The sequence below is a fragment of the Ictidomys tridecemlineatus genome, chromosome 4 (assembly GCF_052094955.1).
Source record: "Ictidomys tridecemlineatus isolate mIctTri1 chromosome 4, mIctTri1.hap1, whole genome shotgun sequence".
Lineage (NCBI taxonomy): Eukaryota > Metazoa > Chordata > Mammalia > Rodentia > Sciuridae > Ictidomys > Ictidomys tridecemlineatus.
In genome coordinates this window covers 21,725,684-21,863,702 of record NC_135480.1, presented here as the reverse complement: position 1 = coordinate 21,863,702, position 138,019 = coordinate 21,725,684, and the positions used below count along the sequence as shown (strand labels likewise).

The 138,019-nt window shown below is 61.6% G+C and overlaps 1 protein-coding gene and 1 long non-coding RNA gene across 6 annotated transcripts; one reads left to right on the top strand and one right to left on the bottom strand.

Moving 5' to 3' along the window:
- Positions 1-88,684: 88,684 nt before the first annotated feature.
- Positions 88,685-91,151, bottom strand: LOC144377045 (uncharacterized). Its single transcript, XR_013437603.1, has 3 exons — positions 90,790-91,151; positions 90,265-90,433; positions 88,685-88,767 (listed from the first exon to the last, which is right to left on the bottom strand). It is a non-coding gene; the product is annotated as an uncharacterized LOC144377045 (long non-coding RNA).
- Positions 91,152-99,928: 8,777 nt separating this feature from the next.
- Positions 99,929-137,559, top strand: Cd82 (CD82 molecule). 5 transcript variants are annotated; one of them, XM_078046187.1, is made up of 10 exons: positions 99,929-100,088; positions 116,800-116,873; positions 121,838-121,918; positions 125,179-125,251; positions 128,137-128,261; positions 128,348-128,422; positions 134,973-135,074; positions 135,821-136,048; positions 136,236-136,319; positions 136,754-137,559. In XM_078046187.1, the coding sequence occupies exons 3-10, from the start codon at positions 121,856-121,858 to the stop codon at positions 136,829-136,831; spliced, it is 828 nt and encodes a 275-aa protein (XP_077902313.1). In that variant the 5' UTR covers positions 99,929-100,088; positions 116,800-116,873; positions 121,838-121,855; the 3' UTR covers positions 136,832-137,559. The 5 variants fall into 5 exon arrangements, with proteins under 5 accessions (XP_077902313.1, XP_077902312.1, XP_077902316.1 ...); XM_078046186.1 differs by having other exon boundaries at positions 116,795-116,873; XM_078046189.1 differs by lacking the exon at positions 99,929-100,088 and adding an exon at positions 100,420-100,623.
- The last annotated feature ends 460 nt before the right edge of the window (positions 137,560-138,019 follow it).

Genomic DNA, 138,019 nt, shown 5'->3' with positions numbered 1-138,019 from the left:
CGGTAGCTGGTGTCAAGGGACATAGGAAAGGAATAGTTCAGGAGCTGCCTCTTCGCAGCAGGTTGCCTCCTCCGAGGGTAAAGCTGTGGTCTGAGGATGAGTTCTAGTCCTTTATCAGTTGAATATGGCTACAGGGGAGGGCGGCCTTCAAAGGCACCGGCCGAAGCTTCCCAGAGGAGGATGAGGCCTCCTGTGTGTGCCAGTGCCAGACCTTGGAGAGAGAAAAGGTCAGAGACAGAGACCCAAAGAGAACATGGTGGTGGTGGGGGATTAACAGACAATAAAGGGAAAGATGGAGTCAGGCTGCCGGGCAGACAGTGACGTAATCAGAGAGAAAGATAAAGAAAGCCCAAGAGAGAATGATGCAGAAAGAAAGGAACGAGAAACAGGGGATAGGGCAAGAGTCAAACGCAGTCAGAGGAAGACAGAAAGAGACACAGACCCACTCAGGACAGGAGGAAGGCGACCAAGCAGCCCAGAGAGAAGGACTGAGAGACAAGGCCAGGGCGGGCAGGAGGAGCAAGGGCCGGGTGGGCTTGGTGGAGCGCTGGCCTGGCACGCAGGAAGCCCTGGGTCCTGTCCCCAACACTGGGAAGTGACAGAGGACAGCAAGAACCAACACGATGGAGAAAACTCAGCGGAGAGGCGCGTTGGCCACCCGGGGAGCCCTCCTGGGACCGGAGGCTTCTCTGCGAGGACAGCACAGAGGCCAGGGGCAGTCACTGAGGAGCTGAGCCCCGCACGCCCCAGAGGGCTGCCGGGGGCCGGGGGCCGGGGGGTGATGCAGCGATGGCAGGTCTCAGAGGGGGTGGCCGGACGGAGCGAGAAACCTGCCGTCCTCTTGGTGAAACCAGAGTCACCCGTGTCCAGCTCAGTTTCAGAATCAAGCGAGAGCCCCAGGCCGGCCGCCCGCGCTGGAGCATCCGGACACCCAGCAGACACACAGACCCGCTCAAGTTCAACCGCGGGAGGCGGGATGGAGCAGAATGGCTGGGGGGGGGGGGAGCTCGCACCTCAGGGGTGGAAAGACCAAGGCCTCGTTCGCCAAGGTCACAGCTAGGAAATGACCCGGCCGAGACTCTCTGGCCTTTCCCTGTCCTGATCATCCCTGTCCAGATGGGGACACCCAGCAGGAGCTTCCCACAGGGAGGTCCCGGCCTTGTGTCCAGTGGCCCCCAGGGGCTGGGGGAAGGGACAGGGACCTGCTGGAGGGACCTTTCTCCTGGTCTAGCACCTCAAGGGCAGCCTCTCCCTTTGTAGGGGACCTGTCTGTGTCCCAAGAGGCTCCTTTGGGGGGTGGATGGAAGGGTGGAACAGCGGGTGTCACCCAAGAGGCTGAGCCCGGAGCGACGGTGGGTGGCTCCGGGCTCAGGGCCTCTCAGCGCTTTGTCTTTGGCTGGTGATTCGCTCCCTGCTTCTCTGGGTAGCAACTCGCCTTCCATTTCGTGTGAGTCTTTGCCCTTGACTTTGGTCACAGAGGACACTGTGTCTCCCTGACAAAGGTTCTCACCTGGACTGGGTAGAGCTGCGTTCCACCCCCAGCACTGAAAAATGAAAACAGGAGCTTTCACCTGGATATAGTGGGGCCGGGACGCATACAGCCAAGTGTGGTGGCAAAGGTCTGTAGTCCCAGCGGCTCAGGAGGCTGAGGCAGGAGGATGGCAAGTTTGAGGTCGGCCTCAGCCACTTAGCAAGGCCCTGTCTCAAAATAAAAACTATAAAGGGCTGGGGATTTGCTCAGTGGTTAAACGCCCCTGGGTTCAATCCCCTGCACTAAAAAGAAAAAATAAATAAATAAATAAAGGAAAACCCAGTTAATAGGAGCTTAAACTATAAAGTCATTTAATAATCTCTAATAAGAACAAAGTCTAGAAGCAGAAATTTCTGACTTTCATATGACAACTCAATAATGCCATCAAAGACGCAGCTTTTTCTCATTCTGCTGGTGTTACCGGGCTGGTCTTTGCCTTTAGGCTTATTGCCTGATGGTGGCAAGATGGCTGCTGTGGCTTCTGTATCACGCATGCATTCAAATGAAAGGGATGTGAGAATCTTTCTCCGGGCCACCCTTGCTCCCATCTGAATGAGAGAAACCTTCCCAGAAGGCGCCAGCCTACTTCCTCTCCCAGCTCGTGGGTGCTAACAGGAGTCCCAGGGCTGCTCCTAGCTCTGAGGGAAGCTGGAAGGTGGGTGTCTGACTTTTTCGGCCTTCCGCATGGGAGGAGGGTAGGGAAGAGGGGTGATGGCTAGGCAAGGAAGGTGTTTGCCTCAGAAGGACGCGGCCCGTCCAGTCTTCAGTGGTTGGTCCAAAGAGCAATCGCAGGGCACCCGGTCCTGCTCGGGGGCTGCAGGGTTGGACTGTCACTGAGGCCTTCTCCTTTCCCTGCTGCGTGGACAGAGTGGGTCTCCAGTGGGAGAGAAGGAGGCCAATACCAGGTGTGGCGGGGGCGTGGCGGGGGCGTGGCGGGGGCGTAATTCTGAATTTCCCTACTGAGAGCTGCCTTTGGATTTCCTGTGCTTCTCGTAAGCACCGTAGAGTTGGGTCTTAATACTCTTCATGTGCCGGCCAGGCCCGCTGGTAGCTCCGCGATCTAAGCACAGGTATCTTCTTGCTCCCACGGGCCACAGGACAGGGGTGGGCGTCTTCTGGGCTCTTCAGAAGCCCAGAAAGGGACTTGCCTGAGGCTTGAACCCACACTCAAGCTCCTCAAGCCTAGGAGCTGCTGCCTGACCCCTGTGGGGCCGGCCAGTTCCCAAGTGTGTCTTCTTAGGCCAGACGAGGTGTCCATTGCCAAGGTGATCTGGACAGTCTCAGAGTCCTGCTTGGTCCACCTTATGAATAAGAATAAAGCAGCTGGGAGCAGTGGCGCACACCTATCACCCCAGCAGCTCAGGAGGCTGAGACAGGAGGATCGCGAGTTCAAAGCCAGCCTCAGCCAAAGCAAGGTGCTAAGCAACTCAGTGAGACCCTGTCTCTAAATAAAACACAAAATAGGGCTGGGGATGTCGCTCAGGGGTTGAGTGTTCCTGAGTTCAACCTCTGTTACCCCCCCCCCCCAAAAAAAAAATAAAGCCGACACTTAGAGCGTGGTTCCTGAATGCCACTCACCTTTATTCATTTGTTTAATTCTTGCAAAAGTCCTAGCCGGTGTCTGTCACGTTAACAAGGAAGAAATTAAGGCTCAGAGAGGTTGTCCAAGGTCAGCTCAGAATCTTTCTTCAAGTCTTGATGACTTCAAGAGCTGTCTGTTTCTCCAGGCACTTGAAGCACACGTGTGAATTGCTTGTGTGTCCGTGTGTACAACTTGTCATACGTGGTAATGTGTGTTGTGTGTTTTCCGGGTTTCATAGCTCAACAACTGTAATCAACATCTGTATATCTGTCTAAACCACAGGTGCGCACGTGTTCCACCTGGACTCCTTATTTTTGACATGGAGAGTTATAGGGAAGAGTCCCGCAGCCCCTTGCCAATGGAGGAAACGAATTCTCCCAGAACCGCGCAGCGGGTGGGGTGTCAAGAAACCACAGGGCGGAAAGGGCCAAGCGCAGGAGGCTTCTCTTAGAGAGCTTTTAAAATAGGATCGTGTTGGTTTCTGTTGCTGTGATACAAGTTCCACAAACTCCGTGGCTTAGACGATTCTCACGGGCCTCTCTCGGGGCTCCAGGAGGCTCAGCCAGGAGAACCGGGTGTGGCCGGAGCAGAGGAGCCGGACTGGTGGTGAGCAATGACAAGATGGCAGAGCCTGGCGGGCCACAGATGGGCCTTGGTGACCGTCGAGTCCACCCGGCTCTGCCCCTCCTGAGAGCAAACCAGCAGGAGGGGACGCCACAAGACACATCTTCTACTTAGTGGCTGTGGCCTTTGGTCAAGGACCTGGACTCTCTGAGCCCCCGTTGACCAGCAGCCATCAGCTTCCTACCTAGTGCCAGGGGCCGGGCTCCCTGCTGGGCAAAGAAGCATGGCGGAGCTTGTGTTCCAGCTGGGGGAGAGGATTCCAGACAGGAGCACAAGTAAAAGAAGTTCGAATTTTAACAAGGCTAAGTGAGGAAAAAAACCAGGGTGCTGCTAATGTGATTACAGGTGGGACTTACCTTGGCTAAGTTACAAGGCATCTCTGAGAAGAGCGTATCTAAATCAGGACTCAGAAAGAAAAGCCGGTGCATTACAAACGAGGAATGAAGAATTGAGAAGAGATTGGTTTACGACCGTGGGGCCCGGCACATAGGAAGCGCTAGTCGGGGGGCGCTGTGGTTTGCATTGGACTCCACACTGGGGAGATGGTGACCTAGGACGGTCAATGGCAACTGACCCCCCCACCCATCCCGGCTGGGTGCAGGGAAGTGGACTTTAACCTGGATCATTTTGTTACTGAGTCTGTGTCCTTGTTGCTGTGGTGACGGGCTGAGTGGTCACAGGCTGGGCACCACAGGAACACAGTGGGGGCTTTGGTGGCTGGTGGCTGGGTGTTCCCTGGTGGCCTGTATGTCCCTCTCACTCCTCCTCAGTCCTCTCCTTTGGCCTCTGGAGCCTTCAGGCTCCAGAAGGGGACAGAGCAGCAGCAATCCCAAGGCCACCCCCAGGCGAGCAGCTTCCTGCTCCCATCCCCACACTTGACGGTTTATGAAGTCCCTTGGGTCCCTCTGCCCACTGGATCTCAGACGGCTCCCAGGGGGAGGAGGGGGTGGTCTGCAGCCTCCTCAGCACCCAGCTGGAAACAGGCCAGGCCCTTGCCGGGTGCTCCTGCCAGAGGGTTGGTCCTCCTGGCCAGGGGGCCCAGAAGAGCCTCGTCCCCTCCGTCCCCTCCATGGCTCACGTGAGCTGAGGGTGGTGGTGAGTGCGTGGGGGTGGACGGCGCTGAGGGCAGACACTGGAGAGCGCGGCCTCATGTGAGCCAGCTGTGCCGGCAGATCCCGGTGCCTGTCCCCTTGCCCACCGTCTGCAGGATGGCAAGGACGTTCTTCCCCATGGATTACACACCAAGACAGGAAACCAAAGGGGTTTAAGAGCTGACGCAGCAAGAGACACGGCTCGTAAACTGGCCCCTGGGGTTCCCTGGAAGGCGGCGGGGAGTCTCCTCTCCAGTTCTGCTTCCGTCCTCTCCTGGTCAAGAATCCCGTGCCTTTGCCAAGCTCCTCGGGCGCCTCCGGGACCTTTCGCCCTTCCTCTCCTTCCCACGGGGGCAGCACTCAGGAACCTCATCCACTCCTTCATTTCTCATTCTTCCCTCCAGTTGTCCATCCATTTACCCAGCCACCCGTCTATACGTCCACCACCCACCATCCACCCACCACCCACACACGAATCTATCCCTCCATCCACCCACCATCCACCCATCCATCCACCCACCATCCACCCATCCACCCACCATCCACCATCCACCCATCCAGCCTCCCACCATCCACCCATCCCCACCCACCATCCACCCACCATCCACCCATCCATCCACTCACCATCCACCCATCCATCCACCATCCACCCACCATCCACCCATCCACCCATCCACCCACCATCCACCCATCTAGCCACCCACCATCCACCCACCATCCACCCACCATCCACCCACCCATCTGCCCACCATCCACCCACCATCCACCCACCCATCCGCCCTCGAATCTATCCTTCCATCCACCCACCCTTCCATCCATCCCTCCATCCATCCACCTATCACCCACCCACCACCCACCCTTTGTCCTCAGGGCCATTCCTGTGTGCACGGAGTCGCAGGGTGAGCGAGGCAGGCCCCGGCTGGACAGGCCGTGGATCCTGTGACCTGTCGAGTGTGGGGATGGGGGCAGGAAGCGTCAGCAGAGCGGGCGATGGTGGTGGGAGAAGAGGCTTCGACGTTGGGCTTTGGGCTCAGGCTTTGCAGGAGGCACTGGAGGAAAGGCAGGAAGTCCCCCTGACGGTCCCGGGGACTGGTGGGGTGTCCCAGACATCTCTTCTGAGTGGACGGCCTTCCCCCTTGAGAAGAGGGGTTGCACTCAGAGACGTTCCAGTGTCTTGGAGAAGGTGGTCTTTGGCTATGACTCCTAACCAGCCTCTCTCTCATCGTCTGTCTCCTAAAAACCACCTTAAACAACCCTCGAAGCAACCTCCAGGGGTCTTTCTCAGCATGAATCCCATCACCTCTCCTCTGCTCAGCGACGGTCTATGGAGCTTCACTCCGTGGCGAGGTTTCGGCCTCGTTTTCCGCCCACTTTTCTGAGAGCCCTGTGTCCTATCAGCCCCCACAGCCCCCAGCCCCACACCTTGCCTCACTCTGTCCTGATGTAAGACGTGTGCTGCTAAACTGTTTCCCTGGAAAGAGTGAAAACAGAAAGGCCCTGAGCTGCAGCCTTCGCCAGGCTGTGGTGTAAAACTGTCCCCGTGGCCAGTCGCAAGCCCCCAGCTGGACAGGGCAGAGTTGGGGGGAGAGGCAGAGGGTGGCTGGAGCGGAGCTGCCAGCGGGTTCAGAGTCGCCAGGTGGGGCAGCCCCCCCCCAGCCCCGTCTCCCTTCTCCACGCTGGGGTGGGGGTGGGGTCACCTTTCTCATGGGACACTGTGACAATGGCATGAGAAGCTGTAGCCCGGGCCTGGCCTCGTGAGAGCGCCATCACCGTGGGCACCACCCTCCACCTCTGAGGCCCCCTCCTGGCCTCCCCTCCACCCGCCCTCCCTGAGCCCTGGGGGCTCCTCTTCCCTGGGGGCACCATTGGCTCTGAAGCCCCCTGGTGGATCTGTGCCCGCTTCCCCCCAGTCCTCAGAGCTGGGCAGAGAGCCAGGCCCGGAGGGTGTGCAGACCCTTCTCTAGAAGGGCAGTGAGATGGGGCGGGGGCAGGAGCAGCGGGAGGCCGAGCCCAGCCGAGCCTCAGAGGCGTGTGTGGGCGGGGCCATACCTGGCCAGGTGTGCGCACCTGGAGGCCCAGGCGGTCCTCCTTCCTCCCGGCTGAGAAGTCGGGCCTGGCAGCCCCTCTGGGGACAGGCTTGCCCGCAGTGGCAAGGCCAGCCGGGTGGCCGCTAGGAAGGGCCTGCGGCGGGCTGGGCGTGGTGGAAAGGAGTCCCGCCGCCAGCCGCAGTTCCAGGCTGGGCGAGTAACAGAGCGACTCCGGGGTGGTTTGGAGCCACCGTGCAGGGGCCGGAGGGAACTTTCTCATTTCTCATAAAACCTTAATCAGTGTTAGTCACTTCTAGTGATCATGGGGACTTAAAATAGCCACCGGCAGTGAGCCTAAATGACATGCCCATGGCTGCTCTGTCTGTCCCTACAGGGAGCGGAGCTCATGACAGACGCGCAGCCTCCTCGCCAGGCCTCGGGCGACTCTGAGCTCACCGAGGGCGGAGGCTGGCCCCTCTGCGTGTGGGCAGGATGTCCCCGAGCCCCGAGCCGGGCTTTGATTCTCATAACTGGGGCCACCACGGGTGAGGGTGGAGGGGTACCAGCACCTAGCAGGTGGAGGTCCTAGAGGGACAAGGAGGTCCCCACAACCAAGCCACCTCCAGCCCAGATGTCACCAGCGCTGGGATCGAGTGCCCCTGCTGGGCACGGGAGATTCTGAGTGCGCCGGACACAGGGCCTACAGATGGCTCTTTCCCGAGGCCGTGATCACACCTGGACTCCGGGTTGACGGACCCCCTCTGCCTTCTGCTGGGACAGCACTGACCTCATCCGCCGACCCCCCAGGAGAAAGCTGGGCCTGGCGGGCGGGGCTGTGCCCCTGAGGATTCAAGGGACATTCGTGGAGGCGATTCTGTGTCCAGGGGACCTCAGGGGTCATGCCTTAGGCCCTTCTTCTGCCAGCAGGTGGCTCCTGGCCACGTTCTTTCTGCCCTTGCTCTCTGGCCGGTCAGGGCTCTGGAGAAGAGGCTCCTGTGGTCAGGACGTAGGCCACAGGGCACCAGGAGCCCCGCCCTGGCCGCGGGACGGAAGGTGTGGAACTGCTGCACAGGGTCAAGGCCCGCTCAGCCCCTGGCGGCTTGAGTGAGCCTGTGTAACCACCCCGTGCCTCGGCTTCCCCCAGGAACCTGCCGTGAGGATGAGATGACTGTGAAGAGGGCTGTGGTCAGACCTGGGCGTGGCATCAGGGACCTGGCTCCGCCTGCCGGGGGCTCTCTGTGGCTTTTGAAAAGTCCCTGGGTGTCCTCACTTTCAGGTGTAGGAGGCTCCAGCGGTACCCCGTCCGAGGTCGTGCTGGGGACGGAGAGATGAGCGTCTGAGAGAGCCCTGCCCTGCGCCTGGCACTCAGAGCCCCGCCCCGCGCCTGGCACTCAGAGCCCCGCCCCGCGCCTGGCACTCAGAGCCCCGCCCCGCGCCTGGCACTCAGAGCCCCGCCCCGCGCCTGGCACTCAGAGCCCCGCCCCGCGCCTGGCACTCAGAGCCCCGCAGACACCCGCCCCACGGGGGTCAGTCGGAGCCTTGTTCTGCTCCCAGGGCCCAGCGGGTCCCCGGCAGGGCAGGTGGTGGGGGGTGCTCTGATTTCCTCCACCCTTGCCCTGGCCAGGCCCAGTCCCCGGGGAGCCATTGGCCCCTGTGGGGACCTCTCTGTTTGTGCAGCCGGCCCCCCGCCCGCTGCTGCCTGGTTTTCTGGTGAAAGGGCAGCGTCCCCAGGTCGGGGCAGGGCCTGCGGCAGGAGGGCCTTCGGCTCTCGTTTCTGCGCCCCCTCCCCTTCTTCACCTCGGCCCTCCTGCTTCCTGGCCGCCGGCTCCTCCTCTTCCACTGTCCAGGGTCCTCGGACACCACACAAAGGCCCCTGTGACTCCCGACGCCCGGGGCTGGTCTGAAATTCAATTATGGCGAGGGGCTTTCTCCTCCCCCCCCTCCCTTCCTTTTCCTCTTTCTCTTTTCTTTTTTCCTCTTCTTTTTTTTTAAGATCAAAAAAGACAAGACAGACCCTGTGACCTCAGAGGACCCCGTCACTGAAAATTCTCTTCCTGGCTCTCACCTGGTGATGGAGCCGCGGGGGTCTCTCCCCCAACCTTGTTGGGGACTCTTTTCTTGGGCCTCCCACCCGCTGCTGGGGACCCATGTAAGTTTCCTGCCCAAGACATAATGGCTGTCCCCTGTGTCCGTCCAGTCCAGCCCTGGGCGGCTTCTGATTGGCCTTTGTCTCCAGCGAGGCCTTGCTCCATTTCTGAGCCTGAAATCTGCAGGGAGTCGCTGGCTGGAAGACTGCAGGCCAGATGGGGACAGGGCAGTGGCTGGGGGGCGAGAGCCCAGGTGGCATCTGGTGCTGGCCCTCTGCCTGTTGGGTGCAGCCCAGGCCCCTGGTGGCCTGCACGTGACAGTTCTGCTTTTCAGGTGTCTTCCCTGAGTGTCCGCCAGGTGCCGGGGGCGCTCCTGGGCCTGTGGACACACGGGGATAGAATCTTCTCTGGGCCTCCAGGGTTTGGAGGAGGCGGCCCTGGGGGGTCCTTTTGGCCGAAAGCAAGGAAAGCCCCCAGAGATGCCGCGGGAAGCCAGGTGGCAAGGGAGATGTTTGTTTCCTTTTTAGTGACCATTTTCAGAACAAATAGTCTTTGAGGCACAGACTCTGTCCTAACCCCAAGAAGCCCCTCAGGAACATGGGGGTGAAAGCTCCTCTCCCCAACCAGGAGAGCGGCTGCCCAGGGGACGCAGAGAGCAGGGGCCAGGCGTCAGCCTCCCACCCGATCCTCATCCGCCCCCAGGACCTCACAGACGCCGCCTCACCTCCAGGGCAGCACGGGATCCCGGGTCCCGAGGCTCTCCTTCCCCACCTGGCCCCTGTCACCGTGGCCCTCAGTCCCCATTCCTGGGGTCCAAGAACGAGAAGAGGATAATGACAAGCTATGGAGCAGAGAGGGACACGGAGTGACACTGGAGAGCAAGAATGACCGACGACGGGTGGTGGCCCAGACGGGGACCTGGCTGGCAGTCCCTCAACAGCTCGGAGGATGGCAGAGAAGATGGGTGCTGTTCCCACCGGCCCAGGGAAGAGAAGGTTCCAGAGATGGCTGCTCTGCCTTCCCACCTTCCTGCTTTTGCCCACGCCCCCCTTCCCCGAGTGCCCCCCAAGGCCCCACGCCCTCGGCCTGCCCATCCTTCACTCCTGGTCAAGGGCGGCTCCTCCATGAAGCCCTCCGGGTCCGTCGGCCCTGGGAGCTGCGTGTCCTCCTTCCCACCCCTGTGCACTGCCTGGTCTGCTCCTGGGAGGTGCAGGGCTGCCCCGCTCCGTGTGGGGACAGAAACACTGGCTCCCAAATCACTGGGTCAGGACTGACTTCCTCACTAGGGGACCCTCTATAGCACCCAGCACCCACTCCACTGCCGTGGGTGGAATGAACGAGCAGAGACCAACAGCAGCGGCCGGCCCCGTGCTGGGGCCTTAGTGCCTCGTGTCCTTAAACGAAGCCTCACGGAGCCGGAAAACCTGGGGACTCTGGGAATCGCTTTGCAGATAATGAAACAGAAGCCCAGAAAGTGCGGAGTCCCAAAGCCCACTAGTTGCAGAACTTTATCTTCTGGGTGCCCCCGAGCAGCGGGCCTTGCCTACGCGGCCAAAGCAGGGTGCTGTAAATGCTCGGTGCTCAAACATCAGGGATGTGTGTGTTGTGTATATATAGCATTGTCGGGATGGAATCCAGGGCCTTGCTCACGATAAGCAGGTGCGGCGTCACTGAGCTACACTCCCAGCCCCTCCATCGAGGACAATTTAAAAACTTGTAATTGTCATGTATTTACTCCAACACGAGGTAGAAAAAATACAATCCACACCGTCAACCTGTTTTTTTATCAGTATTTTTGCATAACACAAGGCCAAAGAGGTATTTGAGTTTTTAAAAAATATATCAGCACATTAATAGGAATGAACTTAAAGCAAGTACTAATTAATAATACCAATTAAATAATCGTTTGCATGCTAGACGTTGCTTCAGAGAAGACAGGGGTATCTGGATGCGTGGCTGGAATTTGAAGCTCGGTCCATCTGGGTTTGAAGCTGCAGCCATCTTGACTGTCCCATGGCCCCTGTAGATTTCTGATTTCATGTCATTTTGCTTTTGAGGTGCTGGGGTTGGAACCCAGGGCCTTGCACACACTGGGCAAGTGCTCTACCACTGCGTTCACCCCCAGCCCTTGTAAGAGTGTCCTGAGGGCACATGCAGTGTCCCATGGTTAGATGGCAGAGTCTTGGATATATTGGTAATTTACAGATGGAAAGCTCGGAGTTTTCCTGGTTTCAGTAGAGTCTGTGCAAGCTGATTTTAGCAAACTTTGTAGCAAAGTTAATACAAGTTTTATATATATATACCTTACATTTATATATAGTATATGCATATTTAATATAATAATATATGGATGACCCTAATAGCAATAATGAGAAGGAGATAAGCAAAGCAGGCGCTGAGCATGTTCTCTCTTTACAACGACCCCCAGAGGCAGGAACCCTTCTTTTATCCACTTGGAAATGAAGAAAACTGAGATGTGGAGTGGGTAAAGGATTGGTCCAAGTTGATCACAGAAGGGTTTCCTAACAGCCAAGGCAAAAATGGGAACAGAAGGCCGCATATGTCATTATCTGTTGAAAGGAAGCATGTTGACATTTGGTCTGGGGAAACGTCTGACTTCCCCAGAAAATTAAAGTTGTTCCCCAGATCATTTTATAAGGAATCCCGTGGAGTGTGGGACTTTTATAAGATCTTTCATTTTGAAATGACCTCAAGGTTATGAAGAGTTGCAAGAATAGAACAAACAACTCCCGAATACCCTTCATTTGGATCTGCCTGGTGTCACATTGCTCTTGTTTTCTGACACTCTTTTTCCGTACACGTGTGGCTGGTAGTTTTCTGAACTGCAGATGCTCTTCCTCACCCAGATTTCAACCAAGACTCTCATGTTACATTGAGTTGTAACATCTCTTCAATCCAGAATAGTTTCTTAGCTTTTCACTGATATTTTTCCAAAGTGGATGGCTTATTGTAGATCGCCCCCAATTTACTTTCTTTTTTTTTCGAGCCATATCCCCAGCCCTTTAAGTTGCTGAGGCTGGCTTTGAACTCGTGGTCCCCTGCCTTAGCCTCCCAACCCCTGGGGTCACAGGTGCTCGCCACCTCGCCAGCTTCAATGTCTTTTTTCCTGGTGTTTCTCCCGCAAGCTTTGGGTCATACGCCCTGCACAGCAATATCATCCTTCACTTTGCCTGTGTACCCATCGCTGTGGGTGTTGATTTTTTGCTCTTGAGTAAGGGGGATCCCCGCCAGGTTACACCCATGTGAAGCTATTTTCCTTTGCAATCCATAAGTAACTGTGGGGAGATACGTCGAAACCATGGAAACAGCCTATTAATCCTCAAACTTTTCCACACAAGCTTTAGTATCGGTGACCTTAATACAAATTTTTCTAGCAGTGGCTTGATTAATGTTTTTGTTTTTTTTTTTAAAAAATCTTCCCAAGACAATTTCTTATGCAGAACCATCTGGAATATCACCTCTGCTCAGAGACAGCACTTTTGACTCAAGACGGATGGAGGGTCCTCGGTGAATCTTTCCTGCTTAGTTGACACAGAGGGAAGTGGGGGGTACTGGGAAGCTTAGGGGGGGGTTCCCAGTATTTGGGGTGAGCAGAGGCTGCTCCTCTTACTGTTGGGAGAAACAGGAGACGGGGAGGGGAGGGTCACCCCTGGAGAGCCAGTCAGGTGCACTGGTCTGTTCAGGTTGCCATAGCAACACCTCTGTGGGGTGGTTTTACTACAGATGGCAGCTCCCCCGCCTCCATTTTTGGAGGCTGGAATTTCAGGATCAATGGCCCCCCTCCTCGGCTTGCAAAGGCCACCTTCTCCCCTGTCCCCACGTGGCCCTTTCTCTGCACCTCTTTTCTTCTAAGGCCCTCGGTCCTGTTTTATCAGAGCTCCTCCTCATGCAACCTCAGGTACCGTCCCATTGGAGGCCAGGGCTTTGGGACATAGGCATCTGGGGGACTCAGTTCAGCCCATAACACCTGGTAGGGAAGGAATCAGGAAGACGGGGGTGGGGGGTGGCCTGAGGATGCGAAGTCCTGCCCAGCCCCCTCCCCCCGGGGACCCAGGGGGCCACTTATGCCCACTGTGAAGGAGCAGCCGCATCAGGGCAGGGCTCCATGTCCCGTTCTCCAGAGGGAGCGTCCCCAGAGCTGTGCAAACCGCTCCTGTCTCCTGACGCTGCTTTCCGGAAGGTTCTTCCATATCATTCTGGGTCTAGGAAGAGACACACCTCGAGGTGCCTTTGGAGGAAGCAAAGCCCTGGCCTGGGGTCTGCGCCCCACGTCACCCGCTCAGCAGCTTGCCCAGACGTGCCCGCGGGCCCAGCCGACAACATAGCAACCCGGAACCCACAGGGGCCGGTCCTCTGCGGGCTCCTGGGAACTTCCCTGTGCCACCGAGTCCCTTCTGCAGAGGAGAGGCCACCGACGCAGCCCCAGGGCGCTCTCTCCGTTGCTGCAAAGACCTTCCTTCTCTAAGCTCCGTTCTCGCGGGCTCTCTGGGGCACGCTGGGGAGGGTCCTCCCCCGTGGGTGGCTCCGTGAGCCTGAAGGGCCCCGTCCCTCTGTCCTGCTGTCTTGGGTTTGCCTTTCTCCCCCAGTGACCTCAGTGGCAGCCACCGCCGGCCATTTCCCCTGCTCCCCAGTCCTGTGGTTCTGGCCTCGTCTTCGTGGAGTCTGACGCAGGAAGCCCGAAACCCACTTGGGAGGCGTCCCAGGAGCCTTTCTCCTCCAGACCCTCCAGGGTGGTGCCAAGTGGGCGGAGGGGGTGCCACTCTCCGCCTTCCTGCAACTCAGCAAATTGCAATTTATGAGCTTCCATCCACATGAAAGGGCCCCCGATGGAGTCTCTCTGGATTTATTTGGAATGTTGAATTAATTTGGAAAACAAGGGGAAAAACAACTTGGTTTCAGCCCAGCGAGGGACCGTGACATTTTGCCCAGTCTGGTGGCAGTTTCTTCATGTCGGCCCTGAGCACCGCCCCCCAGACCAACCGCAGGTAGGTGGAGGTGGGGATGGAGTTCTGTCCCCTCGCCAGGTCACCTGGTGGGGGTCATTGTCCACACGAGAGAGTGGAGAGAGGTCTGGGCTGGGTGCCAGGGACCGAGGTTCCAATCTTGGTCTCACTGTCCCTTCCTCGGACTGGTCAGGTGTGTGGGCTCTGAATCACTTCTGAGGCACCGTGAGCGGGCACGACAGCCATGACCCACAATCCCTTTCTCAGCCCCCCCACCCCCCCATGGAGTCCCGTACCCTGGCTGGTTCCCTGCGTGGCTGCTGCGTGATCTGGAAATGCAATTCGGATCGTCATCCCACCCCGCTGCTGCACCCCTGGGCGACCCTTGTGGCCCGGGAGTCCCGGCGTGACCTGTCCTCTGTCCCCCTCTGCAGCCGCTTCCTGAGCCACAGCCCTGGCCCTTTGCCCACCAGGTCTCTGCATTCCGACACTCACAGGCTGACCCCAGTGTCGCGGGCTTGGCCGAGTCTGTGTCATTGGCCTGGACAGCACTTGGTGGTCCCTCGTTTGGGGGCACCTTGACGTCCATTCTCCCTTTAGTCCTCAGCTGGGCCTCTGATCCCTCTGGGGGCTCCAGGGCCAACCCAGATGTTCCCTTTAGTCCTCCTCCTGGCGCCAAGTTTCCCTCCCTGGAAGCGGTTCTTGGTTTTCAGGAGAGCCATTCTGCATTTCTGCGTGGGATGATTAACTTCTGTCTCTTGCACAGGCCGGGACCCTGGTTTTGCTTTCGTCGTTGAATCCTGGGTGTGAAATACGGCAGCGGAACTCAGGAGGCCCTGGGGAATCAGTGGTGGCTGCATAGATGAACGGAAGAGCCCCAAAGCGTGGACACTGGTGTCCCTTGTTCAAGTCGTGGGTTGTGAATGGCCGCGCACAGCTCTCTATCAAAGACGGGACGGGACCTGCCCGAGCAAACAGGGGTGCCCAAGGCAGGTGGCTGTTTGCTCGGTGGGTTAGCAGCCGGGTCAGTGCCATCTCCTGGGAACAGGATGCAAAGCCTAGACGAGGACCAGATCTTGCTCATGGGTCAGCTGGGGAATCTCAGAGTCCCCGTCCTGGGACTGCTGAGGAGATAGATGGGAAACGACGTGTCGTCCTTTACTCGGGCGCAGTTTGAGGAGTATCTGCTCGCTCAGCTTCTCCTCCCCCACGCTGACAGCCGGCTCATCCCTCCCCACTGGAGGCCAGGAGCGAAGGCTAAAGCCCTGTCATTTCTTCTGTCCTGTGGGCTTTGTTAGCTGGCCTCTTTGGGGGTCACCATTCCTATTTGCAAAGCCTGCTGTGGGGTCCCGCCGTCTTTTGTGTCCAGGTAACGGGGAGCATCACTCCAGATGAAGAGGTAGGATGTGGCGGAGGGGGCTGAGCAGTGACTGGTGCAGACCCCGGAGGCTGGGCCTCCATGTGTCTCTTCAGAGAGGAGGTGAGGCTCAGGAAGTAGGAAGTACATTTCCTGAACATTGGCCGTGGGGATGGGGGTTGGGTGACAGAAGGTCCTCTGTGGGCACATGGGCCCCTGCTCGCTCACCTGGGTTCACGTGATCTCTATCCAGTTCGGAGGCGATCATCACCGGCCACCGTCATCCTTCTTCCCCTTTCTCTGCCTTTTCTCCCCATGCCCTCGTCAATTCTCGAGGCAGCAGAATGATCGCTTTGTGTCTGTGTGGTGCTGAGGATGGAACCCAGGGCCTCGTGCATGGCAGGAGAGCGCTCTGCCCCTGAGCACCAGCCCCAGCCCAGAAGGATCGGTTTAAAGAGCAAATCAGAACACAGCTGCCCAGCTCCGCACCCAGGTCCCCACACTTGGACACACCCCAAGTCCCCACCCTGGCCCTCCTGGGGGTAAGCCTGAGACCAGCCTCCTCCCTGGCCTCCTCCCCCTCCCCACCCACCCCCCATCCTCCTGCTCCAACCTCTCCCCTTCCCTGTGCCCCTCAAACCCCAGACTCACTTGGTATTTTCTGGAAACTCCTTCTGCCTTGACCTTGTGGGCATTTAGGGGTCAGCTCAAATGTCCCCTTTACAGAGAGACCCCCACCCGCCCCTCCCCCGCCAGCCTGTTCTATTTCAGAGTAACTCACCCCGTGATCTGCTCTGTCTCCTCAGTTCCCCTTCGTCTCCGGCCTTCTCCGCTGGAAGAACACGGGATCCTTTTTGATCTTGTCTGCCGCAGTCTGGCTGGGCACAATTCAGGAGCCACTTGTCAAAAGAAACTAACTTTATTTTTAGAACCACAAACGCCAAACAAAACAGCTCCTCAGGAAAAACCCTCAGAGCCCAACTGCCACCACCGGCTTCCACAAGCCTCTCCCCCACACCAACCTCACCACCTCCCACAATCCTCCTGCTCTTGAGGCTGATTGGCTGGGTCGCATGGGCGGAGCCAAAGAAGTCCCCCAATGAGCAGTTCCATAGTCTGAAGGGCAGGGAAACAGCCCAATGAACATCACCGCAGAGGAGCCAATCAGCTAGATGTTGCTGGGGCCGCTGTGAGCCAATCATCAGCTGGCAGTCTGAAGGGCAGGGAAATAGCCCAATGAACATCACCACAGAGGAGCCAATCAGCTAGATGTTGCTGGGGCCGCTGTGAGCCAATCATCAGCCGGCAGCTGGAAGTTTGCTGGCAGCTGGAAGTTTGCTGGGGCCCCTTTGGCTGTGGCTCTCAACACTTGTCCACTCCCACATCCCCAGTGACTGGAAAGGCCCCTGTTTGCTCGTCAAATGTTTGTTGAATGAGTGACAGATCCAAGAGGGGATCATGGACTCCGGGGGGTACAGTCCAGCTGCTATAGCAAGGAGACTCCCCAAACACAGTGGCTTCACACCTGCCGTTTCAGGTTTTTCCCTGAAATAGTCCAGGATGGGCGAAGCCATCCCCAACAGAGGACATGACTCCCAGGCAGCTCCAAAGTGGCTGCACCAGCTCCAGCCACCTTCCAGCCTACGGGGCGAAGCAGGGGCAGAGCCTGGGGCACAGGGCACAGGCCTTTGGAGGGAGAGACTCTAAGAGACTGTTCCCTTTTTTTTAACTAATTCTTTTTTTTAGACATATCCATTATTTAAATTAGTTCTGATTAGGTATTTATGACAGCAGAAAGCATTTTGACTCACTGTACACAAATGGAGCCCAGCTTTTCATTTCTCTGGTTGTGCATGACGTAGTGTGGCACCATACGGGCAGTCATACGTGTGCCTAGGGTAATGATGTCCATCTCATCCCACCATCTCGCCTGCCCCCACCCCCTGCCCACCTCTCCCTCCCTTGGCCCAATCAAAGCTCATCCATGCTTCCCACCCCACCCCCATTATGGGTCAGCACCCTCTTATCAGAGAGGACATTCGGCCTTTGGTTTTGGGGGATTGACTAACTTTACTTACCATGATGTTCTCCGACTCCATCCATTTCCCTGCAAGTGCCATCATCTATTCTCTGTTAATGCTGAGTCCTATTCCATTGTGTCTTTACACCACAGTTTCTTTATCCATTCATCTATTGGTGGGCACCTGGGTGGGTTCCCTGGCTGTTGTGAATTTGTTGTGAATTGAGCTGCTAGAAACATTGATGTGGCTGCGTCCCTGTAACATGGATTTCCAGTCCTTTGGTCGTAAACCGAGGAGTGGGGTAACTGGGTCCCACGGTGTTCTGTTCCCAGTTTTCTGAGGGCTCTCCTTCTGCTTTCCCCAGGGGCTGCACCAATTTGCAGTCCCACCAGCACCGTAGGAGCCGCCTTCCCCGCGTCCTCGCCAGCGCTGACTGCAGCCACTGTGACGGGAGTGGGGTGGAACCTCAGGGTGGTTCTGGGGTGCGTTTCTCTAATGGCGAGAGATGTGGAACATTTTCTCCTGCAGGCAGGGGAGGGGGCGTGGGGGCAGGAGAGCTGGTGGAAGGAGACGGGCATCGTCACCCCAGGTACACGTGTGACTGTGCGAAGGGTGCGACTCTACTTCGTGTGCCACCAGAGAAGTGAAAATTGGTGCTGCGTCTGTATACAACAAAGAGAGGTGCAGTCTGCTGCCGTGTGGAACTCCTTAGAACAAAACCAAGGAATCACCCAGGAGGGGACAGGCTTTTCCTCCAAAGCCCCCTCCCTGACTTGCTCGGGCGCTGGGAAGGAGCCTGCGGCTGTGCGGCTGTGCAACCCGGCCTTGCTCGCCACCGAGGGGATGGGCGCAGGAGTCCCTGGGCAGCAGCTGCCAGGCCTGGAACTGTCCCCAGACCTATCTGAAGGCGAGGAGCGGGGCGGCCCCTCCCCGGGCTTGGCAGCCATCTGAGGTGGGGGCCCGGCCTCTGTCTGCAGGAAACGAATCCAATCCATGGAAAATCCCCGAGTGGTGTCCCGCCTCCCGAGCCACTGGGAGGCCGCCTCCGGGAGCCTCGAGGTGGGAGGCGGGGAACTGGCGGTGGGACGGAGCCGCTGGGATCAAACTGACTTTTTGACACATTTCTGTGGGAAGGCGTCCCTGAGTGTGAAGCCGGCTCCGAGCATCAGGGACCTTTCAATGTGGTACAGGGTTGGTGCTGACCCCCTCCACGGGACGCCAGGGCCTGGGGACCTCAGACGGTGGGAAGGCAGGAAGCCCCAGGCCCGGGCCACCGGCAAGAGCCAAGTCCTCCATGCCTCACCTCCAGGAGGGAGGCTGCCTCCCAGCCGGCTCCAGGCTCCTGGACCACCGCACCGAGAGGCAGGGCAGCCTGCGCCCCGGCCAAACTCTGGTCCTGCGAACTCACCGGCAGAGTCACCTGGTGAGCCCGTGAGCCCTGAGCTTCGTCCTCATCCGTGGAACAAGGACCATCAGAGATGAGCCAGTAGGTGAGGAAAGCTACTTACCCCCCCAGCAACACCCACAGGCCCTACAGATTCTGTCATCTCACTCAGATGTATTATTGTATGCAAAATGATTTTATTATTATTATTATTATTATTATTCAATCAAAATAATCCTGTGAGAGAAGAATTGTTGAGCCCATTTTATGGATGAGGAAACCGAGCCCGGGGCTCCAGGAATACCCAGATTCATTGGTGGACTTGAAGACACAGGGCGGTCAGCCTCCAAAGCCCACATCCTTGGCCCCGGAAGGAGCCTCGGTTTGTCCTTAACACCGTCCCTGGTCAGACGGCTTCCTGACCACCTGGAGCACCCAGCACCCAGCACCCTCGAGGGCCGTCACCGGGGCCACAGGACACCCCATGCAAATGTCCGCATTTCACGAGGACGGGGAGGCTCTTGAGCCCAGGGAGGGAGGCTACGCAGCGTGCCTTCCGTGGGGTGCAACGTCCAGTTTTTCTCTCTCTGGGACCAATGTGGAGTGGCCCGCCCTGCAGGTGCCCATGGCTGGCGGGACCAGTCACACCCGCAAGGGCTTCCCCAGCTGCCCTCAGGTCTGCAGGGCATTCCCGCCAGCCTCTGCGGTTAGACGGGGCCGCTGGCCACTGTCCAGCCTGAGTGCCGGAGCCAGGACAGGGTGGCCCGAGCAGCTCAGATAAGGTTGGAGGGTGGCCCCCTCTGGGCCCTCTGTCCTGGGGGTCCCCAGACTGCTCTGTCAGAGCAGAGATGGACAAGCCAAGGCCCAGGGCTGCTGGGCAGGCGAGGACACTGCCCTGGGCCACGGGGCAGCTGGGGAGGTGAGGGAACGGGCCTTGAATTCCTTCCTGCCATTACCCGCTGTGTGGCCTGGGGCGGGAGAAAGAGGGCTGACTGCGAGGCCCCCTGCAGAGAGGCGTGGGAGAGCCAAACAGGCAGGGAAAGGGCTCAGCCGGCGGCAGACACCCGACGAGGCGGCTGCCACGTTATTGTTGACGTCGTTCTCATTCCAGCCCAAGTTCCAGAACCTTCTTCCAGCTAAAAGCCACACACAAGGGGGTGCCCCAGGACTCATTGATAACCAGTGGGTCTGCAACCCCACGTTCACTGGGGGGTCGGGTGTTCCTGGTGGTCAGTTCTGCCAGCCTCCGTCCTTGTCTGGACCTGGCTGACCTTGGCCTTGGGGGTCTGCCCTGTGTTGATGCCGGGCCTGGGCAGCGCTAATGGTCCACATTTACTCAGGGAGCTTTTGCAGGAGGCTGGGGGCTGGGACGGGCTTCCCCTGGAGGCAGCTGGGATGGCAGCGCTGGCCAGCAAGACCCTGTCCTCCTGTCTGAGTCCTATGGCAGAATGCGGGGCCTGTTGCTCTCCAAGCCGAGGCCCTGCGATGGAGTTTGGGGGTTTGGGTTTCAAATTCTCTAACTTGTGTGGCCCTCTGCCTAACGGGTAGACCGAGGCCACTTGGAGGTCATGGTCACTCCTCCTCCCCTCCAGGTGCTGGACGACTGTGGGGCTGACTCACAGGGGGTCTCGGCCCCAGGGTGTGGGGGGTCTCTTCAGAGCTCAGTGCTCCTCTGGGAGAAGAGGGGACAGAGTTTCTGGTGTCCTTTGCTTCCTTGAAGAAGAGAAGGGGTCGCCGAGGCTGGCCTTGGCTGGTAAGGGACCTGGAGGGTCTCGGGACGAGCTCCTGGCTTCCCCAAGCCGCTCGGGACCCCCAGGGCCGCCTGCGCCGCAGCCTCGTCCACGCAGCTGAGGGTCAGCCGCCAGCCATGAGCCTCTGCCGGAGCTCAGCACAGCTGCTGGAGGCCCCGCTGCCCAGGAGAGGCACGAGCCTTGATTAGAGTTGTCAGGGCCTGAGTCAAATCACCAGAGTCAATTTCCTCCCCTGGTTCTTGCTGTCAGAATAAATTGGACGCCATTGCCTAACGCTCAGCCGCTTTCCCAGGGTTTGTGGATGCTCGGGGCTGGGGGGAAACAAGGAGGGGCCTTCAGAGCCAGGAGGCTTCAGGGAGTCTCAGACCATGACCTGTCCACCCTGGTCACTGTCCTCTCCCAAAGGAGGTACCGGAGCCGTGTGACCCAGCTGGAAGTCGGACGGTTCCCTGTTACCTGCACCTACTGACGGCCACTCTCAGGGGCCTCCCGGTGGGGCAGCAGCTGGAGTCCTCATGGTCCTCAGTTCCAGAGAGCCCGTTTCTCAGTCTGAAAAATGGGGACGCATCTGTCAGTTCTCTCTCTCTCTCTCTCTCCCTCCCCCTCTCTCTCTCTCTCTCTCTCTCTCTCTCTCTCTCTCTCTCTCGTATCCATCCACCTACACACATCGTATATATATATTTTAAAAGCTCAGTGGGTGGTTGCTTTGGGGAGAACATGAAGGGAGAGGACAGAATGGGGCCTGGTAGCATTCAGAAGCTGTCCCCATCCTTCGTCAATGTGTACATCGCACAGAGTCACTGAGCTGCACGCTTAGGACTTGGGGACATTACTTTGCGCACCTCACCAGCGGAGTGACCCGGAAACAAGTTGCTGTGCTCCTCGGAGCCTCAGTTTGCTGATCTGTTCAATGGGATGTGGCTGCTTTGGGCCCAGCCGCCCTCAGGACTCTCCCTAGGGACCACACCAGGGACTCTGGGCTCTTCGTGTCCAATCCCCAGGGCCTGGGACACAGCCAAGGACGGGGGCTTCATACCGATTTGTTAGTACACCTGGGTGACCAGGGAAGTGCGGGGGAGCCCTCTGGGAACTCTGAGACGCGGCCCACGTGGAACGTGGTCCCCTTCCTCTCGAGCTGGTGGAACTGAGCTGGAACTTGACACAGATGGGCGCCCCCCTCTCAGTGGGCAGCAGGTATGGCTGGTGACCGGGCATCTCCCAGGCAGGAGGAACAGCGTAGCAAAACCCAGATGTGGGAAGGAAACCGCCTACTGTGGAGGGTGTGAGTGTGTGTGTGTGTGTGTGTGTGTGTGTGTGTGTGCTGTCACCTGCTCCACAGAGCCCTGTCACCGCCGGGGGTCCAGCTGCCATGCGGCCACGGCCACACCCCGTATGGCATCTGGGAGGCCCAGATGGCTGCTCTCGCTGAAGGCCCCACGTTCCCAGGGCTTCTCAGGATTGCCTAATCCCCCAACACGAGCAGCCTTTAATTTATGGGGACACAGTAGTGGCCCCGGGGCCTGAACTAGGAATCAAAGTGAGCGGGCATCACTTACCATCAACGGCCACTCCCAGCGGTCCCCGGGCCCAGGCACAAGGAAGCCCCGAGGTCCTCGGGCACGCACAATAGAAGCCACCAGCACGCTGGCCGCAGCCCAGGGCTCTGACCTCGAGGTCCCTCGGGCTCAGTCTTAGAGGAGCCTCTGAGGAGCTGGAGGGGGGGGACAGCGGGGGGGGGGGGCTCGGGCTGGAAGGGGAACAATGGGCCGCGATGGGCTGGGGAGGGAGGAAGTCCCACCAGGGAAGAGCCACCCTGAGCCCCTAAAGAGGGTGGGCTCTGGCCTCGCTGAGTCCCCGTCCCAGTCCCCGGGGACCGTGATGGGCTCGTGACTGTGTGACGAGCAGCTCTGGAGGGGACAGGGCCATCGCAGGGCCTGCTAGCTCCCAAGGTGTCTGTGCTGCCTCCAGGGGCAGATCTCAAGCCACTGAGGTGACATCAGTGACTGCAGAGCTGGACGAGGCGTGTGGCGCTTCCGCTAGAGAGAGCCCTGGAGGTGAGCGCCCCGGGCAGGACGGCCCTGAGGCCTCGAGGCCACGGACACATGGGCTTGTAGGCGCTCCTTGTCATTTATGCAGTTGTGTGGCCACGTGACTTAATTTTTAACAACGGCTATTAACCAACCGACTCGTGACCAGGTGTGACACACTGGTGTGAGCTGGCCCTGGCAGGGACGCTGCCGACCACAGGGCACCTGAGCGGTCCCCTACAGCCTCCTCTGCAGCCTCTGGCTGACCCTGGGCAGCTCACGGCCTTCCGGGAGCTTCAGCCCCACCAGCTGCTGGCACCTGGAGACAAGAGCGTGCCAGTTACCTGTCCCCAGGTGAGGTGGGGACACAGTGTGGGAAGAAGAAAGAGAGAAGCCCCAGGTGCCGCAACAAGGGGGGACATTGTCCCCAGTTCTCAGTGCTGGGCCTGCTGCCTCCAGCGCCCAACCTTGACGCCCGATCCTCGTGGCCCAGCCTCGGTTTCCCCTGCCGTGGAAGGTGGCGAGAGACAGTCCCCAACATGGGGACGAGCGTCCATGGTCACAGATTGGCCTCATTAGTTTTAGGAGCCAGGTCACCTGGGCCCTGTCACCCCGGCCCCCACGGCCCTGCGGAGCAGACTGCTTCTCCCAACTCTGCCAGCAGACTCCGACCCCCGCCCGGGGCCCAGGCCTGGCTCCCTGGCTCCCCCGGCTCCAGCTCCCTGGCTGTGCTCACGCTGAGGGCTCTTGAGCGCCTGCCCCGCGGCTGCACATTCCCAGACGCTGCAGGGCCCGGCTCTGCGTTGGATCACTGCAGAAGGGCCTGACACAGGCAATCCAGGTTTGGAGCCCGACGCGGGAAAGATCCCCAAGATCAAGTATCAGGCGGCGCACTGCTGCCGGGGACTCAGCCCGGCCCGGGAACAGGGCCAGCCGCCTGCGCCAGCCCGGGGCTTCCCCAGGACACAAAGCAGGCCTGACAGTGGGTGAGGGTGGCCAGCAGGCCAGCCTGGCCGGGTGCCAGCGAGGCCCAGGGATCTCCTGGGCCACCCCAGGATCTCTGCCCCGCCCTGCCACCCTCTGCCTGTGAGGCCACATGTTTCAGTGACGGGAGCCCCGCCGGTGACAGAGACACTCTCCCTTCCCCTCCTTGGCCAAAGAGTCTAGTGCCCAGGAGCAGGGAACCTCCCCCTCGTAACTCCCTGTCCTCTCACAGTCCTATCTGCCCCCGGGTGGCTTTGTGACACTGGAGGTTGAGTGTGAGCCACCCACTCGGCCACCTTCGGGAGATGACTGGAGCCCACTTCACAGGGGGGAAAGTTGGGGTTCAAGGAGGTCCCGGGGGCTTGGCTGGCGGGGGCTCTTGGTTGGGGTCTTCTGCACACTGGGGCTCCTCCTGCCCAGCCACCGTGGCTCCCATGAGCGTGACGGGTGTGTGGCATTGAGCAGAGGAAAATTCCTGTCTGTCTCTTTTCCAGAGGGTCTGCGGCCACCCCGAGTCTGGCAGCTTTACAAGAACAGGCTTGTAAACTCAGCAACACTCCATAATCCTTTTTATGGGGCCTGCTGTGGTCATGGACACTCATAGGCTCTCCCAGGCTAAGCCATGTGGGTGCTGAGAGTGAGCCCCCATAGACCCATCCAACCCTGCAAATGGCCCAGGGCAGAGGCAGGACCCCCCACCCGCCCCGCTTCTGAGCAATACCAGGACTACCGCCAGGGGGCGCTGTGCAGCCAGGGCGGGAGCCTTAGGCCCTGGGCACAATGCCCCCCCTGGGCAGCCACACCCCCCAGGACCCCAGGGGGGTCCAAGAGGAGGGGAAATATTGTTTTGGAGTCCCAGGCACCTCTCCAGAGTCCCTGAAGGGGGACCAGGGAGGGAAGTACCTGGGTGTGAGCCGGAACTTGCCCTGGCAGGAAGTGGGGGGGGGGAGAGGACTGGGACTGGGACTCACTCACCACCCGAAACACCTGCAGAAGCCCCTGCTGTGGGACAGAGGGGCTGTCCTCGGCCCCCACAAGGAGAGGGTGACCCCAGACCCTTCCCCTCCTTCTGGTGGCTCTGTCAAATGAGATGACCGTCCCTCTGTCCCTAACCCTTTGTCCCTTTGTCCCTAACCAGGAGAGCCTGATGTCCGTAGCGTTCTGCGCTCTCAGAAGGCAGAGGACAGGTCTTGTGGGGACCTTAGGACTTGGTCCTGCATCTGTTCACCTGCCAGGACAGAAAGAGTGAGCCCATGCTCAGTTTGAAAGGGCAAGCAACAGGGTCTGGACGCCCTGAGTTTACGGTCACTTTGAGGCTCCTAAGTGACAACTCTGCCTATTGGAACCTTGTCTGATTTTTTTTGGGGGGGTGGGGGGATTCTGATTTAGGTTTTTAACAGGTTGCTAAATCATATGTTCTATAAACGCACACGTTTTTAAACTATGGATGAGTGTGTGTGTGTGTGTGTGTGTGTGTGTGTGTGTCTGTGCACGTGCAGAATGAAAACCTAGCTGGACGCTTCTAAACTTAAAAGTAGGTCTCGCATTCCTAGTCGTGAAGTGGGAATGACGGAAGGGCTTACCTCCAAGACCTGTTGGGAGGATGAAGTGAAATAACCCACGTGTAGCCCTGGAACGGCGCCTGGCACTCCGCGCAAAGCTCCGTCACACCTGAGATTTGATTGTGTCATGATTTACTTAATGGAGCTCCTCGGATGCGCTTCTCCGATTCCTTTTCTACCTGAAGGAAAGGTCTTTGGAAGGGAAATGTCTCATCATCACCGTGAACACAAGCTGGTCTCCACCACAGGAGGACACACAGCAGTAAAAGATCTCACGAGGAAAACAAGACAATTCCTAAATTCCTAAAGTGGAACCTCCTGGCTTGGATGTTGTGCTACACTTAAGTGAGATGTTGACGTCAGGGAGACGGGGTGAGGGCCACCCACACAAGAACTCTCTGGAATATCTTTGCAAAAATACTCTATAATTATTTAGAAATAAAAAAGGTTTAAAAAATCCTCAGGACGCAGGGACTCTCTGCTCTAGCCCAGGAGGGGGCTTCTCTCAGCAGAGGGACTGGCACACGCTGCTGTCAGACATCTTTGCCCCGCGCCAAGGCTTCTAGGAAGGGAGGAAAACGTTCTGAAGGGAACTCGGCTTTCCTGCTGTGGGAGTGGAAGTCAGGAATCAGGGACCATCCCGACAGGCTGTGCGTGGGGCGTGCCCAGCCAGGACCACACCGTCCCCGGTGTGGCCCCCGTCATCGGCAGGTAGACCTGGAAAGTCCTTCTGGGTCACGCTTTCTCCGTTCGTCCAATGGGGGCCTATAAAATAGCATCAGGGGCCGGGCGCAGTGGCGCACACCTGTAATCCCAGGAGGCTGAGGCAGGAGGATCGCCAGTTCAAAGCCAGCCTCAGCAAAAGTGAGGAGCTAAGCCACTCAGTGAGACCCTGTCTCTAAGTAAAATACAAAATAGGGCTGGGGATGGGGCTCAGCGGTGAGCGCCCCTGAGTTCAATCCCTGGTACCCCCAAATAGGATCAGGGGTCCCCGGTTAAGAACCATGTAAAGGCACCGGTCCCCCTGAGTGGGGGAGCCCAGGGCTGTGCTGTGCAACCTGGAGCAGCCACCGACCCGTTGTCCTGACACTGAGGGGCTTCCTGGCACACGGACCCCTCCGTGCCAGACCAAGACAGCTGGTCACCCTGAACGCGGCAGCCAGTCGCCACATGTAGCTCCCGGGCACTTGAAACGTACCTTGTCCAAAATGAGATGGGCCTGGAGCGCACGGCTTTCAACCCGATGCGGAAAACTTAGCGAGAAAAAAAAGAACGTAGGAGAGGCCACGTGCGTTTTCACGTTGGTCATCTCCTGCAATGACGATGCTTGAGCCACGATGGGCTGGATAAAACATCCTTTAAATTCATTATGATTATTATTCCAGGGGAACGGGTACTGGGGATTGAACTCGGGGCACTCGACCACGGAGCCCCATCCTCAGCCCCATTGTGTATTTTATTTAGAGACAGGGTCTCACTGAGCTGCTTAGCGCCTTGCTCTTGCTGAGGCTGGCTTTGAACTTGTGATCCTCCTGCCTCAGCCTCCCCAGCCTCTGGGAGGACAGGCAGGCGCCACCAGGCCCAGCTTAAGTTCATTGTTACGAGGTCCTGGTTGCGAACCCCCGTACCACAAAAATAAAAAGTGAGTAAATAGATGAATGAAGTCCATTTGTGACATTGTATTTCTATTAGGTCACGCTGCTCTGGAGCCCTCAGCAGATTCCCAAGGGGGATCTGTGATCCCCAAAAGTTCCAGCCCTGGCTCCCCAAGTCCCTTCCGCGTTGGTAAGGGTACCCGGGAGTGTTTCCAGTGGCCGCCTGGAGGGGTCTTCTCGGAAGGCACTGGGATACCCTTACCTGCAGGTATGGCTCCCTCCCCCGATGGCCCTGCCCTCCCCGTGACGCCCCGCCCCCATCCTCCTGCTTCCTGAGAGGCCGGCCTCGCCCGCTCTGCGACATGTGATTTTCATTTGTCTAATTGAAGCTAATCTGATAAAGGCAGGAATCGCAGAGATGCGTAAAAGCCCCAGTGAGCGCAGGTCGCGGCCTCATGCAAAGAGGGGGCCTTTGTCTCCCGGCCCCCAGGCAGTGACCAGCCAGGCACCAGGTCACCCAGGGGAGTGGGCAGAGGCAAGACCAAGACGGGCTTCTCCTTGGACACACTGGACTCCCATCACTGCCGTGGCCGTTTGCAGACAGAGAAGCCGGACGATGGGAATGTCACACGTCCCGGGAAGAACGGGGTGGCCCCCAGAGCGCCTCCCAGGGTGGGGTCCTTTGTGGTGTCCCTTCGCCTGCCTCTTCTAGGCAGTAGCAGCTGGAGGAGAGAAGGGCAGGGTGACGGCCACTCCTCCAGGCAAGCAGAGGAGGCTGCTGACCATGGACACTGGGCTTTCCCAGGGCCGTGGGGTCTCCCAGATCCACCTCCCAGGACGCCCCAGAGAGACCCTTCTTCAGGAGCTAGAACCCTGCCTAGCCCCGTCCCCGACGTGGGGCATGTGACCACCACACCCACTCCTTCCCTGGACTCGCTGGGGCTTCAGAGACGCTGGACAGGGCTAGGATATCCGGGTTTTCCTGGCTGTTTGTGATCTTCAGTTTAAAACCCCAACTTCTTCCTAACGTAAGGGAGAGCCGGGCACAGTGCGCACCTGTCATCCCAGCGGCTCAGGAGGCTGAGGCAGGAGGATCAGCCACAGCGAGGCCCTGAGCAACACAGTGAGACCCTGCCTCTCAATGAAACACAAAATAGGGCTGGGAGGGGCTCCGTGGTTGAGTGTGCTGAGTTCAATCCCAGGAACCTAGAAAAAACAATCACCCTTAGCTCCAGGGAGGTGGTACGGGGGAGAAGACCCTGCCGTCGGGCAGGGCGGAGGGGCAGGGCGGGCCTGGCGCTCTGCGAGGAGTGTCCATGAGACAAGAAAATGGCTTCCTCCAGAAGGTCCCCCTCTCCTGGGAGAAGCCGAGCCCAAGTTCAAGGGCAACTAGAAAGTGATACGGAGCTTCTCGATTCTCACCCGACAGGGCACAGCCCGGGCTCTCAGAGACGAGAAGGGGGACAGAGCCGGGGCCGCGGCATCGGGCGGAGGGGGAGCTCCGCTGGGCTCACGGAACGGACGGACGAGGCTGTTGGAAAGGGACCCGAGGGCCCAGGGCAGCCGTGTCCTGCTTGGGCTTCTTACGGCGACGTGAACCTGGACACCCCAACCCCGTCCCGGGCCTCGCCTTCCCCAGCCGTGCCACAGGGGAATGACCAGGTTGGCATCTGAAGCCTCAGAGCGCACCGGGTGGGGGTTCCAGGTGCCGCGCAGTGACAGGGCGAGGGACAGACTCGTCCCAGAGGGAGTGTGGCCACCACGGGGGGGGGGAACGGCTCCCCAGAGCTGAAGGAGTGGCCCGGCGGCCTCCCTCACTCCAGCCTCCCAGGGCAAGGAGGCCTGTGGCCTCCGGGGTCCCCAACAAGCGAGTGCATTGTGTGTGCCCGGCTGGGTGCCGGCCAGGGAGGTGTCCTGGGAACTGCCCCTGCTTCTGAGGAGGGAAGCCTCTGGCCCTGGCCTCGCCTGGCGCCGCTGTTCTTGGCCAAAGGACTCGGGGCAGCTTCCCCAGGGCCCGCCCCTGGCCGCAGAGGCCCAGACCAGCGCAGGGTGTGGGGGGGAGGGGGGAGGGGGGAGGGGAGTTCCAGAGAGAGCTCGGGGGGCGTCTGCCAGGTGGGTCCATCCCCACTGGAGCCCCGTCCCGCCTTCCAGAAGCCTCCGAGGAGACTCGCCCTGGACACAGCCCTGGGCCCCATCCTGCTTGGCCCTTTCCAAGGCTGACGTGCAAGTGGCGGAGACCGGCGGTTGGTGGGGGCTGTGGCCACCGTAAGCGGGGACAGCGTCCCCGGGTGGAGGAGGGCTAACCTTGGCCTTCTCTGGGCCCATCTTCCGTGGAGGGAGCCTGGGGCAGCGTGTCCCCCTCTCTCCCAGCTGGATCTTCTCTGGACTCCTCACCGTCCAGTATCGTCTCCCATGTCACCAGTGTCACCCCCTCCCCACACTCCAATGCCAGCTCGTGACGCCCTGGGGAGTGGGGACCCGGTCCCCACTGTTGACTGCACGTCCCTGGCCCCTGGAGGGACGGCAGTGGACCCTGGTGAAGGAGTGGTGTGGCACGGGGGCAGGAAGGGGACCCGGCAGGGCCATCACTGGGGCTGGTGTCAGCCCCCCGGCAGCCCTGGGAAGTGGGGCTCACCTACACGGTGAACAGAGGAGTTCCATAAAGTTCCATCCACCAAGGGTGACCGGGGTCAAGGGAGATGGGGAAGGACAGAGAGGCACAGGCGGGGTCAGAGGAGTGTGTCCCACCCCTGGACTTCAAGGGCTGGAAGGCAGGTCACCCAGCAGGGACGGCCTGGCAGGGGGCAGGGAAGGCAGGGAGGGGACCCGGGAGCGAGTGCCCATCTCCCTCTCCTTCCCCCTCCCGCCTCCCTGCAGCGCCCCCTGTTGGCTGGACCCAACCAGAGCCTGGGCTGGGGGGGGCGGGGGAGAGGGTGGAGAAGGCCCAGGTGTGTCCAGGCTGCAGAGGGACACGTGCTGTTCCCAGGGGTACTGTTACCGCCCAGAAGCACCCCGGGCTCTCCGGCCAGGAGTAACCGCAGTCAGCGCAGCCTCTTGGCCTCTGGCCGTTGCTGTGGTCAGGAGTCTGGGAAGGGCTGTGCAGGACACCCCTGGCCCGGGGCCTCTCATGCAGTTACAGACACATGGCGGCTGTCCACGGAGTTAGAGACGGGGGTCCAAGCAGCCAGGTGGGCGTGAGACAGGTCACTGTGTCTTCTAGAAGGCACTGGAATCCCCGGCCGTCTCTCTGCACAAGCTTCCTTGGGCTTCCTCATAGCATGGCTGCCTACCCCAGGTAGCGCGCGACACATGGGGCTCAGGGCCCGAGTGTGACAAGCCAAAGAGGCAGCTCTGCCTTCTCTGACTGACCCTTGAAGTCATCAGCCCCCTCCTTGTGGTCTAGGGTCAGCCAGTCACTGAGGTGTGACAGATTCAAGACCAGGGACCATAGATGAATATGGAAGAGTTTGAAGACACTTTTTAAAACATGAGAGGATAACTTATAACCAAACATTTCTCAGGTATTAGCCACAAGAGTCTAAAATGGCTCTTGGAAGGAGACAGGGACCAAATGGAAGCTTCCGACATTGTTAGGAAGTTGAGCCTTCTGAAGGTCTTCTCCTCAGGCACTGAAGGACAGAGGATCAGAGAGGGCAAGTGCCAGGTCTGAGGTCACACAGGAGAGTCTGGACTGGAAGAGCAGATCCTATCTTGAGAGATTCTTGTCCAGGGGTAAATGATTCTTGTCCAGGGGGTCAAAGCCACTCCAGGCAGCCTCGAGAGCGGCTCTTCCACGCTGGAGAGCCCCGAGCTCAGCCTGACTCTATCTACACACCCTCTAGACTCTCCCTGGAACAAGCAATTTGGAGACTATGGAAGCGGATGGCTTTCACTTTCAGGAGCTGCCTGGGGAAGATTGCTTCCAGGTGGCCTCTCCGGGGGCCTCAGCCTGACTGGGCAGCGGCCTGGAGAGCTGGACGGCCACCCGCCTGCCCTGAAGGCCTCTCCCCAGGGCCTCGAGGCCTCCTACTTCCTCACCGGGTCCCAGCTGCCGGGCACCCCCCCCCCAGGTCCTCTCTCATCCTCAGGCCAAATCAGCCCCTCCCCACGGGATGTCCATGGAACCGGCCACTCGGGGACCTGAGCTAGACGGTCCACTCTGGCCCCTCTGCCTGCACCCAGCCACAGGATGAGGAGTCCTTGGGCCAAGGTGAAGTGCCCCCCGGGCTGCGTCCCCGGCTGGACAGCTCTGAGGGTCTTCGGATCTGGATTCCTGAGCCTTCTGAGCCTATTTCCGGGCCCAAGGACCCCGGCCAGGGCTGACCTCCCAGGATCCCCTGCGCTGCCGTGGGAACACCCTGGGCCCCGGGGCTGGCGAGGGCAGCAGTGTGGCCCCGGGGCTGGCCGAGGGTGGCAGTGTGGCCCCGGGGCTGGCCGAGGGCAGCAGTGTGGCCCGGGGCTGGCGAGGGTGGCAGTGTGGCCCCGGGGCTGTCTAAGGGTGGCAGTGTGGTGGGGGGTGGCGTGGTGGGCGGGGGGACAGGGCCTCTACGTGTCCCAGGCGTGTGAGGCCCTCGGGGTGCAGGGCGGAGCCAGGGTGGGAGGAAAGAGGGGTGGGGGACTTCCATTTGCTCAGGGTCCCACAGGTACTGGGGTGTCCCGGCCTCCATCCCTCACCGGCTCTATTCTTCCTGGTGTGTCCCAGTCTTTGAAATTGAATGTCCACTTTTCACGATGTCCTGGCCTCCCTGTCCCCAGCCGGAATAGACACCGGGCGGGGCCAGCCTTGGGCTGCGTGTCTGTTTCTGGATCGGGGCCCTTTGTCCCTGTGGCGAGCAGCGGGGGCTGCGGTGTGTAAGAAGGTCCCAGCGGGAAGGGACCTCGGGAGGCTTAATCCCCGTCACCTCTCAGACCTGCAAACTGAGGCCCAGGAGAAGGAGCCTGTCCACGGTCACACAGGAGAACGGGGTGGCCTGGGGCCTCGCCCCCACACCCACTGTGCCCCCCGAGTGACCCCCAAGTGACCGGCCTGCCTCCACCGGCCAGGGGACCGGAGCCCTCTAAGAACAGAGGCCCCGACCCACGCGCCCGAGTGTCTTGGCGCGGCCACCGGAGCCGGGAAGTCCCAGGGGACGCCTCCTTCTCTGGCTCCGCCTTTCCCAGTGCTGTCCAGCCGAGGTGCCTGTCCCCAAGGCCCCCAGGTGGGCCGGGTGCCTCTCCCAGGCCTGACTCGTGGGGGCAGCCAATGCCAAGCTGAGGCGGTGACACCTGTCCTGTGCCACCGGCTCACTCAGTCACGTCCCCACCCCTGCCCCTTCTCCCTCACCGCTGCCCCCATGCCCAGGGGACAGAGCAGAACAGGGCGGCTGAGGGGCAGTGGCCTGTGTCCTTCGCCCCCAGGTGAAAGGCTGCTCCTCCTTCGCACAGGGGCGGGAGCCAGGTGGCCGGGGTCCCCAGGTGGGTTCCCTCCCGGCTCTGCTGGGAATGGCCGCCAAAGCTTCTGCAAAGTTAGGGGCAAATCGGGCATCTTCCCTCCCAAGGAGGACGCGAGGGACAGACGAATGAGCAGGCTCCCGGTCACCTCCCTCCAACGTCCCCGCAGGAGGAAGGGCCGTGGCGCTGCCCCCGTGGGCATCCTTGACCACGGAGAAAGGCCCAGAAGGCTCCTTGCTCGGGTCGGATGGACGGTTGGCCACGAAGAGCCAAAGGGGGGTGAGAAGGGAAAGGGCCGGCGCCCGGAGCGCTCGCGGGAGCCGGCTCTGACGCCATCGCTTCCAAACGCACCATCGCACGCACCAGGTGTGCAGATAACAAGACCCCGGGGACACAATGACCCCACGCCACAGAGGGGCAGGCAGGGGCACAAAGCGGGCAGAGGACGCGCAGGTGGCAGAGCCCGACTGGCCCTGGGCGAAGCCAAGGGAGGCAGGGAGGGGCTAGAGAGCCCTGGGCGGGAGCAGAGGTTAGACTCCTAGACGGACAGGAGCCCGCGGGGCGGGGACGACTGCGGGCAGCCAGAGCCTGGGGGTCAGCAGGCCTGAGCCAGGGTTCTCAGCCCGCTGTCGCCAGGCCTTGCGGTGTCAGGGCTGGGACTGGCTTCTGCCTCCGGCCTGCACCCTGGTGGGACACTCAGGGAGGGTGGGCACCTGCCCTGGGGAGGGGCACAGGGACCACTGAGATCCCAGGCTGCCCACGAGGCCACCTCCCTGGCCCTGGCCCTGCCCTGGCCTCCTGCTGGCCCAGCTGCACTCGCCCCTTTGAGCCGAATGGGCCAGGGGAGGGGACAGCAGGAGGGGACAGCAAGCCCCCGAGAGTGCTTCTGGGTGGTTGGTGACGGGCACGTTCTGGCACTGGAACCTTCCCCAATCCAGGTGGCCTCGTCCCAGGCTCATGTCAGGTGCCACCCGGTTCCAGCCGCCATCTCCAGCCCTCCTTGCCGCGGCTCATCGCCGCCGTCTTCAACACCCACGTCACCAAATTCTGTCCTTACTGGGCGTTTGCTGGACTTGACTTTGGCTTGTTGGTTTAGTTATGGTGAAAGAGCCACGATGTAAGATTGATCATCTTATAGCTTTTGTGACGTTCAGTGGTGTCCACTCTGTTGAACTGTGAACAGCTCTCCAGAACTTTCTCACCTCACAAAGCTAAAACTCTGCCACCAAACAAAAACTCCTTTCTTCCTCCTCCCAATCCATGGCAATACCCACTTTGCTCTGGGAACCTCACATAAATGGGACTGGATAGTATTTGTCCTTTTGTGATTGGCTCGTTTCACTTAGCAGAATGGTCTTAAGCTTCCTTCTTCCATGTATAGCGTGTGTCAGAATTTCTTTCCTTTTTCGAGGCTGAATAATATTTCATTTTGTGTGCATACCACATCTTGTTTATCCATTCATCTGCCAACGGACACTTAGGTTACACCCACCTATTGGTTATTGGGAATCATGCTGAGAGAACTCAGCTTTGCACAGAAAAATGAATTTGTGCTGCAAGAAACCCAGGGAGACAAGGGCAGGGACCCAGAGAGCCCCTTGGAGAATTTTGCCAAGTGATTAAGAAGCAAAATTCTCATTTAGCAAAATGTATTCATCTCAAACCAGGTACTTTATATATTCTCTAAAAGAGTATTATTATCTTTCATTTGCAATGGAGAAAATAGGAACTCAAAAGGTGTATGTCACCCTCCTAAGCCCCACAGCCAATAAGTGACAGAGCCTGGCTTTGAATTTGAATCTGTACCAGGTCCTTCATTTGGCCTCTGCCTTCTACTGCCTCCTTCTCTGGAGGTATTTGATTTCTCTCTCCTTGTGGTGGTGAGCTGTACGGGTTGCATGTGCCCCCCTCCAAGTCTAGCGGACAGAGCTCATGTGGGATAGGACAGCCTAGTGGTTAAGATCAAGGGCTCTGAATCCAGGCTGCCCAAGTTCAGAAGGTGACTCCTCTCCTCTATCAGCAATCACTTCGCTTTTGGTGCCGTGGTTGATTAGCGATGTCTGCCCTGGGATCAGGACAGGGCACAGATGCCTGGATCTAATGAAGCCACACCTTGCCCCCCCCCTTCCTTCCAGATGCCGAGCTTGCAAACAATGTCTGCTAAGGAACTGCGGCCATGGGGCGGGCCGAGGCTGGGGTCTGAGGCAGGAGCAGCCCCTGGAGCTTTGGTTTCCTTCAGGACAGGAGCCCTCCTTGGCTCTGGCCTATTTCCCCGAGGCAGCAGGGTGCCGAGGTGTCTGCATTCCTAGCAAACAGTGCAGCCACTGGTGGGTCCCTGGGCAGCGCTGGCCACCTGCCGGCTCCAGGTGGGGGGGTCAGGTGACGGGGCCTTCTCCTCACGCTGTCCCTGTGCAGCCGGGGTCCAGCCGGGGTCTTGGCCTGCTGCCCCTTGCCCGGGGCCTGCCCACATTCTGAATGCATTTCCGAGGTCCCTAGCGGCCCTCTCCCCAGGGCTCTGAGGCCCTGGGTCCTCTCTGCGGCTTCTCCTGGCCAAGTTTCCATCTGAGACCCTGGGAAAATGGTGGGAGACCCAGCCTGCTGTGTCCTGGGGCAGGACCTCCGCGACCCCCAGGCTCCGTGGGTCAGAGCAGCGGGCTGGCCTGCGGCAGGGCTGGGGGTGGCACGGGGAGCGTGGGGGGCGGCTTCGGATGCTCAACCGTGACTAGAAGGGAGCAGGTAAGTGGCCTCTGTGAATGCATGACACCTTGTGGCCGTGGTGACAAAGTGACAGCGAGCTGGAACATGGATGGGTGGTGGTGTGAGGGGCTGGGATGGGAGTGTCTGTGGGTGGTGGGGAGGGCAGTAGAGTGAGTGGCCCTATAAACATCACCGTGAGTAACCGACAGAGTGGGCAGGCGGGAACCAGTGGGCGACGGTGCCAGTGAGGATACCCTGGGTGACAGGGCTGGTGGTGGCAGGGGTGTCAGGCTGTGGGGTAGAGGGGATGGCGGGGGGTGACTCAGGGACCCGAGCTGGCCAGAGTCACTGGGGGGCCCAGGGCTTGTCCCCAGGGGAGGACGCGTGGGTTTTCTCTGCCAGGGGACACTGATTGCCAGCGAAGGCCTCGCCCGCGGCCGGGGAGCCGGCTCCGCGTGTCAGCGATGATCTTTCGCAGATGCCGCAGCGCGAGGAAGTGTAATTATGGGAAATTGCGCTCAGGCGATGGAGGAGCGCCGAGGGCTGCCGGGCCCCATTCCTCACCTGAGCCCCCTGATTGTGGCCGACAGCCCCACATCTGTATGTGCTTTGCAGCCCGAGGAGGGACGAGCACGGGAGCAGCCTGGCTCCGGAGGAGGGAGGGAGGGGACCTTCAGCTCCCCCTGCCCACTGCGCCCGTGTCCCCGGGGAGGAGCTGGGGAGGCCGAGGCCTGGGGCACATTCCTGGGTTCTGGGGCGAGGGGGGGAGGTGGGGCTGGCTTGGGGGAGTCGGGGAGAGCGGAGGCTGCTGTTGCTCCTGTCTTCTCGCTTTCCGGGCAGGGAAACTGAGGTGAGTTCAAGCCCAGCAGGAGTGCCCCCGCCCTGACCCGGCAGGGCTCGGCCAGCACCCACCGGGGCAGCAGGTTGGAGGGCAGCCCCCGTCCCACCCGGGGAGCAGCGGGGCTCCTGCCTCCCCACCCCGTGGGCCTCTGCTCCAGCTCCAGGGTGGCTCCGGGGTCCTGGGACTCCTCCCTCATTTCTCACTCTGGTCCCTGCCCTTGGCACCTCCCTGATAGGGGAGCAGGAAGCGCCCAGCAGACGACCTCCGGGGCCTCTGCTATGGAGGCCGGCTGACTCCTCCGTGGGCCTCCTCAGGCTTCTCCTTCCTGCTCCTGGGGTCACCCCAGAGTGTGGGGCAGCCCCTTCCTCTCCAAACCCTGCTGGGCTCAATTGAGAGTCCCGTGCTGCCCGTTGCTCCCAGCAGAAGGACCCGGCCCTCCTCCCGCTGGGCACGGTTTGCTCCATCCGTGTGGGAACAACTGCCCTGCCCAGGGTCTCGGAGGCGCACCAACAGACACGGGTTGGGCCAGTTGTCTAGTGGACAATTGTCCTCTTGGCTTCAACACTTGGGTCAGAGAAGCACGTGTGACACCCCTTCCCCCCTCAGGACCGAGCACTGTGGCTCAAGCCTATCATCCCAGCTCCTGGGGAGGCTGAGGCAGGAGGATCACAAGTTCAAGGCCAGCCTGGGCCTCTTAGTAGGACTCAGGCTAAAAATGAAAATGAAAGAGGGCTGGAAGAGTAGCTCAGGGGGAGAGCCCTGCCAGCTCAGTCCCCAGCCCTGGAAAGAATTAAAAAGACCCCAGGAGCTGGGAGCTGGCTTTGTCCCCAGGCAGGACAGAGACTGGGAGGCTGTTAGCTTGGGAATCCCGCAAGGGAAGCCCACCTGCAGGAGGAGAGCGCGAGGCCAAGCGGAGGCTTTGAGGTGACGGGGTGCAGGGAGAAATGGATCTGCAGCATCTCGGAACTCTGAGTTTAGTCCTGTCCCATCTCCACGTTCCGATTGTGTTAGCTGATCGTCCGACTCTGCTTGGATAACCAGGATCCCGTCCCGTCCTGTCTGCCAGTCGTGCACGTGGGTCTCTGTCCCTCGCGGCCAGGGCACCTGTTAACTATTGCTGCCTCCGAGCCAGGACGTGGGTGTCCTGGGAAGAACGGGTGAGTGTGGCGGTCAGGGGAGCAGGACCTGGGTGGGAGAGTCCGGTGGTCCTCGCCGGCCGGGGATGGCTTGGTGGGAACGGCGTGGCCTGGAGAGCTGTGCCCAGAGGTGAGTGAGCACCAAAGATCTAACAGACAACCCCAACGTGCAGCCAACGGTCAGGGCCGGGTCCAGCTGCAGCCGCTGGGGGAGGCACGTCTGGGAAAAGGGGGGCACCCCGCGGCCTGGAGGAAAGGCCATCGGGGGTCCCAGGTGAGATGCAGCGGGGGCGAGCCTGGGGCGGAGGGGCGTGGAGGAGCTGGGGCCGAGCGGGCAGAGGGCAGCCGGGGGAAGCACCAGCCCCGGCCCATGAGGCCCCTGAGCGACTCGCTGTAGCCACTTTACGTCCCCCCAGGCGCCCCTCTGTGCCTTTTGGTGAACTGTCCTCGGGAGAGGTCTGCCTGCGTGCCCGGTGGGGAGCCCGGGCTGGGCCAGCTCGGGCTGGTGCTAAGTGCTGCTGGTGCCCAGCCACGCCTCAAGGGGTTCCCGTAACCCAAGGAGCTGCTCAGGCCACAGCCAGCAAGGAGTGGAGGAGGGACCCCCAGAATGTGGCCTGCAGATGTCTGTACGGTGACCCCGTTTCATTCACACGGCAGAGACTCTGCTCCTAAGCACCATCTCTAGATGGGAAAACTGAGGCTCAGAGGGATTAAGTGTGGGCTCCAGAGCTTTGGGCTAGAAAAGGGCGGCATGGGGCTCTCGCGGAGTCTGTGCCTCCCCACCCCCAGGTCCCCCATGCACTGGCTCCGGAGACGCCCCCCACACATTGTGGAAGGACAGTGGAGATCCCACCCCTGCTCCAGAGTCAGGATCTGCAGAGCTGCCCGCTGTGGGGCTCTGGGTTGGCCCGTCCCCTGGCCCAGGGTCAGTGTGGTCCTTGGCGGGTCCTGCAGTGCCACCTGAGATCTGCACCCCACCTGCCAAGAGGCCTCTGGCTGCTGTCCCTCAGAATTCAGGGTCTCGGGGGAGGGCGCTCCGCCCCAGGACACGATGGGGACAGCACTCACTCGGGCAGCCTCTGGTATGCTGGGTCCAGCTGGGCGGCCGTGTGGCTGGCCGAAAGCTCTGGGCTCGACTCCCTTCCCGGCCTGCCTCTAGGCTCCCCAGGGCGATGGGCGAATGCTGGCCCCGCAGGAAGCCCCTCTTTGCCCCTCAGTCGTCTGTGGCTCTGTTTACCCACATCTTGTGACCTCCTTGCAGCCAGCTGCCACATCAGCTCCTGTGACCCCATTGTCCCCCAGAGACTGCTCTCTCACTCCAGGCCGGAGGTAGGCCGCTCCCCATGTACGGCCAGGAGAAGTGGTTGGCTCTCCCACGGGGCGCAGGACCGAGGCCGCCTGGACCCTGCCTGTGCCCTGCTGGCTCCGTCTTGGGAGCCCAACCCTGGTAGCCCCTGTTTTCCAGAGGAGGAGATGGCTACCCTGGGCCGGCTGCTCCCTGCGCTTGTCTGGGAGCCTGGGACTGCAGGCACAGAGCGCTCCAGCCCGGAGCCAACCCCGCACTGCTCGCACCCCTGGGCCCCAGGTCCCTCCGGCCCGCCATGTCCCCTGTGGCTCCTTGCTGTGGAGACTCCTCCACCCACTGTGACCATATCCGTGTTGCCGTGGTAGGTACTTTCTGCTCAGCATCTCGAGTTCCCCCACTCCGTAAACTTCAAAGGGACCATTAAAATCCATTTTATAGAAGAAGAAACTGAGGTTCTGAGGGGTGATGGGACTTTCTCATCATCCCGCCAGCTAGTGGCCAAGGCAGCCCTTGGCGCGAGGCCCGTGGGGCTCCCCCTCCTCCAGCCACATTCCAGGCAGGCCTGCGTGGCCGGAGAGGCCCCCCTGCCTCCCCTGCCCTCCTCGGCTGCTTCGCATCCTGCTGGATTCCTGAGGTGTCAGGCCTCATTAGAGCCCCGTGGCCGGCGGGTGTGGAGAGGGAGTTGACAGGTATACAATCCACGCGGCTCCCTTCAAGTCATCAAGCTGTCTTCAGGAGAGCGTGCCGGGAGGGAAGCCGGGCAGAGCGTGCAGCGAAGCCTAATCGGATGCACATTAGAGCCACGCTGCTCTCTGGCTTCTCTCTCCCTCCCTCCAACAGGAGCCGACTCTGCAGTCCAAGCAGGGCCACCAGGAATCCTTGACGTCTCGGTGCCGGGCCAGCATCTGAGTGCTTGTGACAGAGGACCGCAGCCTGGCGAGGCTCCCCGGGGCCAGTAGCTCTGCCTCCCTCCGCAATCCTGGGGAATCAGAGAGCAGGACTCATGACTCGGTCAGAGCTGGCCAGCAGGCGGGACGCGGGGGCGGGCACCTTGTTACCTTGGGGAAGACCCTGTACCTGAGCTGCGCTGCGTGCAGAGAGGGAGAAGAGCCACCTCCCCAGGCAGCTGAGAAAGCTCCATTCCAGCCTTTTCAGGGGCCCTGGCCACCAGAAGTGGTCATGTGACCAGGGCCAGCCCATGCAGTGCTCCTGCCCAGGCCTGGACTCAATCCTGGAGCAGGGGCGGGTGACCCAGGTAGCAGGGGTCTCTGCAGGGTGCCTGGGGCAGGAGGTGGCTCAGGGGAAGCTGCTGGGGACTCCATGGCACGGCGGGGGGTGGCTGCAGCTGCCAGGTCCCCTCTCGCCCTGGCCCTTTCTCACCGTGGACCTCTAGCTTTCCTGGCAGCTCTGTGCGCTGCGCCTGTTCTGCTTAAAGCAGCCAAAGGCGGCGTCAGAGTGTTCCTTTTTAGCTACGAGCTTCTTCTAGAAGGTTCACGATGGCTGTCGGAGCCTTACAGCAACCCCTTGAGGGAACTTGGCTCCTTAGACCTACTTTACAGACGAGGAAACCGAGGCCAGGGGAGGTCCAGGCACAAATCCCCCGGGTGTGAGCCCCGTGCCTTACGTGGAAAGAGGGTTTGCAGACGGAAGGCGAGGTACGGATCCTGAGATGGTCCAGGCGGGCTCCTACCCGGGGGGTCTTTATGAGGAGGCCTTCAGAGCTGGCTGAGAACAGAGGAGGGGCCAGAGCTGAGGAACGCAGGCGGCTTCCGGGGTCGCACAGCCAGGGGTGCGGATCTGCCCCCAGAGCCTCCGAAAGGACCGGCCTCTGATGCTGGACTCCTGACCTTCAGATCTGCAAGGTTAATGGTTTTCTTTTTTAAGCTGCTGCACTGGTGTGATTAGTCAGATGGGCGATGGGAAATCATACAGGCCCATAGAAGTTCACCCCCTTTGTGGTTCTCCAGGACGGCAGGCTGTCACCGTACCCCAGGGCCAAGCCGAGTGCAGCTCAGGGTTGCCGCTCGACACACCTCCGTCCAATAAAAGCACCAAGGACAAGGGATCCCTGGTCCCTGGAGTGCCCGGAAGCCAGGGAAGAGGGGGATGCAGCCCGCTGGCCCTGAGCCCAAGGAGGGGACCCAGGAGGCCCCAGGGGGTCATACAGGTGGAGCTAAGCCCGCAGCTGACCGAGGCACCCCCTTCCCCTCCCTCAAACCACAGCACCCGCGGCCACACCCCACAGCAGGGGAGGCCAAGAGAAGAACCTGGCGGGAGGCCCTGTTCTATCAGGAGACCAGGCTCACTGCTGCCCGCTGGCCCCTCCCAGGGCAGCCAAGAAACCAGCTTCAGAAGGCTCCAGCATGGGTCAGCCCCACTGTCCCTCTAGCACCGGGGCCCGCCAACCTCCCGTGTCTGTCGCGCTGGGCTGTGCTTCCTGCTCGGGGCCACTGGCCTGCGGGCCGCTGCCCCCCCCCCCCCCCCCCCGCCACTGCTCCCCCAGGAGACAGCAGGACGCAGCAGCCGTATGTCCCTCAGCCACCTCTGCCCACCTCTGTCCTGGTTCCGGGGACTCTTCCTGGCCTCGGCCCAAATGACAAGCCTCCTTCCTGGCCCGCTGCCCCGTCCCGGTGACCTCCTGTTCCTCCTTCAGAACCAAGATGGCCACAGACAGCCGGCCCCGGAGGGTGCTGGGGGGGCTGGTGGAGCCCAGGGAGGACCGAGTTCCGCGGAGGCTGTTAGAGGAAGGGGGAGGGGCTTCTGGGAACCCCTCCGCGACTTCAGATGATTTCCCCCAAAAGATCATAAAAAACCAAGTGAAACCAAACTGCTCCCCTGCCGAGGCGCGCTCCTGGAAGCCAGGGGCAGGCTGGGCCCGAGTCCCTGCCCGGGTCCCTGCGGGTCCAGCTCGTCCCCCCGCGGGGGCTTGGCTTCTCTGTGCGGATGATCTTTCCCTCTCGACAGAAGTCCCCCGGGCGGGGACGGTGTCTCTGTGCCCTCTGCACCTGTCACAGCGGCTGTTCCAAACCCGTCACACCCCTCCCCTGATGACCACCTTCAGTCCTCAGGGCCCCAGGAAGTTGTGCCCATGTCACCGAGGAGCAGACTCGGGCTCAGAGAGGTCAAGTGTCTGGACAAAAACCGCAGAGGTAGCAGGTGGCAGGGCGAGGGCAGGGTTGGAGCCGCTCCAGCCGTCCAGCTTCAGAATCCATCTCCCGAACTCTCCGCCCTGAGGAACACGTGAGGCCTGGGAGCTGAGCAGACTTTTAGCATCAGGTTAGCATCCAGCTCAGCCGCTCGCTAGCTGTGTGACCCTGGGCAAGTTATCCAACCTCTCTGAGCTTGATTTCCTCTTCTGTTGGTGAAGAGAACAACCATAAGTAATCAGGCAAAGCTCGCAAAGTGCTTAGCACAGTGCCAGACACAGGTCACCATGGCGCCCGAGGTACACGGCAACCCCGGGGAGGCCGATACAGGCGGTAGATGGTAACCATGGTAACGGTGCAGCAAATAGGATGATAACAAAAGGCCTGCACTGAGTGAAGAATGCACCAGGAAACGGGAACGATCATCAGTTTCTGGAAGATTCCGCACGTGGTGAACCTGGTGTTGAGGAAGAGTGGATGGAGCAGCAGAGGAGAGGCCACCAATCTGGAAGCAGAGAGGACGGGGGCGTGGGAGGAGCCCAGGTGTGAGCCTGGGGAGGGCAGGGGGGAGGGACGGGCCCCAGCCAGGCACAGGGACGCTCGTGGCCCTTAGAGAAGGTGGGGATCCCCGCCCCCACCCACCTCCTGGACTGCTCCAAGCTGAGAAGGATCCAGAAATCGGGGCCCAGGCCCCGCGGCTGCCCTCCTCCTGCCTGGGAAGGCCTGGTGCCCGTCTGCTCCACAGTTAGCAGCCGTCCCTGTCCGCCCCGGGGGGCCTTTGTGTGGCAGCAGGAGGAAGGGCTGGTCGGTGCCAGAGGAGCCCCCAGTGCCACATGCTCCGCGTCCCCCAGCTTGCCTGCAGAGCGCAGGTGGGTGGGAGGCTGCTGAAGCCCCCGCCACCCACCGAGAGGCTCCCAGGGCTGGCACGGGGGCCAGGCACCGCCGGGAGGGGAGGGGTGCGGCTGTCAGCAGCGGGAAGCCATCCAAGGCCAGGAATAGCGGGACCGCAAGACAGGGAGGCGCTGTCTGGAACCTTCCTCCCGTGGAGGCCACACGTGGGGGGCCGAGGTGTCGGGGACTGCGGGGGGCGGGGAGGGGGCAGGGCTGCTGCCCAGGTACCAGCCTTCCCCCTTGTGCCCCTTCCTGTCAGGGCACCCTCAAGCCCATGTCCTGGATGAGACAGCACCCACCAGACAGGGCCCAGGGCTTTATTGTGTAAGTGAGACCCGGGCCCCGAGAAATGTTGGCTGAGCCCGGATCCCTCCACAAACCACGGGAAACACAGAGACTTCAGCTTTCCCCTGGCTCTGGACCCCCGGCTCTGGACCCCTGGCTCTGGACCCCCGCTTTCTGTTGTTTGCTTGGTAAATAAGGTGGAGGGCCAAGGTCAGGCGCGGTTCCGGGAATGGGCGCCAGGCCTCGATCTTGCACCTCGTTCCCGCCTTCCACAGGCAGAAGAGCGACAGTGAGCAAGGACGTCCAGACCGACAGCAGGTTCTTGGGGACAGCAGTAAGTGACACGCAGACAACAAGCCTGGGATGGCAGCTGCCTCCGTGGGATGCTCAGGGAGGCCTCTAGGAGGAGGGGACATCCGAGCGGGTCCTTTGGTGGGGACAGGCAGCCAGGGCAGAGAGCTGGGTGGGGAGGGCCGCAAGCCTGGCTGGCCTCCAGGGGCAGAGGCCCGGGAGGACCCAGGGAGGGAGGACACCGGCTGCCGGGGCTGCAGTGGGCAGGGAAGGGGCACGGATGGGCAGGTGGGCAGGCGGCCAGGCGTGCAGACCAGGCGGAGCCCTCCTGAGGGAAGGGTTCTGGACTGGATTGTGGGGGGAAGGGGGCCCCGGAACGGGGGAGACAGGGGGCGTCACCTGCCGTGTCTGTGAAGCCCACGGCAGCAGCGCAGCCTCTGGGTCCACTCGGCTCCAGCCAGACAGGAAGCCGCTGGACAAGGGCCGACGGCAGTGGACAGGGTTCTGGAGGGAGCTAATGTGGGCTGCTGATGGGAAAGAGTGACAGGTGGCCGGAAGAGGGGCACTGGGGACTGGGACTCGGGGCTGGGTGCCCCAGGGCACACCCGCCATCCCAGCTGCGTGGGAGCATCGCAGGTTCCAGGCCAGCCTGGGCGACGTCACCCGACCCCGTCTCCATCAAAACAAGAACTGGGGGATTGAGCACAAAAAGGCAAAGACTCTGTGTCCCCGTCAGCGTGGACGCTGTGAAGGAGTGGCCACGGGGAGGGAAGGGGGGAGGGAGGGACATGGGATAATGGGACCCCCAAATCGAGTCCAGCAGGGGGGCTGCCGTAAGGGGACGGAAATCCTCGTCACCTTGATTCTCTGGCTCTACCCTGTATAGGTCCCAAGTGATCGCGCCAGACCCTGTAGACAGGTACCACTTTAAAAATCAAAATAAGGATTAACCCCCCTCCCCAGTAAAGAATGACTCTGTTCTGCTTTGATGCCGAGGGCAGATCCAAAGAACTCTTCTTGGTTTTGTATCAGAGATTGAATTCAGGAGCACTTGACCCCTGAGCCACACCCCAGCCCTGTTTTGTGTTTTATTTAGAGACAGGGTCTCGCTGAGTGGCTCAGCGCCTCACCATTGCTGAGGCTGGCCTTGAACTCTCGATCCTCCTGCCTCAGCCTCCTGAGCTGCTGGGATTATAGGCGTGGACCACTGTGTCCAGCAAAAAGAACTCTTGAGGTTGGTTTTAGGTCCATGAGTTTCTTGATAACTATGACTCATTCAGTAGATCTGCAACACTGAGGAGTCCCTTGCCTGAGTTCTCACAACGCTGTCACCTCTCCTTAAGGCTTTGTCCCTGTTGATACAAAAATCTGATGGCCAAATGAATGGTTTAGGTTGAAATGAAGTCTTGCTTCTCATCAGCCGGCCGATGCTCTCTGCTTGAACGTCCTGTTCAGCTTTGACCCACGGGAGAAACAGGAGCATCCCTGGGAACCTGAGTCATTGTCCGACACAACTGCATCCGGCCTTCATTTTAGGAGAGCAGAGAAACTTGTGGAATTACGCGGCTACCGTTCACTTGTCTGCCGTCACATGGGAAGTCCTGTGGCCTTTATTTCCCCAATGGCAGGAGTTGTAAGGGCCCTGGGCCTTCCTGGCCTGCGGTGGTCTCTGCCAGGGTTCCCAGAGCAGGTCTCCACGGAGCCCCCGGGCGAGGAGCAGGCTGGGGACGGCCTCGGCCCCACCCCTCACTTCCCCAGAGCTGCTCCACTTTTATCTGCTTTGGGTTTTGAGGCTCTGGGCTAGCCTTCCTCGTAATAATAGATCCTGTCACTCAAAACCATTTTTAGACTCCTGATGGCTCCATGGTCTAGGTCACTGTCTTTGAAGGGGACAGTCGCGGGCCCTGGGCATTATTGCCTGAGACGCTCTGAAAACTACAGGCTCCTGTGTCCCACCCACAATTCCACTGCCCCAGATACTTTGGAATCTGTAGTTTTCCCATATAAACCCCAAGTTGTGCCCTTCGAACTGAACATTAAAATTTGAAAATCATGGTTTGGTTCCAGAGCTCGATTATTTGTCTCGCCTGAAGGGGAACATTTTAGGGGGCATCTTGGATCAATGGTGAGTAAATCAATCTCTGTTTATTTATTTTTTTAATTGTCACTGGGGATTGAATCCAGAGGGCCCTGGGCCACGTCCCCAGTCCTTTCTTGTATGTTTTATTTTGAGACAGGGTCCTGCTAAATTGCTCAGGTCCTTGCTGAGTGGCTGAGGCTGGCCTCCAACTTGGGATCCTCCTGCCTCAGCCTTCTGAGGTGCTGGGATTACAGGTGTGCGCCACTGTGACTGGCTTGGTCTTGGTACTTTTGACGTGGGTTTGAAACAGGGTAACTGTGGATTTGGGACTCCCTGAAGGAGTTTATGGTAATGCCTGCGGGGTTCATGCCTGTTATCTCATGTACTTGACAGCAGTAAAATCATATTAAATAAGAGTTTTAGGACTGGGAATGTAGCTCGGTTGGTAGAGTGCTTGCCCGGAATGCCCAAGGCCCTGGGTTCAATCCCCAGCACCACCAAAAAGAAAAAAAGTTTTAGAGCTTTGAACTGAAGCTTGAGCAGGGGGTGGAGGCTGGTGTCCATTTGCTGCTGGGGGTGAAGGTCACAGCTGGGCCTTGCCCATCAGGGAGCTGGACGTCCAGGGGTGGATCAGGCTTGAATTTTCAGAGGGCTCAGGAGGTGGTGTGGGGTGCAGGGAGCTGCTGTGGGGTTATCAACTCTCCTCACGACACAGCGGCTCCTCTTATGGTTTGGATCTTAAACATCCCCAGAGGTCGTGGGTCAAAGGCCTCGTGCCCAGCTTCTGGTGCCAGAGAGCGCAGCCGATGGAAGGGAGTTAGGTCACGGGTGAGCCTGGAGGGGGCTTGGGGACCCCAGCCTCTTCTTTCTGTCTGCTTCACGGCCTCCGTGAGATGAGCAGCCTCCTCGGCCATACCCTTCTGCTGCCAGGCGCTGCCTCACCATGGGCCCAAAGTCCCTGGGCCAAGTGACCATGGACTGAAACCTCAAACTGGGAGCCAGAAGAAATCTTTTCTCTTCATACGTTGATTATCTCAGGTATTTTGTCACAGCAATGGAAAACTAACACAGCTGCCTTTATCTGCTTTGTATTATATTAGGGCCCTAAGGAAGATGTCAACCCCAAAATGTTTTTCACTGATTCAGAAGAAAATGAGAAAACCGTTTAGCCTGGTGGCTGGCAGTACAGTCGTCACTGTTTCAAAGTCCCTTCCACAGCTCACGGGTTGGGATTGGCACCAGTGGCTATAAGCAAAGGGGATCCTCTGATTCAGTCTCAAGATGGCCAGCTTGAGCATCACAGAACCTTCTAGAAGGTTCTAGAAGGTTTTCTGGCCTGAGGCTGGAGACGCCTCTCACACCTGGGACAACATGAATACAATGGACCTGTGGGCTTCCTTGGGGGGGGGGGACTTTGTCATCTTGCAGTTTTGTGTTACAGAAAGTTTCAAAAGGACACAAAAGTAGCAAGGATGCTACCGGCCGCCCATGGGCCCTCCGGGTCCGGCTTCTTGTCCATCTTTGCTGCGTCTGCGGCTCCTGTCCCTTGGTCCCCCTCCCCCTCCACGCACGCCCCCAACCATTTTTAAACAAATCCTGGGTGTGTTTAGTCCTTGGGCTTCTCCCGCTTCCCTGAATGTCTCCAGAAACAGCTCCGTGAACGTCACACTGTCCTCCATCTCAGAAGGTCAGCAACGATCCTTTGGTTTTTATAAAATACTCGGTTCAGGTCGAATTTTTCCAGTTGTCTCAAAAATGTTCTTTTATGCTGTTTTATCTAAATCCGGGTCCCAATAAGGTGACGTGTTCCTTAGAGCTGTTTTGTCTCTTAAGTCTTCTCACCTTGAACTGTTCTCCCTTTTTTTTTCCTTTAATAACATCGTGCTGTGCTCTGAACGCCTGTGTCCCCACCCCCAGGTGACGGCGTCAGGAGGCAGGCCTCAGAGAGGTGGTCAGGTCACGAGGAAGGAGCCCTCGAGAATGGGATTAGTGCCCTTCTACATGAAGGCCAAGAGACCCCTCACCTCCTCCACCGTGCGAGGACACAGTGAGGGGACAGCCGTCGTGAACCAGGATGTGGGTCCTCACCAGACGTCAAATCAGCCGGTGCCTACTTATCAAACTTCCGGAACTGTGAGCGATAACTTTGTGAGCTACCCAGCCTCTGGTATTTTGTTATAGTCCAAGCAAGCCAGACGGACACTTGTGGATGAGGACAGCCGGCCACCCCACAGGAGGCCACCTCCCTTCTGCCTGGGGATTTGCTTCCTCTTGACATCAGTTCTCCTCAAACCTGCATTTCCCGTCATCTAGAAGCTGACTGTGAAGAGTTGATCAGATGCTGTGCCAAGGCTCTTGGCAAGAAAAGTTCCCAGAGGCTGATGAGTTCCTCTGACTCTATCATGTCACGTTGGATTTCTATTGTTTTAAAGCAAAACAATGGAGTAAGAGAGGAAGAAAACCTAGCCCCATTCAGGGAAGAGGAGCTTGGTCAGATTCCAGTTGGTCTGGAATTTATTATCCATTACTGTAGTTCCAGAAACCCGACCAGTTGGAGACCCCCTTGGGGTGAATACATCCTCCTTTACAAAAGGCAAAGACTTCTCGGAACCTTGGGACTCTGGCAACCACTCACACCTTAGTGTGAATAAGCTCCATGGCCTCCTTTTCTTCCTAGGTACCTAATTAAAATGAGCGTAACTGAGGAGAGGTCCTGGTGGTCCTCTGTGGCATGCCACAAGGAAGACAATACCAGGCAGCATGAGAGCCCGGGGTACTGGAGAATGGGCCTTGGTGGTGACCGGCTTGGGTGATGCAAGAAAGACCAGATCACGTGGGGTCGGCAGCAGGAAGAAGAACCGTAGATGGCGGCTGGGAGTGGGGCCAGTCACAGTGATGGGCTCTCAGGGCAGAAGAGAGTCCCAGACCCCCTAGGGAGGCCTTCCCCGAGAACAAGGCGCACACAACTTGAGCGTTCGCTGCACACTTGGAAATAAGGCAAAGGAAACATGAGCCTCTGATCAAACCACCTGCGGAAGTCCCTGAAATTTGATCTTGGCGTGGTTAGCTAAGGACAGCGAAGGGGACATCCTTGTCCCTCTCCTTCCTTCTTCCCGCCACAGATCCCTCCCAGCAGTGCTAGAGCTCAGCTATGGGCGGGTCCTCTGTGGGCCAGCCTGCTGCCCGTGGACAAGGACAGAGGACCACCAGGGCGCTGTGTCCTCCTACACCTGCCTTTATTTGTTTCCCATCTGTTGAGATTTCTTGTAGGAAATAACCCCAAGAATGTTTTCTGTGGCTTTTCTGTTTCCTTCCCCTGGGCCCGGGGAGGGAGGCCACAACCACGGGTTCTTTGAGCAGTTCGCCATTCAAGGGAGCCGTGGTCAAATGGTCGGGACATTCTGCTGGCTCCAGCCCCTTCTTGGAGGTGAAGAAGGTCCTCGAGCCTTTGAGATGCCCTGAGAAGTCCTGCGGACAGCACCTGCTCGGATGCGTTGGACTCCCTGATTCCCAAAATGGCTCCACCATAAACCTTTTTGCCTATTAAGTACAATTAACACCCTGAAGAACCAAGGTTCCGAGGACCCAGACTGTGAACTCTAGACAGGAGCGCCGGCCCCTTCCAGCCCTGCTGGTACTGGAACCACACGGGAAACGCTGAGGGGCAGGGTGAGGCCCCCAGGCCGGAGGACTGCAATCACGGAGCAGGTGACTTTTCTACAGGGGCTCCCAGACACTCAACCTGCTGTGGAAGGTGTGAATTGGGCTGGATTTTTTTATTTTTTATTTTTGTACCAGGGATTGAACCCAGAGGTGCTTACCCACTGAGCCCCATCCCCAGCCCTATTTGTGTTTTATTGAGAAACAGGGTCTCTCTGAATTGCTTAGCGCCTCCCTTTTGCTGAGGCTGGCTTTGAACTCTCAATCCTCCTGCCTCAGCCTCCTGAGCTGCTGGGATGACAGGTGTGCGCCACCACACACTGCCCGATTTTCTTACATCGTATTAGCAACACGTGTCTAAAATCCTAAAACGGTGTGCATCCTTTGCCCTGGCAGTGCTATTTCTAAACTTTATCTGAAGGAAATTGTGACACAGATACCCAGAACGAATGGACAGACACATTCCTCAAGTCTTGTTCATTATCCTGAAAACTGAAAACCATCTTAGTCTGAAAAAAAAATGGGGGGCGCCCCTGCCATGGGAGTGAGTGTCCATTAACTACAACACGGTATAGCCAGGGAGACTGGGGACGCAGGCTGGGCAGGAAGCGGGCCACACAATAGGACCTGGAGCTTTGGAATTCCAGTCGATGCCATTGTTATTCCAATAAGACCTCTGTTAGGGCTCCCCAGAGGGGTCAGGCCGAATGGCTTTGCAACTTTTAATTCAATTGCAAGTTGATACTTTTGTGAAACATAATAAAAATGTGGAGGCCAGGTCAAATTGCTACAGAACCCTCTAGTGTTGCTGGGCTTGGTGGTGCCGGCCTGGGATCCCAGTGACGCAGGAGGATCCTGAGTTCAAAGCCAGCCTCAGCAACTCAGTGAGGCCCTGACGCTAAATAAAACATAAAAAGGGCTGGGCGTGTGGCCCAGTGGTTAGCTCCCCTGGCTGGATCCCCCTGGGTGAGGGGAGAAGTCTCTAAGCGCTGCCTCTCGTCCTCTGTACCTACCTCTCACCTCAGCTGGGCTGGCCACTGTGGCTCCTTATTTGTCTGTGTTTCTGCGGGGAGGCCACGTGGTACCTGGACGAGCTCACTCCTGTAGCTTTTCTCACCTGCGTTTCAACTTCTCCACAGCACAGTCACATCTCTTGGGTCAGAGAGAGCTGCCTGCTGGTGTCCTCGGTGACCAAGGCACGTTCTGTGTCCAGCCAGGACCCCCGTCTGCCTCTGTGGAACCGAACACCGGTCAGCAGCTCCCTGCAGGCAGAGCTGGGCCTGGCGCCTCTGTCCCTTCCTCCGGCCAGCCTCATGCTGGAGGAAACACAGACGCTCAAGTGTGTCACCTGGAAAGTGCAGCCCAAGCCAGCACCAGGCCACCAGACGTCACGTCGGGAGCTGGCGCTGAGCCGGGTGGCAGGCCCCAGCCAAGGCCCCGGGCACCGTCTGCGGCTCCACAGCGGGCTCTGGGGGGTCTTCCCAGGGTCCCCCACCCCGCCAGGCCTGCGGGCGGGAGAGGGCGGTGGGGGCAGCCCTGCCATTCCTGCGGTGGAGGCTGCCAGGGGCTGGGCTGCGGCTGTTTCCTGGGGAGAAGAAAGGGCAGGATGAGTGTCCCAGACGCCAACAATGGGGAGGAATGCAGCCCTGCTGGGCGCACAGGCCCCTGTCTCTGCGTCCCCCAGCCCCGCGGGCGTCTGGGGGCCGGGCAGACCATGCCAGCATTCTGGCCCCAAGAGCGAGCGAGCGAGGGTGACGCTAAGTGACTGTGGGCCCCCGAGTCCTCCCAAGTCCAGGCGGGTCGTGGGGCTCAGGACATAGCTCTGGGGTGTAGCGGGTCCCCGAGTTCTGCACCAACCCATTTGCTTTACGAATGAGGACACTGAGTCTCACAGCCGTGAGGGGACAGGAGGGATCGAGGCCTCTCTCCAGGCCTGGGGGGCTGTCCCCTGAGATGGCAAAGTGGGTGAGACGGAATCTCGTTAGCACCCCCCACTCACACATTCAGGGAGCCTGGCCCGTCCAGGGGCCCTGACGCCTGGCCTGCCTACTGGGCCCACTCCCGGCCTCCATCCCGATGGAAGGTTCTAGAAAGGCAGGTGTCGCCAACGTGCTCAGTGCAGTTCCTTAGGAAACGTGTTTTCCAGAAAGGTCAGCATCTTCAGAGGGGGGCCAGGGAAATCAAAGACCTTCAAGCCCAAAGTCTGGTGGGATTTCAGCCGTGGCGGCATCTTTCCCTCCAAGGTTCTTCCTGGGGCTCTTTAAATCGTCCTCTGCCCTGGCCCCATGACCTGTCTTGAGCTAGGTCCTCCCCTGAGTTCTCATCCCCCATTAGCTGTGTGACATTGAAAAGTCACCTACCCTCTCTGGGCCTCAAGAGCTGAAGCAGGTGAAGCTTAAGGGGACTGAGGCCCACGGGAATCAGAATCACCTGTGGATGGTGTGGCCATAGCAGTCCACGTGCCCCTCCCAGCCCCAGGTGAGGACCCTCTCTGCAGGGTAACTCCTGGGCATCTGCCTTCTGAGTGGCCTCCCAGTGATCTGACCGTCGCTGAGTGTGAGCAGCCACAGCAGGGAAGGCGTCTCGGTCCCAGGCAGGCTGTGTGTGTGACAGACAGGTGGGGACACCAACCATCTCTGTGTGCCTCCTGGGCCACTCCCCCAGCCCAAGCTCCGCAGCGAGGGAGACTTGGCCTGTGTGGCCCCGGGCTGGAGCCACGGCTGCCTGGCCGAGACTCGGCTGGTCCTCTGTTCCAGATGACGGGGGACTGGGCGGGGCCAGGAGTCAGCCTGCAGCGGAGCCTGGCTTCCAGAAAGGTCCACATCCTTGCCTGCTACCCGGGCTCTGGCGGGGCACCCAACCCCCAGGCTGCCGAGGGCCTGCCGGGCCTGGTCTCTCTCCACGCAGCCTTTACGCTGACCCGTCCTCCTGTAGAGCCGCTTCTGAGCGACTCAGAGAGGAGGACCAGGGGTGGTACCCTGGACGGGACAGGGAGAGGTGGAGCTGGGCCCATCTCTCCAGCCTGGGGACGACAAGAGGAGCCCAGGGCTCTGGCTGGGGAGCTGGGTTACGAGAATCGGGGTCAAGTTCTTGGAGAGACAGCAACAATATTCAAGTGAGAAAAAAGATCTACAAGGGTGGCCCCACTTTGTAGACACGTGTATCGTGACGTGTGCGCGGGCGTCCCTCTCTGTCCTCTACATCCGAAGGCACCAGGCGGGGCGACCTTCCCAGGGGCACAGGCTGCCCTCACTCCAGACCCCAGCCACGAATTCAGAGGCCCTCGGGGCTGGTCTCACTTGGGACCAGAGAGCCACCAACTTGGGACATCTCCAGGGACCCTGCGTTGGTCAGTTTAGTGTCCAAGATACCTGAAGAGAACCAGGTAAAGAGGAAAGGTGGATCCCGGCTCACTGTCCAGGGCTTCCGTCCACGGCGGCCTGAGTCCCTTGCCCTGGGCCCACGGTGGGGCAGACATCCCGGCCAAGGGACACTGAGCCCCTCCTGTGACTGCGAAGGAGACGGGGAGGGGGCGGGAGATCACCCCCAGGCTGGGCCCGTGGCCACCCGCTCCAGCCGGCCCACCTGCCTGCGCCTCCAGCCGGCCAGTGGCCTCCAACCAGGACGGACTGTGGGTCAAGGCCCCTCCTCCTGGGTCTCACCCCAGACATTCCTGCCCTAACACAGGGACTTTGGGGGACATCACGCAGCCAGACCACGACCGGCTCCATCCCAATGATAATTTACCAGAAAGACTCGTTGCCGAGGGCCACTGCGGTTATAATTGAAGTTTTATTTAACAAAAGGTCAGAAATGAGGAGAGAGAGACGTGCGGGGCAGAGTCTGAGGGTTTCCAAGTTTCCAGCACCATCAGGAAAGTTTGCCCTGGGAACAGCAGCAGGAAACGTCCAGAGCTTCCGGCCCAGTGCTCACTGTGGCTCTGGAGGACTCAGGTGTGACTGGCCGAATCACGGGGCTCCAGGCCCCTCGCTCCCCAGGGCCCGGGCTGGAACAAGGTCGCTCAGGCCCCAGTCCTTCAACCCCCTGGTGCTCCCCATCCCGAACTGTCCATCAGCATCAACTTGCCAGGGGCCCGCCACGCACCCCTCATGGCAGGAAGTGTCACGTGTGGTGGGAGGGTCCCACCGCAAGTGGCCCACACTGGGTTCCCTTGGGAAAGTCCTGGCATCTGAGGTCACCTCCAAGGAGCCGGGGACAAAGGCCAGCTAAACCCGTGATTACACAAGACGCATGTGACATAGAAAAAGAAACGGGGCGAGCTCCCGCCCCGTGTGAGTAGCGGTCCCCTGGGGACACTGGAGCCAGGGGAGAGGACGTCGCCATGCGGTCACCAGGACCCCTCCCGGTTCTTCCCGACACGTGCCAGGCTGCGTCTCCAGCCTCCCCTGAAGTTGGCCGTGGCCGTGGATTTGGGATTGTGGCCAAGGGAAGGTGAGCAGAAGAGGCTTGGCCCCTCTGCCTCGGCCAGAAAACACAGGCGCCCCGCGATCGATCGCCACCCTCCATCCCCACCCGCTGGCGGACACAGCCCTGGCCCAATCATCAAGAGGAAGCCAAGTCCCAAACACCCTGCTCGCTCTTTTGCATGAGCAAAAGTGTTCTTCTAGATGTTAAGAAACTAAAATTTGAGCCCGGTGCGGAGGTGCACACCTGTCAGCCCAGCGGCCCCGGAGGCTGAGGCAGGAGGATCACCAGTTGAAAGCCAGCCTCCGCAAAAGTGAGGCGCTAAGGCACTCAGTGAGCCCCTGTCTCTAAATAAAACACAAAAGAGGGCTGGGGATGGGGCTCTGTGGTCGAGTGCCCCTGGGTTCAATCCCAGGTACCAAAAAGACAAAAGAAAGAAAGAAAAAAAGAAACCAAACTTTGGGGGTTGCTTCTGAACGGCAGGCAGCCCTCCCACCCCGCCAGCAGTGCAGGGAAAGTGCCCTCTGTCTCAACGCCAGCGTAAAGGCAGATTCTTGTCCTAAGAACACAGAGCAAACGCTAAATGGTTTATTTTAATGACAACACACAAAAAATTAAATCGATGGCTCAAATAGAGGCCCCTGAATGGTTACAACGCTGCTCTGGGAGGAGATTTCAACACAAGGACTTTGTAGCCCCGAGAAGCCGGCTCTGGCGGAGCCTCCCGAAGCTCTTCTCCGGGGTCGGTGCTCCCCCAGCAGGACGGGAAGTGGCAGGTCTCCTGCCGGGGACAGGCGTGGTCCCCCAGGGGTGAGGACAGCTCCGGGAGCTTCTCCCCAAGCTGCTCAGTGGCATCCCTGGGGCTCCTCCCGCTCCCACAAGTCCCCGTGGCCTGGGTCGGCCTCCTGCCCAGCCCCTATGACAAATGACTAGCCGGTCCCCGGGGGTCGGGAATCCCTGGCCTTCACTGTAGAGGTGGGGAGACCGAGGCCAGGGCTAAGGCCCGGAGCCAGCAGGACCTCAGCCATGTCCCCAGCCCCAGTGTCCCTCCCCGGGGCAGTGCTTGGATGGAAGGAAGTCTGGGTGCCACACATGTGTCACCAACCTCATTGCCCCGTGACCTTCACCAGGATGTCTGGGACACTTTGGCTAAAACAAACACTTGCTGAACACTGTGGTTTCTTCCCATCACCACCACCACCACCATCTTTCCTGCTCTACTGACCAAGTTCAGAGAGGTTCAGGAACTCTTCCAAGATCGCTCAGCGAGGAAAGAGAAGAAATTGGATTTGAACTCAGATCTGGAACCTGACTCGCACTTTCCATTGTGCCATCCTGCCTCTCTTCAGGCAAACTCCAAACAGTGTTCACAGTGATGAAGTACAGAAATGTTATCCCATTTCGCCTCAGCACCTCCAATACCCCCATTTAGTAGATGAGAAAATTAGGGCAGAGAGACGCAGGATGAGCAGGCACCACAGCGGAGCTGAGGTTTGAATCCAGGTCGTCAGGCCTCTGAAAAAATGTACAGAAACTTATTGAGTGCCATGTGTTAGTCAGTTTTCCATCTCTGTAACAAAACACCTGATGTCGTCAACTTAGGAAAAGAAAAGGTTTGTTGTGTCTCACGGTATTTGGGGGTTTGGGCCCTTAAGGGTCGGGTCCGTTGCTTTGGGCCTGCGTGAGGCAGCGCATCATGGCGGAGTGCAGCCGACCGCCCACCCAGCACCGGGGAGCAAGACAGAGCGGGCCAGGGCTCAAAGGCACACACCGCCACCCGAAGACACCCCGACCCGTCCCACCTCCTGGGTCCCCACCACCTGCTGGCAGTGCTTCTCGGGGGACACGCCTTTCGCACGGAGGGCCTTTGGTGGCCTCTAGGAGCCACTGGGGATCCCCAGCCTGGCGTCCCGGGGAGCTCAGCCTGTCGCCCACGTGCCCTGGGGCAGCTGTGGCCACACAGGGCTCTGCCGGGCTCTGCCCTTGCTCCTCCCGCTGGCCACAGTCACCTGTGCCATCTGCCCATCCTGCGGACAGAGGCCCGACTGCTTAGGGCCCTGCCCGGGGGGACACTAAGCTGAGCGCTTGACAGGAGCAGGCCGAGGCCCACACAGTGGCCTCCCGGGACCCCCAGCAGCCCCGGGGCAGGCGCTTCCTCACCCTACGACAGAGAGGAGGCCACAGAGGCTCCTGGCCACCGGGCAGCCCGTCGAGGAGTGCAGCTGCTGAGTGTGGCCTGTGCTGGCCGGGCTGGACGGCGGTCCTGCTGCTCAGTCCCCTGGCAGACAGGTCACAGCCCCACCACGCGCTCGGCCTCAGACACACTGGGACCCCATGGGCACCAGGCGGGCCGCAGAGGCAGACCCCAACAGCCTCTCCCCTGCGGCCACGCTGAGTCCGGGCCTGTCTTCCCCCAGCACCCAGGGATCCGGCCTCCAGCCTTGGCCTCCTCGAGGGCCTCTAACTGATCCCTTCTTGTGAGGGACCTGAGGTGGCTCTGAAGGCCCCCAGGGCCGGTTTGTAGAGGTCAGCCTTGACCCTCATGGAAACGGCACCCCAAACCCTGCAGGGCCACTGGTGCCCCAAGGTGTGCAGTGTTTATAGACGGCAGAGCCCACTTGATGCCACCGGAGTCCCAGGACCTCCCCATGGCCCCCCGGCCCTGGCCTTCCAGCCCTTTCCATCACCTGCCCAGGTCCTCCCAGGTCCTCCCCACGTCCTCCCCCATCACCTCCCCAGATCCTCCCCCAGATCCTCCCCGATCACCTCCCCAGGTCCTCCCCACGTCCTCCCCCACGTCCTCCCCGATCACCTCCCCAGGTCCTCCCCCACGTCCTCCCAAGATCCTCCCCCACATACTCCCCAAGGTCCTCCCCCATCACCTGCCCAGGTCCTCCCAGGTCCTCCCCCACGTCCTCCCCCACGTCCTCCCAAGGTCCTCTCCGATCACCTCCCCAAGGTCCTCCCCCATCACCTGCCCAGGTGCTCCCACGGGTCTTCCTCCAGGTCCTCCCCCAAGGTCCTCCCCCAGGTCCTCCCAGGTCCTCCCAGGTCCTCCCAGGTCCTCCCCAGGTCCTCCCCAGATCCTCCCCCAAGGTCCTCCCCCAGGTCCTCCCAGGTCCTCCCCAGGTCCTCCCCAGATCCTCCCCCAGGCCCTCCCACGTCCTCCCACACCCTCCCCAGGTCCTCCCCACATCCTCCCCACACCCTCCCCAGATCCTCCCAGGTCCCCCCAGGTCCTCCCAGGCCCTCCCTCACCCTTCCTGCCAACCCCAGCAGCCACCCCGGCCCTTGCTGGACCCTGAACGGCAGATGACCTGCTCAGGGAGGACACGTCCAGTAAGATGAGCCCAGCAAGCCGCTCCCACACAGGACAGAGTGGGGGCCCACTCAGGGGCTGGCTCAGAGGCCTGGCGGTCTTAGCCAGGAATGTCCCCTAGGGGCCAGAGCAGAGCAGTTCAGAGTCACAGGAAGTCCCAAGTCCCTTGCTCGCCAGGTGGCAGGTCCTCAAGACCAGCTCGGAACTAAGACCTGGGGTCCCTGCTGGGCAAAGGGGGGACACAGTCCCTCCCTCCTGTTCCCCCTGTCCTAACTGGGGAAGCAGGTAGAAGTGACAGTGATGGTGACAGTGACGGTGACAGTGTGGGTAAAAAGAAGGACTGAGAAGAGGAGGACAGGATTGGGTGAGGCTGGAGGAAAGGAATGGGTGGGAAAGCCAGGAAGACTTCCTGGAGGAGGCCACATTCTGTCACGTAAGTAGGAGTGAGCCAAGGGAGGTGACAGAAGAGTGGGGACCCTGGTTTGGGGGCTCTGGGGGGGGTGAATGAAGTCCAGGTCACAGGGCCTGGGCTGGAAGACCCTGCCAGAGGGACAGGGAGTGTGCAGGACCCAGGTCCTGACCACTCAGGGCACCCACAACTTCACACAGGTCCCTGTGCCCAATGGGCAACTTGCTAAAGAACAGCAGGCCTAGTGTCCCCTCTTACCAGAGGGTAGGAGATGTCCATCTGAAGTTACTATTTGTCTATCCCTTTGGGATTTTCAAAAGTGTTCAATAATTTATCCAAGTGATCAGCTGTTGTTGAAAAGTAGGAAAATACAGCCACAGTGGTTTGGAAATGTCCTCTTATTTATTGAGTTGTAATTACAAAGCTATTAAGGTTGTTTATTTATTTATTGTTGTGGTATTAGGGGTTGAATTGGGGGGTTGCTCTACCACTGAACTACATCTCTAGACCTTTTTATTTTTCTAAACTTTGAGATGGGGTCTTGCTAGGTCACTGAGGCTGGCCTCCAACTGCTGATCCTCCTGCCTGGGCCTCCTGAGTAGATGAATTACAGGTGGGCACCACCGTACACAGTTACTAAGGAGTCTTAAGACGGAAGAGCAGGTAGCCTTGGGTTCGAATCCCAGATCTGCCCTTCAGAAGCTCTGTGGGAGTCCCGTCCCTCTCCAAACCCTTCTGATGTAGAAAATGGAACTGCAGCCTCCCTTTCAGGAGTGTTGAGGTGGAGTCCATCGTTCAAACCCAGGAGTCACCTTGAACAGCTGCCTTCCTGCTCTCCCAGGGCAGAAGCATTTGCAGATGGCGCCACTTCCTGTGTCCTCCCGACGCCGCCGTTTCTGGACTCCCCACTTCCTTCCATCTTACTCGCGGTTGCCGCCTGCTGGGCTCCTGGCCCTGCTCCCTGAGTGGCCCCAGCTGGGGAGCTGTCCACTCACCCCAGGGAGCCAGACGCCACCTTCCCTGCTCAGAAGCCTCCAGCGGGGGCTTAAAACCCGAGTCCTGCAGGGGCCCCAAGGCCCTTCCTGGCTTGGCACGCTCTGCCCTCCGGGCCTCACCGCCTGCTCTTCCCTACACTGGGCAGAGCGGCTCTGGCTCATCAGAGGCCCCTCTGGCCTCCTGGATGACCCCTGCAGCCCTCACTCTCTGGCCCCTGGTTTGACCCACAGGGCATTGAACTATCTGAAATTCCTGTGCAATCGTGGTTGTCAGGAGCCTAGAGCCTGAGTCGCTCCAGGGCAGGACCATCTCTCTCCTGGCCCTGGTTTTCCCAGCTCCTCTAAGGCTGCTCCATCAGCTGTGAATATGAAGGGAACTCGAAACGGCGCTTCCTCCAGGAAGCCACCCTGGATTTCCCAGGGCGCCTGGTGCCCCTGTGTGCTGGCTGGTGGGACCCACTTGAGCCTAATCGACTGAGGGTCTCCAAGAGGAGCTGTAGGAGAGGGTCTGCCCTGTGACCGCAGGGGCCTGGACCTCCTGCTCAGGAACTGGCCGGTTGGTGAACCAGCAAGAGGTCAGGGCCAAGAGCGAACCAATTCTCAAAATCGGGAGGAAATTCCAAGCCTGGACTTCGGTGTAGTGACAGGAGAGCCGTCCAGCAAGAATCTGCATCGTAAACCCAGAGCTCCCGCAGGGCTGGTCACCAACCCAGCATCAGGTGGCTGCCCCGGAACCACCTGCCCTCCATCCTTGCAGCCTGCCAGATGGCTGGCCAATATCCTGGGGCCACCTGGGGAGGCAGGGGTCCCTGACCGCAGGGTGGCTGAGTCCAAGGAGGAACAAGAAGCCAAACCCCGGGGCTCCCCTGGACTGGGGTCCAGAGTCCACCCTGGAGCTCTGGGTAAAGAGCAGACTTCTACCAGAACGGCCCACCTGGCTCTCCTGGCTGTGGCCTTGGACTCCCGAGTCATGGGTTCAAATCTCGGCTTGGACGAGTCACAGGGAAGTGAGCTTGGGCGAGCCACGGTGCCGTTCTGCGCCCGGCTTCTTCCTCTGTGGTGGGAATCGATGGTATGATCCAAGGATGGTAGAGTGAAGCTGGGAGGTCTGCCGAGCGCCGAGGACCTGGGACCCGCCCGGCATGGAGCAGGGCTGCCCCTGGGCTCGTCTCCTGTCATCATTCACATGGATTTCCGCAGCCCAGCCTCGGGAGCAGATCATCACCCAGCCTCGGGAGCAGATCATCACCACGGCTGTCTTTAGGTGCTTGACCTCATTACCAATTCAAAGGCAATGCTTCCAGACTCTGGTCCGTTAACCAGAACATATTTGGTTCTAAGAAACAAGAAGAAAGGAAGCATTTGGGGTAGGTGAGGCCGGCTCAGGCCTCATCCCATGCCCCTAACCCCCTCCAGTCTCTGTCCTGCCTCAAAGATGAACTTTCTTTCTTTCTTTTTTTTTCTTTCTTTGGTCCCAGGAATTGAAACCAGGGGCACTCAACCCCCGAGCCCCAGCCCCAGCCCTATTTTGTATTTTATTTAGAGACAGAGTCTCATGGAGTTCCTGAGCACCTCGCCCCTTGCTGAGGCTGGCTTTGAACTGGCGATCCTCCTGCCTCTGTCACCAGGAGGATGTCACCAGGTCACCATGAATCTCCTGTCCTGAAGCAGCCACCCTGGCTTGAAGGGGGTACAGAGGCCCCTGAATCCCAAGGTGACACCCCTCCTTTAGCACGTGCTCCTGCGTCTCTTCCTGACCCTCGGAGTCACCCCGACAGCTGATCCGCAACATGACTTGGGCACGGAGCTCTGGGCTTGCTGATGGGGGACAGGGGCCACATCCCCAAGAAGTGTTGCCCACAGAACTGGTTCAGAGACAATGGAGGCGAGACGTGTGGGCGACCGCAGAGGTGTCATTGAAAGGAAATGAAGACCAAGACGGAGAGTGGACAGCCCTGAGCTGGTTTCCAGACTTGGGACTCCCTGGCTGGGAGGAGGCTGGGTCTCCAGGAGGAAGTCCAGCAGGTGGACAGGACGAGGATTGTCTGGCCCTGCCCCAAGAAACCCATCTCCACTGGCGGGAGTGACTGCATCCTAAACACGGCGAGGCCCAGCAGACGCGGGCAGGAGTCCTCTGTGAGGGAGGACAGACGGGCGCCAGGTCCCGCTGAGGGTGGGTCCTCTGGGTCCCTGGATGAACTCAGCGCCGTCGCCTGACCCCCAATTTGCAGTTGGCATGCTCAGGTGGCGCAGGGCTCAGGGTGTGCAGAGCACCCACACTGGTTCCTTAACAGTGTGCAGGATCCAGATGTCCAGAGGTGGGCTTCGAAAACTGTCCCCTCTGCCCAGCTAAGAGAGTCAACAAAAGGACAACTCTGTCCCAGAGGGGAGAGGGAATAGCAGCAATTAGTGCCACTTCTAAAGGATGCGGGGGCCGGGGGTCCCCATAGCACTTCCCTTTAACTCACCAGCCTCACCAGCCCAGCCCCTGTGGAAGGGGGTCCCGCAGGGTGGCAACGGACCCCTCCCTGCACCCTGCCTCACACGGTGCTGCTATTGCAGCTGCTGTGCCCGGTGGGGTTTCTCTGCTGGACAAGATCACCATGACCACCAGGAAATGACCTGTGACCACTAACGTGTTCTTTTCCGTCTGTCCGTCAGGAGCAGTTTGCATTGACCTGGAAGGGTCAGCAGTGGACGCTCATGGACTTGGCCACGGCTGCGTTCCTTCTTCTACCTTCTGCCATAAACCAGTCCATGATGACCGGCTATTTGGACCTCTGCAGAGCACGGCCTTGGTGAGTCCTGTTAATGGACCAGAGGAGCAAGAGGCAGACTCCACCGGGAGCCTGGGACCTGCCCGCTCGGAGGTGGCGGGTGAGTCCCGGGAGGTTGGGGAGCCGCACTCATGTGGCCTGAGAGCCCCGCCTAGTCCTGGTCTGGACATTCCTCTAACGACCAGGGGAAAGCACCACAGAGGCAGAAGGTCAGCGCTGGGCAGGGCTTTTCCGGTCTCAGAGGCAAGTGACATGAAGAGCCATCTCTGAGTGGGGACCGAGCAGGAAGGCAGCCGGGCCAGGCTGTGACGCAGGAAGCCCCGCTGCTGGCCACACAGCCCCACGGGCAGCTCTTCATGGTGGACTCGGGCAGATCCCAACGGGAGGATCTCAGCAGAGACCTCTGAAGGTCAGGGGCAAGGTCGTGCTCTCTGGGGTGGAGAAGCACACACCCCTCAAACAGCCTCTGGAGATGGAACCCGGCCACGGGACACCACTCCACACAGCCGGCGCTGCCCGTCACTGGCTGAGTTCAGACACTGTCACATCACAGAGCCTTCACTGGGCATGACCCAGGTCCCACCTCATCTGCCACCCTCATACTGTCACCTGTCCCTTGGCTTTCACCTGTGTCCATGCGTAGGGTCCTTTATAACCAAATGACAGGGGGAGGCTCAGGATGGGCAGCTTGCCACGTGGGAGCAGATGGCAGTGGGCGGGGCTGCCCACGGTCCACTCAGGTTAGTCTTGATAAACAGTGTCCAGGGGTCATTCTCCGGGTGGGTAGAGCTTTGGGCGGGAAGCTGGTCACCCACTTAGCACAGAGGAAAAGTGGCCCAAGGTTAGAGTCCATACAGACTCCTGGACACTGGGGGATGGCTTGGCTATTGTCCTGGGGACCAGAAGGAGAGAATTTGGAAAATTGGGAACAAAGTAGGGAAGAAACTCGTGAATAGATTTCCAAGTCAGTCGTGAACCCCAGAACCCTTCCACCGCCTGTCAGCGGCCAGAAGGGACAGTCCACAACCACGCAGAGACAGCGGCTCAGCGGGGTTGCCAGCCAGCCTGTCCCCCCGCCACCGCAGAGCAGGACTGGAACTTGGACGGAGCCGCCAGGGGCTGAGTGAGTCACGCCGTTGCTCAACTCCCTGCCCCAGGAAGGAGGCGCGGCCCACCCTGCTGGGCCTCTTCCCTCAGCTGGCCCAGTGGCCACTTGGAGGGAAGTGGTGGCCATGGACTCTTTCCACCCTGGAACCAGCAGAGGCTTTTCTCGTCTAGAAGTGGCCCATGGTCAAGGGTGGGCTTCTGTTTTCTGCCCCCCCACGGTCTCAGCCGATGTCACCCCCCGAGAGGGAACAGTGTGTTCACCCACCACCCAGGGCACTGAAGGAGGCCGCCCGGGACCGAGGGACGGAGTAAAGGAGGGACAGACCCCTTCCCCCATCTTCAGAGTGACCGTCCAACCTCTGCCCCCTCTCGAGGCTCCTCTCTGTCCTCTTCTAAGGAGCATCTCCTGGGAGTCTGAGCCCCTTCAGATGACCCGGGCTTCTCCTGTCCCAGAAGCCATGACTCAGTTGCACCTTCAAAGTCCCTGGGGCCAGGTAAGGTGACCACAGATCCCAGGGAGTTAAGATGCGGCATCTCTGAGGGAAGGACACGCCCCGACGGCAGAGCCAAGCCCAGGCCTGGCCACGGCGCTCACCCGGCTGAGCATGGGGCCCACTGAGGTTCCTTCCCACGGGGGGCTGGGGGGCCTGGTCTCGGCCAGGACAGAGAGCCGTCAAAGGCTCATGGCACCGACACCTCTGGGTGGCCCACGGTCCACCTCCAGTGAGGAGGCCAGGGACGAGCCCAGCCACCCTGCGGCCAGCTCAGCGAGAACGGGGACACTGCTGCTTCTGGGGGCTGAGCTGCAGCAGGGGTCACCTCTTGGGGTCTCCTTCTTCAGCTGGACAACGGGGATGGCAGAGAGGACGCCTCCCTCACAGGGTGCCACGCGGGGGCAGGCATGAGTGCTGGGCACCGACGGTCACCCGGTGCCAGGCCCAGGGCAGTGCCCAGTGCGTGCTGGCCACGGAGGCTGGAGGGCCATCCGAGGCGCTCGCTCCCCTCCCGAGGACAGAGCCAGGGATGCAACCGACAGCCCCCAGCCAGGGCCTGCCTCTCCCAGCCGCCCTGCACCTGCGTGTGACTGCGTGACGGTCAGGCACAGAGAGAAGTGATGGCGTCGGCCCTTCAACACCTCCCGCCTCCTCCCAGTCCCCTCCCTCCTGTCTGCCGGCTGAATGTCCATGCCCAGGGGCTTGGAAGGCCTTGTCAGCCGCCCCCCGCCCCCGCGGAGGACCCAGCCCAAGGAACACCAGAGGTATGAAGCCCAGAACCAGACTCCGCTGACCCTGGGCCCTCAGGTCCCAGGGCCGAGCCTGTTGGGACCGTTTGGGGCGCACAGGCCGAGGGCTGTACCTGGGACGAATGGACCTATCGGTCACCGCAGCTACAGGTGGCCGGCGCGTCCCACGTGTGGACAAGTCCTGTGCTCTGTCTCACTGAGCCCATGAGGCCGGGGCCAAGGTCAGGCCACTGGACCCAGGAGGGTCCTCTGTCAAAACTTCACAGAGGTTCCAGGTGGGCCTAGGGCCACACGGCGACAGAGCAGGGGACTCAAGTCCGGGGCATCCGATGCCAAGTCACACGCTCAACCCGTGTGGCTTCTGTCCCCTGGAGGTGGCGGGAGCTAAGAGGGTTGTGGACCCGCAAAGGAGATTTCAATTTCAACAATGGACAGTTCCCCGGGTCTGGCTGAAGCCTCCCATTAAGACGCTCCAGAATCAGATTTGCATCATGGGTCGTTGGGAGAGGACCCAATCCGCCATCCTGGGCCAAGGAGTCCACCAGTGCGCGAGAAGACACAGAAAGGAGGGACCGGACCTCTCTTCCGCTCTCCCCTCTAGCCAGCGACAGCCCTCAAGTTTCTTTACCTCCAACAAAACAAAACGACCAAACTTACCCATTGCAGATTTGGGGGTTTATGGGTTCACAGTTCAATGATCTGACAGACATTAAGAAAACTGGGAACGTCTTTGGGTCCCAGATCCCCTGGAGCCATCTTGCTGAAGACAGCCACCTTTCTTCAGCAAGCCTCAGTCACGTGGCCCACTAAGATCTGCCTCCACTTCCTGTTGCCACGACGCCCAAGCTCAGGGGACACAGCCGTGAACAGACTTGGTTCAACTGTCTGCGGGATTCTGAGATCTGGGTTGGGTTCCGCCGACCTCGGCTGGACTGGCTCCTGCATCTGCAGTCAGTTGTGGGTTGTGTGGACGTCCTGCTGACCTGACTGGGCTCACACCCGTGTCTAGTGTCTCAGTTGGTCTGGGATGGCCTTGTCCAAGGTCACTGGGCAGTCAGGTCTGGGTGCTAGTCTCATCCTCCAACAGAACAGCCTGGGCACATTCTCGAGGCAGGTTAATTTATACATTAAGTGCAGTAAGAGATGAACAATAATAACTAAAAATAAAAGAGAGCAATTTTAACAATTTACTGTAGCAAAATTGCTGGCATCTCTACTCCTGTGTTTTGGGACCATTTTGAAGTGAAGTAAGGATTACTTGAACACAAGCACAGCAACACCATGACAGTTAATCTACTGAAATGGCTGTTAAGTGACTAATGGGAGGGTAGTATACACAGCATGGATACACTGAATAAAGGTCTGATTTATGTCCTGGGTGGAACAGAAGGGGACGGCAAGAGATTTCATCATGCTACTGAGGGCAGCATCAATTTCAGACTTATGAATTGTTTATTTCTGGAATTTTCCATTTAATATTTTCAGCCTGTATTCGACCATAGGTAAATGAAACCATTGATAGTAAAATCGTGGATTAGGAGGGGGCTACTGTGTCATCTTGAATCCTCCAGCACATTTTCATCCTGTTCCTGATTTAGAACCTCAGAGAGGTAAAGTCATTTACAGAAAGTCACACAGTGGGTAAACATCAAGAGCTAAGATTAGAATCTCCTGAGTGCGTTAGGCAATCTTTCTATACTAGCACGTGGCTTGATGTACAGCAAATATTCCTATGACCAATTTTGAGAATGTATCATAACAATCGTAGACGGTTTAGGATTTTGATAGTTTGTTAGTGTGAACATTTTAAATATAAAATTTTGATAAAATTGATCATCCCCACATAACAATAATCACAGTGCTACTAATAATAACTTATCAAACAAACTTACCACGGGACAAGCACTGTGCTAAGAACACAGTTATGTTGGGCACCGTGGCACATACCTGGGGGCTGAGGCGTGTTCAAGGCCACCCTGGGCCACTTACTGAGACCCTGTCTCAAAATGGTAAGGGCCTGGGCTGCAGCTCAGCGTAGGGTGCTCGCCGACATGCACAGGGCTCTGGGCTCCCTCCTCAGTGCTACAGAAAACCGACCCCAGCTCCCACCAGCCCCACAGCTCATTTGTCTCATAAGCAAGCGTCCTGGGAGATGGGCGCGATTTCCCCTGTTTTATGGATGACCTGGGAGGAGGCTGACCTGGCTCTAACCAGAACTCATGCTTCCAATCATCCCGCTAAACCGCCCCCCTTCTTTGCTATGAAATAGAATCGGATGTGTTTGGGGGGCACCCTGGGGATGGCCAGCCGTGCCCCAGGAGCCCCCCGGCCCTTTCATCTCCTCGGTCAGGTGTGGGAGCCCCTTGGCGGGATGGATGGGGGGGCGGGGCGCGAGGGTCTGAGGCTGCAGCAGGAAATCATGCCGGGGAGGTGGGGGCTCCTGGCTGAGAGCAGGCACTGGCCATGGGGACCGGCTTCTTGGCAGTGCAGCCTCCAAGATGGATGGCCGTGGCCTTCAGGGCTGGACAACCACTTCTCAGGCCTTTGATGCTGAAAGCAGAACAAATGGGCGCCGGCCGCCCGGCCGCAGCTGCCTCTCATTAGGGCCCGCTTCCTCCAGCCCAGGACAAGGGGGACCCTCGGGGGACGCCAGGGCAAACGCCAGATGTGTCCGCCGCAGCTGGCTGCAAAACCTTGCTCTCCACTTCTCTCCCCGCCGCTCCCCAGCCCCCACCCAACGTCCCGGGTTGTCCAAAGTCACCTTGGTCCCCGTCCCATCCATCAGCAAATCCCATCGGCTACGACTCCCAGTCCCCTCTTCTCCACCAAAGTCCCCCGAGTCCAGGCCACATTGGGTCCCCCAGGCAAGGGCAGAGCCTCCATTCGCAGGTAGCAGCCCTGCCACCCCCTACTGCAGGGTGGACCCCGTTTAGGGATAGGCTCACTGCAGGTTGGCCAAGGTGAGTCACATGACTAAACCCACATGACCCGTGTGACAGCTGAAAGGGGAAAGCGCTGCTCAGGGAGATGAAGGGGAAGCCGAGCGGAGGGTGTCCCGCTGGTCCCAGCTCGCGGGAGGCTGAGGCAGGAAGATGGCTGGAGCCTGCAGGGTTCAAGGCCAGGCTGGGCACCACAGCCAGACCCCAGCTGGACAGACAAAACAAAGAGATGGGGAGCGGTGGGGACAAGGCCTCCAAGGGCCAAGGAAAGCCAAAGATGGCCCTCACGGCAGGGGAAGGGGGGACAGGTGTCAACGGATTCTCCCTCCTGGCCCTTGGGAGGAACCAGCACTGCTGGCACCTTGAGCTTGATTTCTGGTCCCCAGAACCGTGAGACAGTGAGTTCAGGTGCTCTAGCCACGCGGTTGGGAGTGCTTGTTACAGCAGCCATAGGCACTCATACGCCCTCAACCGCAGACTCCGCCTCCACTCAGGCTCCTCCCACCTCATGACCCCCCCCCCATGTCCTCCTGCTGTTTGAGGCTCCACCAAAGCTTCCCGGGGCCTCCCAGCCATGCTCTCCAGCTGACGCCACCCGTGGGGGACAGGAAGGGGATATAGGTGACAGCAAAGGACACGAGGCCAGGCTAGGAACTTGTGCCCAGCTCTGAGAGGAGGGGACAGTTCCCCAGGGCTCTGAGGTTTGGGTGTGACAGCCCAGACTCTCACCCGGTTCTTCCCCAGGGTCTTGGGTGACCTTGAGCAGGTCTCGGGATGGTGACATGGGCCTCAGCCTGCCCCTCAAGGAGGGGTCAGTACCCGACCTCATCTGACCTTCCCGCCTCTGAGGTAGGTGTGTCCCCAGGACAGGTGCCCAGCACCGCCAGGTGTGGGAGGGGACACGGGCTGGGGGTGGGGTTCCGCCCAGGGCCAGCCAGGCCAGACGGCAGAGCCTCCGCCCGCTTCTCTGGCTCTAGAATTCACATCTGAGGTCACAGTGTCTCCCAGGGCCTGAGAAGCTGCCCCAGTGACAGTCCATGTCCCCATAAAAAGGAGAGAAAGGCAGTTGTCCGTGGAGCAGCGTCAGGAGACCCCGAGCGCCTGTGCGGCACGATTCCTCAGAACCTTTCCAAATGGTACCGTCCACTGTCTTCCCACGGGTGGAAAATGCCGCGTAAGCACTCACGGTATGTGACCTGCCACACGTCCCCTGCTCTGTGGCTTCCACAGGAGAGAAACTGCAGCCACACTAGCCACCTGCCATAGCTTTGGGCTGTCCCCAGAGGCAATGCCCCTGTTCTTGGGGAGGGGGAGAAACAGCCGCGGTGACCGTGGACTTGGTTGTCCCTGTGAGATGCCCCCCCTGAACAGGGCTCTGTGATCTCAACTTCAAAGCAGCCAAGAGGTTAGAAAAACAAAAATAAAAATTACAAAGGGTTAATAAGCAATATCACATAATCAATATGACTGGAGCCACGGGTTTTAAACAGTTTATAACTGGTTTAGTCTAATTTTTTTTTTTTTAAAACCAGGGATTGAACCCAGGGGTGCTTAACCACTGAGCCACATCCCCAGCCCTTTTTCTGATAGGACAGGGGGCGGGGGCGTACCTGGGTGAACTCAGGGCCACTGGACCACTGAGCCACATCCCCAACCAAATTTTGTATTTTTATTAGAGACAGGGTCTCCCTGAGTGGCTTAGGGTCTCACTGAGTTGCTGAGGCTGGCTTTGAACTCACGATCCTCCTGCCTCAGCCTCCCGAGCCGCTGGGATGACAGGTGTGCGCCACCCTCCCCGGCAACATCACAGGTTTTGACATTGATTCCTAATGGAGGTTGCAGGTGATGAACGGGAAATCTCCAAATACCGCTTCCCTGTCACCTCAGAATAACGACTCCTGCGGGGCGCCAGGCCCGGGGACCCAGATTCTTCAGCATCTGCTTCTCTTCAGCTCCTGAACAACCCGCGTGGTGGGTGGGAGAGTTCCTTCCCGTTTTACAGAGAACTGAGCCTGGTGCCGAGGTGAGCCGGGGACTAGGGCCGGTCCGCAGACCGCGCCGTCCATCACGCCGGGTCCTGACCAGCTGGTAAGTGACCTCTTCGTGAATGTTTCTCGGTCACTGTCTCCGCCCTTTGACGTTTCCCGCCTCTCACCAGCAGGTACCGTGGCCCCCCCTTCAAATGGCTCTCACTGCCCTGGGAGGGGGCCTGTCCCAGCTACTGGGGAGGAAGGAGCCCTCCCTGGGGACTCCGGGATGCAGCTGTGACCCTCTGCCTTGGGCGCGAGTCTGAGCCGTCTGGGAAGAGGCTCTTGAACTTGGGCTGCAGAGCCTGGGGGCAGCGGGGCACTCTGTCCTGGAGGGGGGCTCTCTGGGGTCCCAGCTAATGGCCCTTTGTGCTGGGTCGGGGCTGCAGAGGGACACGTCCTGCTTCCCAGGGAGAGTGCGAGGAGCAGCTGTTGTCCCAGCAAGGTGACAAGAAGGGGTGCCCCAGTGGCGTCAGCAGGGTGGAGACCCCTGCAGAGGACGGGGGGGGGCACTCTGGGAGTGCTGAGACCCCCTGCCCACAGCCACGGGGACCCGGGACTCAAGTGGACCCAAAGACAGGGAGGCAGGGCCCAGGGGAGGGGGAGACCAGCTGCCCAGCCGCTGACCCTGACCCTGGGTGGAGGCCGGGAGACTCGCAGCCCTGGGGGGACGGAGGTGTGCGGCACCAGCAAAAAGAGGAAAAAAAGGAACAGCGCAGAGAAAAGTTTTTAAAAGTCACATGTCCTTCCAACCCGAGTTTCACAGCTCCTGGCACTTAGACCCGCCTCGCCCCCCTCTGCCTCGCGCCAGCTGCTTCCTGCCAGAAGGTCAAGTCCACGCACACGCACACGTGCACACGCACACCCGCACACACCCTCCGTGTACAACGTCTGTGGCTCGGGGGTCTCTCTGACCCAGCACCCCTCCCAGGTATGCACAGGTCCTTGTCCTTGTCCTTAGAACATGCAACAGGCAGAAGGAAGGTTGGTCTTGGTCGCGTTCCGCTGCTGTAACACAACGCCCGAGACCCCACCGCGTCGTAAACCAGGGACTTTTATTTCTCACGGCTCCAGAGGCTGGAAGATCAAGGTGGGGCGGGGCTGGTGTCTGCCGAGGACCCCCTTCCTGCCCGGAGCTGGGGCTGGGGGTGCGGGGGCTGTCTGGGGCTATGACTGAGGAGGACAGGGTGGCGCTTTCCTCTCATAAGGCCACTCATCCCTTCCCCGGCTCCCAGCCTGGGGACCCCAGGGGACACACAGAGTCCACGGCAAGGTCACAGGTGGAGTTACGGTGGTCCCTCACCTTGAATTGGGAGCAAAGTGACCTCAGGGTCCCTTCAGGTAAAGAGGGGGTGGAGGGGTCAGTCTGGGGTCAGTGCCTTTGAGTGCCAGGAAGGAGCCGGTGCCCAGGGCTGGGTGGCCTTGGAGCTGGACCAGAGGGGGATGGGTTCTCTGGGGTCTCTGGAGGAGTGTGGCCCGTCCTCACCTGGTTTCAGCCCAGACAAACCCACCTGGGGGTCTGACCTGCAAACCGCAGGTGGTCAGTGTGCTGTGGCACCTCTGTACCTCCTCCCTGGTCACCTGGTCCCCCAGGGCAGACACTTCCCCAGTCCAGCCTGGGGACCCTGCATCTTTTTTCCTGATATGGGGCCTGGAGATGGGCAGGGCCAGGTCTGGGGGAGGCTGGGTCTGGGGGAGGCTGGGTCTGGGGGAGGCTGGGTCTGGGGGAGGCTGGGTCTGGGGGAGGCCGGGTCTGGGGGAGGCCGGGTCTGGGGGAGGCCGGGCACCTGCCCTACTTGGCCGCATCCCAGGCAGGGCCCCCCGACCTTGGCCAAGGGTAGGAGTGGGGAGGGGCAGGAAAGGGGTGGGGAGGCGGCTTTAGGGGGACCTTCTCCCTCAGAGGAGCCGAGCGAATGGCACCTCGTAAAACAGTGCCAAGCCGCGCGGCCCCGGGACTTTCATCTCCTGTCAATAAAGCGCTATCGGCTCCGCGGCCTCCAGCTCTTCATTCCAGATGTGGCCAGTCCCTGGCCGCCTCTTCCCCGTCCCCTCCCCACGCAGGCCACTCAGGTTTGAAAACCGCGGGGCCAGGTGAAGCTGGGCACACCAGGGACGCCTGAGTGGCCCCTCAAAACTGTGTCCTGGGGACGCCAGCGTGAGGCCACTCTGGAGGAGGTGACTCTGCCCCCGGAGAAGCCTGGACCTGCCCGACACTGTCCTCGACCCAGATGGCCATCCTGGGCAAGTCGTTCCCTTTCCTGGCCTCAGAAGTCCCAAACACTGCCGAGCGTCTTGGTGACCTCGGGGTGAGCACCATCAAGGGCGGCGGCTTCTGTCCCGCCCCAGGGGGCCCTGGGTCCATGCAGGGGGCTAGTCCATATCCTCAGCATGGGGCTACTCCTCTTGCTCCAAGATGGCTGCTTGAGCTCCAGACATCAAGGCCACTTTCCAGTTATCCAGAAGAAGGCCAGCAAAAAGGGAAGTCAGGCTTTCTCCTTCTGCAGCAAAGCCCAGCAGGTGAAGCCAGTATTTCTGCTCACATCGTGTGAGCAAGAATGCTTGAAAGGTACTCGTTGTTCCCGTGTGTTCAGCTAACGGTCAGGGGTTATGTTACTCAGGGGGCAGAGAAGAGGCACTGGGGTGGACACCGGCAACTCCGCCTCCGGCCTATAAGGAAGGGGACCCACTGCCCAGCCTCCCCTGCCGCTCCCGCCACTCAAACCTCCGTCCCACTGCAAACGAATCAGCCTCTTCCCTGCACCAGGGGTCAGGAGCGCCAGGCAGTCCGTTGCCCAGTCAGGAGGTGACGACCCTGTGTCCCCACCAAGACCCTCGGGCAGTGGCCTCACTCTCGCCCAGTCGGCTCCCACGTGCATCCTGAGCCTGTCCTCCCTCCCCATGGCTCCTGCCAGCCGCGTCTTCCCTGGGCCCCTGCAGGGTCCTCCGAGTGACCTTCCTGCTCCCGACCAGCTCTCTGCAGAGCAGCCGCCATCGTCAACCCAAGGCTGCAATCGGGAGTCCCCGGGGGCTTTCAGGTTAAAATAATAAAATCCCGAATCCATGGCGTGGCCCTGCAAGGACCCCTCTGCCTCGGCCCTGACTCTAGCTGTGCAACTCTGGAGAGAGACCTGTCTCTCCTTCCCTCTGCCAAGCCATCAACCTCACCCAGCTCCCTCCTGCCACAGGGCCTTTGCACATGCAGCTCTGGGCCTCTGCCCTCTGCCCTGACCAAGTCCCATTTCAGAGGAGTGCCCCAACCTGCCACCTCCACCCTAGACGAGGTCCGTGCTCCCACACCACTCAGTATCTCAACACGATTTTGTCACTATTGCAATCGATGAATTCTTTCGTGGCATATGCCCCTGGGGCAGAGCCCTCCTTGGGCTTCAGTGACAGGGTCAGACGTCACCAGAGACCTCCAGCAGGTGGGGTTCCGGAAGGCAAGGGGGCAGGGGTGGCGGGCTTGGGGGGAGGGGGGTCTCTGCAGTGAGGTGCTCAGTTTTGTCCCCCAGTAAGACGTCTGCTTAGGCATCGACTGAGGAGCGAGTCTTGAACGTCAGGAATGTTTTTCACGGGAACAGACACTTGACCTGTGTGGGCGTCGTGGGCCGCGGGTCAGGAACCCCCAGCTGTGGGTTCGCCTGTGTCCCTCTAGACATTGGGCTTGTTCTTCCACTCTCGGGGTCGCCTTGGTTTTTCCCTCTGTGAAAAGGGCGTCATTGAACAGGATCCCGGGAGTCCCGCTGATTGGCTCTCGTGTTGACAGAGTGATCTTCAGGGGACCGGTAGACGCGACTCCGACCGTCAGTCAGGCTGAGCCAGGCTCTGCTGCAGTAACAGGTAACTCCTGGCCTCTCAGGGCCACACACCTCTTGCTCACATGAAGTCTGCTGTGTGTTAGCAGCGTCATCGGGAACATGTGGCCTCCAGGTCCCCAGCAGGGGAGAGGAAGGCTCTCGCGTCTCTAAGGGAAGTGACCCCAGAGTCCCCATCCACAGTCCACTGGCCAGAGGATCCCATGGCCGCTCCCAGTTGCAAGGGAGTCTGGGAAATGCAAGGGCCCGGAGGCTGTGTGTGCTGCCGTGTTCCCTCGGGTTCCGTGAGCAGTGCCGGCTGAGTCCCCTGTACCTGGCCCCAGCACAGGGCACCTCTGGGCGCCCACGGGGGCTCCCTCCTGGACACCCTCCTTCTCCACATTCCCAGCTCAGCTGAAGCCCAGAGACCGCGATACCCGTCCCCCAGCTGAGCGGCCAGCGCCTCCAAGACGTCTGGGATCCCGCTTTGCCCGAGGGGACGGGACTGGCCACAGATGGTGTCTCGCCAGTTCTGGGGCGTCCTTGGAATGACAAGAGGGACATCTGTTCTCCCTTGTCTCGAGGACGGTCAGAGGGAATGACATAGGAGACGGGGGCTTCCAACCCAGAGCAAGTGTCCCAAGGCTGAAGGTGCCGCATCTGTCACTCATTCTCGTGCTCCGCGGTCCCCACCCGTCCACTGGGAACCATGCCAGGACACAGGGTGAGACTTTGTGCCGAAGTGGCCAGACCCGGGACCTACCTCTCGCTGGGGGCTCAGGACGCATGGTCCAGGGGTCCTGCCCTCCCGCGGGGCAGGTCTAACTGATGGTGACGAGGACGCACCTGGTGGTGACCAGGACGCCGAAGACAGCAATGTCCTGCGTTTCCCGTCTCCCGGTCCTGCTCACTGGGGTCCTGGCTCGGAGACCTTCAGATGGGATTGATGTTGAACTTCGACTCAAGCCCCAGGAGCAAGGTTCTGAATCGTCCCATCCAGATCCCCACATCTGGGTCACTGCAGGGCAGCTGCTCTGCCCCCAGCTGTGCTCAGGACTGCGGGTGTCTCCCACCGGGCCACCCTGCAGCCTGAGGAGGGCACCGTCCCCCCCCGCGCAGCTCCAGGACGGCTCCCAGCCCTGCCTGCTCCCGTGAGAGCTCTGGCGTAGCTCATCTCCAGGGGCAGGTGCCCCCGGAAATGGAGGGAGAGACCCACCTGTCCCTTAAAGGCGGCATCTTTTCCTTCCCCTCCCTCTTTACGTTCAAGGCCACATCAACTCTCCCTGGATTACTAAGACGGCCACCTAGCCGGGCCCGCTGGGGCACACCTGTAATCCCGGTGACTTGGGAGGCTGAGGAAGGAGGATCATGAGCTTGAGGCCAGCCTCAGCAACTGAGCCATACCCTGACTCAAAATAAAAAATAAAAAGAACTGGGACTGGGCATGTGGCTCAGTGCAGAGTGCCCTGGGGCTCAATCCCCCGGAGAGAGGGGGGGGGGAAGCCCGAGTGGTCATCTCGTTGAGGTTTCCAAGCGGTGGCCCAGGGACGATTCAGCCCACGAGGTTTGGCCGTTTTAGTTCCGAGCTCAGCTTCTTTCACGAGGGAAAGGCCCTTCCAGGTGGGAAGGCTCCCCTCCTGACTTCTCAGCCAGCAGGAGAGCTGCCACCGCCTCTTTCCCAGGCCCGCGGCCGCCCTGACAGTGAGCCCCTCCTGGGAGCCCGGGGTCCCTCTTCTCGCCCTGGGGCCAGCGGCGTCCACTCCGGCCCCTCCCAGCTCCTCCCTCATTTGTTGCAGAATCTGCCTCAGGCTCTTGGAAGCCCTGACACTCTCACCCCCGACCCGTTTGAAAGCCACTTTGCAAGTGGACACACTGCCCCCCAGCAGGTTGGTGCAGGTCACCTTCGTGCCCACGGGAGCTCGGCCCCCGCTGCATCCAGGGCCACATCCGTCACACACACGGCACTGTCACCGAGGCCACGCGCCCGCTCAAAGGCCGGCATCCAGGACGGATCTGCCCGGGGACCTGGTGAGGCTTTCAGGCCTTCGATTCATTACTTTCTGTCGCAGCAGAAATCAAGGCCGGGAACACAGGACACCCCCAGGCTGGACGCGAGGCCAGCGCCCCATCGACCCCAGCCTGTGTCCACCAGAGACCTGGAGGGATCCCGGGGCCCGGGACCAGGGCAGGGGCCAGACGGGGGGCAGAGGTTGAAGACGGGCTTCCCCCTAGTCCCACGAGATTGCCCCCATGTCCCTCAGTTCTACAGTGTGGAAAAGAAAGAAGGAAAATCTCCATTTTTATTGTCCCCAGCACATTAAGGGAAGTTACTTTAAAAAACTAAAAATCCCCGAATCACGTGAAGCCCTTGAACAGCCCCCACTGCAATTAGGGACCAATCCAAGTTTCCGACGGGTCCTCGGGGCCCTGCCACCCGCTTCCTCTCACCTTATCTTGCTCCCGGAACCCTCCTGCCTCTGCACAGTAAGTCGCAGCACTGATTTTCATTCATTGAACAAATATTTAGTGAGGACCTACTAGGTGCCAGGTCCTCATGCAGGCCGTTGGGGTCTACTATGAACAACAGAGCTTCCTCTTCGGGGACCCCCGTTGAGGTAGCGTGACAGATGGACAAGCAGCATATACAATGTTAAATCGCAGAGCTGGGCGCCGTGCACACGTCTGTAATCCCAGCTCCTTGGGAGGCTGAGGCAGGAGGATCTCAAGGCTGAGGCCAGTCTGGCCACATAGCAAGACTCTGTCTTAACATAAAGTAAAAGGGGCTGGGGGTATCACAGACGTCGTCCCTGCTCCACACCCTCCTCCCAGCCAGGGCCTGGGCAGCTACTGCCCCCAGGTGTGGCCTCCCCTCTCCCAGAGCCTCCACCTCCCACACAGGGGAGGCGGCTCCCCAGGTTCCCACGGGATCCCCCAGGGGACCGTCGGTGGGGAGGAGGACTTCAGGAGGAATTAGGTCAAACGAGGTCCTGGGGCAGGTGTCTTGGCAGCCTGGAAGGAGAGGGAGAAGGCCCGCGCCCCTGGACAGGCCGTGGAGGGCCGAGCCAGAGGGCACCTCTGCTGAGCCCGGAGGAGACCTGGGACCTGCAGCTAACAGAACCCAGAGGCGCTGTGGGTCTGAGGCCCCCGGGCACCCCGTGTGGCGGCCACACAGCCCAGACAAGGGGTGGCCCAGCTCTTGGTCCCCCCCACCGGGGAGCCTAAGCACTGAGCGGCCACACTGCACAGTGGCCTCTATAAACCCCAGGGCCCGTGCCCCGTCCATCTGCACACCCTGGGGACGCCCCCTCCATCTGCCCACAGCACGTCGCAGAGAGCTTTAACTCCTGCGTTGGTGATGAAAACACAGAGATTCCAGCACTTTCTTCAGGCCCAGGGGTCCCCCAGTGACCACTCTGGGGACGTTACTTTGGAGTCCAGCCAGAGTTCTTCGGGCAAGGCCTTTGTGCCCCCCATCGAACTCGCGTCCACTCAAGACTCCTGGAGGACCTGCTGGGCGAGCACCATGGGCACCCACGGGCACGAGGCTGCGCCGGGGCAGCATCCAGTCTTGGTCAGCTGCACGTGTCACGGTCCCTCTGTCCTTTGCTGTGAGGCGTTGTGAGTCACCTGTTTATAAGACAGCCACCCTTCCCGTGGCCTGGCTGACTGAGCCATTCCCTCTGGTCCTTCAGCGCTGGGCAGCACATAGTAGGTGTTCAATAAACAGGGGGGTGCTGGGAGGAGGGCGGGGGAGGGGATGGCCGTCCCCTCTCCCCCTTCACCCCTTCCCCTCAGGTCAGTGTGGTCATGGAACCTTGCGGGGGCGGCTCAGGGCCAGCAGCCAGGCCAGCAGAGGGGAGGTGACAGGCCACCTGGGAGCAGGGACCAGGTTACGGTGGTTTATTACATCCCATGAAGCATATGATCACGATTATAATAAGACATGAGTTATGGGGGGGAGAGAGGGAGAGAGAGGGGGGGGAGAGAGGGGGGGGAGAGGGGGAGAGAGAGGGAGAGAGAGAGGGGGGGGAGAGAGAGGGGGGAGAGGGGGAGAGAGAGGGAGAGAGAGAGGAGAAAGGGGGAGAGAGGGGGGAGGGAGGGAGAGAGAGGAGAGAGGGAGAGAGGGGGGAGAGAGGGGGAGAGAGGAGAGAGGGAGAAAGAGAGAGGAGAGAGGGAGAGAGAGGAGAGAGGGGAAGGGGGAGGGAGAGAGAGGGGGGAGAGAGGGGGAGAGAGAGGGAGAGAGAGAGAGGAGAAAGGGGGAGAGAGGGGGGAGGGAGGGAGAGAGAGGAGAGAGGGAGAGAGGGGGGAGAGAGGGGGAGGGGGGAGAGAGGGAGAAAGAGAGAGGAGAGAGGGAGAGAGAGGAGAGAGGGGAAGGGGGAGGGAGAGAGAGGGGGGAGAGAGGGGGAGAGAGAGGGAGAGAGAAATGGAGAGAGAGAGGGAGAGAGGGGGGAGAGAGAAAGAGGGAGAGAGGGAGAGAGGGGGAGAGGGGGGAGAGAGGGAGGAGGAGGAAGAGAAAGGGACACCAGCAAGTCCCCAGAAACAGCCAGGCTAGTGGGTGCCCTGCGCTGGCCACTGGCCCTGTTGACCCCTGGGCACCTGGGGGCTCCGGGGAGGGGGAGGCCACCTGGCTGTGGTCCAGGGGAGGCAGGGACCTGGGGCCGCTCAGGGTCTGCAGACTCCCAGGAGGGTCCTGCCCTGTGGCTAAGAGCCTCCAGAGGACAGAAGGGGTCAGTCCCTGGGAAGGCGCAGCCTCCAGGCCAGAGCCCACTGTGTGTGTGCGTGTGTGCGCGTGTGTGCGCGTGTGTGTGCGTGTGTGCGCGCGTGTGTGTGCGTGTGTGTGCGTGTGTGTGCATTCGTGTGCGTGTGTGTGCGTGCGTGTGCGCGTGTGTGCGCACGTGTGTGTGCGTGTGTGCGCGTGTGTGCGCGTGTGTGCGCGTGTGTGTGCGTATGTGTGCATGTGTGCGTGTGTGTGCGTGCGTGTGTGCGTGTGTGTGTGCGTGTGTGTGTGCGTGTGTGTGTGCGTGTGTGTGCGTGTGTGTGCGTGTGCGCGCGCGTGCGTGTGCGTGTGTGTGCGTGTGTGTGCATGCGTGTGCGTGTGTGTGCGTGCGTGTGCGCGTGTGTGCGCACGTGTGTGTGCGTGTGCGTGTGTGCGCGCGTGCATGTGTGTGCGTGTGTGCGTGTGTGTGCGTGCGTGTGTGCGTGTGTGTGTGTGCGTGTGTGCGCGTGTGTGCGTGTGCGCGTGTGTGTGCGTGTGTGTGCGTGTGTGCGTGTGTGTGCGTGTGTGTGTGTGCGTGTGTGTGCGTGTGTGCGTGTGTGTGCGTGCGTGTGTGCGTGTGTGTGTGCGCGTGTGTGCGTGTGTGCGTGTGCGCGTGTGTGTGCGTGTGTGTGCGTGTGTGCGTGTGTGTGCGTGTGTGTGCGTGTGTGTGTGTGTGTGTGCGTGTGTGTGTGTGTGTGTGTGTAGGAAAGGAAAATGGAGAAGGAAGAGGAGGAGGGAGCTCAGGAGGGAGGAGGAGGAGCTGGAGTGTCCCCAGCTGTCCCCCCCTTCGTGTGTAGGTGAGCCTGGGCCGGGGCGGGCAGCTCACGGCCCTGGCTCCCTGCGCTCCGCTCGCAGGAGTGGACGGGCCTGGACGTCTGCCTCTCTCAGCTGTGGACGGGCAGGTCCTTCCTTCCTCATCCTTGACTCAGGGTCGAAAGGGACTCTACCAGAGGGTCAAAGAGGCCAGTGACTTTGGGGACAGAGGGGATCGGCACACCTGGGTGGCAGCTGAAGCCAAGGGACCCTCGTGGGCAAAGACCCACCCCACCCTGACAACTAGACTCGTGGTCCTCAGCCACTGGAGCAGGAAGGGCCACTGCTAGGGGACAGTGAGGGCAGAGGACCTTGGCCACCAGAACCCATCTCTGAAAATGAGCCCGAGGCAGAGCCTCTCAGCCTCACCAGGAGCACGGCAGCTGGCTCAGGGATCAGCCCTCTGGCCCCACCCGGGCAGAGCCGGGGTCCAGGTGTGCCCGGCTCCAAAGCCAGCGTCCTTCTCCCTCCCCACCGCCTCCAGCTCCGCAGAGCACAGCCCCACCTGGCCCTGCAATGTGACCTGTGGTCAGGAGAGCTGTCTGATGCTCAGCGTCATCCACAGCAGGAGGGGACCAGCCCTCAGAGAGCTTCCGGGCAGAATGTGGGACTTGGAGCAGCTCCAGATGAGAGGCCGGGCCTTTGCCCAAGGAGGGTGGCCTTTACTATCCTGTGTTTTGAAAATTTTTCACTTTTTTTTTTTTTTGAGGTACAGAGACTGAGACCCAGAACCTCACACCTGCTAGGCATTTGTTCAACCACTTTTACATTTTTATTGTTAATTTTGCTAAATTTCCCAGGTTGGCCTCCAACTGGTGATCCTCCTGCCTCAGCCTCCTGAGTAGCTGGGATTACAGGAGGGTGTCACCAGGCATGGCAGAGTTTAATTCTTGGACAAATTTATTTTTAAGTGATGATTGATTTCCCCCTTTTTATTCCTCAAAATGCCATGGTCATCCTCTGAAATGGCCACCATTTCCATACGAGGTTGACAGAACTCCAGTCACCCCCAGGACAGAGCCACCTCTACCTGGCCAGGACTCCTTACGTGCTGGGATCCAACCCCATCACCCAGGTCCCTGGAGAAGCCACATCAGGAGCCCCTGAGAGAGTGATGGTGACCACAGTGGCCACCAGGCTCCATCAGGCTCCCTGCCCCCCCTGCAGGGTCCCGGAGGTCCCGGAGGGCTCCTTCCACACTTGTCTCATCCTGCAGAAGAGGGAGCCAAGAGCCGCATCCCTGGCCATGTCCCCCAGGTCACCCGTGGGGCTGTGGCCCAGGGCTCCGGCTCAGGCTGACTCTGCAACTGCTCCGGGGTCACAGTAGGCGGGGGGTGGCCATGAAAGGACACTGCGGACCGGACCTTTCCTCTCCTGGTTCTAGAGGCTGGGAAGTCCAAGGTCAAGGGCAGGCGGACGCAGTCCTGGGGACAGCTGTCTTCCAGGCTGCGTCCTCCTGGGGTGGGGGGTCTGGGGGAGCCCAGGGAGCTGGGTCCCCTCCTTTCCTTAGCAGGACACTGATCCCACTCCCAGGCCCCTCCCTCGCCAGCCGGCTGAACCCAACCGTCCCCCAAAGGCCCCCAACAGGCCACGCTGGGCTCCGGAACTCAGTCCAGGAATCGGGGGAAACAGACGTCGGTCCTGAAGCCCAGCTCTGAGTCCCCCTCCTGGGCTGCGGCCAGGGCTGGCCCTGGAGGACCCCCAGCAGAGGATGCAGCCCAGAGCGCTGGGAGCTGGGTGGACCCCTCTCTCCGCCTGCGCCACGGGGCACAGAGACCCAGAGACGGAGCTCCAAGGGCCCCTGTCTGTGCACTGTCAGGGACAGAGGAGCCCCGCTCCAGCCGCCGCTGCCTGGGGGAGCCCGCCCCGGCTCAGGCTCTTGCTGTGGGGGGGGCGGGGAAGGGCTGGAGGGGGCTGCGTTCTGGGGCCACAGTGCAGAGTGACGGCCACAGAGGGACCGACCTGGAGATAAATAGGAGCGGCCGCGCGGCCAGGCCCATCTTAACACTGAGCAGAGGCCGCGCCCGACTTGAAAGCCTGCTGCGAGATGGATGGGGAGATGGATGGGCTGCGGCCAGGCGGGCTGCCGGGGCTGAGTGATGGGGTGTCAGGCGCTGGTCCCGCCAGCAGAGACACCCGCCTCCGTCCGGCCACTGGGACTGCGCAGGCCCCCCTCCCACGGTCCTGCCTGGGAATTTGTGGCTTCCTTCAAGGCCTGGGGCGGGCGGGGCCAGGCCTGTCAGGGAGGGTGGATGGCCCAGCAGCCCCCCCTGGAGGGAGGGGGCCAGGCCAGGCCCTGGGGGGGCAGCGCTGACTCAGGGTCACACGCTGGGAGCAAAAGGCCGGCTCCTTCCGTGTGGAGGCTGGCCCTTGAGGACTCTGGGTGGAGGCCGGGAGCATCCTGGGTCACCCTCTGCGGCCCCACCCTCTGCAGCCCGGGCCTCCAGCTCCCCCTCCCTCCTCGTCCTTACCAATGCCTTCCATCATCTGCCATTTGTCCCCAGAAGGCCGTCCTTGAGGTCTGTGGAGGCACAGAGAGCCTGGTCTGGGGACACCCCGACTTACCCCGGTGTTAACGGAACCGTTTACTGAGTGCCTACTATGTGCAGGGCCGTGCTGGGGGCCTTGGTGTCCGCTGTGATCCTCCCTCCTCCAGCGTCACAGCAGAGACTGGGGACCTTAGCCAGGCTCAAACCCGGATCCCCCCGACTCCCAAACACGAAGGAGCTGGGCAGGCGGCCATGGGGGGAGACAGTTCTCCGCCTCCTGCCACCGTGTCCCCTTGCCCCCCAGGATCCCCCTTGGCGGCTGCAGGATTCCCCTTGCTCGGGAGCAGTCCTGGCGGCCGGCACCATCCTGATCAGGTTGACAAAAAAACACCGTCCGAAGAGGGGACATGGGGACATGTCCTGCGGGGGCCACGACAGGCAGGTGGAAGTCACAGGAACGCAGCCCTCTCCCCCCGCTGTGGTGAGGGTCCACGAGGGGTCTGGGGCGGCCCAGCGGCTCCCTCTTGGCCCCCGGTCCCTGCTGGGCTCTTGGTCAGCCACGGAGGGTCCAGGTGTCTCCTAAGCTCGGGCCTCGACACCTGGCCCAGGGCGTCCATCAGGCTCCCCCTCCTGGAGACTCGCCTCCAGCAGTCATTCGATTGCTTCTGCGCCTACTGTGTGCAGGGCAGCGCTCACTGAGCGCCGACTGTGTACCGTTCTAAGCGTCCCCGTGCCTTCATAAGAGCCGCGGGAGTCTCGTCTCCACGGAGCTGTGGCAGCAGCACCAGGACTTCCCAGAGACGTCATTCTTGCCGCAATGTCATTTACTCGCATCTCTTCTCAAAGGTCACCTCCTCCGGGTGACCTTCCCCGACCCCTGTGTCCAAATGCCACACGGCCAAGCCCTACCCGCTGGCTGGTTGCCCTTCCTGGCTGTGGTTCTGCCCGGAGCTCGGGAGTCCCTCCGTCTGTCTCCTCCTGCCCTCCGGTCGGCGGGCACCGGGGGCTGGGGACGGTGAACACTCCGCGCTTGCGTCCAGCACCTGGCGATTGGAGGTGCCCAGTGAACACTGGCTGGGCCAGGAGTGAGTGAATGAATGGACGTGACCGGGGGACACAGCCCCGGAGGGCACAGTGGACGCCAGCCCAGCCTGGGGCCAGAGGAGGTGCCCGTAGCAGTAGCTGAGTTGGGACAGGCACAGGAAAAGATCTGGAAGAGCATTTGGGGGGAGCAGAGGGTCCCTGCTGATGTCCCCACGTGGTACAGTGACGGGCAGCTGCCTCACGGGCTGGAGAGTACCACCGCCCAGGACCTTCGGGGGCACTGCCAGAGGCCCTAGAGGTTTCAGTCCAGTTCTCCTGTGTGTCCGGGGGCAAGTTATGAACCTCTCTGAACCTCGGTCTCCTCATCTGAAACATGCGGATGAGTGCAGCGCCCACCTTTCGTGTTCCTGTGAGGCCAGCCTCAGGTGGTCTTAGTGGCCTCCTGGCCCAGGGCTGCCTCCAGGCTCGGCTCTGCCAGGAGGCCCCAGCCAGCTCCTCCCCGTCCCAGCTCCCGATCCACTGTCCCCCAGCCCCCGTGTCCTGGAGTGTCGCCTCCCTGCCCTCCTCTGGGCCTGCTCTCTGTCCTGAAGAGCCCCAGGATACCAGGCACCCCAAACCCCAAAACTGCCGCCCGTCTGTGCCCTCTGCAGAGGTTCAACCTTATTTATGGAGATTCGTTTAAAGGGGTGGGTGACAGTGCAGGCCGGGGACACCCGAGCCTAGAGAGGGCTCTGTTTGCCCTCACCTCCCACCACAGGGGGACACGGCCAGGCGAACACACAAAACACGCACACACGCACACGCACACACGCACATGCACACACGCACACACGTACACACGTACACACGTACACACACGCACACGCACATGCACACACGCACATGCACACACACGCACATGCACACACGCACACACGTACACACATGCACACACACGCACATGCACAGACATGCACACACACGCACACACACACGCACACACACACATGCACACATGCACACACACATGCGCACACACATGCACACACACATGTACAGACATGCACACACACGCACATGCACACACACGCACACAAACATGCACAGACATGCGCACACACATGCACAGACATGCACACACACACACACAGGCACACACGCACACACACGCACACACACATGCACAGACATGCACACACACACATGCACACACTTGAAGGGCTGACAAACCCCCTGAGACCCAGAGCAGGTTCCCCAGAGCCAGGGGAACAGGGTCACTGCGGGCTGTGTGTCTGAGGTGGCCGGCCAGGCCCAGGCATGGAGGGAAGGGGGGGCGGGCTGCAGCTGGCCGGTGACGTGGAGTGTTTCAGGATGCAGAGGCGGCCCTGGAATGGACACCAGGACGAGGTGACCCAGCTTCCCCTGGCTTGGTGGCCCCCAGGGAGTCATTGTCCCTCTCTAGGCTGATCCCCTCCTCTGCAAAATGTCAGCTCCAGAGAGCAGGCGGCCTGGGGGGCGGGGGGCGCTGCGTTGTCCTGGGAGGCAGCCTGTCCCCCACAGCCAGGCTCAGGCCTGTGGCCTCCTGGAGAGGCCCCTCTGCAGGACTTCACTTCCTCAGCTTCCAGGTGGGGACAAGGGCTGCAGGGCGGCATGTCCACCCGCCTGGAAACAGCACTTCCCTGGGGCCCTGGGGCCCCTCCTGCTGCCCCTGGGCCACACCCTTCTCCCCTCCGATGGCCGTCCCCTCCAGGCAGAGAACGAGCCTGGCGCAGGGCGGGGGCTTCTGTGAGTCCAGGTCCCGGACCGGCGCCTGGGCCAGGGGCTTCACCAGAGGCAGTGGGTGCGGGGGCTGTTTGACCCCGACAAGCTGTGGCCGGGGCTTTAATGTCCCCAGTGTTCCAGGAACACAGCAGCCTGGGAGCAGAGGGGCAGGACAAGCTGGACCGGACAGTCAGGCAGACGGGACCACGGAGGTGACCCAGCCACTGCCCAGAGGCCACCAAAGCCGAGGGGAGAAGTGGGGGTAGCCGGAACGCCCCAACCTTCAGGGGGCCTCCCGCGGTCAAGGTGGACACCCTGAGACCCGCTCCAGGGCCAGGCCTGCGGGATCTGTCTCTGTCCCCCAGGTCCCTGTGGCACCTGGACTCTGGGCCCTGTAAGCCCAAGCCGGGCCCCTCCTCCAGGTCCTGGGAGCAGCAGGGGAGGGAGGAGGACGCAGCCCGCGCTGGAGCCCTGCCCAGCCCCCCCCATCTGGCCCCAGGGCTCCACGGGGAGCCGCTGCCTCCGCCTGTCAGTCAAACCCCGGGCTTGGAAGTTCAAGCGTGGCCAAGAGGAAGCAGATTTCAAAACACACCTCCGCCCTCCCGCCCAGTCCTGCCCGCTCTGGGCTGACCCAGGCTCCCTGGGGCTCCGTTGCCCCAGCCTGTCCCCACAGAGCTGAACCCCTTCCCCCCACCATCTGGGGCGGAGGCCAGGGAAGGGGGTGGGAGGGACCCAGGAGGACCTGCCGTGTGGACCCAGGCCTGGACAGTCTGGGGGCTGTCCCTGGTGATGAAGGCCATCAGGGGGTGGGGGACAGGGGACAGGGACCTGACCCCAGAAAATCAGTGAGAGCAGAGGCCTGCTTTCCACCCGTCCAGGCCTGCTGGCCATGTGTCCACCTCATCCCTGCCCCAGCACACCCTTAGCTTCTAGAAGATTCTCCATAATGAGCTGCACCTTCCACTAGGGGGAAGTTGGCCAGACCTGACTCTGGAGGTGAAGGGGTGCTGGGCCGGGGCCTGCTCACGCCAGAGTCCCCCACCTTCCTCTCAGCTAAGGAACCTGGGTCCCAGTCCCTGGGACCCCATCTTGGCTGCCACCTTGTGGCTGTGTGACAATGAACGATCGGTCACCGGTACAGGCCTTGGCTTTCCTCACCTGTAAGACAGAAGTCCTCTCCCTTCTACAGGGGGCTGGGGGCTGGGGAGCCACGTGCCACAGAGGAAGCCAGCTCAGCCCTCCAGGGGACACGGGGCTTCGTTCTGGCACGTGACGCCTGTCGTCCCAGTGGCTCTGGAGGCTGAGGCAGGAGGATGGCGAGCTCAGAGCCAGCCTCAGCGACAGCGAGGCGCCCAGCAGCTCAGGGAGACCCGTCTCTAAATAAAACGCAACATGGGGCTGGGGTGCGGCTCAGTGGTCGGTGCCCCGCGTCAACCCCTGGCATCCAAAGAGCGGGGAGGGGGGCTTGCAGACACCAGCGACTGGTCAGTCGGGTGTCAGTGGCGTCTGAGAGCGTGGCCCAAGACTCTTAAATCGCCCTGTGTCCTGTGACGGCTCACGGATCCAGTGTGCCCAGGGCAGAGGCCGGGCGGGGAGGCTCTCTGGGTGGTGGACTCGCCCTCCCCGGGGGCCTGCCCCAGCACCCCTCCCGATGGCCGACCGTCAAGTCCATAAACGCAGCGACAGCCAGGAACACAGTTCCCTGTATCACAGCGGTGCTTTCCATGTGGAAAAGTGCTGGAGATGGTGAAGAGGCGAGCTGATCCCGATGATGTCTTCATTGTCAGGACACTTCCTCAGTTAGAAACGAAAGGCTGAACTCAGTACAGTGACAGGGTCTGGGGTCCCCTTCCCCGGGTGAAAGGCCCCTTCTGCGGCTAGCCACGGGGGTGGGGCCCCCTCCCCGGCTCCAGGCTGGAGATGCCTCTAACAACTCAGGCCCAGTCCCCTGCCCCCCACCCCACCCTCCCCCATCTCCCCTCCCCTCCCCCACCCTTCCCCTCCCCCTCCCCTCCTCCCCACCCCTCCCCCTTCCCCCCCAGAGGAGAGATCCCTGCCTCCCAGGGACCAAGAGCTGGGCTCCCCTTGCTGGCCTACCCAGCCCCCGCCAGTCCCCAGGACCCCCTCCTGTGTGTCTCTCTGCTTCGCTTTCCCAGCAGTGGAAGCAGCCACACAGTGCCTGGGCCCTTCACTCTGTTACCCCTGAAGAGGGGCAGCCGAGGGGGAAGCAGCCCCAGGACCCTGGCAGTAGGTGGCCCAGCAGGTTCCCCTCCACAGAAACAAAGGAGGGGGGTGGCCGTTTTAATGAGCACCTACTATGCTTTGGGCCTACGGAGGCCCTAGTTCTTTTTTTGTTGTTGTTCCAAGGTTTGAACCAGAGGCACCGAACCACGGAGCCCCCTTCCCAGCCCTGTATAAAGTATTTTATTCAGAGACACGGTCTCCCTGAGTTGCTTAGGGTCTCACTGAGTTGCTTAGGGTCTCCCTGAGTGGCTTAGGGTCTCACTGAGTTGCTGAGGCTGGCTTTGAACTCACGATCCTCTTGCCTCAGCCTCCCAAGCCCTGGGATTATAGGCGTGTGCCCTGGCGCCCAGCCAGAGGCCCAGAGGAATGGAGTTTCCCGCCCAAGGTCCCGTGGCCAATATGGCAGTCCCTGCGCCTGCCTGCCTCCCTCCGAGCCTGGTGTGTGAGGCTTGGGAATGAATCTCTAAGGGCGGAGAGTGGGCTTCCCCTGCGGGAGGACGGGAGGGAAGGCAGCGGCCCCTGCCTCCGTGGGGGCAGAATCTGCCCGGGCCTTAGCGGGTCTGGGCTGGGCCACTTTCTCCTCAGGAAAAACCACACGCCCTGGAACCGCTGTCCACCCACAGAAGCGCAGTGTGCTCCCTCCCCAGGGCCCGCGCTGCCCACCCGCTTCCCGTTTCTGGGGATGGCTGTCCTGCTTGGGCCTCTTTGGGCCTCTACAGCTGTCTTGGTCCCTGGAGGCCGAAGGTGTGGATCCAGGCCCAGGGACAGGGAGGTGGGCAGAGCTGAGGCCTCTCCCCCGCCCCGGCCCCCATGCCCCTGGCCCCACATGATCCCTGGGAGCACAGCCTGAGACCTCGCGTCCACTCGCCACGGAGTCAGCCCGCCGCTGTGCTCCTTGAGTGAGTTGCCAGCCCTCTCTGTGCCTTGCAACACGGGGGGCGACCCCCTGCCCTGCGTGACCCTTGGGGACTTCAGTACCTTTCCCCTTCATCAAGCTCATCTTCCCCCAGAACGTGGCGATGTCCCTATTCCCGCCCTCCAGGCGACCCAGAGTCATAACCGCGTCACCACCCTGTCCCCACGGGCTCCCTCCCAGCTCTGTGGAGAGGTACCAGCCTCGCACGCACGGTGACACAGCCCTGCTGCACAGTGACCCTGGGCCCCAGCTTCTGAGTCACTCTGAGGAGCTTTGGTCCTCCTGAGGGTGACGGTGAGACCACCCTGCTTCACGGGGCCTGGAACAGGGCCCGAGCCACCGCGGCTGTCACCCTCTTCCTCCACCGCCAGGCCTCTCCCTGGGGCTGCTAAGACCCTGAGCGCCTCCCAGGCCCCTGGCTGAGGGGGGCGGGGCCAGCCTGGACGCCACCCCTTGCTCAGCGGGCAGCCAGGACCAGAGAGCAGAGCCACCCTGGGCTGCCCTCCAGGAGGCTGAGGGCCTGGGCCATCAGGACTGTGAGCCTGGGCGGTCCCAGCTCCGGTCCCAGCTCCGTCTGGGTCCACGGCCCTCGGAGGGAGGCAGCGCCGTCCACCCTCCTGGGGCTCCCAGACCAGGGGACACATGGGGAAACAACGAGGCAGCACAGTGGCCTGAGGAGCTGGGGAGAGGGGACTCTGATTTGCGACTAGGGGAGGGGTGGGCCACCTTAGGGGAGGAAGGGTTCTCCAAGGCAGTGCAAAGGTCCTGGGGCAGGTGAGCAGCCGAGAGAAGGCCTGCAGCGGGGCCACCCAGGGGAAGGAGTGACAGGAGGAGCAGAGAGGGCGGGCTGGGCCTGGGTGGCCTGGGCAGCGCCTTGGGCAGGTCGTAGCAGGCTGCCATCTCCGTCTTCAACAGATGGCTCCAGAGGCTGAGAATGGTCTGGGAGCATGGAGGCCACCGCAGCTGTCCAGGTGAGATGGCCCGGCGGTGGGCAGGAGGTGGTCGGGATGGGACGGAGAGAGGGTCTCACTGGGCGTCCATCTGGGGGGGGGTGGCAGGAGTTGTGAGTGGACGAGCGGTGGATGGGGCACCTGGCAGGCTGGGCACCCGGGGGGAGGGCAGCGTCCTGACCGCACTGCGTCCTCCTGGAGGCCAGGCCTGTGCCGTGAGCCGAGATCCCAGCCACAGCCACCGAGCACGCAGTTCCCCGAGTGGCCACGAGAGGGCAGAGCGGCGGCGCACGCCGAGGCCGCGGCCACAGGAGGGCGGGAGCGAGCTGTGCGCAGTGGGACCTTCTGGGTGGGTCCGCCAGGGGGGTGCGCGCGACCCGGCGGCGGGGCGGGGCTGCCAGGTGCCCCGCCTCCGAGGGGCGCTCCCGCTCGCTGGGTCTGGAGCCCAGGGTTGGGGTCGAGGCGGCTCCTCGGCACCCGCGGGTGGCCTGGGACCCGCTGCTCTGTGCCTCCACTCACGGGGACGGGGAGGCGGGCGCCACCTGTGTGCCTGGCCCTGAGCTGGGCGTGGGACACGGAGGGAGCCCGGCGCGGGCTGCTTCACATGACACTGGGAAAACAGGCAGGGAGCGAGCTGTGACCCAGGGACGAGCAGGAAGGCCCCAGGTGGATGGGGGTGGCCCAGGGGACGAGGGGACACAGAGGGAGGAGGAAGAGCGGCAGGGGAGGGAGGACGCAGGGCCCTACAGCAGAGGCCGCCCAGCAGGGAAGTGCTCACCGGGGGGCAGAGGAGCCCGGGGAGAGAGGGGGGCACTAGACCCCAGAGCTGGAATTCCAGGTGACAAAGGTCCATGTCCTCCACGGCAGCACCTGAAGACCCCGCCAGGGGCCTAGTGACTTATTGTCTCACTTAAAATTGGGAACAATTCAATTGTTATCAACCGTGATTGTTTTCTTGGATAGGGATGAAGAGACTGAGGGTCAGAGAGGGACACTGACTTTCTCCAGGTCACACAGCTGGGAGATGAGGGAACAGGAGCAGAACCTTGGGAGCTGCCGGGTCTTTGTGTGAGGAGTGAGAGGAGCCGCAGGGGAGAACGCCAGGGCGGTGAGAGAGGGCCTGGAGAGCAGGCCGGCTGGGTCCCCTCTGGAGTTAATTACCGCCGGGAGGGGAGAGTGAGGGCGGTGACCTCTGGGGGATGGCCGGTGTCCCGCTGGCCCCATGGACATCCGGCCACTCCCACTGGCCTGGAGAGAGGCTGTGGGCCAGGGTCGGGCGGGTGCAGGTGGCTGGGAGCAGCCAGCTCTGCCTGCGCTCGAGTGGGGGACTGGGCCGTCCCAGGCCCCTCTGCAGGACCTCGCCGTCCCCCTCCCTGGCTCCTCCCCAGGCCTCCTGGGTCCCTGGGGCCTGTGGGAAGGTCCACGAGGAGGGGCCTGGGCCGTGGGAGGAGAGCGGGAGCCCAGGGCGGCAGCGGAATCAGGACTCACACTCGCAGAGCCCTTAGGATCATGTGGGAGGGCGGCGGGCAGGGGTCCAAGCCCCCCCCCCCACCTGGGACCCCGGATGTGGCTTGGAGAGTCCCCCACTTAAAGGTCAGCCTGGGGATACCTGGTGGAGGCCCATCCCACTCAACTGAAAAAGGCCCAGAGAGGGCCAGGGACCGCCTGAGTCACACAGCCAAGGGGGGTGTGGGGACAGGGTGAGAGGGGGACACTGCCCCCGCCCCCATGTCCTCAACTCCAGTGCATCTGCCTCTGGAGAGAGACCTTCAGTCTCCCCGGGATCTGCTCAGGCAGGTACAGAAGGGTGTCACAGAGGTGTGGTCCACTCAGGCCCCCGGCTCCCTGGCATCGCCCACAGCCCTTCACTCCTGTCCCTTCTCCCTCCCAGGGCCGGAATCTGTGAGGTAGAGGTGTCTGGGACCGGCCCTGCCTTCCCCGAGAAATGCAGCGACGACTTAGAACATGGAGCCAGAAAGCAAGTCCAACCCGTGGGCGGTCAGGTCAGGTCTGGCCGGTCACCTGGTCACTCTGCAGGGGAGACTCAGGCTCACAGCGCTGACTCCTCAGGTAGGACTGGACTCTGGGGCTCGAGGCTGCGGTCCCCTGGGGCTGCCCTGGTGGACTTCACACCTCCTGCCCCGCAGGGGGGCTCCCTGCTCGCTGGGCGGGCCTCCCGCGTGCCTCCTGGCCTGCAGCCTGGACCACTGGGCCCGACTCAGGGCCGTTTCAGGGTCAAGGGCGACCCCTGGTGGATGTTCGTGAGCATGACGTGCCGCCAGGTGTCGCTGGGGAAGACGCGGGCAGCTCCCCATCCGCTACCGGGCAGCTCCTTCCTGGGAGGCGTCTGCTGGAGTCTGCTGTGTGCCAGGCGCGGCTTGAGGTGTCAGGAATGACACCAAAGGGACCGCTCCCTCGAGCAACCTCCATCTGATGGGAGAAGCTACGACAATGACGACAGCGTGGACTGTGGAAACCAGGGTTCCCGCTCTCCCCGGAGCCCGGGGACGCACTGCCCAGGGCTGGTGGTCTCAAGAGCCGGCGGAGCCCAGTCACGCTGCTGCCACTGTGCAGATCTGGGGACGGTGTTTCTGGAGGGAGGAGCAGCGAATGCAAAGGTCCTGGGGTGGAGAGGGGCTTGGGACATTAGAGAAAATGAAACCGTGACTGAGGTGTGGGCAGGGAGGGGTCACCTGCCTGGAGTGACACTGGGATGATCTCTGCCCAGGACGCCCTTAGGACCCCTTAGGAAACGTGTGGGCGGACACGTGACGGGATCTGATTCGCATTTTTAAAGGGACTTTGTGGCTGCTGCGTGGAGAGAGAGGACAGGGAGCAAGAGGGAAAGCAAAGCAGGGTGTCAGCTGGAGGGACACCATGGCCAGGGGCTACGGTGGAAGGAACAGAGATGGAAAGAAATAGGGGGATCCAGAGGCGTTAGGAGAGGGAGTCGCTGGGCTCCCCGGTGGGCTGGAAATGGGGAGGGCCCAGGAGGGGGAGGGGACGGGGAGGGACAGGCGTGGGCCAGGGGGTGGAGAAGAGGGAGACGCCTGAGTGGCTTGTGGCAAGAGATGAAGCTTGAAAAAATGAGACTGGGTGCCCTGGAGCAGGCCAGACCTGCAGCCCTGAAGCCAGGTCCTCCTACTAAGAAAAGTGAGCCATGAGCCGGAAGAGGAGAAAGAACCGCCCAGCACCCCACCCGCCCAGCACCCCACCCGCCCATAACCACCTCCTCATGAGCCACCAGCAGCAGTCCAGTCACCCTAACCATGATCATTTCTATCACCATCACCACCATGATCCTTGGTTTTAAATGTCGTGTGTGTGTGTGTGTGTGTGTGTGTGTGTGTCTGTCTGTCTGTCTGTCTGTCCTGGGTTGTGAAACAGTCCTTTTAATTTTTATTTCGAGACAGGACCTTGCTCAGTTGCTGAGGCTGGCCTTGAATTTGCAATCCTCCTGCCTCAGCCTCCCGAGTCACTGGGATTACAGGTGTGTGCCGTCAGGTCTGGCCAACTTTATCCTTTCTGTAAAGCCTGAAGCCCTTGTCCTGTGCCCTCACTCGTCTGTCCATTCCTCCTGATGTTGAGCTCACTTCCTGCTCTGCTGTTGGGGTGGGGGCGTCCCAGGGAAGAGCAATTTACACAGAAATAGTCGAGGAGTAAAAGCTGGTGTGCGCAGTGAGGACGGCTTCCTGTTACTGTGACAAAGTTCCTGAGATAAGAACTATAAAGACAAAGGGTTTGTTTGGGCTCACAGCTTTGGAGGTAGGCATCCAAGACTGGGTGGGCCCATGGCTTGGGTCCCTGGAGGGCAGCAGGGTGGCCATGGCAGGGAGCCAAGGCGGGGCAAACTGCTCACCATGGCCAAGAAGCAGAGGAGAGGAGCAAGGGCCAGGGTCCCACAGTGCCCCCACCCCGCCCTGTTACCTGAGGAGCTGCCACCAGGTCCCTCCTCGTGCAGGGCCACAGCACCTCCCAGGACCCGGGCCGTCAGCAACAGCTCAGCGTTTGGAGATGGTTGTGGGGCGGGGTCCTGCTCAGATTCACTGAACCCCAAAGGAACAAGGAGAAGCCACAGGGAGACGCTGTCATTCCGCTAAAAAAGACCCCAAATTCAGTGGCTTCAGCAAGATGGAAACCGCTCAGGCCTGCCTGGCCCTGCCCCTCCCTGTCCCTCCCTGTCCCCGAGTCCCTGGCCTTTCCTCATGTTCTGCACCGTCCTCAACTGCAGTTCCTGATGCGAGTCCAGAACAGCCGGCTGGCCCCGGGCATGTGCCCCTCTGGGGCAGGGCAGGAGGAGGGCAGGGAGGGGAGCCCGCTCCCTGTCCTCTGAGGATGTGGCTGGGGAGTCACAGACATCGCCGCTGCTCACGCAGGGTGTGTCGCCAGGGAGAGGGTTCTCAGGCCACCGAGATGCCTCTGGGTCCCGTCCTCACTTGTGATGTTCCTAACCTGCTGCTCTCGGGGGAGACTGCTGAAGGCCAAGCCTGGACCTTCCCTGTCCCTCCAGGCCTCCTGGGTCGGACACGCTCTCACAGGAGCCAGGCGCAGGTGGAGGGGTGGTGCCCGCTGTGCGCCGCTGGCCCTGCGCTGGGGCTCTCTGTGCCGCCGCTGTCCCCCAGGCGCCGCCCTGCGACTGTCCACGCGGGGCAGAGGGACTCGGGGGGTCAGAAGGGCCGGCCTCCGGGGCCTCCCTCCTCTTGGCGGCTGCTTGGCCTCGGCCGCCGCGACTCAGACTCCGGTTTTGGTTTTCCTTCTTAGAAGGCCTTGCGCGGAACGAGGCGGGAGCCAGAGCGAAGCTGCACGGGACGCGGGTGGCCTTGACCCTGGACCCGCCGCGCGTGCGCACAGCTGCCTTCGCTTAGCTCCAGCCCCGCGTGCGCGCTCTGCCCGCCAAATCCTTCGACCGGGCCATCGCCCATTAGTGCCGTGCCGTGGATGCCGATGAGCGTGTGCAACTGGTGTGGTTTGTGCACATGCCCGTGCGCGCCTGTCGCCCACTGTGCAGTGCTTATACCGAGGCCCGTGTATGAGCCGATCTTATTATTATTATTATTATTATTATTATTATTATTTTTGCACGTGGGGTCTCTGCCGCCCAGAATCCGGCTGCCGGAGTTCGGGTGAGCGCGGCCTTGTCAGTCCCAGTCATCTACTTCCGGTCCCTGTCACACCAGGCAGCCCCGCCCACCGCCCTGGGACGGGCAGCACCTGCCACCGGGAGGACCTGCCCTCTAGTGGAGAGCTCAGTCAGTCCTCGTGGCACCAAGCGGCTGGAACCGTTCGTGGTCGCTTAATGTGAGAAATAAACCTTTGTTGTCGTCGTCAGTCGGGTCTGGGGGCTTCTAGCCGCAGGGTGACCTCGAAAACTGGTGCCGGACAAGGGCCGCCCTCCAGCCCTCCTCCTAGACGCCAAGCTCACTCTGCCCACAGACTGGAGTCCTGAAAAGAGTGTTTTAGGGGCCGTGTCAACCTTAGAACACCGGGTCCCCCAAAACCCCCCCACTTAGGTGAGCCTGGCTTGCTCTGGTGTGTCGCGGGCTGAGGGCCAGTAAGGGCTCTCCCTGGAGAGTGGCTTGCCTGCCCAGTTCCAGGGATGCGGGCCCTGCGGGGACAAAGCAAGCCAGGCTGGCCATGCCACTGCTCCTGGAGCCTTGCTTACACATCCCCTCTCCCTGGGGAGGCCAGTGCAGAATGAGGACAGATGGCACTGGTCCAGCGGGCGGCCACAGGACGAGGATTGAGGGGGATGGGAAGGTCATTTTGGGGATTGGCACCTGGAAGGACGTGGGCTCTGCTGGTGAGAGGCTGCAACGAATTCTGATTCCCAGCCGCCTGGAAGCCAGCCTGAGGCAAGTGGCCTGGGCCCTGCTCCAGGCTGGAAATGGGGGTGCACAGCAAGAGACCGACTCTAGGAAGGGCTTCTGAGGCTCTGCTGCTGTGGCCGCGCAACCCCCTGTGGAGGTTCCCTGGGGACTTGCAAAGCTGCCTTCCCGGGGGCAGCAGATGGAGGACGGTGACAGTGACAGCCACCCATGAGGCCAGGGCTGCAGTGCAGCTGGAGGTTTTCTTCCTGGACCCGGGCTTGACCTGGACTCTCCAGCCACAGCAATTTAGGGGGCTTTGCATGAGCAGGTTAGTAACTGTCTTGCAGGAGCAGCTGGGTGGCACTTGCCGCGTGTACAACTCTCACCTGCTGCAGTTTGTCACTCCAAAACGGAGAACCATCGGGTCCTTTAGACCTCCAGGCACCCAGGGGGACTACGATGGCCAGCCTTGGCCTGTCAATCCCTCCACCCAAGTGTCCTGGTCTGTGCAGGGCGGGGGTCTGCAGGTGGAGCCTGGTGCAGAGACCTCACTCCACGTCCACTGCGGGCAGCCGGGCTGGACGATCCTCGCATTCTCCTTCCCTGAGCAGAGACCTGGACATTGCCCAGGTTCCAGAGGTGGAGGATGCATCTTCAGATGTGGGCGTGTGCCCCCATGGATTGAGCTATGCTCACCTGTCCCTTTGTGATACCACCCCTTGGCCCTGTTTGGGATACAATGTTCCATGAAATGCCCTTTGTGTGTCCCCTTCTTACTGTGCCCTTGGGTGTGGCCTACCCAGATGTCGGTCACCTGCTGACAGCAGACATCAGGAAGCTAGACTTCACCCAGAAACCTGACCCCTGGCCTCATTTGAATGGCTTCTCCTCAATAAAAGGGGTCAGCACGCGCTCGCTCGCTCGCTCTTTCTGCAGACCCTTAAGGTCAGAGGAGCATCACAGGACCCTCCAAGAAAAAGGTCTCTCTGCCTCTTGTGTGGTTATTTCATGCAGCCCAGTTCCCCTGGAGAGACCCTGAGTGTTTTAGTTGAGAGGAACAAGACAGTCCATGCTCTCCTGGTCCTTGGGCCCAAGGGAATAAAGAGACCAGGACAGTGCACTCCGGCTCCTCCTACCTGGTGTCTTTCCTATGGTCCGGCTGCTCTCGATTGGCTGCAGTGTGCACTGTGGACACCAGAGGGCGGTACGTGCTCAACTTAGAGGGAAGCAGCAGGAAGATTGTTTTCCTGCTTTTTCTCCAGTTTTCTAGGAAAAATGACTTGGACACAAAACAAATATTGTGTGTGAAGTGCCCTCAGCTCACAGGTGAGGGAACACGTCCAGAGAGGAGAAGGACCATGCCCAGGGTGAGTTACCTGGCTAGAAAGCAGAGCCAGGACTGAGTCAAAGCCACGACTTACGGAGGGCCGTGTGGCTGTCGGGGCTGTCCTGGGGAGGGTAGGAGAAGGGAGGGAAGAGGGGTGTGGTGTCCCTGCCTCCCTGTGTGGCACTGAGGCTTCTCCAGATGCTCTCGGTCTGAAGGTCAGCTGTTTCTATTGACCCCTGTTTGCCAACTTAGATGCCCCCCAGAACCCGGCAAGTGGTAGAGATGAGGGAAGCGAGTTGGGTGGCAATAGGGAGTGGTGGGGACTGCAGCCACAAAGGAGGTGAGCTGAACTGCAGGGGGCCTCTGGGCCCAGGACCAGCTGCCCTTGGCCTGTCTGAATGCACGTCAAGATGTCTGAGGTTCCTATTTGTCAACAGAAGCCGTACATGCAAATGAGAACGTGAAATTTCCCAATTCTCCAGTGCTGGCTGCCAACTCAAAATATTTTCCCCGTGACTCTGAGCCTTGGCTTTCTTAACTGTGCAGGCGGAGATTCTCCACGGTGGGCTTTGTGGCCACGGTGGGCTTTGTGGATGGCAGGGGCGTTCTCTGCCACCTGGGCCTGATTCAGGGAAGGACCCGCCCTGGTCTGTGGGGCTGTGGTTGGTGTGAGAGCTCTCCTCTCTCTTCTCCCTTCTGCAGGGCCTCCTCGTCCTGCTCAGGGACTTGCGAGGACCCTGGGGACCCTGGGGACCCCAGGGAATCTTCTCTTTCTCCTTTGCTGTTCCAACAACTCTTCCCTGTGAGCATGAAGGCTGCGCACCTTCTCTCCACCATGACCCACTGGGGACTGTTCCGTAGACTGTGGCTTATGACATGCATCAAGTATTTCATTGCTTTATTTATTTTACACAATTCTATATCTTTTAATTTATATATTTATCTTTTACGTTTTATTTCTGCCTATGGTTCATAATGTGCAAAATGACTAATGCAGACACGTGAATCATAAATGAAATGTAACACATAATGGGGGTGTGGGCTGGTGACCGGGGCGCCCACCCCTACCCTGGGGTGGAGCTGATGCCTGAACAGGGAAGAGATTAACAGGAAACTGCGGGAAGGGGACAGCAGTCAGCCTTTCAATCAGCTGCCAGAGGGCCACAGGTTGTCAAAGAAGTAGTCAGCCAGCTCCCTGCTAGGTCAGGTGTCCCGGCTGCTGCCCGGCGCAGGGCGACCACCTCCTGGCCTGCTGGGGCTGCCATCATCATCGTTATCCCTGTTATTGGGGCGTTGCTGAGCAGGGCCCCCCACGGCGCTGCAGGTCCCCTGAAGCCAGGGCTGGTGGGATTCAGTCCTGGACCTTCGGAGGTGGCCAGGGGCAGGGCTGCGGGAGCAGGGCCCCGGACTGACCCTGGTAGGTGACTGACATTGGAGTGAACACCCCTCCCCCACCCCGCCCCACCCCCGCCCTCCCCCCAGCCCTGCCCCCACTGTAATGGGCGCAGAGTTCAGACCCCAGGAGTCTCCAGGCGAGAAAAATGGCCAGTGGCCCCTTCAGAGGCAGGACTTCCTAAGCTGAGGCGTGAGCTGCAGGCGGGGGCTGGGCCCAACGGGAGAGGAGACTGGCCCCGGGGCTCCCTCCCAGCCCTCCAAAAAAGAAGATAGAGGGAGGGAGGAAGGAAGAAGAACAGAGAGAGACAGAGAAAGAGGGAGGAGGAGGAGGAGGAGAGAGGGAAGGAACACACTGACCCGGGCTGAGGAGCCTCGTTCAGCGCTTCCTGGCCGGTGGTCATCGGTGGCCTGCGCAGACCTGTCCCTGGGTCCTGCCCAATCTGACTTTTTCCCTTGGGGCTCAGGGTCTGCCGCTGAAAGTCAGGCTGACGACACACCATCGACACACCATCTGTCTCTCTTCTTTGTCACTTCTCAGGTGACCTTGGGAAGTGACTGAGTGTCTTGGTGCCTCCATTTCCACATCTCAGCAGTGGGCCTCGGGATGGTGGCACCTGGGGATGTGGTTAGGACTTGGAGAGCCCAGGGCCGCCTGAGGGGAGGAAGTGCTAACTCCTGAAGAAATATCTTCTTTTCTTTTTAAATCAGCTTAATCCGGACCCCCAGCTCCCACCAGAGGAATTCTACTGTGTCACTCTGAGACCCACCCAGAGGCGGACGGCATCTGTCCCACAGCCTGTTCTAGTCACCTGCCACCCCCTCATCAGGACAGGACACAGAGACCACGTCTCCTCCCTGGGAACGGGACGAGCCCTAGTGATGACCACCACGGCTGAATGCTGAGGTGCTGAGGAGCAGTGCCACCCCGAGATGCCACCTGGGCCTACGTGTCCTCTTGCTCTGAGACCCAGCAGGCTCACTGGGGGGAAGCCCAGGCCACCTGTGGCAGCCTGAGGTCCAGGGCTCCCGCTGGGCTCTCCCCTGACAGCTTTGGCCTGGGAGTGCACCCTGTGGAAATGTCCCCAAGTGAGCCAGGGACACTGCACAGAGCAGAGATCAGCCCCTGCCCCAGAGATCCCCCGAAGAGCAGCCCGAGGGGCAAAATAAACAGTTGGGGGGATCTGGTGTAGAGCCGCCCCGGTCCAGGTAGGGTCTCAGGTCCCCCAAGATTCACATGTGGCCCCCACTGCATCTCGTAAAGAGGGTAGGAAGTTAATCCAGCCGCGGCGTTTGGAGGGGGTCTCCGGGAGGTGATGCCATCTAACAGGGTGTGGTGGGGCTCCATGACCGAGGTGCTAGTCGGGGTTCTCCGGGGGCAGAGTCAACGGGAAGCATGACTATGAGAAGGGGGTTTATGCGACCAGCTGGAGAGTCCACGTGGCCGTCTGCAGGCTGCAGAGTGGAGGGACCAGCAGCTCGCAGTCCAACAGGCTGAAGCCCCAGAACAAGAGAGAGCAAGGGTGCACCCAGCCCAAGACCATGCTTCTGGGGGTCACTGGCGGAGGAAGTCGGCTTTGGAAGACGGAAGGAAGAATGTCTGTCGGCTGCTGCTTCCTCGGTCTCCCAACTTTTATTTCTCCCAAGCTGTCATCCTATTGGACGGTGCTGCCATTGCCACACCCGGAAGCCTCTTAGTCTCCAGTGTCACTTGATCCCATCAAGTTGACAATTCAAATTGACCTTTGCAACTGAATACCGGTGGCTCTATAAGAGAGGGAGAGAGCGACAGAAGAGAGATACACACTCACCCTCGCTGCCCCTTGCCATGAACTGCCTGGAGATTCTGTAGTAAGCCATCACCAATGTGACCTTGGGCCTTCAGAACCATGGGCCCAAATAAAACTCTTTTCTTTATAAAGTTACCCAACCTCAAGTGTTTCCTTAGAGCCATGCAAAATGGACTGAGACAACAGCACCAGGAAACAAACCTTACACCTTCCCCCCCCACAAACCCTGAGCTGGGCAAGTCTCAGGGGCTTTGCTAGGGGGCAGGCACCCACAGGAACCTGCTGCTCATGCTCCTGCCAAGGAGGACTCTGGGTCTCCAGAGTCAAGGGGGGGATTTCTGAAACTGGGGCCCCTGTGGGCAGACCCCTTTGAAGTCTTGGTGTCCTCCAAGAGCTGCTCGGGGTCTTCTGCCCAGGCTTGCTAGGGTGCTCTGATCCCCTGCCCCTGGAACCAACTGTCCCACTAGGCAGAGTCGCTCACCAGAGGCGTCTCTGCCTCCCACCTGACAAAATGCCCAACATCACGACAAAGTCCAGCTTCTACTGGGAGAGAGGGAATGAGGACAGCCGGAGAGCATCTCACTCGGCTCTGCAGCCAAGACTCAGCCACACACCTACTCAACCACTGTCCCCTAAGTTCCAGGCCCTGTGCTGGGGAGGCCAGGCCAAGTGGCAAGTGCCACCTTCTGTGTCCCCCCAGAGCCCACGCCCTTTCTGGATCATGCTTCAGGCATCAAAAACCCTGGAACTCTAGGGCTGGGCTTCAAGGCCTGGGTTTCAAACCCAGTTCCAAGGCTGACACAAGCCTCCTGCCAGGTCCGTCCTCCTGAGGATGATCCGGTCCCTGGTGTGTGTCCCCCCGAGGGGCCAAGCACTGGCTACAGGCAGGGCGTGTGGACAGTGTGGGAAGGTGGGCTGCAGGGTTCACATGCCTGAGTCCTCGTCCCCTTGTGACCCAGGGCAGAGATGGAGAGAGTGGACGTGGGTGGGTGGGCTGACCTCCCACCATGCTCCTGTGCAGGAGTCAGGGATCCTAAATTTGAACATGGTCTTCTTGATCTTTTAAAAGAACATTTGTCAAGGTACAAGGATGAACTTTCTTTTCTTTTCTTTTCTTTTTTTTTTTTTTTTTTTTACAGCCTGTTAAATATTTAGACACAGGGTACGTGGGCCTTAATTGGCGGTCTCAACTTGGGCTTCCCACACAGTGTAGTCTGCATAATGGGACCAGTGCCCAGGCTAGGACTCCTACAGGGAGACCCCCTTCCATAGGCTGCAGAGAAGGGTGGGGGTGGAATATGGCCAAGATTCCAGAAGCCGCCTGCATTCTGCCCTCCATCTCTCATCCGGAAGAGGTGGCAGTTGGGGCTAATGTGAGGAATGTCTGCCCAGGGAGCAGGAGAGGGCAGATGAGATCCAGCTGTTCTGCCAGCTGCAAGCCACCACCACCAACACCCCCAGCTGGGGTTGAGGAGAAGATGTGGAGCAGGGGGAGGAAGAGGTTTTTGATACCCATTTTGCAAGGGTTGGGTAGGGGGACGGAGCTGGAATGTAGCCCAAGGCAGAAAAGCACAGTGGTTCTCAAAGTAAGGTCCCTGGACCAGCAAGCAGCCTCACTATCTCACCCAGAAACCTGCTAAGGACCTTGGCCTCTGTGAGGATAGCCAGTGTCCCTCTGTGGGAAGGACAACCCCGTGGGACACTGTTGGACTGTAGGGATTCCCTAACTCCACTTGCCCAACTCGGTGTGAAATTCTATAAAACAGATATTTTACTGGGCAGCGAATATTCACTGGGCACGCACATGCCCAAGCCGAGGGCCAGACACTTCTGAATGTGCTCACGTTCCATCTTCAGCAGCCAGTATGGGTATTAGTCCCCTTTTCAGGGCTCATGGTGGAGAGGTTAAGTACCTTGCTTTGGCCTGGGCTGGAGCTGCCAGGAGGCTGCCTGGGTCCGGGCTATCCTCAGACCACCTTCCCTCCTTCACTGAGCCCTGACAGTGGTTCCCAAGGTCCGGGTATAATTCAGAATCACCTAGGGGCCTGGTGAAAACCGGTTGCTCCAGAGTTTCTTATTCAGAAGGCCTGGGTTGGGGCCCCCAGATATAATAAGTTCCTAGTAAGTTCTCAGGGAATGTTGGCGATGTCTCTGGTCCAAGGCCCATGCTTTCAGGGCCCTGGGCTGGGCCAGGATCCAACTTCCTGGCCTATTTCACCCAGGCACAGCAGGCAGGGTCACACCCTCCCCACAATGGCGTTGTTGTGAGATGCAATGAGATAATGGGGGGAAAGAGCTTTGTCAGCTGCACAGGTTAATGGTTCTGGTCATTAGTCTGGGAACTGGCCTGAGGCTGGTCATCTGGAGTCTGGGGGTACACGTGGCTGGGATGCAGGGCGGGGCCCTACAGCCTTCTGGAAGCCTCTGCAGCCCACCATCATTCCAGGCTACTTGTCAAAGGAGAAAGTTCACGTCCAGGGCTCAGGGCCCAAACCCCTCCTGCTGCCCCCTCCCTTGCCTAAGGCAGCCTGCCCCATGAGGCTGGCTGGCCTGGGCCACTTCTCCAGGGGCCAGTCCTGGCAAGCTGGGGCAGCATCAAGCCTGTGATTCAGGGCTTGGGGCTGGATGCCGCTCACCACCGCCTCCAGCATGAGACGCCCAGACCACGACTTCCCTTCTCTAAGCCTCAGGTTGCACATCAGTAACCCGGGGCATCGTGGGTAGCCCGTGAGCGGCGGGAGTTCAAGGGTTAGTTCATTTACAGCAGCTTGGCTTGCAGCCTGCTTCCCGACAGGACTTCCACCAATGGTAGCTGCTCGTTTTTTTTTAAAAAGCTCCTGGCCCCGACCGCCGACTGATAGAGCCGCTCCCACGCCGTCCCCGGGCTGCACCCGGATACAGCCGCCCTGGGCTGCCAGCGCGGGGCCCGGGCCGGCGCCCTGAGTGGGGCAGCGGGGCCTTGGCCTGGGGAGGCGCCGGGACCCCGCGGGGAAGGGGCGTGGCCGGGGCGTGGCCTGGCCCAGGCGGGCAGGGGCTGCCTCGGAGGAGGAGGCGGGGACGGTGGGAGGCCCCGGGAAGGCCGCCCGCGGGTGAGGACGAGAGGCCGAGGGGGGCGGGCCGTTAGGCAGGACAGCGGCGGGCTTCCTCCTCGGCGCGACCCGGAGGCGGGAGGGGCTGGGATCCCGGAGGAGGCCCGCACGGGGCAGGGCGAGGGGCGTGGCCTCCCCGCCAGCAGGGCCCAGGGGCGGGGCCGCCAGGGGGCGTGTCGGGGCGGGGCCTCCGGGGCGGGGCCTCGCGAGGCAGCTGCACTCCCCGAGCGCCTCCCGGAGGGGGACGGCGGAGAGACCGAGCCCAGGCTGCGCAGTCCGACGCGGACCGGGGCGTGAGCGGGCCACCCGGACTTGTGGCAGCGCGGAGCCAAAGCGCAGCCAGCAGGTGAGCGGGGCTGGGAGGCCGGCCGGAGAGGCGGGGCCGAGTAAGTTTCGTCCCGGTTCCGCCGCCGCCGCCGGGCTTTCTCTCCACCAGCAACAGGTCGGGGCAGCGGGCGGCTGAGAAGGGGCCTCAGCTGCGTCCCGAGCCCCTGGTTCTCCGTTTCCGCCGTGCACAGCTGCCGCTGGGTGGCCCCGAGCCGGTCCCGCACCGGGCTCGGGATCTCTGGGCCCCAGGAGGAGGAAGTCGAGCCAGGTGACTCCAGGCTCCTGTCCTACCCCAACCCCGGAAGGTGAGGGCCTGCAGGGAAGCCGCGCGCTTTCAGATCCTGCGCCCCGGCGCGGTGCCCTCCTGGCAGAGCAGAGCCCAACCGGGCCACTTGCTTGAAAGATCGCACTGCTTCCCCGGAGGGGCTCCGACCCGAGAGCCGCGGCCGGGAACCCACAGCCGGGGGTTTCGTTCTGTCCCTCCTCCAAATCGTGAGAGCTCCGCGGAGGGTCCCCAGAGACCACAAGTCGGAAACTCAGCGGGGCTTTTCCAGGTGAGCTGTCCTGAGGGGCCCGCCCCCAGCCCAGCGCACCAACAGTGCTCTGCTGTGGTAAATGGGGAAGAGAAGGGAAAACCCCACGGAACCCTGTTCCCAGAGCAAGCTCAGGCCCCTGGGGCTCCTGTGACAAGGCCAGGGTTAGTTTTGTGGGCTGAAAGGCCTGGCTCCAGTGTTGGTGTGCCCCCTGTGCTGGCCTGGTAGCTGGGATCCTAGTTCTGTGGGCAAGGATTTGGGGATCAAAATCCACTTCAAACTTCAAACTTCAGTTTCCTTGTCTGTAAAGTGGGGGTACTGGCAGGACCCAAGAGAAGTAGCAGGAACTGCGAAAAATAAGGTGTATTCGGTGCCTAGCATGGTGCATTCGGCACCAGGGAGGACTAACTACAGGACAGCTGCTTCGAGGTGGCAGGGTAGGTGATGGACTGGCTGCCCCCTGCTACCAACATCATTTGGTTCATTTGGGGGTTGGGGTTTGTGTCACCTGGACCAAAGAGTAGCCGGGTTTTCTGTACTATTGTTTGAGGCTGCTAGGTGTTCAGTTAAATAAACCAAAACCCATTTACTGAGCACCTGCTATAAATAAGACAGAGCTAGGGGGTGCAGAAGTGAGCGATCGAGACCTGGCCCTGTTCTTACCCTGAGCTGCTGACACTCCCCCCATGTCCCTGCTGGAGATGGTCACTTAGGCCCAGGGCCCTGGAACATGGTTTTGTAAGGGTCTGTATTGTCCTGGTGGCTGGAACCCCACTACTCCATTGCATGCTTGGCTGGGGGTGGAGGTGAGGACAGGAGGAAACCTGTGTCTGAGCAGGGTCTGACACCAAAGGACACTGAAGGAGCTTCATGTCAGCTGCCTGCATCTTCTAGGGAGATGAGCTGTACACTGTAGAACAGGCTGGAAAGTACCATGGAGTAGAGGCTGACGGAGGCTGCACACTATGGAAGGGGACTGTGTGTGTGTGTGTGTGTGTGTGTGTGTGTGTTCAGGAGAGGAGGGGGGAGACGCTTGAGAAACCAGGGCAGGGGGTGAGACTTGAGCAGTACTTTCCGCTGGGCTCCCCAGTCCTGGTGGGGCTCAGGTCAACCTGGAGCACAGACTCCTCTTTCAGGGGCAGGAGGTTAGAGATGGGTGTGGCGGGGAAGGAGAGGGTGCAGGCGGGAGGGAGAGACGCCTTGTGGTGCCATCACGCCTAGCAGATATCTAACTCCAGGCCTCACACTCTGGTCACCCTCTGGGAAGGGGCTCAGAGACGCACAGCAGGGACTCTCTTATAAGATGCAGAAAGAAAGGGTTGAGGGCTCTTCAGGGCCCAGGAGGGGAGAGTTGGGGCCTCCACAGTGGAGATGGCGTCTTGGGCAGAAAGAAAGGAGGGAGCCAACTCTAGGAGGTGACCCCTTTCCCCACTCCTCAGGCACCGCCCTGGGGTTGGTGGTCTGCTGAAGTCCACTGCGGGGTGGCGGGGTAAGAGCAGGGATGGCGGGTGGTCCACCAGCTGGACTCCTGCAGGGCCTTGGGTGCCCGGGTGGCAAGTTCAGATGTGAGCTGTAGAAAGTGGGAGTCACCGAAGGTTCTCAAGGGACACAGTGGTGGCACTTTGAAGGGCAGTCTGTGGTAGAGGTGGGGGGGCGGATCCAGCCATCAAGGGAAAAGGAACTGATGGCGGCTGTGGTGATGGGGACGAGGAGCCCTGGCAGCTTTGGGGACGTTGGTCCATGGGCATTAGCAGCCCCCTCTTTCCTCTGGCCATGGGGGTAGGAGAGGCCCCACAGGGTGGGGTGGGGCGGTATCCCTGCCTGTCCTTCTGTTCCCCACCCTGCCTAGCCCCTGGCGCTCAGCAGGGGCTCAGGAGGGCAGCTGAGTGGGGTGGTGGGGGTGCCCAGTGACAGGGAGGGAGCCCCCCAGGAAGGCCCTGTGTTCAGCCATGGAGGAGAGCAGGTGGGCCTGGAGGAGGCTGGGCCGCAGGGTTTAGGATCCGGGTGTGGAAAGAAGCACCTGCGGGTCTCCCACCCAGCCCAGTGGGGGGGGGGCTCACAGGTCAGCCGTGGACAGCAGCAGGCAGCCGGTCCAGGACGAGTGTCCCGCAAGGGCCAGGGGCCTGGTGCCCTTGGGCTCCCCTGAAGCCCAGCCAGCAGGGGCAGCCCCTCTGGGGGCCTCGCACTCGGGTAGGAAGTCCCGCTGGCCACCCCTCCCCACCCTGGGGACCCAGCCCTGTCTGCTGAGGACCAGCCACGGCTGAGCAGACCCAGCCCCGAGGCTGTCTTCAAACTTGGAGCAGCCGGGCTCTGTTGGCGCCCCTGGTTGGTCTTGGCCTTGGCCCCTAGCCCCTGCTTCCTCCAGCCGGTGGAAGTTGTGATTTAGGGAGCTTCAAAGGGCCAAAGCTGGCTCTGTGAGGCAGGAGACCGGCCAGGTGGGGGACCCTTTCATCTCAGCAGGAGCTGCCCTGCCCACCCCTCCCCTGCCCTGAGCCTGGGTCTGAGGAGCTTGGAGGGGAAGCCCAGAGGTCAGCAGCCAGGGGTGAGGGCTGTGTGGTCCCCGCCCCCCACAGGCTGCCCTGCAGAGAGGCAGCGGGCCACAGAGCAGCGATGTGAGGGCCAGCTGGTGTCTCTCAGGGCTGACTTGTTCCCCCACTCATGCCCAGGATTCCCCCTAACCATGGTGATTTCCTGTCCCATCTGATTCACTCTGTGCTGACAGGGAGAAGCAGCTGAGGGGAGGAAGGAGGCCTAGATTCTGGCCTTGCAGTTAGTTCCAACTGTGCTTATATGCTGTGTGACCTTAGATAAGTTCCTTCCCCTCTCTGGGCTTCCCTTCCCTACTCTGTTGACGGCCTATCCTTTACTTGGCTTTAGGGGCATCTGTCCTTTATACAGTAGGGCACTTGTGAGAATACACACCTAGGCACACGTGTGCACGCACACCTGCTCTACAGTCCCAACAGAGCAGGGCTGGGTGACTCCCCTGGGACAAAGGATAGTTGTCCTGTCTCCCTGCTCTTCTTTCCTGGCCCCTCCCTGAAGCCCCTACCTTCTGCCTGTGGCACAGGGACAGGGGACAGCAGGATGGTGCAGTGCTGGGCTTTAGAGCCCTAAAGCCCTGGCTCTCCTCCTTCCTAGCTGTGGGACTCCTTCTGACCCTCGGTTTCTGAATCCGTAAGTTGGGCCGATGACAATGACCTCATGGAATGTCATGCAGCTGTAACAGAAGTGACGTGACATACGTAGCATTTTACACCTGACCCGTGGTAGATGCTCAATAAGCGAGAACTGAAGCCACTCTGCGCCTGGCTGGCTCGCACCGTGCTGCTTCCCAGGTCCCGTGACCGTCCCCCGTGTGCCTCTGTGCCACCTCTCTGCCTCTCCAACATCCGTGTGTGGCCGTGACACCAGTTCTCTGTGCCGTGCTCCCCAGCTCCTCCCGGGGCTGGTCTCCCCAGCAGGGCCCAGGCTTCAGGTGGGGGTCCGTCTGGCCAGCTGTGGGGACGCCCTTCCTTCCCGTCCCGGCGCACACCGGGAGCCCTCCGTCCCGCAGCGGTATACACAATGCTTCCGCGAGTCCTCGTGGCAGGGACTGTAGCCTGGACACCTGGCACAGGGCCTGGCACCCAGCAGGCACTCGGGAACCAGGGGACGGGAAGCAGGACCTGGATGCCTTGTCTTGCCCTTCACGCCCGAACCCGGGGCCAGCGGAGGGAGTGGCCGCTGGGCCTGCATGGCCGTGGCTGTGGCTCTCTTCCTCTGCTGCCCGCCCTTTACCCCGCAGAGAGGGGAACGGCCCGACTTCCTCCAGCCCCGTGGGGGGCCTTGTGACCTCTCCTGAGCCCTGACTCAGGCGGAAAAGTCACCTTCAGCTCAGCTCTTATTTGTGGGTAGTTCTGCCTGGGGGAGAGGGAGGGTGGCCTCCATGGGGGACATTGTCCATGCAGACCCCGGGGGGCTGCTCTGGTGGCACCTCTCTCCTCTGGCTTCTTGGCCTCCTGTGGAGGCATCTGCTGGTTCGGGGCCCAGCTCTGGCTTTCCCTGCAGAGGGGGCCTAGGCTGCCAGGGACGCCGCAGGGGAGTGGACGCGGTGCTGGGGGTTTCCAGCCTGGCTCTGCTGTGGAGCTGCGAGTGACCTTGGGGGTGGGGGGGGCGAGTCCCCCTGGGCCGGTGCCTCACCCTCAGGGAGAGCTCCAGAGCCTTCTCGGGTCTGGGGAGTGGGGAAGGAAGAGAAAAGGCAGGATCACAGACCTCAGGCCGGACTGCCCGAGGGTGGTTCCCACTCCGCCTCTGACCACCTGGACGTGCCCTTCTCTGACGGGTTCCAGCACCTGTTAGCCACAGAGTCCACACCTGCAGACTCAACCAACTACAGATCAGAACTATTAGGGAAAAGAAATTTCTATCTATTGCAAACATGCAGACTTTTTCAAGTCGTCCTGTGGTTAAAGAATGCGGTGTATCAACTGTTTACATGGCGTTGACCCCGTATCAGGTACCGTCAGGGATCTGGAGAAGAGTTAAAGTGTATCAGAGGGTGAGTGGGGGTTAGAGGAAATATCCTGCTATTTTTTTAATAAGCGACGTGAGCATCCGTAGATCCTGTACCCTTCTCAGGTACCAAGGGGCCACAGTGCTCCTTACCTCCTGGGCTGTCTGGCAGTGACATAGGAGCTGCTGTTTGTGCTGCATCTAGGACAGTGCCTCTCTGTACCTGTGGACCTTGGAACTGGTGATTGATAGGAAGCAGGATTTAAGTCTGTAGGAGAAGGAGAGCCCGGGGACTAGCTCTAGTCTAGGGACCCAAACACCTGGGTTCAGGTCCCAGCTCATCCTTTATTGGCCATGTGACCTTGGACAAGGCACAGCCCTCGAGTTGCAAAACCGCACCTATCATCCTGTCCCCTGTGGCTTTTGTCCGTGAGGTATGTACAGTGTCCGGCAGCTGCATGTCTTCTGGGAGCCTGGCCTGTCTCCTGCAGTGTGACAGGCTGGGACACAGGTCCCGGCTGCTGCCAGAGGGCACTGCAGACACAGATCAGCAGAGCCGCTCCCCACTCAACAGGCCACAGTGTAGGAAGCTCCGCGTAGACAGACCTATTACCACCGACAATTATAGGGGTTCGATTAGAGACCATTTTCTTCTCCCCATCTTCTGGGTCCGCTGCAGTCAGCCTGTATGATTTTTATATTTAACAATAAAGCTCTGAAAATATCCTACATATTTAAACAGAAACATGTTGGGTGAACTTGAACCACACGGAGGTTTCGTGGCTCTGAACTCCTATCTTTTCAGAGGCAGGCGAGAGTGTGGGCTGGAGGTGAATTATCAGCCAGTGGAGCCCCAGAGACCGTGGCCTGGAGGCCAGGCTCAGATACCACGGGAGGGAGCCTAATCCAGAGGCGCAGGTGGTGGCCCGCCCTGGCGCTGGGGGGTGTGACAGCTTTCAACAGTAGCTGGAAGGAGCTGGCTTCTGGGCTCTCACCTGGGACCCTGGGGGAGAAGACACCTAGGGGCTCCTGGGAGGGCCAGTGACTAAACGCAGCTGAGCTCCAAGAGGAAGCTCGTGACTTGTAAGTGCTCCCAGGAGCGTGGCCTCCGATGGGCCCGAGGCTGCTGTCTGCAGAGCTGCAGAGTTAGCTGGACTGGCAGGGTCCCCCGCTGGACTAGAGCCTGCTGTCACGCAGGGCCAGGTGACAGGAGCAGGACCGCACCACGCTTCCTGCAGGCGCCCTGGCCTGGCCTTGGGTGTGCAAGAGGCGACAGGCGACTGGCTCAGTTGGACCAATCCGGGAAGCCACCGTGGGGTCTGGGGCGGGGCGTGAGGAGGGGGCGGAGCGAGGCTGGAGGCGGTGACCTGGTCGAGGGTCCCCAGCGAGGAGTGGGTGCACAGAGGAGGCACTTTGATGCCTGGTATGCAGTTAGCACTCAATAAACGTCGGTTTGCTGTTGCTGCTAATCATGAAAATTAGTAATCACTCCGCTGCGGAACCGTCTCCCACTCGTGTCTTGGGAGATGGCTTATCCGAATGCTGTTGCAATGGAATCCGTAAATTGTCATTTATAGAGGACTTAGAAACCCGGGGCAGGGGGGAGTTTGGATTCTCTGAAGTCCCGCAGCAGGCGAGTGCGTGTCAAGGCTGTTGTCACCCCCTTACACCCACACAGGCAGACAGCCCTCTCCCTGACGCCCGGCCTCTCTGAACACTCTAGAGTCACTGGGGCAGAAAGGATGCGTCTTGCTGGGTGCCGTGGCGCAGGCCTGTAATCCCAGCGGCTCAGGAGGCTGAGGCAGGAGGACCACAAGTTCAAAGCCAGCCTCATCGAGGACAAGGCGTTCATTAAGCAACTCAGTGAGACCCTGTCTCTAAATAAAATACACAATAGGGCTGGGGATGGGGCTCAGTGGTCAAGTGCCCCTGAGTTCAGTTCCTGAAATCAGAAAGGACCTGTCGTCCTCACCCCTGCCTGACAAGGTAGAGAGCAGCCCCTCATTTACCGGGAGGCAGAGTGGTTTTCAAACTTGTCTAAGTTACTAGCAGGGAAACCCTGGGGTTGTTGCTGCCACTCGGGGTTCCTCCTGCCCCTCGGGCGGGGGTTGACATCATGCAGACTAGGGAGGGGCCAGCTCTACCCCCTGGTGCCTGCTCACCTGCAGGCAAGTTCTCAGCCTCCCAAAGCTTTGGTTACCATGAGGATTAAATGAGATGGTACTGATAGCGAGCTTCAGATTCCCCTTATCAGTCCAGATTCCCCTTATCAGTCCAGATCCTGTGGAATGGGGATGCTTACGGATGGTCCCAGATCTTAGAGCAGGGGCCAGCAATTCCAACTAGAAAACAGATATTTCTTCTCAATAAAAAAAAAAAAAAAACTCCATCTTCATCTGAACCAAATAGCCACCAAAAATCCCCACCCCCAAACTTTCTAATTGTGGGAGAAAGCTTTTGTGGAAAAACTTGCAGGGTAAAAAACAGACACACGGAAGTAACTAATCACCCAGAGATAACACTGCCCACGGCTTGGTGTTTTGGCCTTTTAAAAAACAGTCAAGTACACACACACACCAGATTGGGGTCACACCCCGGGGGAGCCTCTTCCTGTGCCACCTGGACAAGCTCACTGCGGCTCAGGGCAGCTTCCCGGGCGACTCAAAACTCTTCTAAACCAGTTTCCCAGCTTCATAGCATCAAAGCACAGGAACCTACGGTGGCCTGCCTGGGTGTCCCCAGCTGTCACACAGGTAGGCCACTTGAATTTTTCATTAGCACCCGCATGGCTATAGTGACCGCCTTGTCTTCACACATTTTGTGCTTAAATCTCCTGAGCTCACGCAGGGGATCTCAGAAGTGACTTCCCAGCTGGGGGGTCCTTAAAGTCCAAGTGTCAGGACCAGATTCTTGGGGGAGAGCCCTTCCCCCACACACACAGAGACACCCCGGCGGCAGGAGGCTCCGGCTGCCCCTGTGCTCGCTGGCACACCCACCGGCCGGGCTCTCGGGGTGTGCGTGTTAGTGACAGACAGCAGGACAGTGACAGACGGGGGGCTTTTCTCTGCAGTTGTGGTCTGGCTCTCTCTTCTCTCTGGCCCCTGTGACATCATTAACTAATCATGGGATCTCTTTACTATTTAATGGCCTGTCCCTACAGTGACTCCTTTCCAAGTGGCCTCCTGGAGACCAGGGTTGGAGGCGAGGCTGTGGGGGAAGTGTCTCTGGAGTAGGAGGCCGGCCGCGGTGGGGCCCTGGTTCTCAAAATGACACGTGCGAGAGGCGTTTGGAGGCCCCTGAAGGCTTCACCCCCAGAGTGGCTGGCTCTCTTGGCCTGGGGCGGCTCCCGAGAACGGTCACTTCTTCCCTTTCTCCTTCCTTCTCTTTCTCACTTTCTTTCCCCCCATATTAGAGATTGAATCCAGGGGCACTCCAGACTGAGCGACACCTTTGGATTTTATTTTGAGACAGAGTCTTGCTAAGTGGTAGAGGCCGGCCTTCCGTTTGCAGTCCTCCTGCCTCAGCCTCCTGGGTTGCTGGGATTCCAGGCGTGTGCCACTGAACCTCCCTGAAAAATGTCTGTTTCTCACACTTGATCCCAGGAGATGCTGCAGCACTGCGCGTTGAGAGCCAGTGGGGTAGTGGACTGGGGCAGGGGTGGGGCTTGGGTGGAATTTCAGCCCCTGGTGCTGACCGGTGGAACCTTGCCCTGCTCCATAGAGACTCCTCCTGTGGGGCGGGACTCACCCCCTCCCTCGCCCACCCCCTCCCACTCCTCTCCCCAGGGCTTTGTGTGCACGGAATCTTCAGGTGCAGCAGGAAGAGATGACTGTCACTACCCCCACTTCACAGAAAGGAAAAACTTCGGTCTGAGTGGGGCCTGCTGCCTCTGAGGGTGCCCTCGGCCGGAAGGAGCACTCGACCAGGACCTGGGTCCCCTGGTGCCCCAGACCCCGACGCCCCTGCAGTCCTACCTTCCTGACCTCTGTAGCTTCCCAGGAGGCCCTGGGAGGCCCCAGGAGACAGGTCCCCGGACACCGCCTGAGCCAGGGTCTTGCTGTGCTCCCCACCCACCCTCCAACCCCCCGCCACTCAGCCCTGCTCGGTAGCTGCCTGACCCTGGGTCCTGGGCAGCCCCCCTCATGGGGCATCCGGTCGTCGCTTTTCATGATGACCCCTTTGTCCACCCCTCCAGCCGTCCAGCACCCCGGAGACAGGCGGACAGGCTGTTGTTACCCAGCCTGTTCCCCCAGCAGGTGACAGTGAGTGAGTCGCCCAGGGTCCTGCCGCAGCGGAAGGCGGAGACCAGGGATTGGCCCGTGCTGTCCTGGCTGCCCGCCCAGGGCGGTGGCCCCAGCTGCTTCCGACATAAGGAGACGGGCCTCGGGCCACTGTGTTCCCAGCCTGAGGGGCCCCAGCTCTGAGCCGGCCGGTGGGTCCCGGGAGCTCGCTGGGCCAGGAGCCCATGGCCAGGGAGGACGGGGGTCCAGCTGTCCGTCCCAGCTCCCCCAGGCCCTGCCCTCTCCCGGGGACTGGGTCCTTCTTCCCAAAGGGGCTGTGCCTGTGGAATCTTCCAGACTCTCTGCAGAGCCCGGGCCCTGTGGCTCTGCCCGAGGCCACTCCTCATCCCTCCTGGCCCGGCCACCTCCCCACCCCCAGGCCGTGATCCCCTGGCCAAGCCCACTCTGCTGACCTGGGCCTCCACTGGGAGAACCTGCCGACCCGGTTGGTTGACCTGGCAGAGGCGGGGTGGCCAGGCGCCTGCGTGGGCAGGGCCAGGGCCCCTGGGTCTGCGCCTGGGGACGGGCCAGCGGCCAGCGGCAGGACCACCGCTCTCCTGCGGTGACCCTGGGCAAGTCACCTGTTTTCTCCTAAAAACAACAAGGGGCCCCTCCTCACTGAGGACTCAGGAGGCTCATGGGAGAAAAGTGCCCGCGGCCTGCAGGGCCCCCCCGCAGCGGCTCAGGCTGACTGTCCCCGCCAGAGCCCTGTGACAGGCCCGGGCTGGGCCCTGCTCAGCCTGAGCTCCAGCTGCTCCGGGTAGCGGGCTCCTAGACTGTCGCGGGGCGAGGGCTGGGCAGCGCCTGGGGAGGTCACTGGTCCCTGGAGAGGTCACGGGTCGGGGCTGCGGGCCTCCCTGGCCCCAGCCTGGCCCCGACTCTCCTCTCGGAGCCCACGATCCCCGACCTGTGACCTCCGACTCCCTCTGATGAGCTGGACCAGCAGAGCCCTTGGGCCAGCACCTGCTGTGCGTGGACAGGTCCCCGTGGCCTTCTGTGGTCACAGTCTGTTCTCCCTCCGAGCTCTTTTCTTCCTGTGGGAAGGGAGCCCAGTAGCCCGCCCAGGTGTGAGGCCCTGAGTGAACCTACCTGCAACACACCTCCCGGGCCTGGTGCCTGGGGTCCACTGGGGGCACAGGCTCCTTCTCTGCCTGGCCGCACACTTCCCCTTATGCCGCTGGGACCTCTCACTCCTAAGGGATGGAGCGGGGCCACCCCTGGCAGGAAGCAGGCCGCCTGGACCCCCAGTCAGGACTCTCTGCCCTCACCCACCCCGTCCCTGGCCAGGCTTTGCCTCCCAGAGGCTGCTGTCCCTCCATGGGCAGCAGTGAGAGGGAGCTGGTGTCCAGGGTCAGGGTGCATGGTCCCTGATGGCCACCCTGCTTCAGGGTCTGCACAGGGACTATCCCCCTGCACAGGGAGGGAAGGGACGTGAGTGACCGCATGGGGTGGCCAGCTCCGGGGCCCAGCGATTCCTTGGGCTGTTTGGGACCTGGTGCTGGCTGTGGCTTCGCAGTGGCCGGCTGAGGCCGGCTCCTTCTCCGGCTTTGGCTTCCTCAGGAGCAGCCCAGCACCCTCGGGTGACAGAGCCCCAGGGCCGGGGCGGCCAGGTGTCCGTGGGGCCGTCCTCCCAGCCGCCAGGCGGGGCCCTGGGTCTGTCCTGGGCAGGGGACTGGATGAAGTGGCCTGGCCCTGCCCACCTTTCCTTTTAAGTTCCCTCTGGGAGGGACTGACAGGACCCTGCTGTCCCCGGGGCGGGGACCCCTGTTTGGAGCTTGTCCTCCTCACCCCGCCCAGGGCCACAGCCTGGCCCAGAGGGGACCCCTGGCCAGCCCCCGTGGCCGGGCTGGGGTGGGCATGAAGCAGCTCACAGTGCCCCGCACTGGCCCCGTCTCTGAGTCTGAGGCTGCGTCACCCCCGGGGCCGGGGACTTTGGCTCCTGTCTTCCATCGCCCCTTCTGCAGGTGGCCCGCGTGGCCCTTGGCTCAGGGACTCCCGCCCGACTGCTGGGGGATTCCCGGCAACAGCAGCTGGGGGACGGGCGCGAGTGTCTTTGCCACCTGGGCCTCAGTTTCTTCAGCTGTAAGGTGGGATCGAAAGCATCTGGGCGCAGTGGCTCACGCCTGTCCTCCCCGCGGCTCTGGAGGCTGAGGCAGGAGGATCTCGGGTCCCAAGCCAGCCTCAGCCATGGTGAGGCCCTAAGCAGCTCAGTGAGGCCCTGCCTCTAAATAAAGCACAGAACAGGGCTGGACGGGGCTCAGGGGTCGAGCGCCCCTGGGTCCATCCTGGTCCCCTCCAACCTGACAGAAGCAGCGCTCCTCTCCTGGGAGCAGGAGCTGGCGTTCAGTCCCCGTGTTCCCGCCGCCCGGCTGGGGACAGTTCCTGAAGCTGAGGGCAGACACCGGCCTCACCCTCGGGGTCTGGGCGTTGCCCGTGACACCTAGCTTCACTCGTCACCCCAGTCACAGCGTGGTATGACTGTGGGCTCAGAGAGCAAGGGGCCTGCGTGCAGAGCTGGGCCATGTCCCCCGTGTGAGCCTGTGGTCGGCCTCGGGCTGGGGGTTAAATGAGATCAGTTAGAAAAGCAGAGGGAGGCTGGGGGCTTCCCTCTGCCGGACCCCAATCCAAGTGCTTGGGGACCTCCGGCGCAGTCTGTGGACCTCTGTCTGTCCCATGTCTTTACGCATGTCCCTCTGCCATGCCAGGAGGGGACTCCTTGCCATCAGGGCTAAAACGACCCGTCCCCTGTGTTGCCGCCGCCTCCGCGAGCCCAGGGGCTGTGGTCAGGTGGCCTCTTTCTGCAAACGCCCCATCGACCGTTTTACAGGAAGATACTGGGGTTCCGAGGGGGCGGTGACTCGCCACATGTCACACAGCTCTGAGAAGTGAGACGGGAATTTGGGTCTCTTTCAATTCAAAGTACCTGTCACCTGGTTCACTATTCTGTCCCCACTTGGGGGGCTGGAGAGGGGTCCTCCAGCGGGGGCTGGCTGCTGAGAGCCCCCTGGTGCTCTGGGGACTTTGATTATTAAGAGCCTTGGACTTCGGGGTTCCTGGACAGCTTCTCACACAGTCCCCACATGTCCCTCTACTTCCCATCCAGTACCCTCAGGTGAGTGGGCTGCGTTGGTGGCTGAGAGACTGTGATCCCCACTTACTGGACAGAGCCTTAGGGACAGAGCCCTGATCAGCCACTTCAGGCCAAGTGGACCCCATCTCTCCATCTCAGGGTGCTGAGCGATCCCTGAACAGTGCCGCCATGTGAGACAGGCCACCAGTCCCCTCCCCGACCCCCAATATCTGCACTAAAGACACACATTCCCAGAGAGTCAGGGACTCACGGTCTCCTGTGGACCTCAGTGTTTTCAGGACCAGGTCATGCCAGGTGCCTCCCTAGCCTGTGGGTCTGAGCTCACGGCCCTGGGAACCCAGCCTCGGGAGGGAGCAGGGGCTGCCGGGGCCCCAGCAGCCTGCTGAGAAGCTGAAACCAGCCCAGAGGGACCGTGGGAGGCCAGAGGCCAGAGGCTATGGCTCAGCCTCTGCTTGCGTCTTTGGCTGCACAGAGGCCAGGGGTGGGGGGGCAGGTGGGGAGCACCAGGAGTCACTCGGTGCCTTTCCGCCATGTCCTCTTCCTTCATCCAGAGGCTCTCCAGGCCTGGGAAGGGCCACCTCCGTTGGCCTCATGAGCCACACTGAGGGAACGTCCTGGCCAGGATACGTGAAGCTGACAGAGAGCTGAGGGTCAGGCTGGCAGGGGACAGGCCACGGACGGCGGGGTGGAGGGGTGGGGCGCTGGCTCTGCCACCCACTGCGCCCACCTGAGAGCAGGTGAGGAAGGAGCGCCGGTCTCCGTCACACTGAGTCGTGGCTCAGGCACTGGGTGGCCCTGGGCAAGACACTGGGCCTCGGAGCCTCCGCCTCTCTGTTAAGTGGGGATCACAGTCTCTCAGTGGGGAAGGGGGTTCCAGGGGTCAAAGGAGAGAGCGGGTCCACACAGGGGGGCAGACAAAGCCTGTCCTCCTGGTGGCAGCGTGGCAGGGTGGCTGCTGGCCTCTGTCCTCCAAGTGCCCAGAGCTGAGCCCCGTCGCCTAGTGACACTTAGGGCTCTGAAATCCTCTGAGGGGACAGTTCCCCAGCCTGTGAGGTGGGGCAGGAGGGCTGTGCTCCCTGGTGTTGGAGTGGCCAGCAGTGCCCCCAGAGCTCTGTCCACACATCTCAATCATCCCGCAGCCCCAGTGCTCGAGGTGAGGACATTGGAGCTCAGAGAGGTTTAGTCACTTCCCAACATCACACAGCAAATGAGTGAGTTATGTTGAGATGGCCATTTCCTCCACCTTCAGGGACAGTAAGTAGGAAGCAGAGCCCGGGTTCAGAGTGGATCTCAAGGAAAGCTGAGATTTCATCCTGCGGTGGGGCCGCCCAGGGAAACCACTTTTTGTTTGTTTGTTTTGTGTTTGTTTTCGACAACCACAAGATAAGACTGGAAGTTGGAGAATGAGGTAGTGGGAGGAGGAGGTCAGCCTCTGGAGTCACCCATCAAACACGAAGGCAGACACGGCGGCCGCCTGGGGCCAGCTGCTCTCCCTGGGGATCAGGACAAGGTCCAGAGCTCTGGGGCGGCGGCCAGCTGCCTCTCTCCCCGACTCCCGCCCCAGAGGCGGACGGCACCTGCGGTCGGTCCCAGACGTACCCACAGGCTGGACCTCCGAGCCTCAGATGGCCCGTGGGTCCACCAGAGAGGGGCAGAGCCCTTCCTGTGGTCCCCTGGCCCAGGAGCAGCGGGGCCGTCCCGGCTGAGGCCTCCAGGCCAGGACCGGCCTCCAGAGGGCTCCCGACCACTGGCAGGAAACCAACTTCAGTCACCTTCAGTCACGTTTATTAGACACCTGCTGAATGCCCGGCCCTTCAGCCGTGACTTTGGCCTCACCCAGCCCCTTCCGTTCCCATGGGGACAGCCGAAGCACCGAGGTGCAGTGACCATCCAGGGCCACCGCGAGCAAGGCGGGAGGGGCTGGGAGGAGAGGGTCAGCGCCCTGCCTTGGCCGAGGGTTCCTCCAGTCGGCTGTGGGGTCCTGCGGGGTCCACATCCCACCCACGGATGAGGAGGCGGCTCCATGGTGTTTCCCAAGGCCCTGGGGCAGGTGCCGGGAGCCGCGGTGGGACCAGGCTGGGGCCGCTGCTCTGTGCCCGCTGTGCCTCCGGCTCCTTCTGGGGGGCAGGGCCGGGCCGGGCGGGAGGGAGGGGAGCCCTGGGCTGGACACCGCACATCCTCTGCTTGAGGCTTGTCCAGGCTGGCGGGTCACCTGCGGCCTCTGGGCCCTCGGACAACTCGCTGCCCCGACGGGCCTCCTGCCCAGCGATGCTGCCCCGTGGTGAATGACCGGGAGAGGCCTTCAGAGGCCAGATGGGGCGGAGAGCCCATGGGACACTCTATCCTAGCAGCCGTCCCTGGCCAGGCACAGCCACACCGGGACACCTAGGCCAGCCTGTGCCCACGTGGGAGCAGAGGGGCCAGGCCTTCTGGGGACAGAGCTACAGCGGTCCACCTCAGCACGTGCAAACGCCCTGGGGAGACCTCACCCTGATGCTCTCTGGCCATGGGGACAGGGTCCGGTGACTTCAGAGCTCCAGGGTCACTCCACCATGGCCGGGAGCACTCCTGGGCAGGGCATGTGGCTAGAGGGGACAGCGTGGGGACATGAGCCTGCCCACTGCGTGGTGGGGTCTGTGGGCGCCACTCGCTGTTCTGACCTAAAGAGACTCAGGTCCTGCCTCGAGGGAGGCAGCCCCTGCCCGCCACTGTCCCCTGCCCCCCACTGTCCCCTGCCCGCGATGCCATCCCTTCTCTCTTGTCGAATCTCTCTTTATTTGCTGTGACTGGTTGAACACGACAGCAGGGTGCATTTTGACACACACACAAGTCAAGCTCGACCTCTCGGGTTGCGATGACGGAGAGCCACTCGGGTCGCGTGTGCACCGAGGGTGGTGATGTCCCGTTCATTCTACCATCCCCCCCCCCGCCCCCGCCTTCGCTCCCCCTGTCTAGTCCAGACTCCCCCTGCTCTCCTCCCCACCTGATGTGGAATCCTGTCGGCACGTCAGAGGGAACACTGGCCTTTGGCTTGGAGGATTGGCTCATTTTGCTTAGCATGACAGCGTCCAGCCCCGTCCATCAGCAGATGCCATGCTTTCCTTCTTTAGGGCTGAGTAATACTCCATGTGTTTCCGTATCCATTCACCTGTTGAAGGCACCTGGGGCGGTTCCATGGTCTAGCTGTTGTGAATTGAGCTGCTGTAAACACTGATGTGGCTGCGTCCCTGTCCTGACTTTAAGTCCTTGCTCTCGGGTGGACTTAAAGTTTCTTCCGTCCCGCGTCTTCCTCTGGGGTGGAAGTTGATGGGCCCCTCAGAAGCCTTCCTGGCCTCCCCGGGCCTCCTTCCCTGCTGTGCTCCTCCACCCACGTCCTGAGCACTTCTGTGCGCCAGGCAGGCTCGGGGACAGGGACACCGGGCAACTCTCCTCTCAGGGAAGCTGCCCTCTGGCTGGGGACGTCCACACCAGTGAGCAAACCCGGCAGCTGCCGTGAGGGCTGCGTGACAGACCCTGAGTCACGTACAGAGCCTGATTCCCCACAGTGGCTCTCAGGCAGGGCAGGGGCATCATCCGATTCTACTGGTGGCTGCAGTGATGCCCTCTGTACAGCTCAGGTGTTCAGGGGAGGCCTGGGGAGGAGGACCGCAGCCTTCTGAGCTGAAGAAGGCTGAGGTCTACAGGAGGATTTCTGGAAAGAGCGTTGCTGGCAGTGAAACTGCAAGTGCAAAGGTCCTGAGGTAGATAAAGCCAGATGTACTGGGATGCAGGAAAGAGACCAAACGAGCATGTGCAAGGAGAGTGGGTGACATAAATAAGGGGGACAGAGGAGGGGCGTGGCAAACCACGTAGGGCCTTGCCTGACACTTAAGAGCTGATAAGTTTTTATAACTGGTCACTTGTCAGCTGCATCCTGTTGATGGCTGCAGGCAGGGGAGGGACAGGGTGCATTTCTTTTTAGGATTTGGTGGGGGCAAGGGTGGACCCTGCGACCCGCTGGCTGAACAGGCAGGAGGATGCTGGGGACTGAGATGGGGCAGGATGGGGGCGCGGAAGGAGCCCTGAGCTGCCACTTAGGTGCTGGTCTGCGCTCCGTGGGTGTGCGGCCCCAGGGAGCTCCTTGGCTGTGGATCCCGCATTTCCCAAGGTGTGTCCCGCACGGTGTTGGGAGCTGTTAAGTGACAGGGTTCCCTGTGGTTTGGGAGAGGCTCCATCCGGGTGCCGGGTGCTGGGCGTCACAGGACGTCACTGGTCTAGTGGACGCGGCTCTCAGGGAGGGCGCCTGCCACTTGGGGCCAGGTGACAGCGCCATCTTTGTTCTTCCCAGCACAGCCGTCTTCCGAGACTCGTCTTCTGAGGAACCGCTCCGGAAAACACTGCCCTGGTCCCAACCCGTCACTGGACAGGTGAGCAGGGGGCGGAGGGCCGTCACCTGTGCACGGTCACCTGCTGGTGTCCTTTGGGAGCAGGGAAGGACCCACACCCGTCTCTGGGCCTAGGGTTGCTGGGGTCCCACGGCCCTGGCTCTCCCCAGGGCTGCTCAGGGACCTCCAGGTCCCCTCTGCCCAGGTGAGGGACAAGCCAGGCCTTTACAGTGCAGACTCACAGGTGGGGGGCAGAGCAGAGGGGTCTCCCGGGTCCAGCCTTCCCAGCCCGTCCCTGCACCAGGGGCTCCAGGGCAGGTGGGAGGGCCCGGCAGCAGGCCCTGCTTCAGCTCTGGGTGCGCACCCCACGTGCCGCCTGCCGCACCCCCTGCAAACTGTCTCAGCCGACTCAGGGACCGTGGGTCTCAGACCCCCTCCAGGTAGCTAAGCATTTAAAATCCTGGTGTTCTTTTCCTTACCCCTCCTGCCCCCAGCCACCTACCCATCAGTCTGTCCTCTGTCCATCTTTCTGTCTATTCACCCATCCATCCATCCATGTGTTCCACCATTCACCCATCTATCATCTGTCTGTCCTGCTATATTCACCCACCCATCTAACCATCCATTCACCCAACTCTCTATCCAACTATCCTTCCACTCACCCACCATCTCACCTCCATTCTACCATTTACCCATCTATCCACCCATCTGCCCATCCATCCTACCATTTCCCATCCATCCATCCACCTGTCCATCCATCCATCCATCCATCCATCCATCCATCCATCCATCCATCCATCTATCCACCATGCTGTGTGGAGGAGACCAGCCCGGCCAGAGAGGAGCCTCCGCAGAAGTTAGTAAGATATTAGCAAAATGATTTCACTGTGCAGTGGCTTGGCATAAAGTGATACCTTTGGTCGATTTAAATTGTAGTTGCCTAAAAATGCCCGACTGACCTGCTGTGGAGCTGACCGGTGCTCCATGATGTTCCAGAACCTTCCCTAAGATGCGCTTGCATTCCCTTGGGTGTAGGGTATTTAGCGCACCTCGCAGGAGGCGCGGGACTGCAGATGAGGCACAGCCCGGGGCTTCTGTTTGCTTGATTTCATCTGCAAACGCGATGCTCAGCGCTCGTTTCTGCAAGTACCCAGGCAGCTGAGCCTGCTCTGCTCCCAGGCTCCTCACTGCCCCTACAGCGGGAGGTGACAGGGTACCAGAGGTGCCCAGTCCACAGGGAGGAGAGGAGGCCCAGGAAGTCCCTTCCCAGGGGCTGTGTGACTCAGAGCCGGGATTCCAACGCTTGATGGGGATGCTGCATACTCTCTAAGTGGCCGTCAGTTCCTGCCACCTGGCCTGCTGTTCCTGTCTCCCCGAGACCCCACGCTGAGGGTGTCCTCACCCTCGCTGCCTCTTACCGACCCTGGCTTGGACCTAGAGGCCCTACGCCTGGGCTGCAGGATCTCCTGTAAAAGGCCAGATGGTCAGTCTTAGGCTGGGAGGTATGGCTGCGGCCAAAAGCCTTTGTTTATGGGGCAAAAATTGGCATTTCATGTCATTTCCATGAATTAAATGTCCTTTTATTCTTTAAAGTATTTATATTCAAAAAATGTGAAATCTGGCCTGGCGCAGTGGAGCACACCTGTCATCCCAGCAGGGCTGGGGAGGCTGAGGCAGGAGGATCAGGAGTTCAAAGCAGCCTCAGCAAAGATGAGGCGCTAAGCCACTCAGTGAGCCCCTGTCTCTAAATAAAATACGAAATAGGGCTGGGGATGGGGCCCAGGGGTCCAGTGCCCCTGACGTCAATCCCTGGTGCCCGCCTGCAAACAAAAAGTCAAATCTCTGCGAAGCTTGCAAGCTGCTCAAGGGACAGGAAGGGGCTGGCTGTGTCCAGAGGCTCCACCCCCCACCTGGACCAAAGGCAGAGGCCACCCCTCCGTGTGGGAGGCCCAGGTGGGACTCAGCCTGGGCCCTCAGCATCCAGCTTCAGAGTCTCCGCCGGGCTTGGTGGTGGCTGTGGGCTCTCTGAAGTAGGTGCCACACGCCGTCATGGGACAACCTGGTGTGTCCCCTGCCGTTGCTGAGCTGCCCCCTGGTCTTGGAGGAGGTCTCACCTTCAGGGTGTAGAATGTCCTTCCCGTCCTGCTCCCGGCTACTGAGAGGAGAAACACTCTACACCTGTGGGGCCAAAGGACGCGCCCTGGACCTTGGCCTCCTGGGCCCGCTGCCCCCCCCCCCCCCCCCGGGAGTCTCAGGTGGCCTCCAGGCTCGTTCCAATCACCTGAGCTGCCTGCGGTCCAGGGCCTTCTGGCTCTCGTTTCGACATGGAGACCCTTGGCCTCTGGCTTGGGGGGGGGACCAGGGTTCTGGGCGCCGTCCTTGGCAGTGCACATATTGGTGGCCTTGGGCACCCTCTTTGCCCCTGAGCCGGCAGGTCGCTGCAGGGCTCAGCTCACGCCTCCTACAACTCGTGTGAGTGACTGAGCGCCCCGCAGAGGTGCCTGGGTCGGAATTCCAGGGGACACCAGCCCCGCAGCCTGCCTTGGCGTGGCCTGACAAACCAGAGCCCCGCTGAGCTGTCCCCTTGATACCCAGTGGCTAGCTGGACCAGGGACCATGCCGTCCCCACAGAGCCCTGTGTCCTCAGCTCCGCCCAGCGGGGGCACTTCCCAGAGGAAGCAGCTTGGACTCTGGACCCAGCACCTCAGCCCTGCAGCAGGCAGGTCACTAGCCTGTGGGAGCCTCCGGTCCCGAGGGATGGAGCCCCCGTCAGGGCTGGTTGTGAGGATCCAGGGGAACGGCGGCCCCTGCCTGCAGCCACTCCCCCACGCACCCCCATGTCTGCTGTGTTCGGGTTGCCATTTCCTGAGCCCCCGCTCCCGGCAAGGCTGCTTGGAGACCCGCCTGTCCGGCCCGAGGGCGGTCACTGTCGCAGCCCTTGCTGGACACTCTGAATCGTCAGCGGGGCCTGAGGCCGGGTGCTGAAGGGCCCGGCCACACTCTTCCAGTTTCACGGGAACCAGAGGTGCCACAGACCAAGGGGGCCCTATCTGGGCTTCTTGGACCTGTGCCAGGTTGTCCCTTGAGCGTGCCCCACGTCCCCGCGTCCTGGGAAGAGGCCAGCCAAGCCGAGACAAAGCAGGTCCCTGGTGGGAAGGAGCACGCCTTGCTCCGGAGAGCGGCTGTCTTCTGCCCTTTCTGTTCTGGCAGGTTCTGAGGCCGGGGCCACGCCAGGCGCTGGGCTGGGGGCCGGGGCGGGAACACAATGGCCCTCCTTGTGTCGCATCCCGCGGGCCTTCCCCGGCCGGGCCTGGGCAGCGCAGCTCTCCGGCTGTCCTCATTGGGGGAGTCCTGGCCTCTCCTCTCGCGAAGGCTGTGGGCCAGTTGCTAAGGCCAGCAGGCCTGCCCCGGCCACTCCCCTGCAGCCCCAGGCCTGGGTCCCTGCAGGCTTCAGGCCATCTGCCACCTTCCCGTGTGGCCCTGAGTCCTCCTGATGTGTCTGCAGACCTCTTCCATGCCCTGGGGACGGCGCCCTCTGTCCCCCGGGGCCTGTTCTCCTTGCTCTCTGGGGTGCTCAGACCTGTCCCCTATAAAGAGCCGCTATGCAGCCAACAAGGACGAACCGAAGCTCTTGGGACGCAGGGAGCCCTGTCCCTCAGCCTGTCCCCAACCCCCAGTCAGGGCAGGTGCGTGACATGGAGGCTGGACTTGACAAGGAGGACAGGACACTGTTGGAGGCAGAGAGGGCGGGGACCTGCATGACCGAGAGGCTCAGAGGGGACAGAGCCAGCTCTCCCCCTGTCCCTGTGCCCCGTGGCCCGCCCCTCCCCTCCAGGGGCAGCTGGAGCACAACTGGGCCTGGTGGCCCTGCCCTGCCCCCTCCCAGCTCTGCCTGTGCAGCTGTCCCAGGCCAGCTGTCCAGACCCAGCTGCTGGGCACCGCTCCCCCGCCCCCCGGGCTGCCTGGCTCAGGGAGGAGGGAGGACAGCCCGCTTCCCCGTCCCTCCGGCCCCTCTCGGGGGAGCCTTTGTGTGGAGGCACAGATTCCATCACCCTGGGTGACGGCGGGGAACCTGGAAATAACCTGCGTGTCCCGTCTTAGAGGACCAGATGGCCCTTTGTGGCCTCTCCAGATCTGGGGCTCCAGCCTGTGGTCACTGGGATTTCTCAGGGGGCTTCATGGGGTCCGTGAACCCCCAGGGATGTTTGCAACATGCTTCCTACATGTGGGTTTCTAGGGGAGTCTGCAACCCCAAAATGTTATCAGCAGGTCCTGGCCGGCAGGACGCCTCCGGTGCCGCCTGTGAAGTCGCGTTACGGGAGGACGTCCTGTCGGCATCGAGACTGTGTCCCGTGACATGCCGACAGCAGGCCACAGAGCACGGTCCACTCGGTGGCCAGTTTTGTTTAAAAAACATTTAGCACGCGCAGGAGGCGCAGCTGCTGGGCACGGTCTGGCTCATACCCCGGGGCCGGAGAACGGCCTTTTGTTCTGTTTTCTGGATCCGCTGGACATTCGGTGCCCCTTTATTCCCTTGGGGTTGGAGGGGGTCTCCCAGCCCCCTTTCTGGGAAGCCAGGACCCTGTGGCCCTCACTGACCTCAGAGCCCAGACGCTGGTCCCGGAGGGAGTCTGCAGGGTGGAGGGACGAGCCACAGGTCTCTGCTCCGGGTCCTCAGTGGGTGGCTGACCCCCGGCCTCTGGCTTTACCCAGACGAGCTCCAGGCCCGGGGCCGTGGAGGAGAGGCCCCCCGTGCTGTGGAGTGGCGTCCCCAGGCCCTCACTGCCCAGCGTCCAGGGCCGGCACTGCCCAGGGGGCCACGCTTCTAGCTGTGTGGCTTTGGGCCCGTCACCCAGCCCTGCTGGGCCCCAGTGTTCCATAAAGCAGGGACAGGGTCAGTGGCTTCCTCAGGGCGGATGAGGTGGCCAGGGCTGGAGGGGACAGTGCTGGCTCCCCCCACCCCAGCCCGGCCCCTCCTGACCTGCCTGCCTCTGTCCTCTCTCCAGGGGACTCGGACCTGAAGGATGGGGGCGGCCTGCATCAAGGTCACCAAGTACTTCCTCTTCCTCTTCAACCTGCTCTTCTTCGTAAGTACCTCGGCCACCACGGCCACCACCACCCGGCACGGGTCCCCCAGGCCACCCCGTTGAGACCCCGCGGGGGCATGGGTCGCGGGCACCGTGGGGGTGACTGCTGGGGTCGAGGACGGTCCTAAGGGGAGTGGGCGGGGCTGGAAGGGCTGTGGCCAGCTGGCCCCCGGTGAAGCGCGGGTCCCTCTCCTGTGCTGGGAAACCCGGCTGCCCCTCCTCCTCAGGGCTGTGGGCCCTTGGCATCCCCCGGGTCCCTCCCGACAGCGCCCTGGCCTGGGCGTGTGCAGAGCCTGTGAGGGCTCCGGCTCCCAGGGCCGACACTGACCCCCCAGGGCAGCCTCCCTGAGCTCCCAGGGGAGCCCTCCTGGCTCAGTGGACACACACCTGTGTCCCCAGCTTCCCTGGCTGGCCACCTGTTCCCCCCAGCTGGGCATCTGTCTGCCCAGATGAGAGCCTGGGGCCCATCTGGGGCTGGGCCTGGAGGGGCCTTCGAGGCCCAGAGTGGCTTGGGCTCTGGTTGTCCTGGCCGGTCACCCTAACGGGAGGACGGGTTACACAGGACCCCAAGGGGTTTCTTCAATTTTGTGAAAACATGGACTTTGGGAGGAGAGGGAGACACCCGAGTGTCCCGCAGGGCTGCCTGGACGGTCTGTCCCCTGTGCTCCTGAGCTGGGCGTCCCTAGGTGGTGTGCCCGGGAGGCAGCGTCACCCGCACCCAGGAAGCCTGGCAGCCCGCGGTCTCCGCGCCCCGCAGGTGTGACCTGGCCCACGCTCGGGCAGCCCCGGCGCTGCCTGCCCAGCTGTCCTCCGCCCTGGCTCAGCCCAGCCCTGGGTCCCTGCTGAGGCCCTGTACAAGGGCAGCAGGCCTGGAGGCCACGCTGGCTGGGCCTGGGCACCGGGGCTCCCCCACCGGGGGTCAGTCCCACGGGGCTGGCCAGGCCTCTGGGAGGCCGCTGCCTGGTGAGCTCTTCTGGAAGGGCCACAGGCCAGGGTGGGGCAGCCCTGGTGCTGTCCCCGGGCCGCGGGGTCTGGGCTGTGGCCTCGCTGTGGCAGGGCTTGGGTTCAGGGCAGCCTTGGCCAGGGTGTCCTGCCTGTCACCATCCCAGCCTCCGGTGGCCTCAGACAGGAAAATCTGTGGCCACAGCTCTGGGGACTGGCCTCGGCCTCCTCCCACACCCCCAGGGCACCGGCAGGGTGAGGCCTTACTGCTGGCCCAGGTGACCCCTCAGGAGGGAGGTGACACCTGCTGTGCCTTTGTCACTCCGAAGCAGGCTGTCACTCTGCCTCCGGGGCTCTGCACCTGTGGGTCCAGCCAGCTACTGAGGGGACCTTGTTCCAAATAGCCGTCTGCAGGGACAGGCACCGACTGTAACTCGCCACGTTGACAGAACGTGCGGAGCAGCGGCCACTCCCCTGGCCCCTGCGTCGTCCCCGAGCATCGTGAGGAATCTGGGCGGGGGGACACGTCTGGGATGACGCGTGTCGTCACATGCAAACACGGTGCCATTTACACGGGACGAGAGCCTTGGGTTCTGAAGTCCTAGGGGTTCCTGGAACCAGTCCCCGGGCCCCGGGCCTCTGTACTGAACTCCGCTGCCAGTCACCCTCTGGGGCAGAGGCTATGGGGACGCTGGGCGGAGTCCCATGATGACGCTGGTGGACAGTGAGACTGCAGAGGGCGGGGTGGGGACATGCACAGGCCGCAGGCACCTGGCCTCGTGTGGGTCAGCGTTGGGGGTCCCCGTGTCAGGAGGAGCAGCACGGCTGGGGGGTGGCGGGGGGGCCTCGGGGGCGCCATGGGCACCTGCCTGGGGAGGACGCTGCTGCCCTCGTGCCCGCTGGGAGGGTCGGGGGCCCTGTGGCCTGGAGATGGTGTCCCCCTGCGGGCTCGCCACGCTCACCTGCGCCCACACACTCTTGCCCGAGCTCCCTCCTGACGCCAAGCGCCCTGGCACACTCCCGGGAGGCCAGCGCTGGCCAGTCCAGGGAGGAGCCGTGTCCCCTCCCCGCTGGGCCTGGTCCGCAGACCGGGGCGGGGCTGGTGGACGGAGCGTGGCCCACGGTGCCAGGCCCGGCTCACAGGAGGGGCCCGGGAGGCCGCCCGCCCAGCCTGCTCTCCCTCCTGGCCGTCCCGTGGCCTGTGGCTGCGCTGGCCACACCTGACGGCCAGCCTGCGGCCATCCGCCTGCACGGCGGCCGGGGACCAGGCAGGCGCGGCAGCCCTGGGGTTCATCCGCCAGGGTTGGGTTCAGGGAGGGGTCTGCCTTGTCCCCCACTCTCTTTTAGGAGGGGCCGTTCCCCCTCTGCCTGCCCCCCGAGTGCCCTGCGTGGGTGAGGCTGGGACCCCCAGGCCCTACCCAGGGCAGGTGAGCAGGACTCCTGGGCCAGGTCCCCAACTTCCCACAAATTCTGGCGGCTCTTGTGAGCCCACCTCTGGGGACCCTTCCCCTCTGCAGTGTCCTGGCCACCTGCCATCCCCAGAGACTGATCCCAGGGGCAGACCCCCAGACTGCCACCCTCTGGCTTCCAGTCCCCGAGAGGTGAAGCCGGGCCTCAGTGTCCCCGTGTCTAAATGGCAATAGCAGGTGGTGAGGGCAGCCCGGGGGCACACAGGTGGCCCCCGACACCATCGCGGTCACCAGCCCTGGTTTCTGAGTGGTGCTGGGACCGGCTGCCCAGGGGAGGCCCACGCAGGACGCCGTCCTGTCCTGCAGCCTGAGGCAGAAGGAGGGGTCCCACAGGGACGGTGTCGAGGCTGGTCTCTAAACGTGACGGCTCACATAGAGGCGTCTCTTCTTTATCTTTCTTTTTGCATCATTTTAAAAAACCACTGCCGCTGCCCGGCCCTGGCTCTGGTCTTTACTAAGAATGGAACAGGCTGCTGGGGGCCTGGGGCAGCCGCTGGCCCTGTCCCTGTCCCCCGGCCTGACCCGGGGAGCTACAGGCCAGCTAGAGAAGCCCTTTGGGCACCTCCAGGGCCTGAGTCGGGCTGAGTGGAGTGGGAGGACCGGGAAAGGCCAGGAGGCTGCCCCGTGGGTTCCGCGTGACCACGGTGGCTGGCTGCAGGCAGGGACGCCCCCGGTCTGTGGTCTTGCGTCTGTGGCTGGGGTCCGGCCATCTTGGCACCCCTGGGCAGGGCAGGAGGAGGTGGCAGCCTTGGTGCCCCCACCCTTCCTCCCCTGGACCCCGGGCAGCTGGGCAGGGCCCTGTCCCCCTACCCTCTCGGGTCCCCTATTAACTGCCCTTTGTCCTTCCAGATCCTGGGTGCGGTCATCCTGGGCTTCGGCGTGTGGATCCTGGCCGACAGGAGCAGCTTCGTCTCAGTCCTGCGTAAGGAGCGTCCCCGGGAGTCGGGGGCCACCCAGCAGGGCTGCTCCCCCGGGTGCTTGGGCCCAGCCTGTCCCTCCTCCAGCCGCCCTCGGGGATGTGGGCACCGAGGTGCCCAGGGTCCCCCCACAGGGCCTCCAGGAGGACAGAGGAGCGGCTGCTGTCTGGAGAGAGGGGGACACGAGGGAGCCTGGTTTCCGGTCCCTTCCCTCCACCCTGGCCGCCGGGGAGCCCCTGGGGTTCTCTGTCCCTGCGTTGCCCGGTCCAGCAAAATGAGGGCGGCAGGTCAGGGAGCCGCAGGAAGAGCCCGCAGGGCCCCCGTGCTCACGAAGCGCTACCGAGCCGCGCACGTGCTGGGTGCTTGGGGCGTGCAGGGGAGGAAGGGCCCCTGCAGGGTGACCGCGGCCACCCCCTCCGTGTCCAGGGCTGGGTGAGGTGACCCGCCTCAGCTCACCCCCACCCGCCTTCCAACGGAGGAGCAGCTCAGCGAGGTCAGCCGCTGGCTGCAGGCCCCTCAGCCCCGGGCAGGCCTGGCATTCCGCTGGCCAGGTGCGCCCTGGAAGCCCGAGTCCACAGAGGCCGGAGGGAAAGCGCCAAGGCCACGTCACCTGGCCAAAGACCCCGGGGCTTGCTGGCTGCCTCTTGGGGACCCTTGGGTGCCCTTCTTGTGCCTGTGGCCCTGGGCATTCTCCTCCCAGCAGGCGGCCAGGCGGCCAGTTTGGTCTCTGGCCTGGGACAGCTGCTTGATCTATGTAGCTCCAGGTCAGAGCAGTGACCAGGGCCACACATGTCACCTGGGCCTGGGAGCCAGGCTTCCCCAGGAGATGGGGACAGCGTGGTCCACCTCTGGCCACAGCCAGGAGGACCCGGGGCCTCTGTGGGGGTCCGGGCTGGTTTCCTGCCCAGCCCCCTGCCCCAGCCCTGGGGGACACACCCTCCTGGCCCGGCCTGCCCAGGCTCCCTGCTCCCCGCTCTGCCCACACCCATGAGCGCCCAGCCCCAGGGCAAAGTCTGGAGGCCGCCTGCATCTCTGCCCTCTGGGCCCCTCCCGGGGTGGCCAGAGCTGGGCTGCAGGTGTGTCCTCAACACAGAGACCTGATCGCTGTGGGCGGCCCCGGTGTCATGTCACTTAGACACTCGCCACCCACCTGGGACTCCTGGGGGTGCCAGGGTCAGAAGCAGGAATCGGAATCTGCTGACCCAGTCAGTGGACACGGGGGTAAACTGAGCCTGCGGGGGCGGGGCGGGGTATCGCCAGGAGTCACCGGCCCGAGAGGGTCAGAACGGGAACCCGAGCTCCGACCTCCACCGGCTGGGCCCGCCTGACCCCGTTCTTCTCTTACCTGGTAGAATCCTCACTGGAGTCCGTGGGGCTGGGCCAGCCCCATTTTTATGGAACACATCAAAGCACAGAGAGGGGAAGTAACTTGTCCAAGGGCACACAGCCAGCAGGCAAGGGAACAGGAGGTGAAGCAGGAGGCGAGGCTCCCAAACCTGCGCCCCGAACCCCCGCCCACCCGGCTCTGCTCCGGGCCTAAGTCAGGGCTTTCACCAGAGAAGACCCGGGGTCCACCTGGCCTCACGGTCACCCGGGGCCATTTGCTCCCACCCTGCGGGTCCCCTGTGGGCAGGTGCCCTGGGCACGCACTCCTGCCCGTCCTGAGTCGGTGCCCGGGCCCCGGGTGGCTGGACCTTGCTTGAGCATGGGGCTGGGTCAGCATGAGGTGCTAGGGACAGAGACCCCGCACCCCGCCGCCCTCCGGGGAGGACCCCAGCCCTGCCCCCTGCAGCCTCCTCGTGGCCTTGGCTGGCCGTGCCCAGGTCCCTCCAGACACCCCCGGGGTGGACTCGCCCGGGCTCCGCAGGGGGACAGGGAGGCCTTGGGGCCACGCCAGCCTCGATTTCCCTGGCAGTTGTCACCAGGAGGAAGTGGAGGGAGAGCCGAGCCCCGTCCCCGTCCACGTGGACAGCCGCCTGCCAACCCGAGGGCTGCGGGGAGCTGGGCTCACAGGCGGGGGGCAGCCCAGCCCTGGCACCCTGAGGTCGGTGCTGCCCTGGGGTCCAGAACCTTCTGTCAGTGACCAGGAGCCGAGCGGCCTCCTGCCCCACCCCCGCTGGGCATCATTCCTGGGGACGGTCAGGGGCCAAGGTGGGGCATGTCCCCAGGCAGCTGGGGGACAGAAGTGCCGGTCCCTGGCCCTCTCCTGGGCACTGATGGTGCTGGTCCCGGGCCTCGGCCCTCCCCCTGCCTCCTGGGTGCCCGGTGCCGGGTGTCCGTGTTCCCAGTCCCTGCTCTGGCCCTGGCCAGGGGGCCTCTCTGAGCCTCGGTTTCCCTCTCTCAAGTGGCCAGCCTAGTGCCTGCCGGGCAGGCTGGGGTCAGAGCGGAGGCGGCGGGTGGAAAGCCCCTGAAGCCAGGCCAGTGGGCAGGAAGGGAGTCGTATGTCCCTGGCCTCTGAGACCCATCTGCCCCAGTGCCCGCTGCTTACTCATCCCACAGACATTATGGGGCACTTTTGTGCCAAACCCCTGTCCTGCCAGCTGGGGGCTCAGCAGGAACAGAGCCAAGCCCCTGCCTCCCGCCGCCTGCTTTCCTGGGCCGGGGCAGGGGCAGATAGTGAGTGAGCAGAAGCAGGAAGATACAGAGTAGGCTTGATCCTGAGACGGCCCAGGAAGAAAAGTACAGCAGGGCTGCAGGTGGGGCTGGATCCGGGCGCAGGGCTGCAGTTTATGTGGGGACGCAGCTCATCCAGGGGAGGCGGCTCCAGCAGGGGTGGGAGCCAGTTCCTTGTTGGGTGACCAGCCCCCTGGACGAGCTGCCCCTGGGCCGGCGGGTTTTCTCCTCTGTGGCCTTGCTCCTGGTGAGCGGATGCCCTTCTCCTCCCTCCTAGAAACCTCCTCGGGCTTCCTGCAGACGGGCGCCTTCGTCTTCGTGGGCGTGGGCGTGGTCACCATGCTCATGGGCTTCCTGGGCTGCCTGGGGGCCGTCAACGAGGTCCGCTGCCTGCTGGGGCTGGTGAGTGCGCCCCGCCCGCCCGCGGCGAGCTGCTGACGGGGTGGGTGGGGCAGCGGGGCCCAGCTGACCGCCCCCTCTGTCCCCAGTACTTTGCCTTCCTCCTCCTGATCCTCATCGCCCAGGTGGCCGCCGGGACCCTCTTCTACTTCAACGTGGGCCAGGTGAGCGCCCGCCCTCGCGGGCTGCAGGGCCCCAGGGCCTGGGTCCCCGGGTGGGTGGACGGGAGGCCCTTGGGGATTGAGACCGACCCCGGGCCACAGCCCGAGGGGCAGCACTGCTGGGTCTGCGTGGCTGTGCTGCGCCTCACCCGGGCCTGACTCACCGTCAGCAAAACGGGGACAGTCAGGAGACCCCAGGCCCCGGGTGCTGAGGACCTGGAGGACATCTTGGAAAGCCCCCAGCCAGCCTGTGGCGTGGTGTGTGCCCTACCTCACAGTCACAAAATGGCTGCCACAGCACCAGGCATAGCATCTGCTCTGCTGTGGCCAGAAGCGAAGGGGGCAGTGGCAGCTAGGGCCATTCTTTTACTCAGAAAGGGAAACCCTCCAACAGTCTCCACACCAGGGGACAAAGGCACCCGTGGCTTCATGGGAGGCTGAGCCTTCAGAACAGAGCTAGGAGTGGCTGTGGGGAATCATGACCATCACAGTGGCCGCAGGCAGAGCACCTACTGTGTGCCGTGGTTTCTTCTGGAAGCTTTACTACCTGGTCCTAGCGACAGCTCTGCAGGGTGGTTTATGTTGACAGATGGGGCAGCAGGTGCTCAGAGATGGGCAGCAGGGACGACATCAGTACCGCATCCCCCAGGGACCCCCACACACGGTGCGCCAGGGTTGGCGGGGCGCTCTGTGTCAGTCATCCCTCACAGCAGTCCCTCGAGACCACGGGCTTTAATATTCGTACATTCAGAAGTGGCAGGGGAGGCACAGAGAGGTTGAGCAACTTGCCAAAGCTCACACAGGAGTACATCACAGAACCTGGGCTGAGTTCCTGCTGGCCCCGCGGTCACTGGGCACTTCTGGGGTGAATCTGCTCTACTTGTTTCTGACCCGTACTGAAGCTGCTCCCAGGAGAACTGGAGCAGTCTCCCAACATAGGCCCAGGAGGGCTAAAGTCAATGAGGTGGAAGCCCATGCCAGGAGGAAGCCACTGTGGCTGAGATCCGGGCTGAGGGTCGTTCACAGCAGAGGGCTGGCTTGAGCACTGAGCTTCCTGGCAGCCAGGGCAAAAGAGGAAATAGTGGGTCCGCCGCGCCAAGAGTGCTTACGTGGCTCTCGGACAGGAAGCCTGTGGTCAGGAGAGACTCCTTTCCCAGCACGGGGTTAGGGTCAGGTCCCCTCTGGGGCCCAGCCCCCGGTACACTGCCATCAGGTTGGCAGGACCAGGCCCCGGAGAAGTGGCTCCTGCAGTTCGGAGGCTGAGGGCCTCTGCGGGGTCTCGGGCAGTCTGCCCTGTCACCCCGGGACTCGTGCCAGTAAAGATGGCCCCGGGTGGGCCCCCGCCAGGAGCTGGGCTTGTCCCTGGGCACGGGGCACACCCCCACCTCTGCACTCCAAGAAGCCGAGGCCTAGAGGCCCGGGGGTGGGCCCTGGTCACAGTGCGAGGGTCCAGTGCAGAGTCCCAGCTGACCCCAGTCCTAGGCCGGCTCCCCATGCACCCCGGCCCCACGGCTGCTGGGTCCCGGAGCTGAGCCTCCTGGGCGCCCGCAGCCCCAGGGCAGGGCGAGCCTGAGAGCCAGGTCCGCCCGCCTGGGCCTGCCTCTGTACCCGCGGTCCCCAGGGCCGTGCCCCGCTCCTCCTGGCCCCTGGGCAGTGGGCCCTGCCTTTCTGGAAGCCAGGAACGTGCCTGGCTCTGCCCGGGAGCTCTGGGTCCCCGTCCCCGGGCTGGAAGGGGGTCACCCTCTCTTCCCGGCACCTTGTCCATCCCGCGGAGGCCACACAGCGCCGCCTGTGCACCCTGCAGAGAGGCCCAGCTGGGGCGGGCGGGCTGGGGCCGGGGGCAGCTCTCCCGGGCTCCTGGGCAGGCAGGGGTGCCGCCTCCGCCCTTCCCGCCCTTCCCAGCGGCCACTGTGGTCCTGAGTCTCCTCCTGGGCTCCTTTTCCACCCAAGGGGGAGCCACACCCGCAGGCGGTGGCCTCCTCTGTGTCCCCGGTGACTCAGGCTCTCTGGGCTCCGTGTCCTGGTCAAGTGTCAGCCGTGACGTAGGCCCCGTCCTCCGACCTGCGATTCTGAAGTTTAAGAAATAATGTCCTTTCAAAGCCCCCAAAATAGCCCTTGTCACTCCCCGGGTGGCAGCGGGGACGCCGACGGGCAGGAAGGGTTCCTGGGCCTCTCCACGCGGGTCCCTCGGGATCGTGGATGGGGGTGACTCTGGGGTGGGACACGTCCCTCCTCATCCCTTTCTAGAATCTGGGCCAGAGCCCCAGGGGGCACCAGGCGGTGCTGTGGGGCCGAGGACGCTGGCAGAGGGGACAGTGCGGTGGCAAGTGCTTGCTGCCACCCATAGGACCCGAGGGCTCGGTGCGGGGCAGCTGGGCCTGTTGGTGTGGGGACCTGGATTCAGGTGTGAAGGTGCATCCTCCCGTGGCCTCTTGGTGGGCGGAGTCCAGGTGTGTTCGGGGGCCCTGGCTTCTGGGACAGGTCCTGCCAGTGAGGGCTGTGTGACTTTGGACAAGTTACCAAGCCTCTCTGAGCCATCTGTGACCCCTAGGCCCACTGCCAGCTCTGACAGTCTGGATTCTGTTCCTCCTCCCTGACAGCTGTGGTCAGAGGTCAGAGGAGGGACTGGGCACCCTGGGTGCTGGGTGCTGGGTGCTCCCTTGGTGAGCACAATGGCCGTCGCTCACTGCCCAGCGGCCTGTGTGGGTTGGCTGTGGAGGAACAGTGTTGGGGGCTGGAGCAGGGCCTGGGGCCAGAGCCTGGAGGGGAGGGCTCTGTGGCCTGGGGGGGGCAGGCCCCCCAGTGAGAGGGCCTGGGGGACCCAGATTCCCCTCCCCCGCCTGCCAGGAAGCCCAGGGTCCCCGTGTCCACGAGCCCTGGCAGCCAGGCGCGGACGCCCCAGGGACAGAGCAGGTCTGGGGGCTGCCTGCCCGCTGTGGGGACGCCTGGTCTGGCCCTGGTGCCGGGTCTCCGGGGGCAGCAGCTGAGCTGGGCAGGGAGGTGGCCTGTCCCTTCCCTGCAGGGAGCAGGAGGGTGCCACCAAGGCCCCTCCAGAGAGGGGGCTCCGCAGCCCTGTCCTCGGGGCTGGCAGTGCCTTGGGGACGGTGGCCCCTGCTGAATTCTGGGCAGCTGGCCGCGGGCGCTGAAGCCCGGCTTTCGGGACAGGCTCAGGTGGTCACAGAAGTGGCCCTGTCCATCCCCAGGCAGAGGTGGCCCGGACACAGGAGGCAGCCTCATGCCGCTGGGAGCACCCGGGGACACCTTGGCGAGGCGGCGCCCAGGCCGGCTGCGCTCCTGACAGCTGCCCGCGCTGGTGGGCGCTGGGCGGGCAGGGCCACTGCTCCCGGGTCTGGCCAGCTTCGCCTCTGAAAAGGGACAGGGAAATCAGAGCCAGCCTCCGGGAGCAGTCCCCGCCCGGCCAGAGGCAGTGAGTGGCTGGCCAGGTGGTGGCCTGCTGTGGCCAGGCTTCGGGGTCAGCAGGTGTGGTGCTGGGCTGCAGCTGCTCCCAAGGGTCCCCCTCCTTGGTCATGGGAGGGGACAGAGGCCTGGGAGGGGGCAGAGGCCTGGGCGGCCTCCTGGCCCGGGACCCCTGCCTGCCTCAGGGACTTGCGGGGCTCACTGCTTGGCCTGAGGCCCCTGGGAGACCTGAGTGCCGGTCACTGCAGCGGGGGACCTTGTTAGCAGGGCAAAGGGACCCTCTGAAGGCCTGCAGCGAGGCCAGGACACCGTGCCCCGTGGCGGGCCGAGGAGGCCGGAGCCCCTCGTCATTTTAACCCCGAGGCCTGCGTGGCCACTCTGCACTGGGCTGTGGCCTGCAGCCCCCTGGGCGGGACTGTGGTTTCTGGGGGACAGAACCCTACTGAAGGGCAGAGCAGGCTACAGGCTTGGCTGGATCCAGCACAGTGTCCCTCTCTGTCACTTGCCCTTGCCCTCTCTTGGGTGCCCAGAGAAGCCTGAGGTCAGCTCAGGAGCCCGTCTCAGTCTGTCAGTGGAAAGAGAGGGTCCGTGGGGGCCACTGGCTGTGCGAGAGGGACAAGGACAGCTCAAGGCAGCCGGGTCCCGGGCCGCCAAGGGACAGGGTGCAACAGCAGAGAGCCCTGCAGGACAGAGTGAGGCGGCCGGTCCCTCCCCGCTCCTGCTGGTCTCCACCTCACCCTGGTTGCCATGGTGATGTCCCTGGGTCCCAGCACAGCCCCGCTGGACTCGGGGTCCCCAGGCTCAGCCCTGAGCTGTGTGGTGAGCACTAGCGGCCACCTGGCTGGTCTCAGCCTCACCCTGGGCTGCAGGATGGTGTGAGTCTCCATGGAAACCACAGCGCTGCCCCCATCACCTCCTGGCTGGCCCTGGCCCGGGAAGCCCGCTGTGGCCACGGGTATAAATAGCCTGGGGCTGGGGAGGAGCTGAGGATGTGGGAGGCGGCTGTCTGCAGGATGCACGGGGATCCCCGCCTGTCCCCCCCCTCGGGGAGCAGGGGGCTGCGCAGGACAGACAGACCCAAGATCTGCATGCCCCCTGAGCTTCTCTGGGTCCCGGATAAAACTTTCTGACCTTCTTCAAGGCGACACCATGTGGCTTACATCCTGATAGGGCTTCAGACAAGCCTGAACTCAAACCCCAGATCTTTCACCTGTTGGCTGTGTGGTCTTGGATAAGTGAATTAACCTCTCTGGGCTTGTCTCCTGTATGTTCCTAAAGAGGAAACAGGGTCAATACCTAGGCCACAGGTCGGCTGTGAGGAGCAAGTTGAGATCATGCTCTGGAAACTGCTTGCCCCTGCACCTGGACTGCAGTGTACATTTTCTGGTACCAGGAACAGAACCCAGGGGCACTCCACCCCTGAGCCGCGGCCCAGCCCTATTTTGTATTTTACTTAGGGACGGGGTCACGGAGTTGCTGAGCACCTCGCTGTGGCTGAGGCTGGCTTTGAACTGGAGATCCTCCTGCCTCAGCCTCCCGAGCCCGCAGGTGTGGGCCACCGGCTGGCACTGTGCAGTTAGGGTCACCACAGGGAAGCCTTGTCACCCTGCTAAGCGCCTCAGTGAGGGGCGCTGATGTCCTGGGGTCCTTCAGAGGGGCAGGGGAGGAGCCAGAGCCACCAGCCTCCTGAGGCCCGTCCCCTGAGGATCTGTCCCAGCTCCCCAGCCTGGTCCTCAGGCACGGGGAAAGTGAGCGTGCCCCTTGGGGTGGGTGGCCTCTCTGGTCCCTGCTGCAGGGCTCCTCGGCTCAGCAGGTGACCTCGGTCAGCCTACCTAGGGGTGACAGAGGGTGGCCGGAGGGAGGGGAAGGGCCATGCTTTCCTGGGTGGTCCAGCAAGGCCTTCTGAGGAGGGGACATTTAGCAGGTACCTGGAAGGCCCTGGGCCAGGTCCACAGCAGCCGTCAGGGCCTGGGGGGGCCGCTGGGGGGGGCGCCCTGCCCCTCCTTTCCTTTGCTGCCCCCCTCGGCCCTGACAAGGCCACAGCTCAGCCCCCGGCCGGCCACTGGGGCTGGACCTTTGTCCCGGGGTCTCTGGGCCTGATTTGTGAATCTGTTTTCTCGTGGGCTTAGCTGAGACCCGCTCCTCTCCACACCTGCCCACGGTGGGGACCGGCACAGGCCCGAAGTGGACGCTGTGTCCCACGCTGCCCTGGCCGAGCGCCGGCCCCGTGGTCTCGGGCCCTTTTCTGAGGCTGCGCCGTCCTGGGGGAAGGAGGTGGGTCCAGCCCGTCCTGTCCCGCCCTCATCTGTGAGGTGCCGCAGCACCTGCGCGCTAAGTCCCCGGGGGGCGTGGCCAGAGCCCGCCAGGGCAGTGGTCATGCACTGGACAGTGTCCACCATGCAACCCGCGGACTCTGTGACCGGCTTTGCTCTAGCCTCTTGGGACTCTTGTGAGGATACCCTGTCCCCATGCAGTGACACTCCAGCGGAGGAGAGGTAGACCCAGAAAGTCACTGAGTCCACCCACGCTTACCCGAGTAGATTGGGGGAGGTGGCTGGAGGGGTTGGGGAAGGGCCGATGCTTTCCTGAGTGGTCCAGCAAGGCCTTTCTGAGGAGGTGACATTTAGCAGAGCCCTAAAGGAAGCAGAGGAGCAAGCCACAGTAACATCTAGGGAAGAGCTTTCCACACAGGGAACAAGTGCAAAGGCCCTGGGGCAGGAGCGTGCCCAGTGCGAAGACAGCAAGGAGCCCTGTGTAACCGGACCGGGAACTGAGAGAGGCCTGGGGAGAGCAGGGGAAAATGGTGGAGGGCCCCTGGGTCATTTAGAGGCCACTGGCCTTTTCCCTGAGTGTGAAGAGGCCACCGGAAGCTTTTTACCAGTGACGTGAGAAAATGCACATTTAAAAGGCCATGCGGCGGGCAAAGTAGACCACAGGGCAGGGGAAGAGGTCAGCACTGACCAAGCGGGCCCCAGGCAGGGCCAGGAAGTAGTTCAGGAAGGGCGGACACTGGAGCAGTGAGCCGTCCCGGGTTCTTGGGGGTGTGGCGGTGGGGACAGTCTGCGGGAGCCGCAGCTGGGCACGGGTTTCCGGAAATCTGACGGCCACCCCGCGGTCACCCGGGCTCCCTCTGCAGCTGAAGCAGGAGATGGGCGACGTGGTGGGGAAGCTCATCCGGACCTACAACGCCAGCGGCCAGGACAGCCTGCAGGAGGCCTGGGACTACGTGCAGGCGCAGGTGAGGGCGGCGCCCGCGGGGCGCTGCGCTGGGCGCGGGGTCTGGACTCTGCCGCGCGAGTGGCGCCTGACCGCGCTCCTGGGCCGGGCGTGGGTGCGCACCGATTGCAGGCGGGGGCTCCCGATCAGGCCCCTCGCTGGCCGCCCCTCCACCCCCCCACCCCCCGACCCGCACCCACCCTCCGGCACCCCCCACCCCCGCCCCGAGGCTGAGGTCCTGCTGGGCGCGTGGCCTTGGAGGCAGCGCTGGGGCGCAGGACGCTGGCGTCCGAGGTTCTCAGACGGGAGGTCCCTGCCCCGTGCCCTAGGAGGGCCAAGGAGGGCTGCTTCATTTTGCTCTGGTGCAGGAGCCTGTGGGTGACGCCCAGCCCTGCAGACTGGTGTCCCCTCCCCCATGGGGTCACCCTTTTCCGCGGGAGAGGAGGCCCCCAGGCCCCTGCGGTGGGAAAAATCCAGTGGAGCTCGAAGCTGCCTGCGCGGCCCAGCGTGCCTGGCACGCCCCCTGCTGGCCATGGGCTGCTGGTCTGGGCCTCAACACCCTGAGATGGCCCAGAGACAGCTGGGGACTGTCACTGGACACCTGGGCATGCCTTTGACCCTCCAGGGACCCTAGTGAGCCGCTGTTAGCACCTCAGGGACCTCTCAGTGGCAGATCTGAGCGTCTGGCTTGGAGAGGCTCCACCCTGCGGGAGGGTGGCCTGCCCCGGGTGGTCGGTGGTCACCAGGACCTGTCCCCTCTCTGCCCAGGTGAAGTGCTGCGGCTGGGTCGACTTCCGCAACTGGACGGACAACGCAGATCTCATGAATCGCACCGAGCTCACCTTCCCCTGCTCCTGCCAGGCCGCCCTGGACGAGGATGACCCCTTGTCCCAGAAGAAGGGCTTCTGCCAGGCGCCGGCCAACGGCACGGCCAACAGCACCACCAGCAGCCCCGGGGGCCGCAACGACCCTGAGCTCTGGCCTGTGCACAAGGAGGTGTGTGCGGCCACCATGCCTGTGGTGGGCGCGCGCCTGGCCACCCGGCTGCGCCCAGTCCTTGGGTGTCACTGATTGGTGCCATCGACTTAACAATTCCTGCGGATCTGTTAAGTTCCTCCTTCGGGGACCTGCGTGGGTGGCCTGGTGGCGCAGGCCCAGGGGTGACGCGGTGTGCTCCCTACAGGGCTGCATGGAGAGGGTGCAGGCGTGGCTGCAGGAGAACCTGGCCATCATCCTGGGTGTGTGCCTGGGCGTCGCTGCCATCGAGGTCAGCCCCTCCCCCGCTTGGTCCTCCTGGTTCGTCTCTGCCCAGCCCATGTCCTCCCCGAGCCTGAGGCCCGAGGGGCAAGCGGCCGTGAGCTTCTAGAGGCTCTGGCCTAAGACCTGCCTGGCTCTGTGACTTCAGCCAAGGCACTGTCCCTCTCTGGGCCTCACTGTTTTCCAGCCCTGCAGGGTGGCTGTGAGGCACAGGCTGAGGAAACATGGGGGTTGGCCTGGAAAATGGGTAGGGTGCTGGGTGCCTGGTGGGCCCCCTCCCTGCCCTCCATCCCTCCCTGGCCTCCCTTCCTGTCCTCCATCCCTCCCTGACCTCCATCTCTCCCTGGCCTCCCTTCCTGTCCTCCACCCCTCCCTGCCCTCCACTCCTCCCTGGCCTCCACCCCTCCCTGGCCTCCCTTCCTGACCTCCACCTCTCATCCACAGCTCCTGGGGATGCTGCTGTCCATCTGTCTGTGCCGGCACATCCATTCTGAAGACTACAGCAAGGTCCCCAAGTATTGAAGCCTCTGCCGTCTCACCTCCTTGCTGGTCTCCGAGCTCAGGCCTCCCGGGGGTCTCCTGGCTCCTTCTGCCCCCCACCTGCCTCTCTAGGCCCCCCGTCCTGGGCTGGCAGGGAGTGGGGGGCTCTCTGGGCCTGGCCCCCCTCGCTGCCTCTCTGCTTCCTGGTTGAGCCCTGGGGGCTCTGGCCTTCTGCTTCTTGCTGGGGGGGGCCTCTTAGCAACTTGGTGACAGGCTCCCGTGGCCCCCAGTCTGCCTCTCTGCCTCCCTCAGGCCGAGTGTCAGACGGAGGACAGTGTGTTAGGAACCGGGGAGGTTGGACCAGGCACCTGGGACGCCAGGACTGTCCCCGGTGGCCGACTTTCCCCACGATGTCGCTCATGTCTGTGGTTCTCCACATTTTACGGAAGGTAGCGGTGGAGGTTGGCCCCCCTCCCCGGGCCTGTGGCGGTCCCGGGCGGGCAGCCGGCTCAGTGGGCCGTGCTCGGGCAGCGCTTGGCCAGTCTGGGCGGGGAGGAGCCCGGGGACTGGGCAGAGCGGGCCCTGCCTTCTCCCGGATCTGTCCGGGACTGACCCAGAGCGGGGCTGGCCTTTCTTGGCAGCTGTCCTCCGCCGCTGGACCTGGGCAGGCGAGCCAGGCCTTGTGGCGGGAGCCGGAGGGCCGTGGGCCCGTCTGTGACACTTTCTCAAACCCTGAGGCCTGACCATTAAACAGGATTCGTAACAGTCCACCCCACGGTGCCAGGCTTCTTCCTGGGGCGGGGCCAGGGTGTGAGGGTGGGGGACGCCTTGCCACTGTCCCTCAGGGCGGACAGGCTGGTGCCCGAGGACCGCCGTGGGCCAGGCCTGGCTGGCGGCCGGCTGCTGAGGGCTGGAGGTCCGTTTGGGCCAGGTTAGAGCTCACCTCCCGGGTCCTGCTCCTGAGACTAGGGCCGGGTCCCCCAGAGGGTCCCCCAGCGTCCCGCGCCACGGAGGGTTCAGAGGCTCAGCCCTCAGGACCTGCGATGGGGAGGTGCCGCCCGTGCAGGTGGGCAGGGGAGGCCGGGCAGGCAGCCAGGAGGGCACCTGCCCAGTGTCTTGTTCCCTCTGCCCCCTGGGGTCCCTGGAGGAGGTGGAGGGGCATGGGGATGGGGCGCTCCCAGCCTGAGGGGCAGACGACTGGAGGCGTTTCCGAAGGTCCCAGCAGGGGGC

What these genes read in the sequence shown, in the direction of transcription:
- Cd82 (XM_078046187.1), top strand. Translation starts at nt 121,856, where the DNA reads ATGGGGGCGGCCTGCATCAAGGTCACCAAGTACTTCCTCTTCCTCTTC. An exon ending in CAGCTTCGTCTCAGTCCTGC is followed by an intron (nt 125,252 to 128,136) that starts GTAAGGAGCGTC and finishes CCTCCCTCCTAG; the next exon opens with AAACCTCCTCGGGCTTCCTG. An exon ending in TCTGGCCTGTGCACAAGGAG is followed by an intron (nt 136,049 to 136,235) that starts GTGTGTGCGGCC and finishes TGCTCCCTACAG; the next exon opens with GGCTGCATGGAGAGGGTGCA.